We start from the raw sequence: 143,873 nt of genomic DNA, 5'->3' as shown, positions 1-143,873 counted from the left end.
TCATTAGCCAGTAAAGTCACTCGTGGCCTGATATGGCCGTATTTCCTTTCACAAATGTAATTGCGAACAGAGAGCTGTTATCAAGTGCTGGATGCGCAGGTGAATAAAAACCACTTAGAAAACCTATGGAGTAAATGTGAGCGGGAGTGGACGACACTCCTGCAGCTCTCTCATGGATTCTGTGACAAATCTCATCCGAGAAGGAAGTGATGATGATGTCACATCCACCTTCACTCAAATGCTACACGATATAGACGTCGATAAGACTGTAAATGATAAACGAATACTTCTGGATAAGACAAAATGAAATATTGGAACTCTGAAGCATTTTGGTTAATGACACAATAATGCGAAATCCCATCCTGTATATTAAAGATTGCAAGCTTTTCCGATCTTTACTCTGGACCGTTTTGGATTGGATTTTGGTAGTTAGACGAGCCACTTTGGCAACGTTTGCGTAAAACGTTCTGTCTCCAGATCCAGCCCACAGATCTGATTTCAGAAAACATTCAATTCATTATGCGATAAACTGCCCTCATGGGGAAACGTCTCGAAACCGGTTTGGACCTTTTTCTTTATTTTCATGTCAGTGTATATAAAAAGCGTGACGTGTCTACGCAAGGGTAAAATTGTAGGAATTCTAGGTAAGGTGTATTCAACTAAAACTTTGGAATGACGTAAAATTCCTTGCTTAGAAAGTTCGTTAGCGATTCGTTTAAACAATAAAAAAAAACACAAAAAAAACAAGCCATGTTGTTAGCGCACCAATGAGACAAGAAAGAGTAGCTAAGCTAATGTCTCAAGCCCGGTAGCTAGTCTCTGGTCTGATGCCTTCAGCTAAATAACTTACATCAATGCACATGACTGGCTGATACAGAACGTTCATGTTTACTAAACTATGGCCATTTTTCCCATGTGTTTATCATTATCTTCTACGGTTTTGTCCTTCAAGAACTTGCTTCAATCCACTGAAACACTTTGACATCCAGACCGCTTTTCTCCTGGTCTCGGTAGTACGGATAATAGTTTTTGGGATTTCACCCCAATGGAGTGGGATCTAAGGGGACTAAGTGGTAGAAAGCAACAAGCTTGACTTGAATGAATCATGTCCAATCAGAATCCAGAATGCAGCAGCGCTGTGGTGTAACGTCAGCTGTAACTCATTACCGAAGGAACTTGTGAGAAAAGCTCGTTCGCATCGATAACGATGATGATGTGAATGATCAGAAATGAAGTTTGTGTTGTTTGGCTGCGCTTCCATGCTGACCACACACCTGGCTGCGTATCGTCCGTCCGTCCCTCCGTCGGCCGTCAATCTCTCCCTGTGATCGGAGTAGACATACACAAGAGTCCCTGAAAGACTTCCTGTCAAAACGATGTTCTTTTATCCGTACACGTCGATTGCTTTGGGGAAATCTCATGCTGTTGAGCATGAACCGAAAGAGTAAGGTCTTAAAAAAAAGAACAATAAAAAAAACAGAGGATTGTGGGAATTCTTAAACTGAAGATTCTTGTAATGCTCAATGTTAATTAATGAATGATTTAATGATTTGAACTTTATTATATGTTTTGATTCACATTGCTACTACTTTTAATCACAGGTGAGATACATGTTCTATGTTTAGTTGTAATTTTTTTTATAAGTTAAGTAATTTGTAGTATTTTGGATTGAACTGTGTCAGGTTAGGGTTTTTAATGACTGCAGGATGACAGTTACATACTGAAGAACTCATCATCGACAGTGAAAGAACATCCTGAGGATCCAAAACGTCTCCAGTTGTTCCTCGGTGTGACCGATGAGAGTAAATAAAAAGCTTGTATATGGATTTATCCACTTGTAAGCCTTCATGGGTCTTATTATTTCCACCTCATTGGTTTCTGGTCTTTCCTCATGACTTGCTGTTGCGTTCGTGTTTCTGTTGCATAGATGTGCCTGAAATCTTTACAAGCCAAATTCTTTCATGGTTAATTACCAGTGTTATTGGTTGTTATTTATTGAAAGAAGAACGCTTGGATGTCATTTGTATTGATATTTGACCGAACGGTTATTTGAGATGTACTGAGACTGCTGGAGGTGATTTTGTTGCTAAAAACGACTCAGAAGTGGACAAATTAGTAGCTGAAATAGGTTTATTCATAGCTGCCCAGTGGACATGTTGGTTCTATAGCCAAAGAAAAAAATCCTTACTTCCTTTCCCATTAGGGGTGTACGTTTAAACGTAACGAGCTTCATGGTGGTGCGACACACCTCAATGCGCCTGCTGCACCACACACATCTACCTTTTGGTCGAATTATTTTTCTAGGAATCACGAACACATGATAAAAACCACACTGACAAAACCAAGCAAAATCCCATTGATTCACGTAGCACATAACTCTTCCGCTAACTACAGGAGTTCAACATATCTAGAGAAAATAAATACACTAGCCAAACTCGATTAATAATAGCTTTTATACACAGTGTAAGGAGAACGTTGCCGCTCGTACCTGAAAACAATGACTTGTTTTGGACTTTTGCGAAAGTGCAAACTTGTTTTTTGTGCCCTACTCCGTATTAATGCACTAAATTACATAAATAGCTCACGGTATGTTATTATATTTTGTTAGCTATGACATTTTAGCCTCATCAGTTACGTTTCCAGGCAACTAAACCAACTTGTCCACGCTTGTTTTGTGCAGAACAATTTGGAAGCCAAGCGGGAAAATGGTGTTTAAAACCCGAGCTACAAGAATTCAGTTCATCGAATCCATTCATGCATCATTCTACACTAGAGCGAGGCTTTTAACCTTGTTGTCCCTTCAATTGGCAATTTTGTGAGCCACTCTGGGGGAGTTTGCAATCTAAGTGACCTGATACCGAGCACCCATCGGAGATACGGGTTGCAGACACACAGTCTGTGGCGGTAGATTCGGAGCTGTGCTGATTTCGCACGTATGCGCTCAGCTCCATCCTGGAAGTCTAACCTCATTTCATGCACTGCACTCGACACAGTTTCCCTATCCACTTTATGCCTCCTTCAGTCTAGCCCGTGCTAAAAGCAGCTGATTTGATTCCAGAATCGCATTTTATTAAGTTTAGCTAACGAGGCCCGTTCAGAGCTATTTCACACAGTGGGAAATTGCGCCAACGGACCATGTTGGACACATTTTCCAGCCTTAAAAAGTGGGGAAAAAACAAAAACCAGTAACTAGGACCTAGATGCCAACAGAGTGAGTGGGGACACCTCCACCGCCAACATGTCACATACCGAGTCCTTCTTGTTACCAAGTCATATGCCAGAAATAGCGTTAAAACATACTTCAAGTGTCCTGCTGTGTCCTTCACTCTGAATCAATTCCAAAATCAATTCGAATCTCGGACAGACAGACAATCGGAAAAAATAACGCCTCCACCACCTACTGATGGAGGCAGATAAACTGGAACTGAACATCAGTATGCTCTCGAATTTCAGTGCACGTTTTAAACAAACTCCACATGTTCGGAAAATTATACTTAATATGAAATTTAAAAAGGAAAAAACACACCATCAGTGTTTAAATCATTTCAGCTGGACACTGGATGTAGCTGGAATTTTATAAATACTTTAACAAATGGAAACAGTAACATGAAAATATATACAGTATAATAATTAATTCAGTACTAAAGCTAAAAAAAATTATACAAAAGATACTTTTAAAAATATTCTCCATTTCATTTTAATGTCACTTGTGGGAAAATGATGACTTTTTTAATGACTCATCCTGATCCAGTCTTGTGTTCGTCCAATTAAATTCCCTCCAGAAGCTTTCTATATATAAACCCCGCCCTCAGGGGTGTGTCTTGCGCTACTATCCCACTTTATGAGCCGTAAACATGGTTTACTTTTCAGTCGTGCTTCTTCCTGTACACTTTTCCCTTTTAGAGTCATCACTTTGGTGGAGGATAAATGGTTTGAGTTCAGACTTGGCGGGAAGGTGTAGCATGGCGGATCTCGAACCTGATTGGATGTCGTGTAAATCAGTCAAACGCTTAAGCGCGACTTCCTGTTTCAAAAGGAAATATGTTGAGATACAGAATCTAAATGTGGATAAATGATACTTTTAAAAATGACTCAAGGTGCACAAGTACTGTAGACTCAAGCTTTAAAGGCCCACTACATGCATCTTTCTAGATAAAAGATGTAAAGGTACTAAAGGTACTAAAGGTGTACGCTCATGTAGATGGTACCTCTCCGGTGATCAGGAAAGGTTTAAACTTTCTGAGAGTGAACACTGTCTGAGCTAATTTAATAATAAAGGTGTCAGTTTCACATTGCTGGTCCACGGTTTTTGTGTGTGTGTGTGTGTGTGTGTGTGTGTGTGTGTGTGTGTGTGTGTGTGGGATTCAGTATAACTGTAACACAATACTGTCTGTGTTAAAACACCCAAAGTATGTTTGAAGTGTGAAAGATTTCATTCAGCACTCAGGTAAATCACCACCATCAACAATTTTAATGCTGCAAACATCCTCGTGCAGTCCTGAGAGCACGTGAGAGATCCAATAACTGGAGCGTTAGATGAGCATTTACTTTATTTTAATCTCATCCGGTTGTGGCCTTCCCGCTCGCGCGTACGTGTGTGTAGATGGGTGTGAGGTGGGTGAAAAAGTGAGAGTGAGTGAGAGAGAGAGAGAAGGGGGGGTGTGTGTGCGTTTTGCGCTTCACTCTACACGGGTCTTTTTACCTCGCGCGCTCCAACTCGCAGCATGCCTGTTCCTCTCCGCGCGCGCTGCACCTGAACCTCACCTGTTGTCACCTCTGAGCAACTTTCCTTTGACCCACGGAGATTCTCGGAGCTTTTTCTTTTCTTTTCTTTTCTTCCCCACAGCGACATGCACCATCACGAGTTGTCGGTGAGCGCGAACACCGGTCCGGTTCCGGTTCCGGTGATCCTGCAGACAGAGTCGCGCGACAAGTGGGGCAAAAAAATGGACTTCTTGCTGTCGGTGATCGGCTTTGCTGTGGATCTGGGGAACGTCTGGCGGTTTCCTTACATCTGCTACCAAAACGGCGGAGGTAAAGAACTTTTTTTTGTTTTTGCATTGTAGCATTTTTATAATCACACTGAACAGTGCGGATTATTTAAATTTGTCTACTGATTTTAATCAAAAGGACAGGATAGAAAATGAGTCATGTATTCGATAAAAATGTGTGCATGCCTAATGAATCAGAACAAAACTATTATTACTATATATAGATATATAAGTAAGTAAAAGTATCAATATTTTTACTATAAATATGATTCGCCTATTAATTCTGAATCAGATGATTAACATTATGAGCAGGATTCGGTTTGTGTTAATATAACCGGTAATATTTTACGCAACAGATGAACAGAGAAGCGCTGTCTCTGTCCATGGTGCTGAACGCAGATGGTTTGGGTGGAAAAACACAACAGGGGGAAAAAACTGTCTGGATCTGAATTTGTTTTATAATTTATCACTCACATTATTCTTAACAACGATTCTTCAAAAAAATATGATAAATTGAATTGAATTAAAATTTTTGTTAATGAATGATAAGTTACACTATGAAACATGGTAGGAAGTTTCTTATGAATCTCCTCAACATGGTCTTTGAATGAAGTACACGCTCATGGAAGGTGAAGGTGAACCTCTTCAATCCATAATGTTAACGTAAAGAAAAATGATAAAGAAATCTCTACACAGGTATGACAAGTAAAGTCCAATATTTTTCCTCATTTGGATTTGATTGGTTTCATTATATTGTAGTTAATTGTAGTAGTGTGAAAAACAACAACAATGAAAATCAGATAAACAATATCTGAGAGACTCATTTTTGCTTGTTTTTTTTTGTTTTTTGTTTTTTTTAAAGTAAATTATTTGGAAATATGCAAGTGTTCGTCAACCCTCTTCCTTTTATTCAACAACCATACACATTTGGGGAGGAAAAAATTAATACATAAGAAGCCATGAATGGATTACACAGTTCTGATTTACACATTCAGATCTATATAATTTTTTTTATCTTGGTTTACTGGTGCTGGGTGTTGAGTTCCACTCTGTGATGAGAGAGAGAGAAAGAGAGAGAGAGAGAGGACATTAGGCAGAAGACATCTCGTTTGTTTGATGTCATGATAGTCCTCAAACAGAGACAGCAATAATGACCCATGTGTCCTATGGGAGAGAATTTTAACTAATAGATACTATGGGAAGCTCCTAATCGCCAATCTCCGGTGACAAGACCACTGATTTCCATCTAAGCATCAAAATAGAATGAATGCTCAAATTAGGACCAGATGAAGCACTGGCCCTATGTTAGGGCCTTCCTCAGGTAACATGTAGTCAGCCCTAGTGGCAACTTCTGCCAACATCTACTTTAATTTTGGGTGACAGATTTGATGTTCCAGGTACAGTCCAGCCCCTGAAATACCTTCCAGAAGTGGACCAGAGATTTGGGACACCCTGTCAAGTAGACATTAGTGTCATCCAGATAGGCTGGAAAATAGCACTGGTAAAACTCCAGAATAATATGTGATAGCAAAGTGTTTAAGGCATTGGGTCACTGATTGGAGTGCCATAAGTTAAAATCCCAGCATTGCCAAGTTGCTGCTGTAACTCCCCCTTAATCTCTGCTCATTGGATCCTGCCTCAATTGTCAGTCACCTTAAATAGATGCATGAGTTAAACGATAGATTGCCACTGTATGCATTGTAAGGATGTCTTGGGGCAAGTAACTTGCATTCTCAGATCTAGAGTATGGTGGAAACATTGATTGATTGATTGATCTTTATTGGCATTGTCAAAAAACAATGAATATTAGTTAAGCAGCTCCTCAAACAATGTCCATTAAATTAACAATTATATACTAAAAAGAAAAAAGAAAACTACTACTAAAATAATAAATAGACAAGTGACTAGTGCATGTAGGACGGTTTCTTTTTCAGCAGCTATCAGTCTCTTTCAATCATGGGGGTGAGCAAGGCGGGGGGGGGGGGGGGGGTGATATAGTTTACAGCTCTAGGATAAAAGATGTTCTTTGTGCTGGTTTTAATTGGCCGATATCTTCTCCGAGAGGGGAGAGGAGAGAACAGGCAATGCCCAGGGTGAGTTGGGTCTTTTATAATATAACTGGCTTTCTTTTTAAGTCGGACAGTGTATATGTCTGTCAGGGATACGAGTGGGGTCCCAATTACTCGCTGTGCTGCTTTCACCACATGTTGTAGATCTCTCCAGTTTTCTGCAGTGCAGCTGCCAAACCACACAGTACAACAGCAGGTCAATAGGTTCTCAATGGTGGCACGGTAGAAACTAATCAGCATCTGTTGTGGAAGGTGGGACTGCTTTAACTTCATAAGGAAGTAGAGTCTTTCCTGGGCCCTCTTCACCTGGTCAAAGATGTTAACTGACCGTGTAAGGTCTGAGGAGATGTAAAATTCCCAGGAACTTGAAACTCTCCACTCTTTCTACCTCCTCTCCTAATAGACTGAGAGCAAGATGCTCAGTGCATCTGGATCTTCTAAAGTCTATCATCTCTTTAGTTTTTGTGATGTTAAGGTCCAGATTATTATAAGTACACTACTCCACCAGATGTTGAACCTCCTCTATGCGTTATCAGTCCTACTATGGTAGTGTCGTCTGCAAATTTAATGATGGTGTTGGAGGGGTGAATGGGAGAGCAGTTATATGTGAAGAGTGTGTAAAGGAGAGGGCCGAGGACACACCCCTATAGTGCTCCCGTATTCAGGATCAAAGATGACGAAGTGTAGCCTCCCATCCTGACAGTTTGGAGTCTGTTACTTAAGAAGTCCAGTGTCCATAAGCTCAGTGAACTGTCCAAGAACAGGTGCATCAAATTTTGGACAAGTTTGTGAGGAATCATGGTATTAAAGGCTGAACTAAAATCAACAAACAACATCCTCACATATGTGTTTGACTGATCCAGATGTGTGAGGGGGCTGTGTGAAGAGCTGTTGATCTATTGCTTCAATATGCAAACTGATGTTGGTCCAGATCAGCAGGGATGACAGCCTTAATATGAGTGAGAATCAGCCTCTCAAACATTTCATAATGATGGGGGTTAGGGCAGCTGGATGATAATCATTCCGACTGTTCACTGCTGTTTTCTTGGGAATTGGGAAAATTATGGCTGACTTAAGACAGGTGGGAACCACAGCTTGCTCTAGTGAGAGGTTAAAAATGTCAGTGAATACCACTGCTAGGCCCTCAGCACCCGTCCATTGACACCCATCTGGTCCAGCCGCTTTACGAGTGTCAACTGCGTGCAGGGTGGTTTTGACCTGGTGTTGATGTAACTTTATGAGTGGTACCATCTCTGGATGTACAGAAGGATGTTCTCACTATTTTGGCAGTCGAAGCGGGCCAAAATCTGGTTGAGTGTGTCTGGGAATGGGCTTTCATCGTAACTTAAAACCGGATAGCTGTCCTTATACCGGTAATTGTCTTTATTCCCTTCCACATACACCGGGAGTTGTTACTGTTGAAGTAACTTATATGCACTGCTTGTACCAGCACTTAGCTTCTCTGATGCCCCTCCTCAATCTGCCTCGTGCTGGTTGCTGCGTGTGACTGCGCTACCATCTTGAACAGTAATATTAGCCTTATATAAACTATAACATTAGCCTGCCACAAAATTGCTTGTCTTTTGTTTACTCTTGTCCAAATCTGCCACTTCTGAAGTGCCTCCAGAAGTTGTTGCAAAACCTCATCAGTTTGTTTGGTTGTTTGACCATTTCCCCTACTTCCTCCTCAATTGCATGTCAGCAGGACTTGGGAATTTGGTAGGACTACTGGTGTATGTCTATTGGCATATTGGCTCAAACCAATGCTTTGGCAGATTGATGGAGTAAACTCGATAGTGTTTAAACTTGACCATTACAGCTTGCACTAGGAATCTCCTGCATGTACTCCTCCACTGTGAGACTTGTCTTTTCTCTGCTGTTGCATGTTAAATTACTATGCAAATGAGGGATTTCTGCAGATTTAAAACCATTTATTCACCATATAGTAACTCTCTGGACCTTCAGCCAGAACAGCTTGAAAAGGAAAGAAACCCATGCAGGACTTGTGGACTTGGCCATTGAGATGGCACAACCCTACTGTGTCCATCATTACCAAGATGAATTCATTGCCCTGGATTGAATATGGCAGCAGTTCTACCAGATAGTTGAAGGGTACATTGGAAGAGTGACAAGGGGTGCAGATCAGTCCCAGATCAGCGTGATGCTGGCTTACTGCATGAGTGTGCTCATGATCACACGAAGCTTCTTAAGGCCTCCTTGACACCCAAGACCCTGTTAATAATATGGAAGGCTAATCTGAATAAGGAAATCTTAAGTGCTTGAGCAAGTGCTTGAACAAGAATCCCCTCTCTATTACCTCAATTTCCAAATTGCCCATAGATCACAATAAAAATAACACACTGTATCATAAGTCCAGTGTGGTTTTGCACATAAAAGCACACCATGTACAGTAGTAATAATGTGTGGTTTGGGAATAGTCCACCTGATATCGAGTAATTCCTGACAGTAATTCTCTTTTGTCTTCTTTTAGGAGCTTTCCTCATCCCCTACACCCTCATGGCTATATTTGGCGGTGTACCACTCTTCTACATGGAGCTGGCTCTGGGTCAGTTCCACCGCACAGGCGCCATCTCCATATGGAAACACATTTGCCCAATTTTCAAAGGTAATAAAAACGTTAAAAAAAGGCCAAAAGGTCAAAACATGATGAGTATAGTGATCGGTAGAGGGGGAAGATTAGGATAAAATGACAATATGATAACTGGACTAACAATATTGGGAATCATATTATATTTGCTTACATTATTTTACATCTTCCAGCAAATTCCAAGCAACATGCTCTACCAGGATACTAATATATAACTATGTTAAGATTATAACTCTTTAAGAGTTTCATATCATGATATATTGTTTTATCAGTGAACAGTATAAAAAAAGTAATATTATCACTGAGATGAGCAAATACACTCAGTCCAGCTATAGTCCGTTTGGCAGACAAAGTCCTTTCCTTTGGTTTTCTCAGGCATCGGTTTCGCCATCTGCATCATAGCGTTATACGTCTCGTTCTACTACAACACCATCATTGCGTGGGCATTGTTCTACTTCTACTCATCATTCAGCAGCACTCTGCCGTGGACGAACTGCGATAATGCATGGAACACGGAAAACTGCACCAACTACTTTGGCAAGGACAATGTGACGTGGACTAACTACTCACGCTCACCTGCCGAGGAGTTTTACACGTAAGTGCATGTAAGTGGCAAAGAATGAGAAGATACGCAAGAGAGGAGGTGAAGGCACTTTTTTATTGTAAACTCTCCCACAACTTTACACCATAAATCAGCGAACAATCCTTACATGAAAATGTTGAACATGGGGCAGGGTGGCTTAGTGGTTAGTATGTTTGCCTCGCACCTCCAGGGATGGGGATTCATATCCGCCTCTGCCCAACGTGCATGGAGCTTGCATGTTCTCCCAGTGCCTCGGTTTCCACTGGGTACTCTGGTTTCCTCCCCCTGTCCAAAGACATGCGCTGTAGGCTGATTGGAATTTCCAAATTGTCCATAGTGTGTGAATGTGTGTGATTGTGCCCTGCGATGGGTTGGCATGCCGTCCAGGGTGTCCCCCGTCTTGTGCCCCGAGTTCCCTGGGATAGGCTTCAGACTCTCTGCGACACAGTAGAGGAGTAATCATCATTCCTAATGCAGAATGAATAAAGAAATGTATAGTACTGTACGGATAGATGAATATTCTTAGCTACCTGTAGAAGAGACGCGTTTATTTTTGCTAGATGAAAACTGCATTAAGAAGGGAATAAAAGACACTGTGTCAAGCAGTGATAGAAATGTCATGCCATCATTTTTATCCGTTTATAGTTACATTTGGTGTTGTGAAGCATCCATGAAACAAGTCAGGTCCAATTCTCAATTACATTATAGCATCTGTAAACAGAGCGGTATAATGGAGGAGTGAATGAAGGTGTAGAGCGGTGCTCACCAACCCTCTTCCTTGAGATCTACCTTCCTGCAGTTTTCATCTCCAACCAACATCTAACACACCTGTTTTAGTTGATCAAGACAATGATTAGATGACCAGGTTGGCACGATTATGGTTGTAGCTGAAGTCTTTGGGAAGGTAGATCTCCAAGAACAGGGTTGGCGGCCACTGGTGTAGATTTTGGGACTGAGCGCCGTTTCATGTTGGAGCAGGAGGAACGTGTTGGAGCTGCACGAGTCGGACGGTTTGGAGAACGTGGGTGTGATCCGCTGGCAGCTGATGCTCTGCCTGTTCCTCATCTTCACCATTGTCTACTTCAGCCTGTGGAAAGGAGTCAAAAGTTCGGGCAAGGTACACACACGTACTGTAAAAGTGTTTTAAATTATAACTACACCATCACTGTGACACAAAAAAATTCTCTCTCTCTCTCAGGTGGTTTGGGTCACAGCCACTCTTCCCTATTTAGTGTTGTTGATTTTGTTAGTTCGAGGCGCAACGTTACCTGGAGCCTGGAGGGGCGTCGTCTTCTACCTGAAGCCCAAATGGGAAAAACTTAAGGATACAACTGTGAGTCTCTCTCTCTCACACACATACACACATTGGCCAGTGAGAACAACACCACAAAATCAGTTGAATTTAAAAACCATGACGCATTAGGAACACTATAAACCTTCCCCACTGTATTCAGTTCACGTGACGTGTTTATTTGATGAATTTACAGATAATATCACACTCTGGGGTTTGGAAAGACTGCGGTTTATTTTCTGCTGGGGGAAATGCAGATGAGGTGAAGAAAGCGCACCGCTAATCAGATGCGTAATTGGTTCACATTTGTTTTTCCTTTATGAAAGGCTCTGGTGCACTCTCGCTTCATCATTTTTGATTATTTTCCAATAACAGCACAACACAGAGTGTTTTATTCCTTACTTAAGCTGTCTATAAGGCGGTAATGGACAGAGCGTTCACGAAACCGTAAGGCACTACTTGCTATTCATAGTGACTCTAATGGGTAGAAAAGCTATTGTACAAATGAATCATTCCTGAATTCTGATTAATTATATTCTCTTTGTAGATCTGATTTAGTACATATGGTTGTTTCCCACCACAGCAGGAGATTTCCTAATGCGTTCATGTATATGTGTATATGTGTATAACTCCAACACCATTGTTGTTGTGGTTTTAAGACCTCTACCACAACCACAACCTCCACCACATGCTTTACTCGTAATCCTACGAGAAGTGGCTACAGGGTTTGCAGAATGCTGCTCCACAACATCATTATGTAACTACGAACAGCTCAAAAGTTAGAATTCAGAAAACCAAAGAAACAACGATATTTCCCAATGATAACACTCAGGTGTGTAGATACTGAGAGTTTTAGCCCAATTATTTTTGTGCTACAGGTTTGGGTGGACGCAGCAGCCCAGATCTTCTTCTCCCTCGGCCCAGGGTTTGGCGTTCTGCTTGCTCTGTCCAGCTACAACCCGTTCGACAACAACTGCTACAGGTCTGAAGTACTTCCTCACTCTTTCTCCTGGCTTCTGTTTGCAAATCGGAAACATTTGTGTGTGTGTGTGTGTGTGTGTGTGTGTGTGTGTGTGTGTGTGTATGTGTGTGTGGGTGTGTGGGTTTATTGGGTCTGGCTTCAAATGGTGTATGAACGAGGAGGAGGAGGGAGGAGGAGGAGGGAGGAGGAGGATTCTTGAACAAATTATCAAATTATCAACCCCCTCCCTATAGTCTCATCCTAAATCACACTACATCAGCCTCCATTACTTGGTGTAGGGACGCGACTGCATCCATACTGTGTGAATGCTCTACATTGTCTTCCGTCTCTTTCCTTCTCTCTTTCGGCAGAGACGCCATTGTGACGAGTGTGGTGAACTGCCTGACCAGCTTCATGTCTGGTTTTGTGATTTTTACCGTTCTGGGCTACATGGCCGAGCAGAGACACGTTAACGTGGAAGATGTAGCCAGAAACAAGGGTAAGAAGACATATAATAATCAGTCAGGCATTATAAGGACAAAGTCTCTTAAAGTTGCTGATTTTGGTCAGTTTTTAAGGAACTATTTTTTTGACCCATTATAGGCCCGAGTCTTCTGTTCATCACTTACCCAGAAGCCATTGCCAATATGATGGGCTCCACGTTTTTCGCCATCATCTTCTTTGCGATGATGATCACACTGGGATTGGACAGCACGGTGTGTTTACATACACACACATATATTTTTAATATTGCTGTACAGTATTTGTATATGTAAACTGTGTGTGTGTCCAGTTTGGAGGTCTGGAAGCCATCATCACTGCTGTCATGGATGAGTACCCAGACTTTCTGTCCCACAGGAGAGAGGTGTTCGTGCTGGGCCTGGTGACAGTGTGCTTTTTGGGCTCTCTGAGCACGCTTACTAAAGTAAGTTCCTAACGGCGCTTTCACCCTGCATAGTCCATTTGTCGAGTCCAAACCAGAGTTAAGTTGATACTTTTGGTTAGTTTGCTCTTTGTTTGGGTTTAGTTTTACACTGCACATAATTAAACAAACCAAATAACCGACTACATGCTGCGTTGGTAATCCGTGTGAGTGCACTTCACCATGTTTTAGTGGATTCTGGTATTCTCTTGGTCTTTTGGGGTGCCATCAATTCTCAACTCTTGTGAGAAAGTGATTTGACTCTGATTCGACTCACCTGCAGGAAGTGAACTCTAGTGAGAAAGTCATTCGACTCTGAATCGACTCACCTGCAAGAAGTGAACTCTAGTGAGAAAGTCATTCGACTCTGAATCGACTCACATGCTGGAAGTAAACTCAAGTGAGAAAGTGATTTGACTCTGAATCGACTGATTCATTTTGCAGTTCAGAATAATGTGATGCAGCAAACATGTTGAATTATAATGGCATGCAATGGAGTTTCTTGGCTTATTCATTCCATTTATATATTTGGTAAATGTACAGATGTGAACAGTGGAGTATTATGGGTGGTGCTTTAACTTCATAACCATCCGCTCACAAGCGCAGACGCTACACTGCTGCCAAAGTGACTGAACCTGAGGGCATTTCCTTTATTCAGGTCAATCCTGGACAGTTTTAAAATGTCTAGTCAAGATGAATGGTCTGCTTTTACCATCTTGAAGTTTCTCCACACATCTGAGGAGCTTCATAATGTGAACTGAACGTCCATGAATAAATGAAAAAAAAAAAGTCCACTCGCAGTGATTTCCAACTTGCATTTGTTTGGTTTCTTTTTGGTTACAGGGTGGTGCGTACGTAGTAAAACTACTTGAAGAGTTTGGAGTCGGATCCTCCATAATAGCTATCGTGTTTTTGGAAGCCACCGCAGTCTCCTGGTTTTATGGTAAGAAAACATCTCGCTGTGAGTTCAGCACGGATGAAAAGCCACCATGGGTTAACCATTTTTCAGCAACATATTGTGTCTTCCAATATTAATATTTTTGTAATATTGTTATCTACTGTATAATGTTAATGATATATAACTGTATTATATAATTACTGCATATTATCTCATTATACATCATTGTATGACAATGCTAGTAATAGATTATGCAAAGTTCAGGATCAGAGTTTGGTTTTAATATCTTTATCATCACCCAGAACCTGTAAAAACGACTCTTTAAAAAACACTTAATGAGCTCAATCTTTCTGGTTTCCTCTCAGGCATCAACAGATTCAGCAACGACGTCAAAGCCATGCTGGGATACACGCCCGGATTCTTCTGGAGGTTTTGTTGGGTGGCCATCAGCCCCACTTTTCTAGCGGTGAATAAACATTTTTTTAATTATTTATCTTTTCTATCACGGTATGTCATGTAGAAATCCATCACCGTGGTGTTGATGGTACTTTCCTGACGCCTTTAAAGTAAATAATGAGACAGTAGCGAGTCTAACAGCTACAGAAGGTCAAGCGTTTCCCGGCTTATTATTTTCTCATTTAGAAACGTAGAAGTAGTTTCCTTCCCTCCGGCCCTTAAAGACACTTTAATCCCGTTTTTGACCGCCGCCTCACTTTCGAAACTTCTGCATCCCAAATGTCAATCCCATTCACCCCGCTAACGCGATCACTCATGCCAGAGCTGACATTCACCCCCCTGCACATTCTCCTTTTTTATTTGTCCCCGAGAGTGACAAACGACCATCTCCGTCTCTGCCTCAGGTGCTCAGAGATTATTTGAAGCGTCGCACATTTGTCACTGTTGTCACACGCCGAAAAAGTGCCGTTTTCTGCTTAGAAACGTTTCGATTCAACACTGCAGACGTGTTGTTTTGGAATGCAATTTTCATTTCCTCAGACAAAATAGATGGGACTTATTTCATTATTTGAGGAACAATTGCTATTAAATAATTAATTAAGGCCTATGCATACAAAGATGGATGGAAGGATGGATTGACTTTTAGGTCTAGATTATGACCTAAAAACTTACAAGAGACCCTGATTCAGTGCACACAGACACAGATATTTGGATCGAATGAGAAATCTGCCACTACAATCTGAATTTACAAATGTACAAAAGTGAAATTTTGAAGGTTTTTTTTGTAGCTTTGAATGACATCGAACTGAAATTGTACTAATAACATGAATTTGTGGGCAAAGGTTCAAATTCTATCTTAGAATAACGTTAGTGTACGTTCAAATTACATTTTTTTTTCTCGTACAAATTCGGTTCTTCAGATTCAGAATTTCGACTCAAAACTCTGCTCACAAACTGTATATTTTACTCACTTTGTTGTGTTCAATTGAATTGATGAAGTAACATTTACATGAACCGATTGAATACTTAAATTGAAGGCGTGGCTTCTGAACTTGATTTGCATATTCATTTGAAGAACTTTAGACGGATTTAACGGATTTTTGAGCGTTACGGATGGGTTGTTTTCAATATTTCTTGTTTTGTTTAAGGCTATTGTTTTGTGAAACGTTTTCAAAGATCAAGCGTTACGGTAAAGTTTTCTTGCTGCGTGCTCTTTGTGTTTAAATTAAATTTACTTATAGGAAAAGAAAACAGTTGAACTGTTCAATTTCCTTATTTTATTACATTTAAAATAAATAAATAAATAAAAGAGAATAATCCTTGGTGCCATGCAAACTGTACTTAAAATACTGTATGCATAGTTAAATTGAAGACTTTATGTGTGGAAATTGTTACCAGTCTCACGCCAGTGTCTTTTTCAGTGTAGTGTAGCTCTTATTTCATTAGTACTTGAAAAAAAAACGTTATCATTTCTCAACAAGATTCTAGCGTTCATGGCTCATAAAAAAGCAGGAAAAGTGTTCTTATTGAGCGAAAGCAGACAGGATACAATGTCAGGCTTCCATTTGTAACGGAAATGTAATATTTACCAAAAAAACCCCCCAAAAAACGGATTTGTGTCAGCGTGGATTAACATCATTTGTTTTAACCTACTGAGTGTGTTTTCTTGTTCAGTACATCATCATCAGCGCTCTGCTGAATCCGGCCCCACTGGTGATGTTCGATTACACGTTTCCTGACTGGAGCATCACTGTGGGTTATATCATCGGATTCTCATCCTTCGTCTGGATCCCCGTCTACATGGTGTATAAGCTGGTGTGGACGCCCGGCTCGCTCAAACAGGTGAGGACTGTGTTGCTGTGTCCTGGTTTCTGATTGGTCAGACACTGTTGATTCAATCACAGCTCGTTCTGATCCACTATTTTGTGATTGATTCATTTCAGCACAGTGACCTCTTACCTCTTCCTCTCACGTTGTTGTTTCTGTTTTCAGCGTCTGGCTGTTTGCCTGCGGCCTGAACGAACACTGCCTGACATCCACGCAGACACGCTGGGTTTGACTCCGGTACCTTAAAACGGCCCGAAACACACACCGGAAACCAAACAGAGTCCGAACACACACACACACTGGGACAAACACACACACACACACACACACACACACACACAAATACACACTCTCACACACACATACACGATTAAAGAAGCAATAAGTAGCATCTTTTGGTCCACTTTCCAGGTGCAATACTTCCCATGCTGCTCAGATTCAGACACAACATTCAAATTCTGTTAGGATTATTTTCCCCCGCTCTGGATTATGTTATAAATTACACCACTATACATCAGATTTCTTAATTACGGTTAGACACGTGACGATATCAACTGCCGAACTCATCAGGGTGTGTAATTATCAGAATATATTATGTATTTTTATAAATAGAAAGGCAGTGAACTAAATTTTCAGATTGGCTTCTTCGAGAAAAAAAAAAAGATAAAGGATAATGCTACTTTCAAATCTGTCCAAATTTAAAGGTTTCCTAGATGACAGCTGCGCACTGATGCTTAAAACATAGTCTGGGTCGAATATCGGCGTTTATACCGCAGCCCTTTTTGAATTCTGGTTTCTGATTGGTCAGAAGGAGGTGGTGATTCATTTTCTATCGTCATAGTTTCTATAGTAACAGTATGGCGGACTCGTCATATAAGCTAAGACTGATCTAATAAACAGATTTTAAAAAAACGTATTATTTAACAAAATAAAAATACAAAGTGTGCAATTATTGATGTGGTGAAGTTTTCTGTAAGGAGATGTTTACTTAACATTCATGGAAGGAGTCTCCAGTGTCAGAGCTGTAACCTTACGTTTAGCGACATCTTCAGGACAGGGGAGTTTACGCATGCCGGTTTCTTGGAAACAGGATGTATGTACCAAGCTATGTTTTTTTTTTCTTGTCGTATTAATTTCAAAATAAAATATAAATAGAGGCTGGTGAGGGAACGACTGTTTATAGCTGCTATAGCATAAGTATTTGTATTTTAGTTTCAGTTTTATTAGTCACAGAAGAATTTCTCTTCCATTTCTCATTACAGCCAGAAAAAAAACACACTTTTTAGACTGAACGCTTATCAGAGTGACAGTCGACACTCGCTAATGCTGTTTATTTTAACGTGAAATGAAACAAAATGAAAAAAAAAAATGCTACTTATTGCTCCTTCAGCTTTATAATTTAAGAAGCCAAATCAGCTCGCGACTAAAATCGGTGCAATATTTTAAAAATGCAGAACGCGAAAGTAAATAAATAAATAAATAAACGTGTGAAATACGATCCATAAGAAATCTGCGCCGGTTCGTTATGGATTGCTGGTTGATGTTTTGTATTCTTTGTTCAATATTTAGTCATTTTTTTTCCATTATCGAGCTAGGAAGTGACATCACAAATGGCAAAACCGTTTCATGCAAATGATATAATGTTTACCTCACGGTGAGAAGAGAAATTTTTTTCCAGATGTGCATCGTGGAGAGTTCCTGGTGTGTGCTGCCTTAACGCTGCCTGAACATCTGTATCGCTATTCAACGTCAAAACTCTGTATCATATCGTATCGGTCGTGTGCCTCCGGGGAAACTCAAAAATAATAATAAAAAAAATGAAAAAAGACTGTTGATGAAGACTGTTTCAAATCCATATGATTTCTCTGCATTACGATGATGGTTTTAACACGGACTCGTTGACTTCCCATCAGCACTCACATTCATCCTGAACCTCTTAATCTCTCCTACGTTCATGCTGGCGAGCAACAAGCCACTCGTGTCACCTTAGTAGCTTGTGGGCGTGTACCAACTGCCACTGTTGTTGCTTGTGGGTGTGGTCTGTCCAGCAAAGCAAGCTAACTGTAGCTACGCACACTCACCCAGACACCAACAACCGCTTCCTTCCAAGCTTTATGTTTCTTCATAATGTCTCTATACACATTTATTGAGAGGTCATATATGGCAGGATAAGAGGAATTTTTTCTTCCATTCTTGCAAACTAGTTGCAGGTAAGAACTAAAGAAACGTCGGACGGCAAACATCATCTGGGAACCATTCAAGGAGATCAGTTAGATTTGTCACATTAGCATGTCATGACTCCATCCATCTGTTTTCTGTGCCACGTATCCAACTCAGGGTCTCAGCGAGCCTGGAGACTGGCTATACATTGATATACTGTACAGTATAGCTATAATATCAAGATAACATTCCGAGGCCACAAATGAAGTATCTCATGAATTTATTACGTTGTGGGAAATTAATATTTAATACGCAGTAGTTTGGCGGGAAAGGGCGAAAGGGCGATTTCACGCAGAGACACTGAGCTCTTAATGGCATATACATATCACTATGTCAGTGACTCTGGTGTGTCATTTTGCATCACTTCAGGAGTGAAGTGTATTATTATCAGTCATCTCAGTACTTAGGTTCCCGTGGCCACAGTGGTTTAATGTAATCGACTTCATTGCTTCGCTCATTTTAAATAGAATAGATGCGATGAGTTAAGCCACAAAATAGATCTCGAGAAAGTCGTAGCCTCAATAAATGAATTGGTGGCTACTCCAATGGAGAAAGTACAGATCCATCGGAAGTCATGTACACATGGAGGTGTCAGCTTCATACAACCCAAACCTGAACACATTTTATATTACATATTATTATATTATATATTAATATTATTTATATTACACTTACTATTAAGTAGTTACGCCATCATCTGTCGTTTTGTTCCTGTTCTGAAGATCAGACACAACAAATACCTTGGGTGTAAATTCTGCTTCATGATCTGTGATCCTCCAAAAGCTCACCCGACAAACTGGTGTCAGGATTCAGCCCAGGAAATTACTGCAAAGTCGACGAGGACGTGTTAAAATATGGAATGCAGTGTTTATCCTATAGCCAAGTTTTGCAACGTGTATTTCTTTGTTGTTTTTATTTCCAGAAAAAAAACTTGATTTGATTTCTGATTGCTGTGAGTGTTACATTGGGTTGAGAAACGCGTTCTTCGTGTTCATGTGTACGGTATTGTAAATTGTGACAGAGACTCTTGCTCGTGTAAATGTCTGAAGTAACAATAAAGGTCTACGATGAAAAGAATTCTATCTTCAATAACATGATTGTGTTGTGAAAGTGGTATTTTTTGTTATGTAACAGGTTATGTGAGGAACTAAGAGAGCAGCTCCTGTTTTCCTGTTTTCCAAGGAGGCCTGGTCTGTTTATGCCGGTTTTTAATTACCACGTTGATTTGCATTGTGAAACACATGCACGATCAGAGGACGCCATTGTGGGCGAGCGTTTAAATGAGATGTTTTATTAAAGACCACACTAAAACGAAACAGTGCAGCTCTGAAACGGAGGTATGAGGGTCTGGGAATATGAAAGAGAAGATGCTAATTCCACATTCAAGCACTTTGCAAATGGATCAAAGGCCTCAGTGGCGTTGGTGGGTCTCAGAGCGGGGAGAAAACAAAAGAGTAGGAGAGCTCAATGCACTTCCTATTAATGAGCACAATGAATAGGTGGGTGAAGTGTAAAAGCAGATATGGTGTAGATCGCTCTCAAACTTTCTGTAGCCTGGGGCCACTTTAACTGTAAAAAAATCCACAGACCCACAAATATTAAAATATCAGATTTATTCACATATTTGTGCACAACATTTATTTATATTTATATTATATTTAGATTTATTTTCCTCAATAAGTAAATGACCAAATATAATATTTTTTATCGTATTTGTTTAATTGGGTTCTCTTTGTCTACTTTTAGGACTTGTATGAAAATCCGATGAAGTTTTCAGTCATATTCATGCAGAAATGTAGAAGGAAACAAAAACAACCTGGAAACACTGCTTCTCTTACATGAACTTTTAAACATCATTTATATATTATTGTTCTGTATTTTAAATTCTGCTTGGATTTGGATAGGGTTCAATGGGAGATAATAGAAAAGAGCATGCGTTTTCTATAAGTAGTCTAATGGATCATTAAGAATATCAATTCAGACAGGATATACGTACATTCATCTATCCATCCACCCATCTTCTATACCACTTATCCTTTTCAGGGTCACGGGGGAACCTGGAGCCTATCTCAGGGAGCATCGGGCACAAGGCGGGGTACACCCTGGACAGGGTGCCAATCCATCACATGGCACAATCACATACACACTCACACACCCATTCATACACTACGGACACTTTAGACATGCCAATCAGCCTACCATGCATGTCTTTGGACTAGGGGAGGAAACCGGAGCTATACTTATATTATCTAGGGTTATTTATACTGGCCATTTGTTAGAAAGCCATTTGAAAATGCAACATAATCTTTCCAGACATGTGCATAATCATTCTATAAAATAAAAAAAAAAACTTGACATGATGGATGTAGATGGTAGATACTCTGGTAATAAATACATTACCCCACCTCCCCATGTCAAACCAATCCAGTCTGAATAGAGCTTTATTCCCAATAGTTTATAAGAGTAAACTGAGACACTGGGAATCAACATGATATTTCAGTGCACTGTTTGATTGATCTGCCATATTGTTTGCTTAACCTATTTGTTTCCATCCAAACACACTGATCAATAAAATTGTGTCTTTGCGTTGGTTGTGACAGATTCTTGGTGTGAGTGATTATTCTTACTGGTAGGACATCTAAAATTCCCAAGTGTATGGATACTGGACTTTTGGATTTAAATACCCACAGACAAACTATAACAGAAGTACTTAATTCGGAAATAAGTTAGCTATGTAAAGTACGCTTAGCTTCTTAGATACATTATCCTCAAGACTGCAGTGGATTCAGTTACATCACTAGAAGGAGTCGTTAATACTGAACTTCAGAGTTCATACACCCTTTTTTCATACCCTGCCAGAATCATCTAATCCACCATGACTGTGATTAATGACATAATGGATCAGACAGAAGACCCGTTATGTAACTCGTAAACAATTACACAAGTCATTCATAGCCTTGATTTTAGCTTATCTGTGAAAGCTTTCATAACCTTCTCAGACCTCTTCATTCAGTAGCTGAAGGAGGTAACAAATGTCCAATTTACGAGATAGCGAGAGAGGGAGAGATACTAGTATAGTAACATGATTTGTTCATTTATGTATTTATTTATTTTACATTATTTTTATATTACATTTTTACTCAATTTTAAAAGAAACTGCAACTAGATTTTTATCAATGTTTGTTATTTACTTCATACCGTTAGCCAGGCCCGGACTGGCCATCGGGAGCACCGGGAGAATACCTGCTGGCCTGACGACTGATTTGGGCCGCTACCCTGCTGTATTTTTATTTATTTATTTATTTCATATTATTGCACGTCCGATGTACTCAAGTGATCTTTTCTGAATTCGGCATTCGATAATAAATCTATAATAAATCATGAATCGGTTAGTCTTGTCTTGCACATTGCCACTTTAATTTTAACTAAAAGAAATTTAGATTCTGTGCTCACAAATTTACAGTGAGGCTAAAAAAGTTGTCATTTTCCCAACAATTTGGAGACCGTTCTGTTCATAGTAGTAGACCTGGTAAAGACGTGACCGGTACATGAAAAACGGCCAAAAAGCGTCTTATGTGTACCTCTCTTCTGCATTTAATGTACATTTGTGTGTGAAAAGTAGACATTTACTGCCAGCTTCGCACTTCTGGAGTTTATTAAATGCTTGGCAGACCCGTATACGCTGATATATAAATTAGGACTGCGTCACTTCCTCTAGGTTGCTTGTTTATGTTTTTATGAGATGGCAATACTGTGTGAAATACATTTAATTTAATAAAGAAAAAATGAGGTTGTCAGTGATTATAAAATTTGTGGGTGTATGTAGTGGCCTGGATGAGTGTCAGACTCTGAAATTGTGCCCCAGTCGTTAGCTAGCCAGTTAGCATTAATACCTCATACCTTTTCAAAACAATATGGCGTCTTTTATTGTTTTTTGCATAACTAAACGACTAAAACGAAACAAACACAACAGGGTTTAGGACCTGGAAGCTTCTCCGCTCGGATTCGTCCAGAATGCCTACTACTGTACTAAACTGTATGTGAAGGGAGCACGCGAGCGTTGGATGTGTACTATTCTACCATACTGTTTAGTACAGTAGTGTGTGTTTGAACCGAGCTGTACAGAGGAACCTGTCGTGGAGCACCATGATGCCGGGACTCCGGGTTTATTCGCTTGGTTTCTTCATATTAATATTCGTCGGTGAAGCGATGGCAAACGAAAGGCCCTATGCGGTGCTCCAAAATCAAAATTTAGGTAAGAATAAATGTTAGTTTATGTATTAAATGTGAAGATGTTTTGAATGCAGAGACATTATTGATGTTATTTATGGCAGTGGACAGCGTTGTTTATTCCTGTTTTCCCTCTCAGTGTTGCTCATTAGCGTGCTGTCGGTTCTCCTGGTAGCTGTGCTGGTCATGGCAGTGTGTGTGTACAAGCCGCTGAGAACACGGTGACTGAGGAGGTAATTTATAATATACATCTTTATATTATTTGCTATTAGCGTCCATAATCTCCTCAGCGATGCGCCGCTGCTGAAACGCGCATGCGCAGGAGTTTAGGGGCGAGTCCATGATTGCTGTCCGGTTTAAGTCTCACAGATTTACAAATATGTATTAAAGTAAAGATACAAAAAAAACAAAAAAACAACGTACATTTTAAACCCAGGTAAAGTGTCCTTCACAACAATCTATTTGCATGTTTCAAATACATAACTAGAAAAATCACTTTTTAAAAAATTGTCTCCCTCAGCTCACTGTAAAAGTGTACGACACTTTACCTTGAAATATAAATCATTAAAATACTTCTAGAAATCTTATTATTGTTGCAGTGATGTGTTCACGCGTCATCCGTTTCAACCTGTTCTGAAAGATGTACGTTTTATCGGCCCACGACAGTCACTCAGCCCTGAACAGGTTCACCCCGGAGAAATATGTGGAATATTCCACAACAGGAAGTTGCGTCAGTTTTCTGAAGATCACGAGAAGAAGAAGAAGAAGAAAAATGCTAGCGAAGGACGTGTTTGTGTACTCGTCGACGGATTTAAGGCAAAATGTAGACGTTGTTGTAGACATTACGAAAATCATGGAATCACCTCTTAAACGAAGTCGCAGCGAACGGCGTCGCTTTGTGTGTAATTATAGTTACAGTGTTGTGCAGAAGTATACACCCTCCACTCTCTTTTTAATAATAATTTGGGGCCTCAAACGTCCCTCAGAAGTATTTCTAATTAAAATGTAAGCATCATAATGATTTTCAGATCCACTGCTGAGCAGATGTCGAATTAATTATCTGTGTATGAACAGATATCTTTAATATGAACAGTACAAAAACTAATAAAATCAATCTTTCTGTGTTTTACACCATTTCAGTTTTGCACTATTTGGTTTGTCTTTGTTTTATTTCCTGTTAAGGTCTTCTTTTTTTGTTTAAGATGAAATTTAAGTTAATGTTAAGTTTATGTTAAGTTTTAGTTTGTTATGAAAGCCCTGCTGGTGAGCAGATGATGGAGGAAGAGGACCTGGGACGTGAGGAGCGGAGCGTCGGGTGGAACAATGGACGACTTCAGCTGGCCTTCAGTGTTTCATTCAGGAGCCACTCTGTGGGAAAATGTCTTTACACTATAATCATGGGTAATTCAGCATGATGAGGACTTTGAGGCCGTGCGTCGCTTTTTTTGGTGAAATTAAATCAGGGAAACCATTTATGAATTCTCTCGTGAATCCAGATTTGAATCATTTCTATGTTTTAGTCATTTCCCTGCTCTAACGCACCTGACTGAACTATATTCATCTTTTTCCTGCTCCAGATGTGGAATATGTTTAAAAATGTACATTTTCTTTAACATTTTGTTCATAACTCAGCAGAAATTGTTTCCGTGGTTAAATGTAGCTAGCCGACGTAACGCAAAATGTTTGTAGTGTTAGTTAGCTAAGAAGAATCTTCAGTCTTCTCACTGTTTCACACAAGAGCTAAAAATTAGCTCTTTTAGTGCAGGTTTATAATTTACATGCTTGTATGTCTAGTACATTGTTTCTATATATGTAAATTGTTTTATTGATATATAGGCATTCCACAACATTAAATGTAACTATGAATAGATAAATAGACAGGTAAACGTACAGCGCCGTTAATGCGGGGGTTCGTGGTAATATAAGCCATGATAGAATGTTAGAGTGGTATACTGATATGAAAATCTAATCTCACGATGAGAGTTTAGACGGTGAGTTAGCGCAGGGAAAGTCTGACGTTATAGCATAACAGATGGACTGCGGTAATCTCATTGCGTTCAACCTGATGTCATTATGATGTTTAGTGTATATGGAGTTGAACACGAGCCTGCGTTTGAATCAGGGGAAAGGCGGAGAAGCGCCATGGCGACTGCGTCTGTTTCGGTTTGTTTGAACTGCTGTTGAATTGTTATTATTTACACCTGCACTTTTATATTTCGGTCCTCAGTGTTATTTTACGTATTTATTATCAGATGTTTGAGTGAGTATTTTTTAGTTGTGAAATAAAGCTCTTGTAAAACTGGAGATTTACAGCCCACTGTACGTTTACATGTTATTGGGACGGGATAATATTTCCGTGGGTCAATAACCCGACGATGAAACCATCAGTGTCGAGCGATGAATTAGATCACGAGGTTTCATCGTAAAAATGATGCAAGGGAAACTATCACACGCTTGTTTTCTTTTTCAGCGTTGGACTGGGTTGATGCCGCGTTTCTTCGGAATACCGAACACGAGGAACGGAAAAGTTGTAACGTTTTCAATGACTAATGATGACGTGTGTGAAAAATATCAGCCTGAAAGGGGGTGTGTCAGGTGCATGATCATTGATAGGCTGATGAATCTGTGCGGGAAAAAAATCAGCCCCAGCCTCACGTCTTGCTTCTTTAACAAATAATCAAAGATTTTTTAAAACTTTGAAAGATGGGCGTGGCTTATCCATGCTTGCACGTGTACACCAGCCTCCCCTGGTTATGACTCAACGCCATCCACCTCACCCTCATACAGCATCGTTTACATTTCCCAATCAGCACATGCGTGGTCCACGATGGCTAACTGATCTAATCGAATCTGCGTTTCTGTTCGCAGCCCTGCCTCCTACACACGAAAGAGACCCGCATCAGTCTTTTTCCTGCAGTCTGATTGGATTAAGACACGCAGCTCAAATCCCTGCGATCGCACATCTATGTTTAGAAGGTCATCGGCGTTCAACGTTCTGCTCCGTAATGAGGTATCTGGTGTTCTGCATGTGGTTCTGAGGTTATGGATGGTCTTTAAGAAACAAGAGGATCAGAAGTGCCTGTGTGTTAGAATAGCGCCATCTGTTGGTCAGCGTGAGAAGCTGTAACAGAGAGGTCGATAGAAATCAAGAAAAGGAAAAAAAAAAAAACACCATATTCATCTACCTACTCTGGTATGTCAGTACATCTGTGCCAGTTTGATGACTCATCAAAGGATAGACAGTAGATGTTTTTATGCAGGAACTACACGTTCATTGAAGTCATATAAAGTGCTTTTATTAAGTGAAAAGGTTTTTTTTTGTCCACCTCCATCAGACTATATAGTTTATCATACGCTCAGCTCATAAAAACAGTTGATTAGCTGTGAAAATTAGCCATCGATAAACCCTGATATGGTAAAAACGCATTATGTTTGGCAATTAGTTCCTTTAGAAACCCAAGAAACCATCAGAAATGGGAAAAAAAAAGTTCTTGAACACTACTTGTACACTGTTGACAATCACAGTCAAGTTGTATGGTTTAATTACAGAAAAAAAAATCATAATGCTTCTCTGTTATAAAATAAGGATACTGCTTACATTCACACTGCTGAAGGATTTTTCACTTTTCCTAACAAAGAGCAGCGTGTGTGTGTGCGTGTGCGTGAGAGAGAGAGCGAGAGCGAGCTAGTCTTCTTTCTTGTTTGCTGCAATACCAGTAGAAGTTAAAATCCGCGCTACAATCCGGCTACGTACAATCCGGATACAGTCATCACCACCCCCTTGTTGTCTTCACCTCATGGTTTTGGTTTAAGTGAGGTCAGATCCCCCTTACTGAAACATAGCACTTCAACCTGAACAATAATATCTTTAATATATCAAAAGTACAACATATTTTATTCACATTTTATTCGTTTATGTAGCAACGTGCTCCGTCCAGTCTGAGGGCCGCATTCTGAATTTGGCATTATTCTTTATTATTAATCGATCAAAAATTGCGAATAAAAAAAACAAAACAAACCAACAGCGCGACAAAATAGCCTATGTCCTGCGCACGACCTCGATTTCTTATCGCGTAGGTCGATTACATCGTGCGAACAAGTAACTGTCGGAGAAGCGTATAGAAATTTTATTTTAATGCAAAATGATATCATGAGCGTGGAAGCCATTTTGTTCAATTCAACCGAATGTACAGTGATTCATGTGAAACACGTTTTACATTTACGGCATTTGGCAGACACCCTGATCCAGAGCGACTTATGTTTATCTCATTTATACAGCTGAGTAGTGGAGGGTTAGGGGCCTCGCTCAGGGGCCCAGTAGTGGCAGATTGGCAGCGCTGGGAGCTGAACTCACGGCCTTCAGATCATTAATCCAACGTCTTAACGCCACTGCCCAATGTGGTAATTACAAGTAGGTAATAATTAATTACAAGTAGGTCACGCAGCGATCGTCTCTTGACTTCATTGCATCATATTACATTTGACAGCAGGGGGGTGGGGTTAGGGAAATCCTACCATTTCCTTCTTCAGCCTGCATTTTCTGTCCCTGATTTTAAAAGGTACCTGCTATTGAAAAATCCCATCTCGGATGTTTCTAGGCATGAACTACTCGCAGGCGAATTCAATAATGTCATTGTGGAGCAGAATCTAGTTAAGGGTGCGTATAACCAGACTCTGAATACAAGGAACTTTCCCTGTGTAAATACTGGTGTAACTTTTGGACTGAAGATGCGATCTCTGACTACGACCCGGAGAGCCGATGTAACGCACTGTAAGATGTCAAACTGACCCCAAGTCTCCAGCTACGTTGTTCCCGTTTCCGCTCTCGTCCTTCTCTCGTGCTGCAAGTGGCCAGTAGTGAGTGGTGTGGGGAAGTCGGACAGGTTCACACACAGCATGGGGACGCAGGGAAAGTTGGAAACCTCTTCACAGTGATGGATCTTAACACGCCAAGCCAACGCTCTAGATAGAAACTAGACACCCGTAGAGTCTCATAAGGCCAGATAACGTCAAAAAAAAAAAGCTGTCAAACAGGAAGTCGATGGAAATTTCAAGCCATGGGACATGCTTTGTCAGAAATTTCCAATACTGTACCACAAAGTTTATTAGAAATCAGCACCAAACCCTGAAGCTGTGGTGCAAAGTTCAGGCTCAAGTGTACGCCAGAACATCTGTAAATCCTGTCCCGCGTCACTCGCAGAGGCACGGTGGTTTCAGTATTGCTTTTGGAGTCAAGGCGCTCGTGTCCTAAACAGGCTAACTATGCTGGAAAATAAAAAAGGACCCTACTTCACGCTACAGTCGATCAGCTGATATTAGCTTGCGTCGGAAATAGACGTGCCGATATTACACTATAATCCTTACCTAGACTTCTGATTTATAACATTACCAACAATAATCGTTTCTCTTCAGACGGGATTTTAACCGAACCGAAAAGAAGAAACTGGACTATCTTCACGGATGCACTTCATCTGAGAAGCAGAAAACAAGGAAACGTCAGCGTTTAATTAATAAGGAATAAAACGCAGCGTGTCGTGCTGTTAGAGTAAAATAATCAGTGTGGGATGAAGCCGAGCTACAGTTGATTCTTTTCCTAGAACAGCATGTCCCAAAGCGTTTTATTCCTCTTATACTGCAGCAAGTTATCAATTCTTATTCATCAATGAACTACGCCGTACTTTTTTTTCTTTTTTTTTTTTTTTATCTGCTTGTGGTTACATTTGAACCCGTTTGTGGAACGGGCAAGTTCCTGTGAAGTTAAAACAGCTACACCGTGCATCAGAGTACATCACGGATCATCGGCCCGTGCCTAATTCATGTCTAATCTAAGTGTGAGGTTGGAGCTGTAAGTGGTCGTTCTTTAGGAGCTACCGGAACGTTCTTTAGTCTCAAAACTCCTCTGTGTCTTCAAGGTTGCAGAAGGAACGCATGAGAACCCTGAGATAATGTAAAACTCAATAGAGCTTGCTTTTTACGATTCTGATACTTAGACGACACACAAACACACAGACCTAAAGACTCTCACTCACACACACACACACACACCCCCGGACACCGTGTTTGGCCTTTCAGAGACGTTACTCTCTCACACAGTCTCAGTGAAGCAGCTCAGAGTCGTCTCAGGAAAGGCAGAAAAATAACAGCAGAAAGTGTTATCATTTATAAAAAAAAAAAAACAACAAAAAAACTGGAAAAAAAAAAAAAAGCTTTTGTGGTCTTTAGATTGCGAGTGAAAGTGTGTTCTTAAGGTTAGGCTACGAGCGACGATTCTTTTCTTAGCGAACGGATCGTTTGTCGGCGTAACAGAACGATACATGATATAATACATGGCAGAACAGGAAGTGGAGGTCGTGTGCCATCGACGAGATCCGAAGCTGCAAAACAGGAAATGGACTTTCCCTTTTGTCCTTCCATCATCTCTCTCTCTCTCTCTCTCTCTCTCTCTCTTTTCTTTTGGTCATTTCTCTGTAAGCGAGAGTTGCAGAATCCTCTCCAGCTCCTCCTCCTCTTCCTTCCGCCTCCTCTCCTCTTCCTCCTGTGCTCGGGCTGACAGCTCCATGGCCAGTCGGAGGTCGGAGTCCGGGCTGGAGGCGGAGTCCGTGCTGGTGGGCGTGGTCTCGCTCACGTCCACGAGGACGCCTTCGGAGACGTTCCTGAGGTCAAGGGACACGGTTTCATATCACCATACCGGTCTTACTTTTTAAATCTCAGGTTATTATTGAGATTATTGTAAGCACGGCTTGATGTTTTACCGAAAAGGCCAGATTAGGAAGGACTGACTCACCCATCACTTATGCTTTCTACCATGCTGGGTGTCGAAACGCCATTCGAGTCACCCCAAGGGTTCTAGAAATCACAGAGAAGACATGAGACAGGACACACACACACACACACACACACACACACAGCGATCATGTTTTCCAATTCCAGCTCACACACACACACACACACACACACACACACACACACACACACACACACACACACACCTGTGTGCTGAAGCCGTTGGACTCGAGCAGGCTCCGGTGGATGGCGTACTGCAGCAGCTCCTCGTCGTGGTTGGAGGGGTGGGGTGTGTGTGTGTGTCTGCTGCCCCCGCGCTGGTGGTAGTGAGCAGGAACCATGAAAACAGAGGGGGACACTTGGAACGGAGTGGCACCTGTAAAAACAGAGAGAGAGAGAGAATTTGACTCCGCCCATCCATTCAGCTGAAGTTGAGGTAAGAACTACTGAGGGTTGAAATCCACTACTGAGAGATGTTCCTTCAGTAATCACTACGTTAACACAGTTTCATCCTCAATATTTAAGAATAATCTGTGTAACTTTTGCAACACCTGAAGCTTCACTGCTCTCGCTTTCCTTTTCCTCCGTCGGTGAAGGTGTAGCGGCTGACTGGCTCGCGTCGGCGGGCTCCTCCGTGCTGCACTTGTTCACGTTTCCGAACGTGATGCGAGCGTTGAGCACGTGGAACAGTGGGATTTCTGGCGAAAGACGAATAAAAAAATTTTTTTTTAAAAACCATCAAAGTGAGAGATCTATTATCAGCACCGCTGTTCAGTTTATACACTACAGTATAAAAAGCTAAGTAATCACAGATCACTGAAGACACGCACACACACACTACATATTAAGTATTCATGTGTGACTGGGTAAAGAGGGAATTAGACAGAGAAGCAACCGAGAGACAATGGGTAACTCTCAACGTAATGCTACCACCACCGTGCTTCACAGGATGGTGATCAATGCTGCATTTCTGATAAATATGGTAAATGGCACACTTACATGGCGCACTTATATAGCGCTTTTATCCAAAGCACTTTACACTGTGTCTCATTCACCCACTGACACACACCAATGGTAGCAGAGCTGCCATGCAAGGCACTAACTTGCCATCGGGAGCAACTTGGGGTTCAGTGTCTTGCTCAGCGACACTTCGGTATGTGGAGTCACGTGAGCCGGGAATCGAACCTCCAACCCTATGATTAGTGGACAACCCGCTCTACCACCTGATCCACAACCGCCCCAAATATAATAGTTGTACTGTAGTACCAGTTACAAATTATTACACTACAAATATGTGCAAAAGTCCAGGGGTGTGTGAATACTTAGAATTATAAATTTAATCTTCGGCTTTTCCCGATAAATGACGATATATGAGAGGCGCTCGTCAGTGCACTCGGGCATTACCGATCTTGACAGGGAAGCCCGGGGGGAAGCGGAGCTGGATGAAGTCTCGGAGACGGGCGAAGTGGGTGCTGGTGCGAGCCATCAGGTTGATGATGGGGGTCACCTGCTCCACCAGAGAGAGGGGGTGCTCCTCGCTCATCCACAACGTCCCCTTAAATCTGAGGAGTGACAAGACGGTGTCATCAAAACCTCAACGAGCCAAAACATGTTCCAGAAGAATTTTAAATCTATAATTATTCAGGATTTTTTAGGAAGTCCTAAAATATACCAACAGACACTTTACATCTGAATTTACAAGCGACAAGATATTTAGTCTAAACCTGTTAATCCTGCAGGAAAAGTAGATTTTCGTTCCAAACTAAATATGGATTTAAGACAGAGTTGAATATTTAATCTGTTTTTTATTCACCTTTGGGTTCTGATGGTGAGCTCGATGGGTCGGCCGATGTCTCGGTCCTTCAGGTCGAAGTCCGGGTTAAAATACTCCTCTGGAGTGATGGCTGTCGGGTTTGTCGCCGTCGCGTACTCTAGAGTTAAATCCTAAAAAAATAAATGGTGTAAAAATTACCAATAAAAATTTTGTTTTACAGTATAATAAGCTGGTGAAGTATTATTAGTGAAACCCCGTAAACAAGAATATGATCTGGGTTGATATCTGGATTTATCCCACAGCGCTTGAATTCTGATTGGTCAGAAGGCGTTGATTCGTTTACTATAACAGCAGCTCTGACAGTAGCGCAGTGTTTTATTCCTCACACATCACCCGACACACTGCTCACGTACCCCCTGAGCACTGATCTGCTGCTCTACTGTCCCGAGAAAAGACTCCAGAACGTTCCGCTCACCTGCAAGAGAGAGAGAAGACTTTAACCTAGAGCTGGAATCATGTGATTACTACTACTACTGCACTGCTACTACTACCGCTGCTGCTACTACTACTACCACCACCGCTGCTGCTACTACCGCTGCTGCTACTACTACTGCCGCTACTACTACTACCGCTGCTGCTACTACTACTACCGCTGCTGCTACTACTACTGCCACTACTACTACTACTACCGCTGCTGCTACTACTACTGCTACTACCGCTGCTACTACTACTACTACTACTGCCACTACTACTACTGCCACTACTACCGGTGCTGCTACTACTACTGCCACTACTACCGCTGCTGCTATTTCTACTACCGGTGCTGCCACTACTACTACCACTGCTAGTACTACTACTACCGCTGCTACTACTACTACTACTACTACTACTGCTACTACTACTACTACTACCGCTGCTACTACTACTTCTACTGCTGCTGCTACTACTACTACTACCGCTGCTGCTACTACTACTACTACTACTACTACTACTACCACTGCTGCTACTACTACTACTACCACTGCTGCTACTACTACTACCACTGCTGCTACTACTACTACTGCCGCTGCTACTACTACTACCGCCACTACTACTACTACTACTACCGCCACTACTACCGCTGCTGCTACCACTGCTACTACTACTGGTGCTGCTACTACTACTACCGCTGCTACTACTACTACTGCCACTGCTGCTACTACCACTGCTGCTACTACTACTACCACTGCTACTACTACTACTACCACTGCTACTACTGCCGCTGCTAGTACTACTGCCACTGCTGCTACTACCACTGCTGCTACTACTACTACCACTGCTACTACTACTGCTGCTGCTACTACCGCTACTACTACTACCACTGCTACTACTACTACTACCGCTGCTGCTACTACCACTACTACCGCTGCTGCTACTACCGCTGCTGCTACCACTGCTACTACTACTGGTGCTGCTACTACTACTACCGCTGCTACTACTACTACTGCCACTGCTGCTACTACCACTGCTGCTACTACTACCGCTGCTGCTAGTACTACTACTACCGCTGCTACTACTACTACTGCCGCTGCTGCTACTAATACTGCCGCTACTACTACTACCGCTGCCACTACTACTACTGCCACTGCTACTACCACTACCGCTGCTGCTACTACTACTGCCACTACTACTACTACCACTGCTACTACTACTGCCACTACTACTACTACCACTGCTACTACTACCGCTGTTGCTACTACTACTGCTACTACTACCACTGCTGCTACTACTACCACTGCTGCTACTACTACCACTGCTGCTACTACTACTGCTACTACTACAACCACTGCTACTACTACTACCGCTGCTACTACTACTACTACTACCGCTGCTGCTACTACTACTACTGCCACTACTACCGCTGCTGCTACTACTACTACCGCTGCTACTACCACTACTACCACTACTGCTACTACCGCTGCTACTACTACTACTACTACCGCTGCTGCTACTACTACTACCGCTGCTGCTACTACTACTACTACTACTACCACTGCTGCTACTACTACCACCACTGCTGCTACCACTGCTACTACTACTGGTGCTGCTACTACTACTACCGCTGCTACTACTACTACTGCTGCTACTACCACTGCTGCTACTACTACTACTACCACTGCTACTACTGCCGCTGCTAGTACTACTACTACTACCGCTGCTACTACTACTACTGCCACTGCTGCTACTACTGCTGCTACTACCGCTGCTAGTACTACTACTACTACTGCCACTACTACCGCTGCTGCTACTAATACCGCTGCTGCTACTACTACTGCTACTACTACCGCCGCTGCTACTACTACTACCGCTACTACTACCACCCCTGCTGCTACTACTACTACTACTGCTGCTGCTACTACTACTACCGCTGCTGCTACTGCCACTGCTGCTACTACTACTACTACTACCACCGCTGCTACTACTACCGCTGCTGCTACTACTACCGCTGCTGCTACTACTGCTGCCACCGCTACTACTACTACCGCCGCTACTACTACTACCGCTGCTGCTGCTACTACTACCGCTGCTGCTGCTACTACTACTACCGCTGCTACTGCCGCTACTACTACTGCTGCCACTACTACTGCCGCTGCTGCTACTACTACCGCTGCTACTACTACTACCGCTACTACTACCACCGCTGCTGCTACTACTACTACCGCTGCTGCTACTGCTGCTACTACTACTACCACCGCTGCTACTACTACCGCCGCCGCCACTACTACTGCTGCTGCTACTACTACTACCGCTGCTGCTGCTACTACTACTGCTGCTGCTACTACTGCTGCCACCGCTACTACTACTACCGCCGCTACTACTACTACTACCGCTGCTACTACTACTGCTGCCACCGCTACTACTACTACCGCTGCTACTACTACCGCCGCTGCTGCTACTACTACCGCTGCTGCTACTACTACTACTACCGCTGCTGCTACTACCGCTGCTACTACTAATACAACTACTACTGCCACTAATACTAATATTGCCACTGCTACTACTACTGCTACTACTGATACGACTACTATTGCCACTACTACTAATACTGCCACTGCTACTAATACTACTGCTGCTGCTACTACTACTATTGCCACTACTACTAATACTGCCACTGCTACTACTAATACTACTGCTGCCGCTACTACTACTGCCACTAATACTAATATTGACACTGCTACTACTACTGCCGCCGCTACTACTACCACTGCTGCTACTCCTGCCGCTGCTACTAATACTACTACTGCTACTACTAATACTACTACTACTACTGCTACTAATACTACTACTGCCACTAATACTACTACCGCCACTACTACTACTGCTGCCACCGCTACTACTACTACTACCGCTGCTGCTGCTACTACTACTACTACCGCTGCTGCTGCTACTACTACTACTACCGCTGCTGCTGCTACTACTACTACTACTACTACTACTACCACTGCTGCTACTACTACCGCTGCTGCTGCTGCTACTACTACTGCCGCTACTACTACTACCACCACCACTACTACTACTACTGCCGCCGCTACTACTACTGCCGCTGCTGCTACTACTACTACCGCTGCTGCCACCACTACTACTACTACTGCCGCCGCTACTACTACTACTACTACTACTACTACTGCCGCCGCTGCTACTACTACTACTGCCGCCGCTGCTACTACTACTACCGCCGCCGCTGCTACTACTACTACTACCGCTGCTGCTGCTACTACTACTACCACCGCTGCTGCTGCTACTACTACTACCACCGCTGCTGCTGCTACTACTACTACCACCGCTGCTGCTACTGCCGCTGCTACTAATGCAACTACTACCGCCACTAATATTAACAATGCCACTGCTACTACTACTATTGCCACTACTACTGCCACTGCTACTAATACTATTGCTGCTACTACTAATACTACTGCTGCTACTACTACTGCCGCTGCTACTAATACTACTACTACTGCCACTACTACTACTACTGCCGCTGCTACTAATACTACTACTACTGCCACTACTACTACTACTGCCACTGCTACTAATACTACTACTGCTGATATTACTACTGCTGCTGCTACCGCTGCTGCTGCTACTACTACCGCTGCTGCTGCTACTACTACTACCACTGCTACTACTGCCGCTGCTGCTACTACCGCTGCTGCTACTACTACTACCGCTGCTACCGCTGCTGCTGCTACTACTACTACCGCTGCTGCTACTACCGCTGCTACTACTACCGCCGCTGCTGCTACTACTACCACTGCTACTACTACTACTGCCGCTGCTGCTACTACTGCCGCTGCTGCTACTACTACCGCTGCTGCTACTACTACTACTACTACCGCTGCTGCTACTACTAATACAATTACTACTGCCACTAATACTAATATTGCCACTGCTACTACTACTGCTACTGCTGCTACTACTACTACTACTATTGCCACTACTACTAATACTGCCACTGCTACTAATACTACTGCTACTACTAATACTACTGCTGCTACTACTGCCGCTACTACTACTGCCACTAATACTAATACTGCCACTGCTACTAATACTACTGCTACTACTAATACTACTGCTACTACTACTGCCGCTACTACTACTGCCACTAATACTAATATTGACACTGCTACTACTACTGCCGCCGCTACTAATACTACTACTAATACTACTACTGCTACTAATACTACTACTGCTGCTACTACTACTGCCGCTGCTACTAATACTACTACTAATACTACTACTGCTACTAATACTACTACTGCCGCTACTACTACTACTGCCACTAATACTACTACCGCCGCTACTACTACTGCTGCCGCCGCTACTACTACTACTACTGCCGCTGCTACTACTACCGCTGCTGCTGCTACTGCCGCTACTACTACTGCCGCCACCACTACTACTGCCGCCGCTACTACTACTGCCGCTGCTGCTACTACTACTACTACCGCTGCTGCTACTACTACTACTACCGCTGCTGCTACTACTACTGCCGCTGCTGCTACTACTACTGCCGCTGCTGCTACTACTACTGCCGCTGCTGCTACTACTACTGCCGCTGCTGCTACTACTGCCGCTGCTGCTACTACTACTGCCGCCACTACTACTACTGCCGCCGCTACTACTACTGCCGCTGCTACTACTACTACCGCTGCTGCTGCTACTACTACTACCGCTGCTGCTGCTACTACTACTACTACCGCTGCTGCTACTGCCGCTGCTACTAATGCAACTACTACCGCCACTAATACTAACATTGCCACTGCTACTACTACTGCTACTACTACTATTGCCACTACTACTGCCACTGCTACTAATACTATTGCTGCTACTACTAATACTACTGCTGCTACTACTACTGCCACTAATACTAATATTGACACTGCTACTACTACTGCCACTGCTACTAATACTACTACTACTGCCACTACTACTGCCACTGCTGATACTACTACTGCTGCTGCTACTACTGCCGCTGCTGCTACTACCGCTGCTGCTACTACTACTACCGCTGCTGCTGCTACTACTACCGCCGCCGCTGCTACTACTACTACTACCGCTGCTACTACTACTACCGCTGCTGCTGCTACTACTACCGCTGCTGCTGCTGCTGCCACTACTAATACAACTACTACTGCCACTGCTACTGCTGATACTACTACTGCCACTACTACTACTACCACTGCCACTAATACTAATATTGACACTGCTACTACTACTGCCGCTGCTACTACTACCGCCGCTGCTGCTACTACTGCTGCCGCCGCTACTACTACTACTGCTGCTACTACTACCGCTGCTGCTACTGCCACTACTAATACAACTACTACTGCCACTGCTGCCACTGCTACTACTGATACTACTACTGCCACTACTACTACTACCACTGCCACTAATACTAATATTGACACTGCTACTACTACTGCCACTACTACTACTACTACTACTACTGCCACTGCTACTACTACTACTGCTACTACTGCCACGCTACTAATACTACTACTGCTGCTACTACTACTGCTGCTGCTGCTACTACTGCTGCTGCTGCTGCTGCTGCTACTGCTGCTACAGACTGCTTATCATGTCCTGTTAGATCCTCACACCCTTAATGTCTTGTCATAATAAAGTGTCACGTGAGAAGTTACTTTTGATTCTGGCCTTCTCTTCGTCGGTGAGGTGCTCCGTCCTCGTTCGAATCACCACGTTCACGTTGTTGACGGAGAACACCTAAACGACAGCAGATTTGATTCTTCACATCGTGCCTCGAGATGAGGAGCTGCAGTGTTCACCTCACCGTGTACTTTACTGTTTCTCAGACTGAACTCTTTGCTTTCATAGATACACGCACTAATATCTGTAGGAGATTCAACTTGTGCTATACTTTTCAAGAGGTAACTGATTAATTAAAATAAAATAAAAAAAGACTGACGAAGCATTCATCTTCAAGTTTATAAGTCAGGTCCAATTGCTCTTACTGGACACTTATGAGGGCAGGGGGGAGGAAGAAAAGGAAAGAAAAAAAAAAAAGTGTGCGCACCTTCGCTTCAAACCCGTTCACCACTTCAGTTCGGTCCGTTCTCCAGCCCCAGATCCCGGATTTACACCTGCACACAGAGGCAATCATCATGTCAACATCATCTGAACAGCCAGCATCACGTATAAACACGTCCCTGACCTGCTGTAGACCAAATAATTTATAATAAACTGGTTTTAACAAGCACCGATTGGAATAACGGTACATTTAAGATCATTTCTCGACTTGAGACAACAACGAGGAAGCTGAAGTGTTAATAAATAATTCAACCCGCTCTGGTGTAAAGATCGGCACTTCATGGCGTGACTCGCCTCTCGAACGAGATGTCCTTGGTGTCGAGGAAGGTGTTGATGATGGGTGTGGTCAGCCGCTTGGCCACTTCCTGCTGGTCAGGCTGCATGGAGTCAAGCGTGACCTCGTCCAGCTCGCGCGTGATGTCGAAGCGCTCCGTGTCCACCACCTCGTCGTCATGGTTCACCTCCATCAGCTCAGCGCAGCTCTCTGTCCGTCCACACACACACACACACACACACACACACACACACACACACACACACACACACTTCATTTCTTTAAATCTGGGCAGGTCTTTGGAGTGATGACTGTATTGGATGTGTGTGCGTGTGTGTTTACCGTCTCCATTGAAGATGTAGCTCCGCCGCCCCCTGATCCACGTCATGTTCTCAAACCCGAGCAGCGTGGCATCCACTCGCAGGCTCGTGCCGCTCTTCCAGATACGACACACGTCGCTCGGACACACGCGTGACACCAGCGGGACTGTGACGTAAACATGAACGCCGTCGTGTTACCGAAAAAGTGTAAAAATCGTCCGTCCTGAAGATGACGTCGGAAAACCTACGAGCAACGACTTTACCACAGAGCAACTGACACTGGAGACTCCTTCCATGAACGTTAAATCAGTTATATAAGCAACAAATCACCATATTGACACGTGAATGAGCCGTTACTATAGAAACGATCACGTATTTACAACACGAGCGCGTTCATATAAACTCGTGCTTCGCAGCTGCACTACTGTCTATAGAAAACTAAATCAACAGCTTCTGACCAATCAGAAGGAAGAACTTGAAGAGTCACACTTACTCCAGCTGGTGAACTCCCACTTCATCTCCATGTAGAAGTCTGGAGACTATGAGAGAGAGAGAGAGAGACGTCAGATCAGTGAAAAGATTCCTGCCTGTTGTACTTACACACGCGCACAAACACAAACACAACAGCATAACATGTGGGGTGTAGAACCGGAGCCAGACAAGGAAGTGGGAGAGTAACCGCCTTCCTGTGTAAATTCAATCTGAGACAGAGATACAAGAGAAGCGACAAGACGCCGAAACACACACACACACACACACACACTTCAGCATCGTTTATTATAGACACATTGTTTTTTTCCTTTCGTCAACAAAGGAGGGGAAAAGGCGAGGGATGGAGAGAGAGAGAGAGAGAGAGTTTCATCACCTCTCGGATCTTGCACAGTAACTCGGGGACTCCTGCCAGAGCCGTGGAGGCTTTGAGGTAATCACGCCGCTGCAGGACCAGCTGCACCATCTCCGGATCTCCGGTACTGACCGCTTCCTGGAGCACTACACACACACATACACACACACACACATTCCATTAGTTATACCCAACAGATAACATGATTCCTACTTTGTGGTGTTCAGGGTTCAGATGGTCAGACATCCAAGCACTTAAAACACACACACAATCGTTCACGCTGTCTAATTCTGCATGTTAACAGTTTATAAGGTGTCAAAGGGTAAGGGTGTGTGTGTGTGTGTGTGTGTATGTGTGTGTGTGTGTGTGTGTAAAAGAGTGTAAAAGTTTTCAGTCAGGCATCAAGTAACTACACACTTGAGTGTCTCTCTTTTTGTCTCTCTCTCACCACACACACACACACACACACACACACACACACACACACACACCTGGCAGGAATTCTGTCGATACTTAGAGAAGATGATTAACTTAAATTACCATCACTACAACCTCCACTCCACATTTCACACACACACACACACACACTTCATCGTATTTCCTTTTCAGCGTGCTTGTATTATCTGCAAGGGAAACTCTTTGACGCATGAGCAGCCATGCATGCCAACAAGCAAGCACACGCACGCACGTGCGCGCACACGCACGCACACACAAACACAGCAGCCGTTTGTCAACAAGGTATATATTTACCTCTGCCTTTCTTCCAGAAGCCCGTATTAGTGTACCGTGTTGATTATTGATGTGTTACATGGCTTTAAGCTAGCTGAGAATGTGTTCTCTTTACAGTAACACACACACACACACACACACACACACACACAGAGAGAGAGAGAGAGTACGAGAATGAATATTTGACCAGTAGGAGTCACAGGTCAGCTAGACATTTCCTGATTGAGGCTTTAAATGCATCCCATAATGCTTCATCCTCTCTCTCTCACACACACACACTCGACTAAACACAAGGGGTTGTTTTCCAGTTAAAACCACGAATGTGGCGAGAGCAGGAGAGCAGTATACACACACACACACACACACATACACACAGTGTGACTAGAAACGGATAAAAAGTATGACGTGCCATTCTTTAATAAAGTGTCAAAGTGTAGTTGTTGGTGAACAGCTGTGGTGTAAGAGGAATAAAACACTTCTTTGTTTCTGTCTGTCTGTCTGTGGGGTGTGTGTGTGTGTGTGTGTGTGTGTGTGTTGGACTCACCGGTCCAGTTCTTGGCGTTCTCTTTGGTGACCTGGGCTCCATGTCTCAGCAGCACTCGGACCGACTCCAGGTGACCCAGAGACACGGCTAAATGCAGCGGGGTTCGTCCTCTCGGGTCCACGTCCTCCACACTGTGCTGCACACCAAAACAACAACAACAACAACAACTCAGATTACTTTAATTTCATAACACACAGATCACATGTCTGACCCCCTGTCTGATATAATATTAACACTCTGATCTGATTACAGTCTCGTTCTAACTCATTACTCAGGTCTGATTAACGCTGCAGAAACACCATAGAAAGTTCTGGAACATCATTTCTAATCTCTGAGCTTCAGTTAAACCATCTAATCTCCAGAACTGCTGGATTCCGCCGGTTTATTTGCTCGATAGCTTACAGGTCGAGACAAAACTCCCAAATCGCGTCCCGCTCCCTTAACACGTGCACTACTTAGGGTACTACATAACGGCATTCTACACACTACCTAGTGCACTAGCAAGCGGTTTGGGACTCAACCCGAGATTTACCAGCCACAAAACAGCTAATCAGGCGAAACTGAGATTTAAATGAATCGGACTCGGATTTTCAACGGAATTCAGGATGATTACAGAATTAATTATACACTACAACGTAATTAACATTAAATTAACTAGTTAGTTACTTAGTTAACACACTCGAATTAGCTTGTTAGGTACTTAGTTAGCTAGCATGCTATTTAGACTAGCTGCCCCACGGTTAACCCAGGAGTTTGAACTCATTAATTCACGCCATAAATATAAATAAATAATGAAATGAGCATGTTTATACCGTCTGTATTTGGTTTTCCAGCTGTCTGTAGTTGTTCTCCCACACCAGCCAGTGCAGGGGAAACTTCTCCCTAAAGTCCATTTCACACCCCTTAAAAAAAAAAAAAAATTATATATATATATATATAAAACTAGTACCAAGACCGAATATTTCCCATTAGCCACATTTACTTAAATATAAAGCAAACTAACTTTTTTCCAACCATTTAGCGCAAATTCATGATCGAGAAAGAGCAGAGACTTTCCAAAATAAAACTTTTCCACAAAACAAGGAAGTGACCGGATTAAACCATTAGCGCAACACGCAGGGGGGGGAGTTGGAGGAGGGCGTGATAAGTATGACGTGAGACTCTGTTTTTAACAATGACATAACCATTATATTTTCAGGTACGTGTTACTAAATTGGATAAAAGTTTCATTATTAATTTTTTCCTTAAATTATTTTTGTTACGATACGTAATAAATTAGAGTGCGTATCCTCATAATGGTCACTTCCAAAGAGGTCATTTCAAGAGGGAGGGGGGCTGGGTGGGTTGTACCATGTCTTATTGATGTCATTTTTTTTTTTCAAAAAAAATAAAAATAAAAATACAATAAATAAATAAAAAGTATATATATATATATATATATATATATATATATATATATATATATATGTGTGTGTGTGTGTGTGTGTGTGTGTGTGTGAGACACTGTATTTTAACACATTTTGTGACACTGTACTGTAATTTTGGTATAAATTAGTAAAAGTAAAAGTAAATATCAGTGTGTTGTTAGAGATTGTATTTGCACTTAAATGATTAAACACCCATATATTCATTAATTCCTTTCATTTTTAAAAAATACATATATGTAATAGATGTTTAGGTGTAACACAATGCCATACTTTGTAATAACAAATCGATGGTATTCACTGAAGTTCGCCTGTCAAATGTAATCATGGACCGTATCCTAAATAGCTTACAAACCCCTACAGGTGTACCCTATGTAGCGTATGATATAATAAATAGGCCCTACTCTACGCCCTACTAAGTGCACTAGATACCAAATAGAGAGATTTGATACTGAGCCTTTGTAATAGCGCCCCTATCGGTGCTGATTCACATACGGTGCTGAGTTAAATAGTTTGAGGCTAATTGTTCATTAAAACTAGATATTACATGCGTCATTTGAAATGTTAAATAGAACAGAAACATGTGGAAACACCATACTGAGTGTATGTATGTTGTGTGTTAGAAGGCGATAACTGTTTTAAATTCGTTGTTATGGAAACCGAGCGGCTAGCTTCTCTTGCCAGGAAAAGTGCTTGGTTAAAATGAGTCGGTTTAGTGATTCGATTCTTTGGAAGAGACCGAATCTTCGCAAAGGAGTCGGTTCTTTATGTAAATGGACGATAATGTAATGCTGTTTTACTAAATAGAAGGTCGAGTGAGATTTCATCAAACAGTATGATTTAAGGTCAAGTAAAAGAAAATCACAGTCGCAAATTTTAAAACATGACAACGAGTTGTTTGGGAGCCGAAAGAGTCGGCAAAATGATTTGACTCACTGAATCACTAAAGCATTATAGTTAATAATCCAGTTCATTATACACACTCACTTTCCATTTTACTAGGCAACACATGACTCATACCTACACCTGTTGGACACACACACACACACACACACACACTAGCCACAATTACTGATTGCATTCAGTATGATGTTATGAATTTTGCCTCTGTCTCTACCCCCTAACATCAGGCTGTGTTTGCTTCCATAAAGGCACAGATTACTTTATAAAAACAACATGCAATTTATTGTCATGGGAATTAAGAGTAGTTCTAAAGTCTCACCTTATCAGCATGTTCATTTTTCCATCAGGGTTTGATTGTCTGTGCATGCGAATAATGTGCAATAGACTGTATTGTGTTTTTAGGAGGTTCAGCTATTAATCTTAGACTGCAGTACTGATCTTTTCCGGTGGATCTGATGCAGGTCACAGGTAGATGTTATTATGTCTTTGGACTGGGGAGGAAACCAGAGTATCCAGAGGAAACCCGCCCAAAGCATGGGGAGAGCCTGCAAACTCATCCAAAACAGGGAAGAGGCAGGAGTCAAACCTCCAACCCTGGAGGTGCGAGGCAAATCTGCTAACCACTAAGCCACCATGCGCCCTAGCTCGTTCTTTCTTTCTTTCTTTCTTCCTGTAACTTGTAAATACTTCGACATTAGCATTAATCGCATCTGTAGCCTACATGTACATATGATCCAGATTCTACGCCACTGTCTCTGATTAGCTTTGTGTAAGGACATCTGTGTTCACAGTATTTTGTTTCACTGATGTACAAATCTAAATCCTCCTCACTGAACTGGATTGCATGCATAATTAGAGATTGTATACATAGTTTATTTTTCGCTTGCTGGGCTAGACACACCTGAAGAAATGTCAGACAGGAAATACAACATTGCTCTGTGTGTTCGGTGCTTGTCTTGTCCTGTTGATATTTTGACGAAAACCGAATTGAGGTAAGCACAAGCTCTTAAACCTTAAACACAATGTAAAGTAAAATCTGCAGGGTTTTTCTTTCAAACTGTGATATATATAATTGTATCTTGGTTGCATTGCTTATTAAAAACAGATTATTTTATACTGAAATGTGAAGATGATATTGAAATTTGATTTATTGAAGCCATGAATGCTGCAAATAAACTTAACCAATGGAAATGTGTCCCAAACGACCAAACACGTCATTAAAAATGCGTTTTTTAGGATCTAATTTTTCCTTCACAGGTAGATGACACTTTGAGGAGAGCAGATATGTATCATGTGTTGGAGTATTTTCTTTTCTTAATGGCAGGAAAGTGTAGAAATATGGAAATTCATAAACTCACCCTAGTCTACAGGCTCAGTCCAGACACTTACTGAAGGGAAGATATGTTATTTTTGGTACATTAAAGTGGTTACCAGAGATGAAAGAATGAATGACGATATTAGACCTCACCTACTGTCTTGATAATAAGCTACTCTAATTCCTCATTAAAGTCCCGAGCGTAAACAGGTTCATCAGACTTGTCCACAGTAACAGAAGGGAATAAAATAAAATAAAATAAAATAAAGATTCTTCAGATTAGATTTAGTTTTTCATAAAAAATGAATTCTGCTTAAAATCTGCAGGAAATGGAGGTCAGTTGTGCGTCGATGAAAGTCCAGCTGTTCGTCATGATTATTTTTCCTCAGACGTCAGCAGGTGAGTGATTTTTCACTCTTTAATATTTAAACATTGAACTTACGGATCATATTTTTAAGCACTGATTAAGCCCTCCCATCTGTCTGTGGATGGTAAACACTGGTGCAAATAGATTCAATCCCCAATAATTTGAACAGTTTGCGAAGAGTGCATGACATAAAAGACATGTCCTGGATGACCGGAAGCACTGGTGGTGTTCCTCGGGGGTCCGGGCTGTGCGCTGCAGGACCGCACTGTCTGTGCCGGCACCTGCTGGGCGGCCAGCTGGGTTTCCCTCAGTAGCACTGGGAGTCGCCGAGCCCGTTCCTCTGGCCGTCCGCACACAGCTGCCACACTCAATCCACACGATCATTCCTGGAGGACATCTTTGTGGCTTCACCTGGAGATGTTTTAAGCTGCTACAGCTTCTGGAGTGCCCACCTGCTCTCTGCCTGCTCCTGTATGAGGGCTGCGAAGCGTTGCTGCTACTCATGGTGCAGGATGGGGAGCACTTGGTGTTGAGTTGATGGAGGGTGGAGAGGGATTTGACAGTCTCGGGTAGTAGGGAGTCTTCCATGGCGGTGTCTGAGTCTTCCCCAATTCCCGGGTTTTAACACCACTGTAGAAACCCGATGTGTGAAGGCATGGAGACGTTTTTTGTTTCAACTGCAGTGATCAGGATTTGTAGCTGAAAAGCTCTGTTGCTACTGTTCTATCAAAGCTTTGTCTTATTTATTCACAATTTTGCTCTTTATTTTACAGTCACACACACTCTTCAGTACCTCTACACTGCACTCACACCAGGAATGAATTTCCCAGAGTTCACTGCTGTTGGTCTGGTGGATGGACAGCACATAGTGTATTACGACAGCAGCATCATGAAGATGATCCCAAAGACAGAGTGGATCCAGAAGATTAATGCTGATGATTCAGATTACTGGAACAACCAGACACAGCGTATGCAGAGTGATCAGGAGGATCTCCGTCATCTTCTGCTTACAGTAACGAAAGACGTTAATCACACTAAAGGTAAAGATGAACACAAAGCACTTTGTAACAGTCAGAGATAAAGCTGTAACTTTAACTTTAGTGTGTGTGTGTGTGTGTGTGTGTGTGTGTGTGTGTGCAGGAGTTCATACTCTACAGAGGATATACGGCTGTGAGTGTGATGATGACGGCACCACTAGAGGATACGATCAGTACGGTTATGACGGAAAAGATTTCCTGGCTGTCGATCTGAAAACTGGAACCTGGACTGCAGCTAATGATAAAGCTGAGATCATCAAACACAAGTGGGAGTCTACAGGAGCTGAGGGTTTATACTGTAAGAACTTCCTGGAGAAGGAGTGTATCGAACGATTAAACACATTTGTGTCTTACAGCAGAGAGACTCTGGAGAGGAAAGGTAAAGTGTGTGATCTGCTCTGTTACTGTAACTACAGCTGCTACACACACACACACACACACACTCTTTTACATTCACTCATAAATACAACAGTTTCCATAGCGATCAGAATATTAATAAGTGCACAGGATAAATACTGCACTCTCTAAAGTTTATACCTCCATCTTAATAATCCCGTATGGCACTTTATCACCTCTACAGCACACACACTTCTTCTGATATTTAAGTCTTAACAACTGACAGAGATTTATTCTTCAGCTGTACATTTATAAAGCTATATTGTATATGTATTTTAAATATATTTCCCAGTAGTTTAAACTAAACGTCTTCAGCCAAAAAATCCTTATAGTCAAAAAATTTTGATCACATGACAGATAACTCAGTCTCACTGCCTAGAGGGGAAAACACCTGTGATACACTTCTCAATCTAATTTATCTGTATGTAACGGCACTTTTCTCCTGTAGTCTGTAAATGAATAAAGTTTAGATAGTTATGTCTCTGTGTGTCTCTGCAGTTCGTCCCATGAAGTTTGTGTTCCAGAGGGACGCTATACGTTCTCCAGAGGTGGTGTGTCATGCTACAGGTTTCTTCCCCAAAACAGTGATGATCACCTGGAGGAAGGACGGAGAGGAGTTCGTTGATGACGTGGATCTCAGAGAGACGTTACCCAACCAGGATGGAAGCTTCCAGAAGAGAAGCATTCTGACAGTCTCAGCTGAGGATCTGCAGAAACACACCTACACCTGCGTGATTCAGCACAGCAGCTTGGAGAAGGAGATGGTGCTGCCTGTGAGCGAGCGCCGAATCCTGAAACCTGGTCAGAGAAACACTTTCCTATAAAACTACAGATTTAGAGTGAAAGCTGATTTATTTCTGCAGCAGATAATAAAGACTCTGTGCTGATATAACAGGTGGAGGATCCATGGTGCTGACTGGTATTTGTTGCATCGTTGTTGCACTCTTGGCTTTCGCTCTGGTTCTCTCCTTGCCTGCGTTGATGGAACGCTTATTTGGAGTACAAGGATATCTGGTGAGAGGAGGTGAAGGACATTTATGACATTTCCAGAGAACATGTTTCAAGATGTTTAGATTTCTGATCATAAACTAATCTAATGTGGACATATTGTCTTATAAGTATTGTCACTTTTCGGTAATTGAGGCGGAAGCAAGTGCAGGTAAAGATGTTTTATTAAAGGAGGCAAGCAGACAAATCCAAAACGTGAAACAGGGGCGTAGTCGAAAAGAGGCAGTTTGTCGGGCGATCAGCAAACAGGCATAAACTGGGCTGAGCAGGAATCAAAATCGAGGTCACTAGAAACGAGGTCAAAACACAAAACCATGAAACGTGAAACGTGAAACATGAAACATCAGCGTGGTATCATGGAAACTAATCTACGTTAAACTAAACTCTCTCTCTATGACAACTACTATGTACTATAATACTCCGCACCGTGTACTGGGAGGCGAGGGGTATATATCACAAACATAATCAGTGTTAAGTGCTGCCGGCTGAAACCACTGTAGACAAACCCTCGAACAACAACCAATAACAAAACAGGGCACGCACGTGTCTAAAGTAAACACTGTCACAGTAATCAGAGTGTGCGCTCTCTGAGCACTCGCACACCTGGCTTGTGCACGCGCGCGCACTCCGGCTCTCTGAGCCAGCTGCAGTCTGCAGCGCTGTCTAAAGGGGAGATCATGACAAGTATTGGAACAACAGGTCCACCCTGTCTTGGATATGAATGTTTTCCAGCCTCGATAGTCAGGAAAACAGAATTAAACTAAAATGACACGGCACCGATTACAGTATTTATTATTGAATTGAATTTAAAGCAAAAAAGAATCCATTAAAAATGTTTTCACATTTTCATGTTCTGATTTATAAAACAAATAAATAGATCTCATAGAGTGTTGTAATTTATTTGTTATATTCTGTGACTCGTCCTGACCCTCATCTGTGTATTTCATGTGACAGGTTTCTTCCCCATAACAGTGATGACACTTGGAGGTAGGACGGAGAGGACGTGTATGAGGACGTGGATCTCAGAGAGATGTTATCCAACCAGGATGGAAGCTTCCAGAAGAGAAGCATTCTGACAGTCTCAGCTGAGGATCTGCAGGAACACACCTACACCGTGATTCAGCACAGCAGCTTGGAGAAGGAGTTCTGATAACACTACAGACTTCCAGAGTGAAAGCTGATTTATTGATGCAGCAGATAATATTATTATCTATGTTACAGTTACTATTTTATCAGCTTCATTGAGAATGTACAGTAGACACTGATATGAGTGTGTAGTGATGATGGATCAGGTTTGTTCTCAGCTCACAGAATGTTAGTTGTTTTTTTTTTTATTTAGTGAAAATTTAAGAAGCAAAGTTCTGGAGTAAATTGTTTACAATCCTTGTGTCTTTCAAACTTCGCGCTGTTCTGGTCCCATCCAGTTGTGTGAGCCATATCTGTTAATTAAATATCATTAAACATACAATTTGATAGACCATGTACAAAGAATATTGAATATGGTACTGGACATGTCACTTACTACTACTACTACTATTACTACTACTACTACTACTAATAATAATAATAATACTACAACTACTACTACTACTACTAATACTAATGCTACTACTACTACTATTACTACTACTAATACTAATGCTACTACTACTAATACTACTACTACTACTACTACTACTAATACTAATGCTACTACTACTAATAATAATACTACTACTACTACTACCACCACCACTACTACTACTACTACTACTAATACTACTACTACTACTACTACTAATAATAATAATAATAATACTAATAATACTACTACTAATACTAGTACTACTACTAATGCTAATACTAATTCTAATACTAATTCTAAGACTAATACTAATACTACTACTCTTGCTACTACTAATAGTCTCATGAACTAGAAATTGTTTGAATTTTTCTATCATGGATGTATTAATTCTTTAAATGCACTCAAAAGAATGGTTTTCCCCCTTATTGCTTCTGTAAAGAAATAAGGCCTTGGGTTTGCATTACTAAATGGAGTATGTTACTGTTGTCTGGTGTGTGTGTGTATATATATATATATATATACAGTCTACATGAGTGCCAAGTTAAGTGAACTTAAATATACAAGTTTTGGGAGACCCCATTACTCAAGAACAATGAGGGAACAAGTTTACTCAGTCGAGTTCAGTCAACTTATTAGGATTTTCAGCGTAGATGTGTTAAACAACTTTAAGAACATGACACCTTCTGTTTGAATCCTCCAATTTTTCAAGTGATCAAAAATATCAAAAACTCTGTGAGAGCTGTGAAGAAAAACCCCAAAAACAACAGTCAGTTACATCACCAACAACTTCCACAGGGCAGGGGTGAAGTCATCACAATCCACCTTTCAAAGAAGACTTGAATTAAAGCAGACATTATAGAGGTCATACCACAAGATGTATCAAACTCTTCAGCAGTACGAATCAGAAAGCCAGACTGGAACCTAATTAACCTCTACCAAAGTGATGGAAAGGACAAAGTGTGGAGAAAGAAAGCATCTGCTCATGATTCAAAACATACAAGCTCATTGGTCAAGCATGGTGGAGGGAGTGTCATGGCTGCTTCTGGAACATTCTCACTAATCTTTATTGATGATGGAACTCATGATGGTAGCAGCAGAATGAATTCAGAAGTCTACAGAAACATTCTGTCTTCTGCCACCTCACACACTGCCACCTCAACACAGGACTTTATCAGGGAGAAAAGTGGAAGGTTTTAGACTGGACAAGTCAATCACCAAACCTTAACCCAACTGAGCAATATTTCAGTTCCTGAAGTGGAGACTGAGGGGAGAAACCCCCGAAACAAACAACTACTGAAAGAGGCTGCGGTTCAATCCTGGAAAAGCATAAAAAAAGAAGAAACCAACAGTTTGGTGATGTCAGTGAGTTATGCAATCAAATACTAAACTATATTTACTTTTGATCGCCTAAAAATGAGCTGTTTAACACATCTTGATGTAAATATCAGGAAATTAAAGTTGAAATTCTGATCGATCATCTCATATTCATCTTTTGAGCTCAAATTAAAATGTCTTCAGTGTATAGCAGAAGAATTGGCCTTGCTGTTCCAATACTTTCAGAGCAGACTATATAAATATGCATTCTTTTTTTTTGAGGGCACACATAAAAACATTTTACAGTCAGCAAAGATTTTTTTTTTGTCAACGTTCACAGGACAGTAAGATCAGCGTCTCTCAAACCACAGGCCTTTGTTCAAACAAATGCAGCAACTGTCAATTTGATGGTTTGAATGTTTTCCAACCACAGACGAGGCACTCAGTATGTTTACGTCACACTCATACCAGTGTTGCTTCCGCTTCTGACCAACAGCTGCTTTCACACACCTTTCTTTCCACTTCTCACCTGCAAGAAAAAAGCCTGATTGTTTCAAATCATTATAATGTGTTTAAAATGATGTCTAAATGTTGATTAATGTGTATAATGAGTCTAATATATTTATCACCGTTAGCACTGAAACCATGAAATATTCAGAATAAAAACACACAGACACAGTGAGAACTCCCCGCTGTAGCACCGTGACCCATAAATATTTTATACTTGTATTACTTCATTTAAAACTAAAATAATAGCTGGAATTTAGAATATTTGGCACCTAGTGTACTTCTCTTTAAGTGCACTCACAAATGGAAGCATATTAAAAAGTGGATATTTTCTCATTTATTTTCTATAAGTACTTAAATATTTAAAATAAACTGTACTTTACTCAAATGTATTAAAACATTAAAAAATATATATTGAAAGTAAACTGTACATCTCTTTAATATCACATTATTTCCATGTGATCCTTTCTCGTCTCCTGTAGAGATAATATTGAAAGATTTTTATGATTTATTTTTCCTGTGGACATTTTTATTTTAACAAAGCATTGTACTCTGCATAAATACCCCCCCACCCCCCAACCCCCACACACCCCCATACAGATACACCTGCATTTGATTTGCCCAACAGGTCGTTTCCTCTTTGTCTCTCGTCTGATACACAATGGTTCGGGTTGAAACTGTGTTTCTCTGTGCCATGGGTAAGTGTTAATCATCTCATTTATTGCTTTATTAAATGCTTTATATTTAGTCTGAATTTTCACTACGTTACAGCTCTCACAATAAAACCTTACAGTGAAAATATTTATTATAATTCTGGACTTGACACGTATAGAAGTTGTCTAATCAAGAAATACAATGAAATTGTGTAATAATTTGTAATGAAAATGTCTAATTCCCACTTTTCTCTGAAGGTATGAGATTTTATTACCGCAATTTACAAAATGTTTTATTTTAATTTAGTTAAAGATGAAGCTTCGATACAAATATTATAATAATATACTGATAATTTAATACAATATAATACGTACAATATGCATGTACAAAGCATGTAAAAACTCTTATAAAAGCTCATCTATTATTTGTCTGTATTAAAGTTCTGTGTGATGTGTTATTAATGAGGTGTGTGTTTTATGGGTTGCAGGTTTTATCTCAGAGATTCTGTGCTCTTTAACTTTGGAGGCAGAAGCTGGAGATAACGTCACTATTTGGTGCCAACATGAGCTGAAACAACCAGATAAAATCTTCTGGTTTAAACACACGTGTGATTCAGTTCCACTTCTTCTTGCGTGTAAACGTTTTTTGGTATCAGCTCCATCAGAGAATTGCTTGTTCTTTACTGAAAGTGAGAGAATAGTGATGTCTGTTCATGGCAAGAACACGTCTCTCACAATCACTGCAGTAACCGTCTCTGATACAGGACTGTATTACTGCAGCTCCATGAAACAGAATCGAGTGATCTTTAGCAACTCGACCTCTTTACAAGTGAAAGGTAAATTTATACAAAATAAATAATTACAGTAAAAGTAGAGTGAAATGACTCGGTTGTAAAAAATATTGTTTCCTTTTTCAGGTGTAAATAAAACATTTTCTAAGAACCCGGACAGAGCAAAAGGTTTGTTATTTCTGTTCTCCCAAATGATTCTTTACATTTCTAAATCTAATGTTGAAAATGTGTTTTAATATTTTCTCCAAGGTTCAGACTGTTCTGCTGTGTTCTTCATGCTGAATGCGGTGTTTGGTGCCGTGATTGTGATTCTTCTTGGTGTCCTGATCTTCATCATACTGAAACACAGAAAAACTGATAGAGGTAATTTATTACTCCTATAATAATAATAATAATAATAATAATAATAATAATAATAATAATAATAATAATAAAATTCTCTCTGTTGTGTTGCTTTAGGTGTTGAAGCAGAAGATAATGAGGTAAATCTGAAGCTATACAAAAGTTAAAACCAATTACTCTGACCTCTGGATTTAGTAACCATGATTAAATTTTGATTTTTTTTTTCATGTACATTAAAAAAATTGAACATTAAATGTGTTTCATAGAAGATCTTTTATTATGACAAAATATCAAACAGTAAACATTAAGATATATTTTTTTTAAATTGTTTCTAAAAAAAGTTATATAAATCTTATAAATATATTAAATAAATAAAAAAATATGCTTTATAACTGTCCCCAACTTCTTTCATCTCTTCTGAGCAGCTTTTGGATCTTCTCCGATGTAATACTCTCTGTGACGTGTCCTCTGTGTTCCTGCAGGTCCCCGAGTCGGACTCTGTGAATTACGCTGCTCTTCAGTTCTCGAAGAAGAAAACCAAGAGGATCAACAGACATGATGAAAAGGTGGATCCACCCGTTATCTATTCTTCTGTCAGAAAGAGTAACATGTGTACATAATGATATAAATCATTTACTGTACATAGCAGAAGATGTTTGTGATCGTCCAGAGTTGAAGGAATTCCACCATTTATAAAACCTTATTTACAGACGTATATATTATTGTTTAATCGCAAGAGCTTCAGGATTATGTACATTTCTTCTTTTTTACTCTGAATTTTGTACCAGGTCACTCAATGTGTTATTCAGAGTAATAAAATATTATTGTGCAAATAGAAACATTTCTTTTTCTTTTGTCCTCGTGTCTAATCGAATAACAGATTTGTAGAGGCTCTGACAATGCAAACTGCTCTTTGTGTCAGTTACTAATGGTGATATTGTGTGAAAACCGTGTTACCATAAAGCAAAGTTCATCTAGTGTTGTGTGTGTGATAAATAGTCTCGAGGGCTGCTGTAGGATGGGTTGAAGTAAAGATAATGATTATATTATTCAGCTGGATTTTTATGCTGATTTTTGTGAAAAGATTAAATGAATAAATTAAGCGTTCTTTAGCTGAAGGTAATATAAGCTCTAGGTTAATTCTGTTTTTTATATTTCTGATTTGTTTATCAAAAAGGGTTCTATTCTAAGGGATCTTTCAATTAAAATATTTCCAACTATTAACTCAATAAACCCACACAGCAAAATCCTAATGTTATAATCTATAAAAAAAAAAAAAATTCATTTCTAGTTTTTTCCCGCCCATTTGTTTAGGCTAAAGCCCCCCCATTTGTTCCCCCCCATTTGTTTAGGCTAAATGCAGGAAAATCATTATAGAGCCTGGTGTTCAACATTGTTACAGGGATATCTGTTAAAAATAAAACTACTAATCAAAATACACATAACTAACCCCTAAAAAACCACACCTTACTCTGGCTCTTACACCTCGACTCTGCACACGTTGCTTCTTCTAGAACTAAATTAAAGATCTTGTATAGTAGCACTATAGAATCTGTACCACCTCTAGCAGACCCCACAACAGTTTCTTCCCTGAGGCAGTCAGATTACTCAACACTCACCTGGTCTATTCAAACACCTTAACCAGAACACAAGAGAAAGGCCACAGCAGTAGCCCTGCTTCTCACTGGTGCATGGCACATCGCTTGTGTCACTCGGAATTTGTCTCTTGTGAATGTAGAGCTAATGTTGATAACCATAGACATATACCATCTATCCAGCATTTCAGCTCTGATGAGAAAAGAGTTATGACCAAAGTGTAGCCTACAGAATACAATTTACTACATTATGCGATTTATTTGTCTTTAAAATATATTTCAAATTAATTATGATATTAGAAAAAGTGTGAAATTCTGTTGTTGAGTTATATCAGGCTTCATAATTGCTTTGTTAGCAGTCCAAGCTACTAAATACAAACTACCTACATACACAAACCAGATGTTTTATTGATATTTTTGTCTAACTAGTAAAACATAAAAAATAGTGTGAAAATTAGTTGTTTGATTTACATGTGTGCCAGTCTTCATTCTAATTATTAGCAAATTAGCAGTGCAAGCTAACTGTACTAGCTCCAAACACTCTCGAGTTTCTATACACATTTAATGAAAGGTCATGAGACAAGATCAGATGAAAGCATAGGTGTAAGTTTTTATTGTTTTTGTTGACGGTGTTTGAAGTCCAGCAGGACATAGGAAACAACGGCTCAACGGTTTTGACAAACGGATAATAACTCATAACATTCAGAGGCATTGTAACTACAAAAATATAATAAAGACAAATGTACAAAATACTACAGCTGACAAGTACAAACTGTAAAACATAATACACATGCAAAATGTAAAAAAAGACAGCATAATGTGTATGTACAGTGCAGCGGTAACATGCAGGTTTACTGTACCAGTGAACAGGGTTCGACCCTCAGCTCAATTAACTGCTATTAGGCAGTGGTGGCTCAGTGGTTAAAGGCTTGAAGGTCATGAGTTCAACCCCCAGCACTGCCAAGCTGCCACTGTTAGGCCATTGGGCAAGATCTTTAACCATCAACTGCTCAGCTGTATAAATGAGATAAATGTAAGCCGTTCTGGATAAGGAGTCTGCCAAATACCATAAATGTAAACAAACCGTAAATATAATCCTGACCCAATGAAGGGTTTTGTTTCCAGGGTGTTAACACTCAGTGCATTTACATGGACAACAATAATCCACTCTTAACCCGATTAAGACCATACTCTGATTAAGAAACTACCATGTAAACAGCAATTTTTAATTACCTTAATCTAATTAAAGTCATACTCAAAGTAAACACTAATCGATTTAAGACAGGTGGATTACTCCTGTTTTAGTCGCATTATGGACGTGAATCACAGACATGTAAACACCTTAATCACATTATGAATGTCGTGTGAGAGTTTTCACCACATTTTGTGACAGAACACGATCTCACACATGACAGTGCTCAACATTTTAAGGCGAACAAGAGAGTTCGGCCGCGTCCCAAACCGTATACTTGCCTACTATAGGCCTGTAGTGGGGAAAAATACATGTATCTCGGCTACTATATAGACGGTAAGTACGCGGTTTAGGATGCAGCCCACGGCTTCAAGCAGTCATCTATTAGCACGTGTAGCATGAGAAATAATTAACTGCACTTAAGGCGTTTGTAAAAAAAAATTAATAAACACACCCAAAACTGTATACGGTCCCATAATGAAGACCAACTAATACGTGAAATTCTGGAGGGACGTTGGACGGCGTGGCGCGGTGACGTAATGACGTGTGACGTTAATCTAATTATGTTCTAAAACATGTAAAACAGGTACATGACAGGAGTATTCTAAAAAGCGACTCATGTAAACACCTTAATCACATTATTATCTTAATCAGAGTAAGGTCAATAATTAGATTACTGCTGTCCATGTAAAATTGTGAAATGTATTCAATGAGAGGCATATGGGGTCGCAGTGCCTGAGAAGAACACAAACACTTGGGGAAAGTAGATAACATAATTCCCACAATATACATATTGGTATATATACTTTTCTTTGGTTAGGCATTAGCAATAAAATCATTATTAACACTTTTTCTCAAAGCACAATCAGGTCATGGATGGGAACGGAGAGCAAATAAACAGTATTACAAAACAAATGTGTTGCAGTTATAATGAAGCAATGTTGCTCTTCTTAACTCTGCTTCGGTCGTCATCTGCCCCTTGTGGTTTTACACCACATACGTGTAAACTATATACAGTGTGTGTGCAGATGCTCAACAAATACAAACAGGAATCAAAAGTAAATCAGAAATCAGAAGTAAGAACATAATACACGTACAAAATAAACTACAGGAACACTATAAGAGCAATAAACAGAAATAAATGGCACAAAGTGGATATTTGGTGTGACGAGCCTTTTCTTAAGAAACAAAAGTAGTCACAGATAGAATTAGTGTAGTTTTATAAGGAAATGAGCTGCAGGTTTTATTGTGACTCTTGCAGAATCAGTCACGGTTCTTCTGGAGATGTTGACTGTCGCACTCGCTTCTGAATTTTGCAGCAAAACCCAGAAGCCTTCATTAGGTCTTTTTCTGAAAAGTGGCTCTTACGTAATGCTCTGCTTTCTTTACTGACTTACATTTTTCCTGTAACATTTAATTTAGGCCCACCTCCAGCTTTCTCATTCCCTACCCGAATCTGGGAAAGTGTTACACTAAGGTTTTAGTTATTTTTCCCATCTCATGTTTCTACGATAACATTTCAGTAAGTTATAAACCGAAATAGACAGAAGCTGACGCTGACGAAGTAATCACCCCCAGGGGGCGGAGCCAAATCTGACAATGGCTATGAATAAAGTATTGAAGTCTGTCATCAAAGGGCTGTCAGCCTTCACTCAAACTGCACACACTTGAGGTCAAACCATAGAAATCCTTTTTTTTTCTCCACTTACTTTTATGCAGTAATGTTTCTCTTATATCCAAATTCATTGGATATTATTTCATATATACTGTTAATTTAAAAAAAGACTATTTTCCTCTGATGGAGGAATAAATCTGTGTGTGTGTGTCCTGCTCTTTACAATTAATCTCTATATCCTCTCCACCGTTGTCCTAGAACACACACACACACACACACACACACACACACACACACACATACACACATACACACATACACACATACACACATACACACATACAGAGAGAGAAAGAAACACGATCAGCGCTGAGCTGATGTTAACACAGGCTTTTCTCTAAGAAAATATGTAAAAATTTTCCAAAGATCAAATTTGGACTAAACATTAAAACTCAAACCTTTATTAGATTTTAAATAATATGTCAAATCAAAGGCTCACTTACAGGGCATGGCATGATCTGGAGCAGCTGTGAATTCTGAAATACAGATAATAATCAAATAGTTATTATAAAAACTGTATACTGTATTTGACCTACATAGGGATGAACTAAACATGACATGAAAATGACAACAAAATATTAGTCTCGTGTCTGAAATCCAAAATTTGTTCTCTGAGAACTTCACATCTGCCTCCTTCCTCCTCTCACCAGAGTTCTTCTTCTTCCAGACCACAATTCCAGCAACAACGGCAACGAGAACCACGAGAACCACGACTACACCAACGATGATACCGATCGGAGCTCCACCTGATCCTCCACCTGATCCTCCACCTGATCCTCCACCTGATCCTCCATCTGTTAAATCACACAGAGTCTTTATTATCTGCTGCAGAAATAAATCAGCTTTCAGTGTAAATCTGTAGTTTTATAGGAAAGTGTTTCTCTGACCAGGATTCAGGATTCGAAGATCCTTCTTATGCAGCACTATCTCCTTCTCCGAGCTGCTGTGCTGAATCACGCAGGTGTAGGTGTGTTTCTGCAGATCCTCAGCTGAGACTGTCAGAATGCTTCTCTTCTGGAAGCTTCCATCCTGGTTGGGTAACGTCTCTCTGAGATCCACGCCCTCATGCACGTCCTCTCCGTCCTTCTGCCAGGTGATAATCACTGTTTTGGGGAAGAAACCTGTAGCATGACACACCACCTCTGGAGAAGACGAGTGTTTCTGGAACACTGACGCTGTAGGAGGAACTGCAGACAGAGACAGAAATATTAAAATAAATATTAAATTCATTTATAAATGACAAGTAAAAAATGCTTTTACTGATTTTACATATAACTAGTTTCAGTTAGAAGTCAGTCATGTTTTTGTAAATAGTGAAACTGAAAATGGTAAAAGCCAGTTTAGTTTTGTACTGGAAATCTTTTAAAACTACATAAAATATTAAATGTCTTTGATCTTGATGTTTTTCTGATGTATTTCCACTGGCTATTTCTACTTCAACAGCCTATTTTTATGTTTATGTTATTATTATTCCTATTTATAATACTGCTGTTACTCTGCAGAACCACACCACTGTCTTACAATCATTAAAATCCAATACGGTTCTCATTTTGAACATTTTTTACTTTATATTAAGAGAGTGGTCACCCATCACCTGTCATATTCAGCCTTACACTACTCTACAGTCCCAAATGTTTTAAATCACACAATGAAATCTTGTGTTCATTTTGCTGTATTTGGTGGCATTGCTTTTTAATCACCTGAATTTGAAACAAACACTTGAGGTAGCTCTCCACAATACTTTGCTGGAATTTTTGCCCATTCCTCCTGACAGAACTGTAATGCGAGCCCCCCATTATTTATATCAGCTGTTTAACGCATATTAATCTTCATAAAGTCCTGATTCATTTTACATTCCCTCTAAATAATAATGACCTCTTTTGACTAACCAATGATTAAAATTTTGCACATGATAGTGGAGAGGCAGGGGTGGCTCAGTGGTTAGGACTCTGGGTGACTGATCAGAAGGTTAGCCCCAGCGCTGCTAAGCTGCCACTGTTGGGCTCGGGAGAAAGTTATCAGCACACTTTCTCCCCCAGTCCAAAGACATGCATTGTAGGTTGACTGGCAGTCCCAGGCTCCCTGTATGTAGGATAAGAAGTCCAGGAAATGGTTGGATGGATTATTGCACCGTGTGGTCATAAAAGGGAACTGCAACAAGTACTAATAAAAATCCACATGGGCTGTTATTTTCTACGCTGATGCTATTCTGTTCTGTTTAAGGTTATATATATTCAGGTTATATCTATATCTATATTCAGGTTGCAGCCATATTCTGAATACAATGTTTATATGCATACAGGCATCAGAATATTCCTGTATACACATGGTTGTGTGCACTCCACTAATATTGGCACCCTTGGTAAATATGAGCAAAGAAGGCTATGAAAAATTGTCTTTTGTTTAAATGGTAAATGATGCACTTATATAGCGCTTTTATCCAAAGTGCTTTACACTGTATCTCGTTCACACACACACCAATGGTAGCAGAGTTACTATGCAAGGCTCTAACTTGACATCAGGAGCAACTTGGGGTTCAGTGTCTTGCCCAAGGACACTTCGGCATGTGGAGTCATCCGGGCCGGGAATCGAACCACCAACACTACGATTAGTGGACAACTACCTGATCCACAACCGCCCTTTTGATCTTTTGTTAAAAGAATTCACAAAAATACTCTGCTCTCAATGAGATCAAAAAATTTCAAACACAACACAGATTTATCCCAAAAAAAACTTTTTATTTTAATTATTGGCACCCCTATGAATTCCTGTAAGAAAAATATATTTCAAGTATATCCCCATTGATCTTTTACTTTTTAAAATTTTTTTTAGCACACCTGGGTGACTAGGAACAGGAAATTGTTCAACCATGACTTCCTGTTTCACAGGGGTATGAATATGAGGTAACACACAGGCAAAATTCCCTTAATCATTCATAACAATGGGTAAGAGCGAGGGATGTAGCTGTGATGTGCGGCAAAAGTTTGTTGAGCTTCACACAATGGGAAGTGTCTATAAGAAAATAGCACAAGCATTGAAAACGCCCATTTCCACCATCAGGGAAATAATTAAGAAGTTCCAGTCAAATGGAAATGTTATGAATGAACCTGGAATTGGACGTATGTCTATATCGTCTCAACGCACTGTGAAGAGGACGGTTCGAATGGAAAACAATCTCCAAGGATCACAGCTGGAGAATTGCAGAAGTTAGTTGTGTCTTGGGGTCAGAAAGTCTCCCAAACTACAATCTGAAGTCACCTACATCACCACAAGCTGTTTGGAAGGGTTTCGAGAAAAAAGCCTCTACCCTCATCCAAAAACAAACTTGAGCGTCTTCAGTGTGCTGACACTACTGGAACTTCAAATGGGATCGGATTCTATGGTCAGATGAAACCAGAATAGAACTTTTTGGTAATAAACACCAGAGGTGGTTTTGGAGCACACAGAGAGGTAGCCATATGGAAAAGTACCTCATGGCCACGGTTAAATATGGAGGTGGATCTTTAATGTTTTGGGGCTGTTTTTCTGCCAGAGCACCTGGACATTTTGTTAGGATACATGGCATCATGGACTCTATCAAATATCAACAGATGTTAAATGAAAACCTGACTGCCTCTGCCAGAAAGATTCAAATGGGCCGTGGTTGGATCTTCCAGCAGGACAATGATCCAAAACATCATCAAAATCAAAACAAATATGGTTTACTGACCACAAAATCAAGCTTCTGCCATGATCATCCCAGTCCCCTGACCTGAACCCCATAGAACACTAAATTTTTATGTTTGTGTGCAGGGGATGATTCTTCCTCACATCTTCCTGAGGAACACATGATGAAAGGTGTGTGTGTGTGTGTGTGTGTGTGTGTGTGTGTGCCTGTTATAGTTACAGAGTAGATCACATTACCTGTCCTCTCCAGAGTCTCTCTACTATAAGACATGTATTTCTTTAACCACTGAATACATTCTGTCTCCAGGTAGCTCTTCCTGTGTTGAGCCTCAGCTTCTGTAGACCCCCACTTCTCTTTGATGTTCTCAGCTTTATCATTAGCTGCTGTCCAGGTTCCAGTTTTCAGATCCAGACTGATGAAATCTTCTCCGTCAAAACCATACTGTTCGTATCCTCTAGTGGTGCCGTCATCATTGAGCTCACAGCCATACATCATCTGTAGTGTACGAACTCCTGTAATAACACACAAACACTCACACACACGTGTGATGAGGAGAATTCAGCTGAAACTTGTGAAAGAACATATCAGTAATTTTTTCTACACTGGTATAAAGTCATAACACATTCAGAGAGAATTTTAGGCTGTGATCCAAACTGCATAACACACACTAAATAGTAAACCTTGAACAGGAATAGCACCAGAAGTGTACTGACAAATATTTAGTAAGAAATATTCAGTTCGGAACAAAACCAAAGGGATTTGCTGCTGCTTTCTCAATAATACAGACCCACTGTGAACTGAAGTGCAAAACGTTATTCTGCACATCAGTACTGTTCTGTGCTTGTTTATGAGTTCACAATAATTACAACATAACGTCAGAATGAAGTGTGGTCACTTGTCACTTTAAAAAAGTTCATTACACTGAGCTGCAATCAACATTTTACCAGCCATCAACATACCTGAACAACCACACGAGTTAGAGTTACCATCTTACAGCTGCGAGGTCCTGGGTGCAATCCTGAGTTCTGGAGACGGTGTTTGTTTTTCCCAAATTTCCTCTTCAAGATCAATAAAGTGCATCTATCCATCCATCCATCTATCTATCTATCTAGCCTTATATTTGACAATTTTCAAATTAGTGCCAGACTCAGAAATCTGCAAATATACCACCATAGGCAGGTTCACTGCCTGCTGATCTGAGGGAACGGGACGTCTCCATGGTTAGGGCAGAATGTCTGAGAGACGTTGCCTAAATACTTTGTGGCTCACGAGTCAAATGGTGATGAAAGCGTACATAAATAGGATGTAATATCTGCAGAATGGTCATAATACCAATAAATGACATTGTACCACTGGCCACAACGATCTAATGCTACAATGCTACTGCTAAGTGATCTCAGAAAATAACACTTATTATTGCAAGATCACACGAAAAAAAAGAACAAAAAGAACAAGAGACCGCCCAAAAAACCCCTCATGGACTTTTTGGACTAAATACTGAACACTTCTATAGTAACAGCTCATTCCCATAAGTGTAAATGGTGTGACTGTAGTGCAGGAGAGCAAAGCAAACAGACATTGTGTCAAAATTTCAATAATATAGATAACTAATATAATATATATGTATTTATTGATAGTTAAGTTAATTAGACGTTGAAGATTTAATTTCACAATGAACTAAAAAAATAAATAAATCTCCATTTACCGTGACAGAATGCAAAAGCACCTTTCACAGAGACAGGGCAGACAAGATCTAGCCCACTGCAAACACAGAAAATATATGCAAATAAAGAATATATATGCAAATAAAGAATATATATGCAAATAAAGAATATATATGCAAATACAGAAAGCAGATGCAAACACAAAGCACATGCAAACACAGATAAATACAGCCGCCAAATAGCATGGACCAATGGAGGACCATGTTTTTAGTGCTTGTGGATGTCCATAGCAAGTGGCTTGAGGTTGCAGTCATGAAGAGCTATTTTGGAATACCACAGCAGCTTGTACAGTAAGTGAGAACAGCCCACAGCTTGTATCTGAGGAGTTTAAGGCGTCCATGGAAGCCAACGGTATTCAGCACATTTAGTCCGTGCCGTATAACCCTGCTATGAACATCCTCGCGGAAAGATCAGATCCAACAATGAATCAAGCTCTGAAGCCATCACAAGGTCATGGGTCCCTCAACACGTTCCTGTTGACCTATCACAACACTCATTTCCACTCCCGGAGTCAGCCCTGTGTAGTGAGCCCACATCTGAGGAGCCCTCTGGTGAATCTTCAGAGACCAGGATTACCTTGGTCTTCAAGCGTACTTCATCTACACCAAGACTGACACAGACTCCATGCAGAAACAACGTGACTTTGTCCATGTCCCAAAGTCGTTCACACCCTAGTCGAGTTACTCGACCTCCACTGATTAACCCATTGAGATCGGGGTAGAATAAGCCTGGGGTAAATAGCCTGGGACAAGTGCTAGAATACCCTCAGTCCCTACTTCTAAAAAAAGAAAGAAAAAAGCTTGTATCCGTTTGTTTAAGGGAGAATTTAAAGTAAAGGGGGAGGGAGGTTATGTATGAACTATTTTGTGTATACACAGTCAACTCAATGTTTGTATTACGTATTAAAGCTCGGAGTGTGTTTATCTCTTACCTTCAATCTGCTTTAAGCTCCACAGCTGCATTAATGCATCCAGTTTGAATTTGAAGTTGTCCTGATCATTCAACTGCTGCACAGTCTGACTGTCCCAGTAATCTGCAACATCAGCTTCAATCTTCTGGATCCACTCTGTCTTTGGGATCATCTTCGTGATGTTGCTGTCGTAGTACACAAACTGCTCTCCATCCATCAGACCAACAGCAATGAACTCTGGGAAATTTATTGCTGGTCTGAGTGCAGTGTAGAGGTACTGCAGAGTGTGTCTGTCTGTAAAAGTTTAAACAATTTAAATTGTTAAATCGAGTGTTTATTTATTAATGTCAGACTGCAACACTAAAATCTCTGGCCATGAGCTGCTGCTGCCAAACACACACACACCCACCCACACACACCCACACACAGCGCAACAGCAGATAAATAACTCTTTGCCAATCTAAAGGCTTAACAAGAACAACAGAAAGGTTACCACAAGCCCTTCATCTCATATGTAACTTTTTACACTGAAAATGTAATAATGTTTCCTAAAGGCTACGTAGGCCAGTGATGTGCGAGGAAATTAATTCAAATAAACATATTGCTTCAGAAGAAACCAACATAATTAAAATCCAGAAGAAATAGGGCAGAATGTCAGGAACAGTCAGTTTTTTGTTTGTTTATTTATTTATTTAATAAGATTAGATGTCTAACTGCGATTACTTTCTTCTGTGAAATTGAGTCAGTTAGCAGCTTGGCTAGCAAACAATACTAATTTTGTGTCAACCTAATTGGGGGGGGGGGGGTTTAGTCTTTCCTCATAAATGACAACTAAACATGAGGCCAGTCCAACAGATGAAACATATAAAGCAGAACACAAAGTAATTTATACTTTTTTAACAGACACATGTGCTTCCCCTATTTCTAATATATATATATAGTAAAAAAAACAACAACCACCAGTCACCCCTGCTGATCCTACACACTGGCCATACACCTACCGTTCTAAAAAATTCTAAATAAAACACTTTTCAGCACCATCTGGATATAGCACAATGAAAAAAAAAATAATTATAGTATAAGTAAGTATATAAATCATAAAACAGATTTATGCTACAACTTTTTACTTCACAGACCTCATCAGCTCCATGAAATCACACCGAAAAGTCCAGCGTAGATCCATGGAGCACAGCACACCTTCACCTACATACAGTACATGCATTCACAGAATCACCTCATATCTACGTGACAGCTGCTTTGGGCCAGACAGAAAACTAAATCTAGCTTTTATACTAGTATTGTTCTTTGTGGTGAGATTTCTGTTGGCCCAACAAGTTTTAACCCCTTAAACAGCGATCTGAACATTAATGTTATAAATATTAGAACTCGGACAGGAAAAGTAAATAAAAAAATAAAAGGTTAAAAAAAAATCCCAGCCCAACCACAACAGGTGCAAGTGATATAGCTGGCCAGTTCAGCGTTGTTTTACAGACTACACTCACGAGTGCCCTCTACAGGCCAAATGTCGGAACAGCAACATGAGCCAGATTTCCTGTTGGCAGATTTCGATTTCAGCGGAATGAAAGTACAACATCCGAGTTTAAACCCGCCGTTTTAATGTGTACATGTTTTACGTTTTATAATTTAATTGAAAATGTTCTAAATTAACGCTACCTCTAACAAGATCCTCTACTAATTAGCTAAAATATATCATTTAAGAGCCATTATTTGTAATTTCATTGTTTAACACTAGGTGGAGTGTGGGTCTAATTTTAGTACACAGGTAGCCAGAGAGAAGAGAAGAAAGGAGGGTGGTGTGTGTGATGGAGGGAAACAACATTTTTGACCGTGTCAGGACACGTACTGGTGGAAGCAAGCTGGTGGGATTACTGTGTGTTTGTGCACTGGATCTGCGAGTTTAAGAGGACATCTAAAGTGGATAAAAGCAGTACTAGACTCGAAGCGTGTCTTGTTCGGATCTCACGTAGAAACAACACGTCTAAGTGACAAGATGGTCATGTCACTACACACAATACATAAATAAAAGCTATGCATGATAAATGCAGCCCTTACAGGATTTCGCTGTGTGTGTGTGTGTGTGTGTGAGAGAGAGAGAGATTATTGCGACTACAAACGCTTGATTTTGTTATGGCTTCTTTCAAAATTTGTGATGCAATCTGGTGTTTTTTGGGCTTTTTTGTGGGAAACGACTTGAAGTGTACTGCAGGTCTGTCGCAGTGATGTTTGTTGGTAAATGAGACTTTAGCTGAACTCATGTTCGATGCGCGTGATTCGAACATGGTTTGGTTGAATGCGCGTTATGATGACGTCACATTCCATGTCTTTTAATACGGTAATATTAAAATAAAACTGCAAGCTCCTCCGAATATTATGGCGCTTCGGTGACTTTGATCATTTCCGCGATCACAGAACAGCATTATCCTGCAGGGACTGTACACCATGTAGCCTACATATTCCTCCTCTACTGAAATACTTCAGCTACATTATTCAGATTTTTATATCATAAACATTTATAAAAACTCACCTGCTGATGAGATCTGTAGAGAAACTGAGAGATACAACACAACTTCTATTATAGCGCTGCAGTGCTCCATTTCACTTTACCAAAGTTTGTTTACGAACAAACAGACAGAAACATGATTTAATTATTTAATAATAATAATTAAAGATCATAAACAAACTTTCGTAAAGTAGGAGTAGAATCTTTTTTGGCGCTTCTTTTCAGAAAACTGGCTAGGCCAGTTTCTACTTCTTCCTCTATTTCTTTTTCTTTGGGATTTCCGGCAGGTGGTATAGAAATTGTTACATTACTGCCACCTGCTGTCATCTACAGTGCAGTGTTTTTCTTTTTAAGTTAAATAAACATGTCCTCCCTTGCTTGCTATCTACTACACATTCTTATACACCTTTAATATTGCCCTCTACTCTTCCTATTCCACTTAACTCATCAATGCCTGTCTTTCATGAATAAATTTTCCACATGATATAAACATATGTTCATAATCCAGCTGGATGTTTTCCTATTATGTGAAGTGTGCTGTTGAGGTCACTATGCCCCATTCTATGCCGCCTTCTCTCTTAAAATACCTACTCTGCTTTATATTGAGTGTAAATGTCTCCCTTTAATTTCATTACCCCACTGTTGTTGCCGTTGTTGATTTACTTTCATCCACACTATGCGTTTCCCATCTGATTTTGATAACGTTGATTTCAACATTTCCTTCTTTTTTTGGCAGTTTATATGCCTTCTAAGTTCCCTGGATACCTGAGTGAGCTGGGATACACATGAATGTGAGATTTTCCCCTTAAACAAAAGTTCACAAAGCAGATCCTGGTGGTTTCTGGCTGTGTCTGACTTTATGCTTGTAAGGACAGATACAGAATCACAACATATTAAAATGTTAATGCACCTAGTTTGTTCACTCCACTCTAATGCAAATGGAAAATAGTTCAACAGTATGAATATTTAAACAATCAGATGTTTTGCTGTACCCTACTCGGTAACTCTGCTCAGTAAAACCAGCCCCTGTGACCTCTGTTTGCAGGTCTTCTGATCCATCTGTAAAAATCTGAATATTGTCTCTATATTTACTCTCCCTGTACCTACAGTAGAATATTAATTTGTTATCAGCTGTTTTATTTTACTTAAATTTAATCTAAACCCCCGGTTGGCTTAACCAGCCACACCACAGTTTCACCAAATTCTTTATCACACACTCCCATATCTTTTGCTGTCCAAAACTTATCCTTTACATATCTTTTCCTTCTCCCAATGTGCTTGTAGCACCTTTTTTATTGGATGTTTATCCCCATGTCCCCTCAGATTAATCTGGTAATTGATTTACAACTGTTTCTGTCGCAGCTATAATGGCATTTCTTCAGCTTCCACCTGCAGAGCACATACTGGGGAAGTTCTTACTGCTTCTAGACACACTCTTAAAGCCCGGGACTGCACTCTGTCCAGATCCGCTAGCCCTGGTTCTGTTGCTGACCCATGTACAATGCTTCTGTAATCTAGTTTTATCTTATTAGAGCTATATAAATATATTTCAGAGCTATAATACTAGCTCTCCACTCTAATCCTGATAGATACCCCGTGACATATTATCACTTTTTTGCATTTATCCACTACATATTTTATATTCTCTCTCCATGTTAATCTTGTATCAAAATGTACTCCCAGAAAACGAAAACTTTCAGCCTGCTCTAATACATTTCTATACAATTTCAAATTTCCTTCTCTGATTTTTTTCCCTTGTAAAGAACATAATCTTTGTTTTGTTTTAACAGAGCATTACATTTAATGGATATGATTAGCACAGTGTAATGCAGCATTAGAGTAAGTCAGAAATGGCTATAGATCTCATTTGCAATAGTGTCATGTGCAGTGTTTCAGAAATTCTGCTTGTAAGTATGTTATAGTTTATATTTTTTATTATTAATGCTGCTCAATAATGTGTAGATCTCTCTCTGTTTCTTTCTGTAACTTGTAAAAATTTTGACATTAGTATTAATCTCACCTATAGCCTACATGTACAGTGCTGTGAAAAGTATTTGACCCATCCTGATTCTTTTGTGTTTGTGTATGTCTCGTACTAAATTGTTTCAGGAACTAAAGCGAAATCTAAGATATAAACAAAGGCAATCTGAGTAAACACAAAATACAGTTTTCTAAATGACAATGTTATTTATTGATTCAAAAAAGTGTTCCAATACCAACTGGGCCTGTGTGAAAATGTATTTGCTCCTCTAGTTACAATTCCCCAAATCTATGACACTGCATTGATAATGGGGTTCAGCTGGACTTGACACAACCAGAACTGATTACTGCAAACCCTGTTCAATCAAATCAATACTTAAATAGAACTTTCTCAACAGTATGAAGTTGGTTAAATGGTCTTACCCAGTAACACACTATGACAAAGTGGAAAGAAATTACAGAAATGATGAGGAAGAAGGTGATTGAAGTACATCAGTCTGGGAAGGGTTACAAAACTATTTCAAAGGCTCTGGGACTCCAAAGGACCACAATGAGAGCCGTTATCTCCACATGGAAAAAACTCAGCACAGTAGTGAATTTGCCAGAAGGACCTTCCAAAATTCCTCCAAGAGAACAGCGACGACTCATCCAGGAAGTCAGAAAAGAGCCAAGGACAACATCAAAGGACCTACAGGTCACTCTTACATCAATAAAGGCCACTGTTCATGACTCCACTATCAGAAAGACACTGGGCAAAAATGGTATCCATGGAAGAGTGGCGAGGTGAAAACCACTGCTAAAACAGAAGAACATTAAGACTCGTCTGAATTTTGCCAAAACAATATGATCCGCAAACCTTTTGGGAGAATGTTCTGTAGACTGAGAGTCAAAAGTGGAACTGTTTGGAAGACAGGAGTCCCGTTACATCTGGTGTAGTCCAAACAACAATTTCCACAAAAATAACATCATACCTACAGTCAAGCATGGTGGAGGCAGTGTGATGGTGTGGGGATGCTCTGCTGCTTTAGGGCCTGGGCAACTTGCAATAATTGAGGGAAATATGAATTCTGCTCTCTACCAGAAAATCCTAAAGGAGAATGTCCGGTCTCCAGTCTGTAAGTTGAAACTCAAGCGTAACTGGATTATGCAGCAAGAAAATGATCCAAAGCGTAGGAGTAAATCCTAGTCCTAGAAGTAAGTGAAAGACTGATCTCCAGTTATCGGAAACGTTTGGTTGCGGTTGTTGCTGCAAAAGGTGGCACAACCAGATTTTAAGTTTAAGGGGCAATTAGTTTTTCACACAGGTGATAGGTGTTGGATAACTTTTTTCTTTTTTTGCTTCAATGAAAATAAATAAATAAATGAATTAATTAATTAATTCAAACTGTATTGTGTGTTTACTCGGGTTGTCTTTGTTTTATGTTGTATTTTGTTTGAAGATCTAAAACTATTTAGTATGAGATGTACACAAAAACAGAAGAAATAATTTTTCATATGATACAGATTCGACACCACTGTCTCTGATGGCTGTGTGTAAGCTCTGTGTTTACATTATTTTGTCTCATTGTCTAAATCCTCCTCATTGAACTGGATTGTGTCTGACGTTTGTGACATTTAGGTATGTGTTTCACATTCTGGGTTAGACACGCCTAAATTGCTGGGTTAGACATGCCTGAATTGGTGATTTAGACACGCCTGAATTTCTGGGTTAGACACGCCTAAATTGCTGGGTTAGACTCACCTGAATTAACACAGGATCACACAGGAGATACGATGTTCTGTTTTGTTGTTCTGTGTCTTCGGTTCTTGTTCTGTCCTGTTGATGCCTTGGCAAAAACCTAACTTAGATAAAAAAAAAACAAACTAAAACCTAACTCTTTAGATAAAATTTTCTGCTTTCTAAAAAAATGAATTCTGCTTAAAATCTGCAGGAAATGGAGGTCAGTCGTGCCTCGATGAAAGTCCTGCTGTTCCTCGGGATTATTTTTCCTCAGACGTCAGCGGGTGAGGGATTTTTCACTCTTTAATATTTAAATAACGATGCTGTATTTTGTACATATGTGTAAATAAATGAACACATTTAAACCACTGAGAAAAGCTTACGGGTGTAGTGTAAACAGATTTAGATGAAGTAAATGGATTAATATCTTTAATTTAATCATTAAGTTAATAACCAGGTGCTTTTGACTAATTAATATACATAATATACATACATACAGTTACCCATGATAAAGAAGAAAAAGCACACAGGTGATAAATATCCTCACTCAAAAACAGCTCAGACATGCCATAAAATGCAGAACTTGGTCTTAAAAAAACAAAGCACTTAAAAGTGCAAACGCAACAGGTCTCGAGATGTCTGAGGGGGAGACAGTATATCACCCAGACATCACATGTAATGGTATTTTGGGCAAACCAGGGGTGTTTCAACTGTATAAAAAGGGAGCCCCATTTCAGGGGACTTTGAGATCACTCTGGGACGTCCCTCTGTGCGGATCTTGTGTGGTGAGCAGTAATAAACCCTTGCTTTTCCTATTCACGGCTCTCTTGATTTTGTCATCCTCAAACTGATTTAAATACTTGATGATATAACTTAGTTGTGTTTAGCTTTTTGGAAAATTAGAGACATCACTGTATATAATATTTATATGCTTGCTGGTTGCATGTAATTTGAGCCAAAGTTATTGTTAGGACTTGTGAAGGGAATCCCCGGGTTACGATTGTTAAGAAGAGAGAAAGCGATAGTACACAAAAAAGACTGCGCCCTCACCTCGCCAAACACTTCCCACACCAAGCTTGCCAAATAACACACAGGCACACAAAGTTCAACTGACTGACAAGATCTCTGTTTATTCAAAGAAAGGCAGAGTATATATCAGGCTTGGCACACAACAGAGACAATGGGTTAACTATGGATTGCTATATTTTCATAATACATGAAGCATATCAATGTAGGACAGGAACAACTCCATATATGATTTTCAGGACGTCATAGGAATACAAGCAAATGCTATTCAGGAAGATACATGAACGCGTGCAAATGGAATACTTATCCTAAACATTAAATGTTGTTTGGGAATAACACAAGAAATACAGGTTTTCTCTTCTTCGCTCTCTGACCTTAATTAGTCAAAAAAAATAGCAAATTATTGTACAGTATGTCAGTACAGTACGCTGACACTGTAGACTCCTTCCATAAATGTTAATAAACACCTCCTTACAGGAAATTACATTTCAAAATATCAATGACTATACATACATATACATTTAAAAATCTGTTTATTGTTAGACTTCAATTATGTGGCACTAAGTCCCGTGAACATGCTGTTGCTATAGAAACTATAACCTATTGGAATGAGCGGGTTAATATAAATATAATATATATAATATGTGCAGCTGCACTACAGTCAGAGCTGCTTTAATAGAAAGCTAATCAACACCTTCTGACCAATCAGAATCCAGAATTCAACAGAACTGTGTTATAAAATTTTTAATGGCTGTTAATATAACACATCCCTATATATATGTACTGTTTCTTTCTCTTTAATGTAAATTATAATACAGTACAGTGGGATGAAGAGCAAAATAAACAGAAATTAAAAAATAAAATAAATCAAGTCAGACATGGCAGGTTTAGTGATGTCCACTATCCGGTGTCACACAGAAGAGTACCGGTTCTCTTTTCAGTCTGATTCCTTTCAAGGTTTTTACTTCATGTCTTCTCGGGGAGTTTTTCCGTGTCACTGTGTGGGTTTTAAATCTAAATCTACAGCCAGATTTTTGTGAAGCTTTTTGTTTCAACTGCATTGATCAGGATTTGTAGCTGAAACACTGCACCTGTAATTACTGTTTTATCAATTTCGCTCTTTATTTTACAGTCACACACACTATGCAGTACCTCTACACTGCACTCACACCAGGAATGAATTTCCCAGAGTTCACTGCTGTTGGTCTGGTGGATGGACAGCACATTGCGTATTACGACAGTAGCATCATGAAGATGATCCCAAAGACAGAGTGGATCCAGAAGATTAATGCTGATGATCCAGATTACTGGAAAACCAGGACACAACGTATGCAGAGTGATCAGGAGGATCTCCATCATCTTCTGCTTACAGTAACGAAAGACGTTAATCACACTAAAGGTAAAGATGAACACAGTTGTTAAAGCACTTTGTAACAGTCAGAGATAAAGCTGTAACTTTAACTTTAGTGTGTGTGTGTGTGTGTGTGTGTGTGTGTGTGTGTGTGTGTGTGTGTAGGAGTTCATACTCTACAGAGGATATACGGCTGTGAGCGTGATGATGACGGCACCACTAGAGGATACGATCAGTACGGTTATGATGGAAAAGATTTCCTGGCTTTGGATCTCAAAACTAGAACCTGGACTGCAGCTAATGATAAAGCTGAGATCATCAAACACAAGTGGGAGTCTACAGGAGCTGAGGGTTTATACAGGAAGTACTACCTGGAGAATGAGTGTATCGAGTGGTTAAAGAAGTTTGTGTCTTATGGCAAGGAAACTCTGGAGACGAAAGGTGATGTGTGTGATCTGCACTGTTACTGTAACTGCAGATGCTCTCTCTCTCTCACTCACACACACACACACACACACACACACACACATGCACACACACACAGACTTTGACATTTACATTCGCACACATATAAAATCAGTGTGAGTGAAATAAAATTTCAAACACAACTATTTCCACAGCCTTCAGAGCATTAATAAATGCACAGGATAAATAGTGCTCACTTTAATGTGTAAATCTCCATCTTTATAACCCTGTATGGCATTTTATCATCTTAAAACTAAACTGTCTTTTACATCCTTGTAGCCAAAAGAATCACATGACGAATAACTCCATCTCACTGCCTAGAGGAAAAATGATTGTGACACACTTCTATGTAAAATTTAGGTGCATTTAAAAGTCATCTGTAAATGAATAAATCTGACAGACTGGTTTAATATTTATGTCTCTGTGTCTCTGCAGTTCCTCCTACAGCGTCAGTGTTCCAGGAAGAAGAATCTTCTCCAGAGGTGGTGTGTCATGCTACAGGTTTCTTCCCCAAAACAGTGATGATCACCTGGCAGAAGGACGGAGAGGACGTGCATGAGGACGTGTAGCTCAGAGAGACGTTACCCAACCAGGATGGAAGCTTCCAGAAGAGAAGCATTCTGACAGTCTCAGCTGAGGATCTGCAGAAACACACCTACACCTGCGTGATTCAGCACAGCAGCTTGGAGAAGGAGATAGTGCTGCATGAGCACTACCATTGGAGATTGCCGAGAGGTTGGAAAAACACTTTCCTATAAAACTACAGATTTACACTGAAAGCTGATTTATTTCTGCAGCAGATCATAAAGACTCTGTGCTGATTTAACAGACGGGGCTCCGATTGGTATCATCGTCGCGGCTCTCGCGGCTGTTGCGGCTCTCGTGGCTCTCCTGGTTCTCAATGTTGCTGTTGTTGCTGGAATTGTGGTCTGGAAGAAGATGAACTCTGGTGAGAGGAGGAAGATTTACACTTTCTAATTCTTGAAAGGGGATTTGATGAATATTTGACATATTTTTACGCTTTAACTGATAAATTAGACGAGACAATAAGCTGATATTGACTAATTGTCTCGTGAAACCAAACCCAGTCCACAGATTTTATAATAACTGTCTGTCCATCATCTGTGTTTCAGGCTTCAAACCTGTTCCACCCAAACCCGGTAAGTGAACCTTTATGATCCAGAAATGATGTTTAAATCCAGTACATTATTGACTCGCAGTGTTTACTTCACTTTCTGATGATTTGAATGTTTTACAGCCTCTGAAGGAGATTCTTCCTCCAACAACTCTTAAAGTGGACTGTGTGTGTTCCCGCTGCACTGAGAGAGTAAGACATGATGTTGTTTACGGTGTAATATGGAATAAAGATCTGTGTATCTTCACGCTGCACTGAGAGAGTAAGACGTGATGTTGTTTACGGTGTAATATGGAATAAAGATCTGTGTATCTTCACGCTGCACTGAGAGAGTAAGACGTGATGTTGTTTACGGTGTAATATGGAATAAAGATCTGTGTGTGTTCCCGCTGCACTGAGAGAGTAAGACATGATGTTGTTTACGGTGTAATATGGAATAAAGATCTGTGTATCTTCACGCTGCACTGAGAGAGTAAGACGTGATGTTGTTTACGGTGTAATATGGAATAAAGATCTGTGTGTGTTCCCGCTGCACTGAGAGAGTAAGACGTGATGTTGTTTACGGTGTAATATGGAATAAAGATCTGTGTGTGTTCCCGCTGCACTGAGAGAGTAAGACGTGATGATGTTTACGGTGTAATATGGAATAAAGATCACCAACGATTTTTCCAGTCTTCAACTGTCCAGTTTGGGTGAGTCTGTGCCCATGATAGCCTCAGATGTTTGATCTTGGCTGACAGGAGTGGAACCTGATGTGGTCTTCTGCTGCTGTAGTCCATCCACCTCAAGGTTGGATTTTTTATGTATGCTGAGATGCTTTTCTGCTCACCATGGTTGTAAAGTGGGATTATTTGAGTTACTATAGACTTCCTGTCAGATCAGACCCATCTGGTCATTCTCCTCTGATCTCTCTTCAACAAGATGTTTCAGCCTGAAGACCCTCTGCTCACAGGATGTTTTTGTTTTTCACATCATTCTGTGTAAACTCTAGAGACTGTTGTGTGAAAAAAAACCCAGCAGATTACTTCAGTTTCTGAAATACTCAAACCAGCCCGCCACAGTTAAAGTCAGAGATCAGACGTATTCACCTTTCTGATTCGGATGGAATTAACTGCGGTTAATCTCTTGAAGTTTAAAAAAATGTCGCCATAGATTTTGTTTTACTGTATTAAACCACTTTAAAAATGTTTTTAACTCAAGTGTTTGTTTTTCCTCCACAACACAACTTCATCATTAAGAATATTTTATTACTTTTGTAATATAAGATACTGTATTGATGTAAGTGCTTCCACGAGCCACAATTGGAGGGGGGGGGGGTGCCTATAAAAACACATTTTAATTTTGAACTTAAGAAGATTTTTTTAACACCATAAATGCAAAATATAAACAACAAAATCCTTTTATAAAGAGAAAAACAAATAAATCTAGTGAACTAATTACTAAAAAAAGAAGAAAAAACATCAGTCATAGCATTTTCTTTCTGCACCAGAATTAATCAGTTATTCTGTGTTTAATTTTGGAAGGAACAGGGTTTGCTTCTCATAACATAGAATACATCTACAGTGTGTATGCATTAATATTTTTCTCGTGCTTCTATGGTCACTGTTACTCACATCCTAATGTTATCTTATGTTAAAACATTCACATAAACACGCACAGCAAGCGAATATCAATCAATGCAAGCAATGTAACACAAGAAAGAAGTTAGGTCAATACTGCAAAATAAACAAGACAACCAATTGCATTCAACAAAACATTTGATTATATATCCAGGAAGAGGGTAGATAACTTTTTCCTTGTGTAGGTAGTCTTCATAGAAACTCATTCCACCTCCTACAGGGAGAGAAAGGGGGAAAAGAAAGTATTAAAGAGCCATGGTAATTTAATCTCCTTATAAACAGCAGAATACCTGCTTATACCAACAGACCAGACTGAGGTGTGTAGAGGTGTGTAGAGGTGTGTGTGTGGTTATGTTGTATTATTTGCCTGTATTAAAGAAATAAAAGAAATAATAATAAGAATATCCCATCTGTTCAACAGCTGGAACTTGAGATTTACTGTATCAGTGACTATAGGGAGATCTCTTGCTTTAGACTTCTCTATGTGTGTACATTTGTTTACTGACGGAGTAAAGTTCAAAGTACCACCTGAGCAGAAGCGTACATGTGCTTCATTCAGGGAAATTGGAAGCACCAGTAATCTTTCTTTGATGTTCTCAAAAGTCTACAAGCCATTTTGTTCTGGGAAATAAAAAAATTCTAATTTTCACAATTATAAGTCACAGAGAGAGAAAAAAAACCTCAGGAGAGTTGTGTTAGGCAACTTTCATCACTGTATTCAATCGAACAGCTGTTAAAAATAAGACTTCAGTTCGGTGATGATGTACAAGCAGCTGGGTAAGAGTCTTCTCTCCCTAGACCTGTCTCACCACAAGACCGTGCGGACTCGGTAGTCTGTTTATTATTTCCTCCACTGCATTCTGACTGTCCCTTCACACACACTCACATACTCACACACTCACTCTCTCTCTCACTCACTCACTCACTCACTCACTCACACACACACACACACACACACACATACGCACACACCCACACACTCACACACCCACACACACACACACCCACACACACACACACACACACATACGCACACATACGCACACACTCACACACCCACACACACACACACACACACACACACACACACACAGTGAAGACCAGTGACGGGGTTCGGTAATGGAGCTGTTTGGAGGAAACTATCGGTTATCCCAGCGCACGCGCGTCACTTCCGCATTCTCCGAGTTCTACAGAAGTCTAGGGGCGTGTCCCAACTCGTTTCCGATGGCGCTGATAGACACTGAAATGTCCACCGTAACGGTCTGATAGCTGTGTGTAAGAACACCCGCGTTTACAGTATTCTGTTTCACTGAAGTTCAGATCTAAATCCTCCTCACTGACCTGGACTGCATGCATAATTATTCAGCTTTCTGTTTCTTTAGACACATCTGAAGAAAAGTCAGACAGGAGATCGGACGCTGTTCTGATTTGGTGTTCCATGTTTCCGGTTCTTGTTCTGTCCTGTTGATGTTTTGATGAAAACCTAACTGCGGTAAGCACGAGCTCTTAAACACAATGTACCGTGTAAAATGCGGGTGTTTTCCTTCATACTGTGGTGTGTTTCTGAGTGAAACAGACTCCGCACTGCCGCTTCATGATATTGTTTCTGTATCTTACTTTCACTGTTTGTTAAAACATTGTTTTATAGTGAAATGTGAAGATGGTATTGAAATGAGATTTACTGAAGCCATGAATAAGTATGCTGCAAATTTTAAAGATCCTAAACTAATGGAAAAGTGTCCCAAATGTCCCAGGATATCATTAAACATGTGTTTTTACAATATAATAAACTTTTCTCAAGTGGTTACAGAAGATGAAAGGAATGATGTTAGACCCACCTGTTGTCTTAACTATGAGTTACTGTAATTCCTCATGCACACGCACATCTAAATTCCAGACGATTCAAGTTTCTCCACAGTAACAGAAGGGAATTAAAAAAATTGTGCTTCCTAAAAATGAATTCTGTTTAAAATCTGCAGGAAATGGAGGTCAGTCGTGTCTCGATGAAAGTCCTGCTGTTCCTCGGGATTATTTTTCCTCAGACGTCAGCAGGTGAGTATGATTTTTTTTCACTCTTTAATATTTAATAATGAGTGAAAAAAAGCATATTTTTGTGTTATTCCTAAACAACAACCTTTAATGTTTAGCAACATTAAAGGTTGTTGTTTGGGAATAACACAAAAATACAGGCTCTCTCTCTCTTTCTCTTTGTTAAAGTTAATAAGCGAAAAATAGCAGCTAATTATTGTACAGTATGTGGAGTGCTGACACTGGAGACTCCTTCCATAAATGTTAAATTAACATCTCCTTACAGAAAATTTCACCATATCAATGATTATACAGTGTTCTTTGTGAAATATTTTTTAAATCCTTCACGTTTTTTCCCCTCATGTCGTGTCATGTCATTTTTGTTAAGCTGTTTCAACTGCGTTGATCAGGATTTATAGCTGAAACACTGCAACTCTAATGACTGTTTAATCGAAACGTCTTTAATCACAGTTTTGCTCTTTATTTTACAGACACACACACTCTGCAGTTCCTCTACACTGCACTCACACCAGGAGAGAATTTCACTGCTGTCGGTTTGTTGGATGGAGAGCAGATTGTGTATTATGACGTCAACATCAGGAAGATGATCCCAACTAGTGAGTGGATCGATGCTGCTGATGATCCATATGTCTGGAAAACCCAGACACAGCTTATGCAGAGTGATCAGGAGAATCTCAAACAGCTTTTACTTGAAGTCATGAAAGACTTTAATCACACTGAAGGTAAAGATGAACACAATTTTGAAAGCACTTTGTAACAGTCAGAGATAAAGCTACAAGTCACTCTCTTGTGGCCGTGGCCTGGCTGGTTTTTTTTTTTAGTAGCTATATATGTGCAGTGGCATGCAAAACTTTTGGCACCTCTAGTCAAAATTTCTGTTACTGTGAATAGTTAAGTGAGTAGACGATGAACTGATCTCCAAAAGGCATAAAGTTAAAGATTAAACATTTGTTTAAACATTTTAAGCAAGATTAGTGGGTTTTTTTTTTTTTTGCTTGTTTTATACAATTTTCGAGTAAAAAATAAAAGAAAGGAGCACCATGCAAAAGTTTGGCCACCCCAAGAGTTTTTAGCTCTCGGATAACTTTTACCAAAGTTTCAGACCTTCATTAGCTTGTTAGAGTTATGACTTGTTCATAATCATTAGGAAAGGCCAGGTGATGCAAATTTAAATAAATAAATAAATAAATAAATAAATAAATAGTCTGACTCCTTAAACCTTGCCCCAATAATCAGCAGCCATGGGCTCCTCTAAGCAGCTGCCTGTATCTCTGGAAATTAAAATAATTGATGTCCACAAAGCAGGAGACAGCTATAAGAAGTCAGCAAAGCATTTTCAGGAAGCTGTTTCCTCAGTTCGAAAGGTAATTTTTAAATGGCAGTTCAGAGGAACGGTAGAAGTCAAGATAAGGTCTGGAAGACCAAGAAAACTTTCTGGGAGAACTGCTCGTAGCATTGCAAGAAAGGCAAATCAATACCCCTGTTTGGCTGCAAAAGACCTTCAAGAAGATTGATCAGACTCTGGAGTGGTGGTGCTCTGTTCTCGTGTGCAGCGACACCTTCACAAATCTGACCTTCATGGAAGACTCATCAGAAGAAACCCTTTCCTGCGTCCTCATCACAACATTCAGCATCAAAAAGAAAAGAAAACCTCTCCAACAGTTACTGTAAGCACAGGGGAGGATCGATCATGCTTTGGGCTTGTGTTGCAGACAATGACAAGGGGAACACTGGTAGAAGGAAGAATAGGTTGAATTAAATACCAGCAAATTCTGGACGCAAACATCACACAGCTGAAGCTGAAAAGAGGATGGCTTCTACAACAGGATAATGATCTTAAACACATCTCAAAATCAACAATGGACTACCTCAAGAGGTGCAAGCTGAAGGTTTTGGCATGGCCCTCACAGTCCCTTGACCTAAACATCATCAAAAATCTATGGATAGACCTCAAAAGAACAGTGCATGCAAGACAGCCCAAGCATCTCGCAGAACTAGAAAACTTTTGCAACGAAGAATGTGAGAAAATCCCCCAAAACAAGAATTGAAAGACACGTAGCTGGCTACACAAAGCATTTACAAGCTGTGATACTTGTCAAAGGGGGCGTTACTAAGTATTGACCATGCAGGGTGCCCAAACTTTTGCTTTGGATCCTTTTTTTTTTTTTTTGGTAAAAGATGGAAATAAAAAAGAAATCTTGCTTAAAATATTAATGAAATGTGTCATTTTAAACTTTTTTGAGTTACAGTTTCCACCCTGAAGTTGATTATTTTCCTGTAACAGCATGCCTCCAAGTGTTTTATTCCTCTTGCACCACTGCAACTATACAAACATCATCATATATGTCTCACTTATGTTGTATGTCGTTCTCTCGCCAGCTTACCCCCACTGCTATTAGTTCCCAATGGAAGAAAAAATTATTATAGTGATTTTATGTTATCCTGTCATATACAAGACCTCTCATTAAATGTGTATAGAAACATTACAAACAAAAATAAAGACTGGAAGGTAGTAGCGGAGCTCGTTGGTGCCACAGGTGAGTGTAAGTAGCTAGTACAGTTAATTTGGCAGCCAATTTTATTTGTTAATCTACAAGCTATATTGCTGTTACTGTTTCTCATCAGAACTAAATACAACATCGTTATATAAATATTAAAGAGTGCAAAATAACATACTCTCCTGCTGACGTCTGAGGAAATATAATCATGAGGAACAGCAGGACTTTCATCGAGGCAGTTCATTCCTCTTGGTCATTTTCACCAAAAACCAAGAAAAGAAGGTCTAATAAAATAGTCAACACCTGCCACATAATGACTGACGTACCTGTAGAAATGATAGGCTAGGAATAATGAGCGCAAGCTTTATATGACAGCTTGGCCAAAAATTATGTTCGTACAATTCAGCATGTTTCACGACGTCATGACATGCATACAAAATCTTTAATAACTCTTTAATTACATGTTCGAATAAAGGGCAAGAATGTCAATTTTCCTATGTCAGACATCACTTTTGACCATTACTGTATGTACAAAATACAACATCGTTGTTTAAATATTAAAGAGTGAAAAAAAATCATACTCACCTGCTGACGTCTGAGGAAAAATAATCACGAGGAACAGCAGGACTTTCATCGAGACATGACTGACCTCCATTTCCTGTAGATTTTAAGCAGAATTCATCTCTTAGGAAGCACAATTTTTAAAATTCCCTTCTGTTACTGTGGAAAAACTTGAATCTTCTGGAATTTAGATGTGCGTGTGCATGAGGAATTACAGTAACTCATTGTTAAGACAATAGGTGAGATCTAACATCATTCCTTTCATCTTCGGTAACGACTTTATGGACAACCCCCCCCCCCCCCACCTCATCCAAAATTTGATACTGAAAATTCACATATTAAGAACATAGTTTTAGGATTACAGTTACCGTTTGAATTCACGTGATTTCTGAGTGATAGAAGCTCCCACAGCATGGGGAAATTGTAGGGTGCTGTGGATGTCCTGTGGACAGATGTATTCTCTGCTCCATAACCTACCAGAGTTCATTACAGGGGACATATAGAAAATATTATGTACTGTATATTGGGGGGGGGCAGATTGGTATTTCCTCAACATTGGGGGGAACACGACCCCCACCAAAGAATGCATGGTCACGCCCATGGTTTCTGTGTGTTATTGCAGGAGTTCATACTCTACAGAGGATATATGGCTGTGAGCTTGATGATGACGGCACCACTAGAGGATACGATGAGTACCGTTATGATGGAGAAGATTTCCTCAGTCTGGATCTGAGAACTGGAATCTGGATTGCAGCTAAAGATAAAGCTGAGATCACCAAAGAGAAGTGGGAGTCTACAGGACACCACGCTAAATACGGGAAGCGCTACCTGGAGGAGGAGTGTATCAAGCAGTTAAAGACGTTTTTGGCTCCACAGAAAGGTAAAGTGTGTGATCTGCTCTGTTACTGTAACTGCAACTGCTCTCTCTCTCTCTCTCTTTCTCTCTCTCTCTCTCTCACACACACACACACACACACACCTTCACATTTACATTCACACATGCAAAATATGAATATGTGGATATATATGTATGCTTAGAATTTTATCATCTTTACATCACACACAAACATGTTCTATCTTTAAATATCTGCATGTAAAATAGTTTTACTCTTCCGCGCTACATTTAGCTATGTGTATTTTAAATATGTACATATATTTCCAAGTACAAAACTAAACTGTCTTTTACATCCTTGTAGACAAAACAATGTTGATCACATGACAAGTAACTCAATGTCACTGCCTAGAGGAGAAAATGACACACTAAATAAAATGTAGTTACAATTAAAAGTCATCTGTAAACGTATACATTTCACAAAGTGGTCTAATTCCGAGAAGTCAGAGAAACACTTTCTGAAAGGAAATTCTCTTATATGTACTCTCTTATATTATGAACTGTATTAAGACACCTTGGATACGGGGAATACTGGGTTATAGTTTCTGTGTGTGTGTCTCTGTGCTATCAAATACCTATGATGAATGTATTCATTTAATTACCTCTTTAAATAAGCTGATCAACTGCCATCCTTTATCATAGCTGACACATGTAGACTTATTTTGTAGTATGACCCTATGTGCTGTGTTTTGTCTAAATCTGACTAGCACCTCAGAAGTTAAAACCCGCCTACTACACAATGCTGTTTTCAATGTGTATAAATACTCCTGTTCTAGACGAAACAAGCTGGACGTCACTGTGAGCATGCATGTGTCAGTGTGTGTTCGTTTAGACTCCCCAGATCTGAAACGCTCTGAGGAAAACCACACTTTCTAGCTCATAGCATAGAACTAAGAGTTAAAAGAAATAATAAGGTTGAAAGCGCTGACGGAGGACTGAAAGACATAATCCGAGATTCCTGAGATACATGGAAATCTAACACTTTCCTATATAAAACTACAGGTTTGCAGTGTGAAAGCTGATTTACTGATGCAATACATAATGAAGACTCTGTGCTGTTTTAACAGAAATAATTATATGTACATTTGGGCCTGCACCGAGAGTGGTGGAGTGGATTTGGGTCATCATGGTTACAGTTGGTCTCCTCACCGTCTTCATTATCTGTGTTGCTGGAGTTCCCATTTGGATGAAAAGGAAGAATGGTAAGGCAGGAAGAAAGAAAGTTAAAGACAACACATTTAGAAATCTTTGTATTCTTAATTAATATATATATATATATATATATATATATATATATATATATATATATATATATATATATATATATATATATATATATATATATATATATATATATATATTCAGTGGCAAGAAAAAGTATGTGAATCTTTTGGAATTTCATGGTTTTCTGAATAAATTTGTCATAAAATGTGATCTGATCTTCATCTAAGTCAGGGGTATTGACAAATATAATGTGTCTAAAATAATAACACGAAAAAAATTCTGATCCCTCATTTCTTTATTGAACACACTCATTCAACATTCATAATGGCAGTGGAAAAAGTAAGTGAACCTCAACCAGGCGCTTCCTGTAGCTGTGGATCAGACCTGCACATCGTTCAGGAGGAATTTTAGCCCATTCTTCCTGGCAGAACTGCTTTAGCTCGGTCATATTCTTTGGATGTCTCATGTGTCTGGCTCTCTTCAAGTCATTCCAGAGCATCTCTATTGGGTTGAGGTCTGGGCTCTGACTCCGCCCCTCCAAAAGGCGGATTTTGTTTTTCTGAACCCATTCTGTTGTGGATTTGCTCCGGTGTTTTGGGTCGTTGTCCTGTTGCATCACCCAACTTCTACACACTTTCAGCTGACGTACAGACATTCTCACATTATCCTGAAGACTTGTCTGATATACTTGGGAATTCATCTTCCCCTCAATGATTGCAAGCTGGCCAGGCCCTGATGCAGCAAAGCAGGCCCAAATCATGATGTTTCCTCCACCATACTTTACGGTTGGGATGATGTTTTCATGTGATATGCCGTGCCCTTTCTACACCAGATGTAGTGCTGTGTGGTTTTTCCAAGTAGTTCAATCTTAGTTTCATCAGTCCACAAAACATTTTAATATACCGCTGTGGAGTGTCAATGTGCTCTTTTGCAAACTTCAGGCATGCTCTTTTTAGTAAGCAGTGGCTTCCTTCCTTGGTGTCCTGCCGTAGATACCCTGCGTGTTCAATGTTGTACATATTGTAGACTCATGAACAGAGATGTTAGCCAGTTCCAATGATGCCTTCAAATCTTTGGCTGTCATTCGGGGTTGTTTCTTTACATCATAGATGAGTCTTCGATGTGCTCCTGGTGTCATTTTGACTGGGTGCCCACTTCTTGGTAGAGTAGCAACAGTCCCAAAGTGTCTCCATTTGTAGAATGTTTGCCTAACTGTAGACTGGTGAATTTCTAAAGTCTTTGAAATCACTTTGTGACCCTTGCCATCTTTATGTAAATCAACAATTCTTGATCATAGATCCTCTGAAAGCTCTTTTTGGCGAGGCATGGCTCACATAAGCATGTGCTTCTTGTGCAGATCAAACTCCTCCAAAAGTTTGAGGGGTTTTTATCAGTCAAAGTAGCTGTAGTCCACACCTCCAAACTTCTTAACCAGACTCCAGGTCTGCTAAAACCTGACTGGTGACCGGATTCACAGCCTCTTTCCACTGTGACTCCCACCAGGAAAAGCAAAAGAAACCTGAATCAATGAATAAATGAATGAACATAATAGCTGATGTCCATTTTCGGTCTTTCAGACTCCAAATCTGTTCTAACCCCAGGCAGCCCCAGTTCCTGTAAGTGAATCTTTATAATCAGTGTTATTTAACTGTAATGTTTCATCCACATGTTAACACTTTATTTCTTTCACAGCCTCTAAATTACTTTTACCACCAGCATTTTAAACTCCAGATGTGTTCATGAGGAAATGAAAGAGTAAGATTTTATATTATTTTATATTATGGATTGATGAACACATGTTTCCTGAACTCATCTAATGTTTTTTCTTTGTTTTTCTTTCTAGGAGAGAGGAGGAAAGAGAGAGGTGGAAGGAACATAGAGATTATATAGTGTAGAGAGGAGGACGACGTGTCCGATATGAAGACACAAAGATATTTGTGTCAAAGATGTGTCAGATATTTGCTTTTCTGAAGGAAAGCAGTGTGTGTAAAGTGTATAATAATTTTGATCAATAGAATTGAATTAGTTATTCACACCAAAGATCTGGTAAACATTACTACCAACAAATATTAATGAGACTATCATCAATCACCAATGCTAACAAAAAAAAGAAATAGCAAAAACATTCTTTTGTTCTTTTCAATGATGCATTTTACTCGCTTTGGGCTGTTGTCAAGTCCAAGTCCTCGAGTCAAGGCCAAGTCAAGTTCGAATCCAAATGAAAACAAGATTAAGTCATGATCAAGACCAAAATCCAACCATTTGTTTTTGAGGCCAAGCTTTTACTTCAACTAGTTGGCTTCATTCATGCATTGCACCAATCATTAGGTCTGTTTTTTACAAGAAGGAATTACTACTTCTAAAAAAAGAAGGCAACACATAAATTATTTCTTGCAAAGTCTCAGTAGAGATCAAGAGCATAATTAGCGAGACCAGAGCCGAAACAAGTCCAGGTCAGTACAGTTAACATTTTAAGAGACTCGAGTCCTACAGCCTTATTTTACATTGTTTTTATATTATATTAATAATTGTACTTTTATTGTATTTATATATATTCTGAGTTTGATGGTTATCAGTGTGCATCAGAATTGGATTCACTGTGCATGTAAAGGATGTGAAATATACTGTAGTGTTTTTAGGAGGTTCAGCTATTAATCTGAAACTTAAACTGCAGTACTGATTTTTCCATCGGATCTGATGCAGGTCAGTAGATGTTATTTGGTATTTCTCTTCTGAAGTGTTATCCTATTTTTCATTATCGATATTGTATTGAATATTTTACCAAATATTACAAAGTGCTTCCAGAGTTTATATTCACAAAGCATTACATGTAAAGTATATGATCAGCAAAGTGTAATGCAACATTAGAGAAAGTCATAAATCGCTCTAGATGTCATTTGCAATCGTGTCATTTGCAAAGTTTCAGAAATTGTGCTTGCAATTATATTATATATTATGTTTTATAGTATTATATTATTCATGCATTGCCCTGCGATGGAATGGCACCCTGTCCAGGGTGTACCCCGCCTTGTGCCCGATGCTCCCTGGGATAGGCTCCAGGTTCCCCCACGACCCTGAAGAAGGAGTAAGCGGTAGAAGATGGATGGTCTTGTAAATACTTTGACATTATTTTTAATGTCAAATGTAGGCTCCATATGATAGAGGTTCTACACCATGGTGATAGCTTTGTGTAAGGACATCTGTGTTTACGGTGTTTTGTTTCATTTATGTACAAATCTAAATCCTCCTCACTGAACTGGTTTGGGTGTATTATGTCACTGTCTGGTCTTTGTGATGTTCAGGTTTCTGTTTCACTGGGTTATAAACATCTGAATAAACACAGGATCTTACAGTAGATACAATGTTGTTCTGGCCCTGTCCCAACTTTTTTTTAGATGTGTTGCTTCCATGAAATTCAAAATTTATAAAATCATTGCATTCTGTTTTTATTTACATTTTGCACAGCGTCCCAACATTTTTGTTGAATTGGGGATGTAAATAAATCAGGCACGGCAGTTTTATTGATGGAGGTGGTGTTAAGACAAAGATAAAAGTTAAAACCGTGTGTGATGGGGTTTTTCTTAGTAAATTGTGGTGAAAGTGTACTTATTGGGTGGGAAAACCCTCAGATTTAGTTTAAACAGCTGAACTAATAGTGGACAACAGAGCCCTCTTGTGGCCAAATCACAGTTGCATTTCTAAAAAAAACTAAACAAAAAAAACCAATACTGTATTAAGGGGGAAAAAAGAAATTTTCTTAGCCTAGAAAATCAGTTATGTGAGTGAGCACACATTTCTTCCTCCCAGTACACGGCACGTAGTATTGGGTTTTACTCACTTACCAAGCGGTTGTCCTTTGTTCTCGTTTTGTTTGATGATCTCTGACCTCGTTTATAGTTTCTCGACTCTGATTATTGCTTCGCCCTGTTTATGCCTGTTTGTCGATCGCCTGACCTTTTGCATGTTTCTGGACTACGTTTTTGGATTACGATTTGGATTTGTTTGCCGTTGTCCCGTTTAATAAAACTGTTAACTGCACATGCATCCGTCCTAATCTCCCTTAGTCTCCCTTATGACACCTTGGAGGCAGTGTGCCCACTGACACTGTTGCTGTTTGTACACTGTCCGTCTGACATCCGATATCATGACTTGTGGATGGAGTGGAGAATTGTTGTGAACCGTGGCCCTGCTGAGATGTACTCTAAAAGAAAAGGGCAAAATAAAGATTTAATTCCATTTGATGGAAATGAAACATTTAAACTATTGAAGCTTATGAAATCAACAGACAAAGACACAAAACACAGACAGGTGCACACGGTTGATACGGATGGCTCTAAACAAAGACACGTAGTGCATCTACCATAGCCATGTAGATAAACTTTTGACCCCAGGACAACAAAGGTAAACAAATGATTACTACATTTGTAATAAACATAAATCCATCTCCACACTTGATCACTTGTGAAGATCGTAAGAATGACAAACATTATGTGTTACTCTGCACGTTTATATGTAAAACCATCTAGTACTGTAAAAAATGTAGGGATCATCTTTGATCCCTCCCTCACCTTTGAAGCTCACATAAACTCTGTTTCTAAAATTGGCTTCTTTCACCTTTATCGCATTGCTCACCTCCGTCCCTTCATTAACCTCGAAGACGCTGAAACACTGGTTCATGTATTTATTTCCTCACGTCTTAACTATTGCAATGCTCTCCTCATTGGTTTACCTGTTAATTCTATTGCTAGGTTGCAATATATTCAAACCTCTGCGACTAGACTTCTCACACATACCAAGATCTCAGCTCACATTACTCCAATCCTGTCTTAACTGCATTGGCTACCGGTTTCATTTCACATTAAATATAAAATAAGCCTTCTTACATTTAAATCACTTCACAGTTCTTAGTGAACTGCTTCTCCCGTACAACCTGACCCACTCTCTCAGGTCTCTGGGCTCAGACTCCTCTCTGTCCCTAGATCTCGTCTCTCTACCATGGGTGGCAGATCTTTCAGTGTTGTAGCACCAAAATCTGGAATTCACTCCTTCTGATTCTTCACAGCATCACATCCATCTCCGAGTTCAAATCCCTATTAAAAACATATCTGTTTTCTCAATGCTATCTGTCCTAATCTATTATAAGGCATTTTCTCAATGACTGTACTGTGTATTTCTTTTCTGTGTTTGGTTGCTCATTGTTTTTCACATTGTGTGTTTGTCCATGATTGTTCATTGTTTATGTATCATTGTACTGTAAAGTGTCCTTGAGCTCTGGAAAGGCGCTATATAAATTAAACCTATTATTATTATTATTATTATTATTATTATTATTAAAAATTCCCACAGTTGAATATCAAAACTTTAGCTAGCACGTTAGCAGAAACTTTAGCTAGCACGTTAGCAACACAAAACACCGTATTTGAACAGTCAACAGCAGAACAAAGTAGAAAATAATTTTAAAAGATAAAATAATTGAATATACTTACAGGTTCTGTAGGAACCTATAAGAAAAAGGGGAAGAAAAAGGGGAAGGCTCTTCCCTTCAGTGCAGACTTTCATTGCATAGTTTGGCAGGCCGTCCCGTGCCAAACTATGCAATGAAAGTCTACACTGAAGGGAAGAGCCTTCCCCTTTTTCTTCGTGAAATGCTCGAGCCTATTAGCTAGCTACCATTCCAACACTTCTCCCATCCGTGCTGCAACCGGTTTTGTTTTTTGTTTTCTTCCATAGTCATGCCGGGGACTAATGTTTCAAATAGACAGGTCAGAGGACCTGTACTGCTATCCATTGTGTCTCCATTTAGCCCTGGGGATTCAGGAGGAGAGAAGTCCTCTGCCTCATCTGCAAACCTTTTATCACTATCCATCTTTATTGTGAGTGTTCTGAAGGTTCACCCCCTCTTACACCCCTGCCTTTCCCTGCCACGCCTGCTCCCCCTCCCTTCTTTGCACAGCCATCCACACCCATTTAAGCTGCATTTTTCAAATACATTGAGAGGTATAGACTTGAGCTGAAAGAGGGAGGTTTCATGACCAAAATGAACACTTTACAGTTGGTTTTTTGACCAAGTCATTCCCTTCAAATGCTATTGAAGTTACTAACATGTATACCAATATGAAACTTTAGAGACGGCCCCTTAATTTGAGCATATTTGCGAAAGCTGAAAGTCCAACGTCAAGCCAACTTCATGTCAGTCCGCTAGGTTCATCTTCTCTTGTGGCTTGTCAGCACAATCCCACCACTAGGGGGCCGGCCCAGAGTAACGTGTTACAGGAGTATTGGCAATCCATTGCTCTTTCTTGTGAAGACTTGAATTTTAAGACCTGAATTTTAAGACCTGAATCTTTGTAGACTGAATTTGTGAGGTTGAAAAATAATGTGTTGAAATATTACCTGACGAATAATGACGATGGTATTTTAACAACTGAATATTTTGGAACTGTATTTTAGGAAGGTGAATATGTGTGCTTTGAATTTTGAATGCTGGAATTTTGTTTTCAATCAAAATATACAAACCCAATGTACAGAGGAAACTAATTCAAGCATTGATATTGCGGTGGTTTTTGTTTGTTTGTTTGTTTGTTTTTTTCCAATTTGTGTCAAATTGCTTGGCAGAAAAAATCAAGTATTGTTATTGCGATATGTTTTTATTCAATTATTTGAATAAATATATTTTATTATATTTTATTCATGTTGTAATTCAACATGCCCTTGTGCCTTGAGGACATTTGGCACTATTATACTTCCAAAACCATTACAATGAAAAAAGAGACACAAAAAAACACATATAGAATTAATGTTATGCTGCCTAAAATACACATGTACAACAACTCTATTTTAATTCATGTCACATTGTAATGAAGAATTAAACACGTCTGTCCAAATACTCAGTTATAAATACAGTGAGGAACAAGATGGCGATTAACGAATCCACCAAACTTCACACATCTTCACGCAGCAGCCAGTGACGCGCATAAAACCCTGAATTCTGATTGGTCCGGATATTCCTCTACTAAAGTAAACTCTACAGCAAAACACGGAGTGAGGACTGTAGGAAAGAAGCGCTACACGGAGGAATCGACACACTGAACAGTGAGAAACGGAGGAATCGACACACTGAACAGTGAGAAACGGAGGAATCGACACACTGAACAGTAAGAAACGGAGGAATCGACACACTGAACAGTGAGAAACGGAGGAATCGACACACTGAACAGTGAGAAACGGAGGAATCGACACACTGAACAGTGAGAAACGACACATTTCGAGCGGAGAAATTGATTTCAGAACTGCGCAGTGATGAAGATTCTGCTTTTCCTCGTGTTTGGGGTTCATCTTGCAGCAGCAGGTCAGTTTACTGGTTTTTATCCATAACTTTATTCTGTTAAATTTAAAATCGTCATTAGTAGTTTAGGCCAATTGAGTGGCTTTTCTTTCTTAAAAGTGGGAACAGTACATTCAGGCTATTACACATTAACATATTAACATTAACATATTAACATATTAACATATTAACAGTGTAAAGTATTATTCAGTAGATTAGTTATTAACATTCAGTGATAGGCTTAACATAACGGATTTTTGGTTTCTGCGAGCACTGCTGCTAATAATTTATTCAGATTAAATATTATTTGCTCGGGTGTTCTATACTTGTGATGTGTCCAGTTGTAGATACTAACTATGTTTATTTCAGCCGGTGAACCTCAATATCTCCATAACTATCAGTGTTTATTATGAAACGCTAATAAACAGGAGGACAACAAGTTACTTTCATTTCATGGGGCGGCTGTGGATCACGTGGTAGAGCGGGTTGTCCTCATGACTCATGTCCACATACCGAAGTGTCCTTATGTAACATATATATGTTTGCCAAAGGATATTTCAGGCCAAAAACGTTCAATTTAAAATGCAGTGACAATAAACTACTAACTATTACTACAACTAGTTTCTACGTTTTTTAATGATTGGATTGTATTACATTGTATTGAGTTTAGAAAAAAAATATTTTGAGGGAATACTGCTTCAACGATACAATATCATCTACACAAGTGCAGCGTCTGTTTTTTTTTTTTTTTTTTTTAAAGCAAAAGTCCTAACAAATTCTAAACTACCAAATATCTAGGCTACTATTGATGGACTTTTCTTGGCCCAATGTCACTAAATGACTCTTTGGTGTAACATACAGTGACAAAAAGGGACAAAAAGAACCCATGACAGAATTCAAAAGGAGCTCTCACATGGTCTCGAACGGTACCATCCAGCATTAGATGACTGTGTTATGGAACCAAGTGCACATTTAGGGTAGCTAATATTGGCTTGGATGGTGCATTTGAATTTAGTCCAGTATTTCGATACCCCGACAGCGTGATTTCGGCGGACAGAGGTGGAGGTAGATGTTATTTCTGAAGCAGAGTCAGTCACATCACAAACATTGCTGCTGGAGCCACTAACAGACTTCGTTACAGGCACCATAAATCTATGTATTGCACACAAATGTTTCTGCATGTTATCACGTGTGACTGTCAGCTGGCTGACTACAGCCGCCCTGTGAGTGTAGAATGCACCATTGCTTCCAGCCAATAAAAACATAAAAATACTGCAATTTTTTGTGATTGTTTGGGGCAGTATACAGCCCTTCCTCAAACTTCCTCAACACACAGCCGCCTCAGATTACTTTTAACCAATATACAAATAGTAAAAAACTAAATATTAATGTTGTCTTTGCCTAAGTTGTTATTGGGTGGGTAAGACAAACATTTGGGCCTGTCCTGCCCACCCAATAACTAACCCCTTTATTCAGTGTTCTACTACAAAGACAGCAGATCATATGTAAAGTACATATGTGTAAAGCTGTAATAACGTGAAAGCAAGAGAAAACTCCTAAAAATATTTAAAATCTGCAGAAATACACACACTGGATCACTAGAACATTTTCATAGATACAGACAGTTCTGATTATTAAACTTCACCTCTGTCTGAATAACTAAAAGTGCAGGAATGTTATTATACATTTAGGGAACATGATGAAAACAAATATATTCATAATAATTTGATAGTCTGTTTCAATGATGAAATGAGATAAGAAATAAATACCATCAGTGCAGATAAGAAAATTCAAACTTTCAAAGCTGTCACTTCTTCCTAGTACCTGGTGATCCAGTGTGTTATTCTGCTAGAGGCAGAGACAGGGAACCCCCCAAAAAAACCATTATGTAGAATCGTATCTGATCTGAATGAGCTGTTTATATACTGTCAGGTCCATAAATGTTTAAGCACTGACATTATTTTATTTTATCTGTCTACTGTAGTTGTTCTATTTGAGCTTTCTTTGAGAAGATGAGCCTCATATCAGTGATTACTTTGTATGGTGTGTGGTGGAGATGTGATGCAGCACAATCCATGTTCTGAAATGTTCTTCCACAATTATCTTTAAATAGCATTGTTCTACCACTGACAGTGAAATCTGTAAAACATTCCTCCTGTAGCTCTGCAGTGGCTAATTTCATGAGGTTTATTAGGGATAACAGTTTTAACAGTTTCTGTACACAAATAATTAAGAGAAAAATGTCTGGATGTGCAACTCAAGGGGCCAGGAACAATTATTATACAACTAGCGTAATATTAACAACAATATCATTTATCATTATTTGGTTAAAATTGGTAGAAATTTTAAATAATCTAATCATATTGGGTTTGTGTGTGTGTGTGTGTGTGTGAGACATAAACCCCTCCCTTTCATCTCCTGTTTCCACTTTCTGTAACGACCTGCACTCTGTAGTTTTTTGCTCAGTGACATCTTAAACATATTCACATATACATTCATTTAATACTGCGCGAAGTGCACAGCAACACGAGGGCTTTAAATAACAAACATAATCATGCTTGAATACAGACAGCTGGGACCAGTCATGACACACCCTCGAATATCAACCAATACCTGAACAGTAAGAGAACCAAAACCAAAACAAAGGCATGTGTCCATAGGAAACAGTCCTCATTACGTAATCTCGTGCACGCGCGCTCTGCAGCTGTCCGTGCACGTCGACGCCGCAGCGCCATCTGTCAGTGAGATCGTGACAAATGATGTCTGGCCTTAAGGAATTTGTATGTAAATAATGTTTATTAATTTTATTGCCATTGTTTTATGCAGTTATAAATCATTGATATTCTGTATTAATGAGTCATAATTTTGGACTTGACTCATTATGGGTGATTTTATGATGTGATGAGTTACTAAAACAATGTAAATGTCCATTTTTACTCTTTTTCAGTCACACACACTCTGCAGGTCTTCTACACTGGAGTCACACCAGGAATAAATTTCCCAGAATTCACTGCTCTCAGTCAGCTGGATGGAGTGCAGTATGAGTACTACGACAGCAAGATCAGAAAGAAGATCCCAAAGACGGAGTGGATAAAGAAGATCGACGCTGATGATCCACATTACTGGAACACATACACACAGGTGCTGCAGGAAAATGAGGAGATCTTCAAATTCAATGTGGATACACTGATGCAGCGCTTTAATCACACTACAGGTAAACACACTCACACCTTTAATCACATACACACACACATTCACACACACACACACACACACACACACACACACACACATACACACACACATACACACACACACACACACACACTCACATACACACACACACACTCTCTCTCACACACACACACATACACACACACTCACATACACTCTCTCACACATACACACACACACACACACACTCTCTCTCTCTCACACATACACATACACACACACACACTCTCTCATACACACACACACACACACACTCTCGCACATGCACACACTCTCTCACACACACACACACACACACAAACACACACACTCTCGCACACACACACTCTCACACACACACACACTCTCTCTCTCTCTCTCTCTCTCTCACACACACACACACACACACAAACACGCACACTCTCGCACACACACACTCTCACACACACACACTCTCTCTCTCTCTCTCTCTCTCTCTCTCTCTCACACACACACACACACACACACAAACACACATACAGTATCTCCCAAAAGTGAGTACACCCCTCACATTGTTGTAAATATTTGATGATATCTTTTCATGTGACAACACTGAAGAAATGACACTTTGCTACAATGTAAAGTAGTGAGTGTACAGCTTGTGTAACAGTGTAAATTTGCTGTCCCCTCAAAATAACTCAACACACAACCATTAATGTCTAAACCGCTGGCAACAAAAGTGAGTACACCCCTGAGTGAAAATGTCCAAATTGGGCCCAATTAGCCATTTTCCCTCCCCGGTGTCATGTGACTTGTTGGTGTTACAAGGTCTCAGGTGTGAATGGGGAGCAGGTGTGTTAAATTTGGTGTCATCGCTCTCACACTCCCTCATACTGGTCACTGGAAGTTCAACATGGCACCTCAAGGCAAAGAACTCTCTGAGGATCTGAAAAAAAGAATTCTTGCTCTACATAAAGATGGCCTAGGCTATAAGAAGATTGCCAAGACCCTGACACTGAGCTGCAGCACGGTGGCCAAGACCATACAGCGGTTTAACAGAACAGTTTCCACTCAAAACAGGCCTCGCCATGGTCCACCAAAGAAGTTGAGTGCACGTGCTCAGCGTCATATCCAGAGGTAGTCTTTGGGAAATAGACGTACGAGTGCTGCCAGCATTGCTGCAGAGGTTGAAGGGGTGGGGTGTCAGCCTGTCAGTGCTCAGACCATACGCTGCACACTGCATCAAATTGGTCTGCATGGCTGTCGTCCCAGAAGGAAGCCTCTTCTAAAGATGATGCACAAGAAACTCCGCAAACAGTTTGCTGAAGACAAGCAGACTAAGGACATGGATTACTGGAACTATGTCCTGTGGTCTGATGAGACCAAGATAAACTTATTTGGTTCAGATGGTGCCAAGCGTGTGTGGCGGCAACCAGGTGAGGAGTACAAAGACAAGTGTGTCTTGCCTACAGTCAAGCATGGTGGTGGGAGTGTCATGGTCTGGGGCTGCATGAGTGCTGCCAGCACTGGGGAGCTACAGTTCATTGAGGGAACCATGAATGCCAACATGTACTGTGATATACTGAAGCAGAGCATGATCCCCTCCCTTATTAGGGTGAAGGTGATGGACTGGCCAAGCATGTCTCCAGACCTAAACCCTATTGAGCATCTGTGGGGCATCCTCAAACGGAAGGTGGAGGAGCACAAGGTCTCTAACGTCCACCAGCTCCGTGATGTTGTCATGGAGGAGTGGAAGAGGACTCCAGTGGCAACCTGTGAAGCTCTGGTGAACTCCATGCCTAAGAGGGTTAAGGCAGTGCTGGAAAATAATGGTGGCCACACAAAATATTGACACTTTGGGCCCAATTTGGACATTTTCACTTAGGGGTGTACTCAGTTTTGTTGCCAGCGGTTTAGACATTAATGGCTGTGTGTTGAGTTATTTTGAGGGGACAGCAAATTTACACTGTTACACAAGCTGTACACTCACTACTTTACATTGTAGCAAAGTGTCATTTCTTCAGTGTTGTCACATGAAAAGATATAATCAAATATTTACAAAAATGTGAGGGGTGTGCTCTCTTTTCTGAGATACTGTATATACATACACGCACACACATCCAGCACTCTGCATACATGCACATAAACACATAGACTGAACTCTACACACAGTGGAGTGTGTGTGTTGCTGCTACAGGGACACATTGAGAGAGGGTGTGTGTGTGACAGAGACAGAGACACAGACTGTGGACACATCGAGGAAAAACAGTAAAAGCAGTAGCCAAGTTGGCTAGCATTGTAGCTAATGCTAAAAGTGGAAGTGTGATGTAGCAGGTTGGGTCATGTTTATTAAACTTTGTATCCTGAGTTGCCAGTGATGAGCAAAGCTATTTGAATCATTTAGCATGTAAGAAGTTTCACTCTTTTTTTGACCAGTAGCACAGATAAAATCTACATTTATTTTTTGTGTACACAGTAAATATTTTAGTACTGTAACATTTCAAGGTTGATTTGGAAGCAATCACAGATTTTCAAACCAGTTTAATACACAATCAAAACAACAAAACAAAGACAGTAAGACAACTTGGCATAATTCTCTGGCAAAAACTAAACATAAACTAACCAAGATCAAAACACGGTACATGGAACACGGTAGTCAAAGACAAACGTAAGACAGAAGCAGTGCAAACAATGGCTATATATGGCTAATATATATGTGTACTTGTTACCAGAAATGTGATTCAGGTGCAGGTGGTCATGTGACATGTAGTACAGTGCAGTGGCTGCTGGGAACTGAAGTCCAGAGTTACCTCCTTCATATATGACAGAACCCCCCCCCAAGATTTCCGTGAGGCCATAGAGAGGAGCGAGGTTCTCCACGAGGCCAGGGAGAGGAGCGAGGTGGTCCATGAGGCCAAAGGGTGGAACGATGCTCTCCATGGAGCATGAGGGGGGAACGATGTCCTCTGTGGAGCAGGAAGGGGGAACGATGTCCTCTGTGGAGCAGGAAGGGGGAGTGATATATGGCGCACAGCAAAGAAGAGGAACGATATCTTCGGCGGAACATGGAGGCAGAGCGACGTCCTCAGCCGAGCAGGAAGGCGGAGCGACGTCCTCAGCCAAGCAGGAGGGTGGGAGATGGTACTAGCCCCGACCACAGACTCCCACTTGTACCCGGACTCCTCCTCCTGTTGGCATGGCGTGGCGTAGTCCTCCGTGAACATAGGTGGTAGATTGAAGGCCAGGTACTTCTGGGTGACCTGCTGCTTACGTGGCTCAGCTTGGTACTCCTCCTCCTGTTGGCGTAGCGTAGCATAGTACTCCAATAACATAGGTGGCATAGTGACGCCCCCGTACTTCATCGTGATCTGCTGCTTCCGTTGAAGGTCTTACGTTCTGTCACGTTTCAAGGTTGATTTGGAAGCAATCGCAGATTTTCAAACCAGTTTAATAAACAATCAAACAACAAAACAAAGACACTAAGACAACTTGGCATAATACTGTGGCAAAAACTAAACAGATCAAGACAAGATCAAGACAAGATCAAGACAAGATCAAGACAAGATCAAGACAAGATCAAGACAAGATCAAGACAAGATCAAGACAAGATCAAGACAAGATCAAGACACAGTGCACAGAACACAGTGGTCAAAGACAAACATAAGACAGAGAAGCAGTGCAAACAATGGCTATATATAGGTGTGCTCGTTACCAGAGACGTGATTCAGGTGCAGGTGGTCATGTGACATGTTGTAGTACAGTGCAGTGGCTGATGGGAACTGAAGTCCAGAGTTACCTCCTTGATATATGACAAGTGCATCTTGTGTGAAGTCATAAAGTCTCCATCCTGCTTTCAGAGTCGATCCCAAAAAGAGTTGATTCACTAATTCTTGCACCGAAAGCTAACAGTCAACACTGAAGCTTGACTGAGTCGATTGCACACACACTGAAAATGATTCACTTTGTGTACACGTGGAAAATAAAATGAATTTAGCATCAGAGTATTTCATATAGCAGGACAGACAGCAGGTTATTTATCTTGCCTTTATTTTTCATTCGTCTGGTAAAAACAAATCAGGGCTCGTAGATAAGATTCATACTGTAGTTACCAAAAAAAGCATGCAGAAGTATGCAAAAGTATGCTCTATTAGTCATCATAAACACTTGACAATGTTGTGACAGATTATCTGATTAACGTCAGTAAAGTTGCACTGCAGTTAGATATTTAATTATGTCTAGTTGAGAGCTAGTCGTGTTGCGATAGAGTTAGTAGATTAAAACCTCATGGCAAAAGAGATATTTTTATATAAATAATTTTTGTAATTATTATATTTTTAAAAAATAATCCAGCTAATCGATTAACTGAAAAAATAATTGATAAAATAATCAATTATCAAAATAATAATTGCAGCACTAATCTATTGTGTAAAACAACATTGTCCAAATTTGTTAGCATGCAGGCTAACTCTTCTAACTATTGTATTGAGTACTAACCCCATTTCCATAAAAGTTCAGATTTTTCTAAAATGTAATAAAATCAAAAATATGTGCTTTGTTTAGGGCTTCAACTAACAATTATTTTCATAATCGATTCGTTGGCCAATTATTTTTTCAATTAATTGGATGGGGTGGGGCAAACTTTCAGTACCATGTTTTTGTTTATTTAAAATAAAATCCACAAACTGACTGTTATAAATATGAACATCTAAGCAGAAGCACGAGTTTCCCCTGCCCCTTACACACAGTGGAGCATTTTGGATATGAACATGTTTGTGCTCATACAGCACTGCTGTGCTTCAGTGCTACACGAGCTCCGCTTAGTAAAGTTGCAGGTTACAGTTTTCTCCTCAGTGTTTAATATAAAAGACTCCCTACCTTAGAGGACTTGGCGGAAACTTTAATTAACTGACAAAATTACAAATGAGAAAATACAAGCAAATTACAAAGAAAAGATATTCAATATTTTCACTAACCAACTTAATTGTATTTTGTAAATATAAACACATTTAGAATTTGATGCCTTCAACACGCTCAAAAAAAACTTGGGACACGTGCTGTCGTTTGTAGAACACTTCCTGTCCACGTGCTGTCGTTTGTAGAACACTTCCTGTTGATGCGCTGTTGTTTGTTGATGCAGTTTTTCGCAGATTGGTGGACCTCTGCCCATCTTTACTTCTGAAAGACTCTGCCTCTCTAAGATCCTCTTTTTATACCCAGTCATGTTACTGACCTGTTCTCAATTACCCTCCAGCAGTTTCTTTTTAGTAACACTTACTTTTCCAGCCTTTTGCTGCCCCGTCCCAACTTTTTTGAGATGTGTTCCGGCCATCAAATTCAAAATTACCATATTTTTCCCTTAAAATGGTACATTTCCTGAGTTTAAACATTTGATATGGATTCTATGTCCTATTGTGAATAACGTATGGGTTTATGAGATTTGCAAATCATTGCATTATGGTTTTTATTTACAGTTTACACAGCGTCCCAACTATTATGGAATCGGGGTTGTATTAGCATTATATTACATTAGTCTCTGTCTGATATTAAGTAGCCATTCTGTGTAAACTCTAGACACTGCTGTGTGTGAAAATGAAAGGAGATCAACAGTTTCTGAAATACTCAAACCAGCCCATTTGGTACCATCCACCATACCACAGTTAAAGTCACAGAGATCACACTTTTTCCCCCATTCTGATGTTTGATGTGAACATTAACTGAAACTCTTGACGTGTATTTGCATGATTTTATATATCGTGCTGTTACCACATGATTGGCAGATTAGATAACTGCATGAATGTACAGGTGTTGTCACGATCTCCCCTCGAGCTAGCACTGCAGTATTGCAGCGTGCTCAGAAACCCAAAGCGCGAGCCCGATGCGCGAGCTCTTACCGAACGGACGCTTTTGGGTCTTCAGTGACGTTGACTTTGTTTACTTCGGACACGTGCTTTTGTTATGGTTTATGTCCTGTCTCCACCCCTGTATTGTCATTGGTTTTTTCCTGTATGTGTGTAATCATTGTTTTCAGCTGTCTTGTGTTTCACCCCTGATTACGTTTGTCATTTAAGCCCCTCGTGTCTCTTTGCAAGGCGCGGAGTATTGAGTATTATCTTCTTACCAAGGGGTTGTTTCTTGTTTCTCATTTTGAGTCATGTTTATTGACCTTGTTTCTCGTTTCTCATTTCTGATTCTAGCCTTGCCCGGTTTATGCCTGTTTGTAGATCACCTGACCCATTGCCTGTTTTTTCCACCATGCTATTGTCTCATGATTTGGATTTGTCTGCCTGCCTCTCTCAGATAAAAGTCTTTAACTGCACATGCATCCGTCCTCACCTTCATAACGTTTAATACGTGACAGAATACTACGCCTCAACCATGGATGCATCAGGAAGACTGAGGAGACACTCTCAGGAAACCAAGCAAACCATCCCAGCTTTGGATTCGATCCAGTTTTGTAGAATACGTGACAGGTGTTCCTAATAAATTGTTCAGTGAGTATATTCATCATGTTTCACAAATATATTCATCATATTTACTGAATATACCGTATTAAGTAATTAATATATTCAGCTACTATTAGATGTTAATTTGAATCTCTGCACATTTTTCTTGCATGTTTATCATTATATAGTCGGAAATATATTTCTGAATTATTTCTGTATTTTTCCCCTTATTTTCTCCCGAATTTAGTCATGGCCAATTCCCACCCATCAGGTATCAGCTATCACATGACCGCTACCAACCAGGAAGGGTGAAGGCTATCACGTGCTTCCTCTGAGGCATCTTTTCAAACCACATGCCCTTCCAAACAGCTTGTGGTGATGTAGGTGACTTCGGATTGTAGTTTTGGAGACTTTCTGACCCCAAGACACAACTAACTTCTGCAATTCTCCAGCTGTGATCCTTAGAGATTCTTTATCCACTCGAACCGTCCTCTTCGTGTTGAGACGATATAGACACACGTCCAATTCCAGGTCGATTCATAACATTTCCAGTTGACTGGACCTTCTTAATTATTGCCCTGATGGTGGAAATGGGCAATTTCAATGCTTGTGCTATTTTCTTACAGACACTTCCCATTGTGTGAAGCTCAACAACCTTTTGCTGCACATCACAGCTATATTCCTCGCTCTTACCCATTGTTATGGATGACTAAGGGAATTGAACAATTTCCTGTTCCTAGTCACCCAGGTGTACTAAAAAAGTATAAAATATCAGTGGGAATATACATCAACTATATTTTTCTCATATGAATTTATAGGGGTGCCAATAAATGTTGCACACCTATATTTAACAATTGTTTTTATAAACCTATGTTTCGTTTGCAATTGTTTGAGATCCATGAGAGCAGAGAATTGTTGTGAATGTTTTGAACAAAAGATCAAAAAGTTAAACAATAAAGAATTTTTCACAGCCTTCTTTGCTCATATTTACCAACAGTGCCAATATTAGTGACGGGCGCTGTACAAATATACATGTATTTGTTATGTATTTGAGATATTATATATATATATATATATATATATATTTACACCAGTGATCTAAACACAAATTAATTAGAGAAATATCTGGCAACCTCAGAGCATACAGGTGACTTTAATACTCGGGCCTCACAGAAGATCACATTAATCTCCTGTGTAAGGCCCTGCGGTCACACTAGGATTTAAGCATGTGTATTTCGTCAGATGCCGCTGTGAACATTGGCGGGAACAGAATGACCTCCATCAAAACTTTCTCTGCTTCACACACATTGTTTTTATAATCTTTCAAAAAGCGGTGTTGTAACGTACAGGATAGCTCGATACCGCTAGAATTAGCACTTACATTTTTTCCACTTCACACCTGCTTCTGTACAACAGAAAGGAAGTGTCACTTTAAAAACATATAAATGCTTATTAAAATAAAATAAATATATCTTGTCTTTAATATGACAAAATCACAAAAGTTAAAGAGATCAGTGTAAATAAATATAAACATGCGAGGAACTAAATGAAGAGGAGAGTAAAGTGTAGTGTGGCGTTTTAGTAGAGGGTGTAGTAGGAGACGGAGCTCAGCTGAACCTCATCACTGCTCACCTGTGTGTGTGTGTATGTGTGTGTGTGTGTGTGTGTGTGTGTGTGTGTGTGTGTGTGTGCAGGAGTTCACACAGTGCAGGTGATGTACGGCTGTGAGCGTGACTATGATGGCACCATTAAAGGATATAGTCAGTACGGTTATGATGGAGAAGATTATCTCAGTTTTGATCTGAGAACTCTCACCTGGATCGCTCCGACACCTCAAGCTCTGATCACCAAGAACAAGTGGGAAAATTATCCTGGTTATAATATACAGTGGAAGAACTACCTGGAGAAAGAGTGTATTGAGTGGATAAACAGACACCTGTCTTACGGCAAAGAGACTCTGGAGAGGAAAGGTAAAGTGTGTGATCTGCTCTGTTACTGTAACTGTAACACACACACACACACTCTGCTGCTCATTTCCTCATTTATTCCTAATGAGCATATGGAGGAGAAACGTAATGCACTGCACAGACACACACTCACACACACACACACACACACACACACACACGTCTGTTTCTGTCCTTTTCTAGAACACACACACACACTCTCTGATAGTGTCCACATTAATCACACACTCTTTAACTACAACACACACACACACACTGTGGATATGGCCAGCAGTTCCGCGTTTGGGTAACAGTGATGCTCCATCACAGTAATATGTCCCGGGTTCCACCATCTGTTCGACACCTCCACCTTTTCTTCTTACCCCTCAGTCCACCTGCACTTCTGTCACTGTTATTGTTCATCAAATACTAGCGTTTCCATAACAACTGCAGTACTAATAAGTGTACTCCACTCTCTAATGTTCATACCTCCATCTTAATAACCTTGTGTAGCACTTTATCTCCTCTACATCTTACACACACACATACACACACACACACACACTTCTGTCCTGTGCCTTTGACATTTGACATATGTCTCTGTGTGTCTGCAGTTCGTCCTACAGCGTCAGTGTTCCAGAAACACTCGTCTTCTCCAGAGGTGGTGTGTCATGCTACAGGTTTCTTCCCCAAAACAGTGAATATCACCTGGCAGAAGGACGGAGAGGACGTGCATGAGGACGTGGAGCTCAGAGAGACGTTACCCAACCAGGATGGAAGCTTCCAGAAGAGAAGCATTCTGACAGTCTCAGCTGAGGATCTGCAGAAACACACCTACACCTGCGTGATTCAGCACAGCAGCTTGGAGAAGGAGATAGTGCTGCCTGTGAGCGAGCGCCAAATCCTGAATCCTGGTCAGAGAAACACTTTCCTATAAAACTACAGATTTACACTGAAAGATGATTTATTTCTGCAGCAGATAATAAAGACTCTGTGTGATTTAACAGAACTAGGATCAGATGGAGGATCAGATGGAGGATCAGGTGGAGGATCAGATGGAGGATCAGGTGGAGGATCAGATGGAGGATCAGGTGGAGGATCAGGTGGTATCCAGATTAGTTTCATTATTCTTTTTGCTCCCGTTGCAGATGTTACTGGAATACTCATCTGAAAGATGAGAATAAATCTCACAGACTGTTTTAATATTTATGTCTCTGTGTCTCTGCATTTCATCCTACAGCGTCACTATTCCAGGAAGAAGCCGCCTCTCCAGAGGTGGTGTGTCATGCTACAGGTTTCTTCCCCAAAACAGTGATGATCACCTGGCAGGACGGAGAGGACGTGCATGAGGACGTGGATCTCAGAAAGACGTTACCCAACCAGGATGGAAGCTTCCAGAAGAGAATCATTCTGACAGTCTCAGCTGAGGATCTGCAGAAACACACCTACACCTGCGTGATTCAGCACAGCAGCTTGGGGAAGGAGATAGTGCTGCCTGTGAGCGAGCGCCGAATCCTGAATCCTGGTCAGAGAAACACTTTCCTATAAAACTACAGATTTACACTGAAAGATGATTTATTTCTGCAGCAGATAATAAAGACTCTGTGTGATTTAACAGAACTAGGATCAGATGGAGGATCAGATGGAGGATCAGGTGGAGCTCCGATTAGTATCATCGTTGCTGTAGTTGTGGCTCTCGTTGCTCTCGTTGTCATTGTTGGAACTGTGGTCAGGAAGAACAACAACTCTGGTGAGAGGAGGAAGAGGGTTGTATCTTATGATGTTTTCATATGAATATTTCATTTGATATTTTTTATCACCTGTCTAATCCTAGGCTTCTCGTCTGTTCCACCAACCTCCACGACCTGTAAGTAAGCCTTTACTTCTTAAGTAACATAAGTACATGGATTTAGTAATATTGTTTAGTCAAGTTTTAACTTTGAATGATTTACATGGTTTTTTTTCAGCCTCTGAAGGAGATTCTTCCTCCAAGTACTCTTAAAGTGACTCTGTGTGACAAGACATGATGTTGTTTATGGTGTAATATGGAATAAAGATCTGTGTGTGGAGTGAAAATCCAGCAGAAAAGCCTGCGCTAACATTAAATCTCATCTCAGAGCTGGTCCTGTTTCTTTCTGTGTTTCTCTAGGGTAAAGGAAGAGAGGAAGATGAGGACCACACACACACACACACACACATTATTTCAGTGGGTAATCCAACCTTATTTTCTCCCGAATTTAGTCATGGCCAATTCCCACCTATCAGGTATCTCCTCTATCACATGACTGCTACCAGCCAGGGAGGGTGAAGGCTATCACATGCTTCCTCCGAGGCATCTTTTCAAACCACATGCTTCTGAACTGCAGCGCCTGCACTGTCAGGGGGGCGGCATAACCCTCTCTGAGGAAAGTGTACAGTAGAATAGAGGCATTTTTCTTGAAATCCTTCCAAACAACTTGTGGTGATGTAGGTAACTTCGGATTGTAGTTTTGGAGACTTTCTGACCCCAAGACACAACTAACTTCTGCAGTTCTCCAGCTGAGATCCTTGGAGATGTTTTATCCACTCGAACCGTCCTCTTCACAGTGCGTTGAGACGATATAGACACACGTCCAATTCCAGGTCGATTCATAACATTTCCATTTGACTGGAACTTCTTAATTATTGCCCTGATGGTGAAATGGGCATTTTCAATGCTTGTGCTATTTTCTTATAGACACTTTCCATTGTGTGAAGCTCAACAACCTTTTGCTGCACATCACAGCTATATTCCTCGCTCTTACCCATTGTTATGAATGACTAAGGGAATTCTTGAACAATTTCCTGTTCCTAGTCACCCAGGTGTACTAAAAAAGTGTAAAACATCAATGGGAATATACTTCAAATATATTTTTCTCATATGAATTCATAGGGGTGCCAATAATAGTTGCACACCTATATTTTACAATTGTTTTTATAAACCTATATTTTGTTTGCAATTGTTTGATATGCATGAGAGCAGAGAATTGTTGTGAATGTTCAAAAAGTTAAACAATAAAGAATTTTTCACAGCCTTCTTTGCTCATATTTACCAAGGGTGCCAATATTAGTGAAGGGAGTTGTACATATATAAATGCACATATTTGTTTTATATATATATACGCGCGAGAGGTGCTCCCCATAGTGTTATGCTAAACGCAACGCCGAAGTTGAAAGGAAACAGAATGACCTCCATCAAAACTTTCTCTGCTTCACACACGTTGTTTTTATAATCTTTCAAAGCGGTGTTGTAAAGTACAGGATAGCTCGATACCGCTAGAATTAGCACTTACATTTTTTAATTCCTTTATTCTTTTCTTTTTTAAACTAAAAAGGTCACGTGATATGATTACTCAGGTCAGAGTTCACCAGATTTGAACCGTCATCACAGCGTGGTGTGTAAATTCTACACATGAGCTTGTGTTTCCGGTCTGCTGTTTTCAGATGTGTGTGAAGGGAAGTCAGTGGAGTGTTAAACCCTGGAGAGACCGCAGACTGAGACTGCTCTGAATACGGGGAATATTGATCTTTTAACTGAAGCTGCAGACTGAATACAGACATAAACTGTTTACAATTTTAAAAAACTTAACACAGCCACAATGTGACACACACCTGCTTCTGTACAACACACAGAAAGTGTCACTTTAAATACATATAAATGCTTATTAAAATAAAATAAATAAATCTTCTCTTTAATATGACAAAATCACAAACGTTAAAGAGATCAGTGTGAATAAATATAAACATGAGTAATGAACTAAATGAAGAGTAAAGTGTAGTGTGGTGTTTTAGTGGAGAGTGTAGAGCCTCATCACTGTGTGTGTGTGTGTGTGTTTGTGTGTGTGTTAGTGTGTAGGTGCAGGAGTTCACACAGGTGCAGAAGATGTATGACTGTGAGCTGGATGATGATAACACATATAGATATATATATATATATATATATATACAGTATCTCCCATAAGTGAGTACACCCCTCACATTTTTGTAAATATTTGATTATATCCTTTCATGTGACAACACTGAAGAAATGACACTTTGCTACAATGTAAAGTAGTGAGTGTACAGCTTGTGTAACAGTGCAAATTTGCTGTCCCCTCAAAATAACTCAACACACAGCCATTAATATCTAAACCGCTGGCAACAAAAGTGAGTACACCCCTAAGTGAAAATGTCCACATTGGGCCCAAAGTGTCAATATTTTGTGTGGCCACCATTATTTTCCAGCACTGCCTTAACCCTCTTGGGCATGGAGTTCACCAGAGCTTCACAGGTTGCCACTGGAGTCCTCTTCCACTCCTCCATGACGACATCACGGAGCTGGTGGATGTTAGAGACCTTGTGCTCCTCCACCTTCCGTTTGAGGATGCCCCACAAACTTTGCCAATGTCGCCATTAATTAACGACATTTTCATGATTTTGAGAAGGTATGATTGAGAAATAAACTTATTTCATATTTTGACTTGTGCGCCGCAAACATTTCGTAAAGTATTAATCATTGGTTAATCGCGTACTTTGAGAAAGAACATGGCAGTATAGCTGAGAACAATTAGAGATGTTTCATAGTCAATTAGTGATGTTTCAAAGTGGAATTTCATAGACTGGCCAAGTCAATCACCAAACCTTAACCCAATTGAGCAGCATTTCACCTCCCGAAGAGGAGACTGAGGGGAGAAACCCCCGAAATAAACAACAACTGAAAGAGGCTTCGGAAAAACATAAAAAAAGAAGAAACCAACAGTTTTTTGATTTCAGTGAGTTATGCAACCAAATACTAAGTGTTATTTACTTTTGTTCACCTAAAAATGAGCTGTTTAACACATCTAGATGTAAATATCAGGGAATTAAAGTTGAACTTTTGCTCGAACATCTCATATTCATCTTTTGATCTCAAACCAAAACGTCTTCAGTCTATAGCAGAAGAATTGACCTTGCTGTTCCAATACTTTCAGAACGGACTATATGAATATGCGTTAATTTTTTTAGGGCACACATAAAAACATTTTACAGTCAGCAAAGATTTTTTTTTGTCAACGTTCATAGGACAGTAAGATCAGCGTCTCTCAAACCACAGGCCTTTGTTCAAACAAATGCAGCAACTGTCAATTTGATGGTTTGAATGTTTTCCAACCACAGACGAGACACTCAGTATGTTTACGTCACACACATACCAGTGTTGCTTCCGCTTCTGACCAACAGCTGCTTTCACACACCTTTCTTTCCACTTCTCACCTGCAAGAAAAAAGCCTGATTGTTTCACATCATTATAATGTGTTTAAAATGATGTGTAAATGTTGATTAATGTGTATAATGAGTCTAATATATTTATCAATGTTAGCACTGAAACCATGCAATATTCAGAATAAAAACACACAGACACAGTGAGAACTCCCCGCTGTAGCACCGTGACCCATAAATATTTTTTATACTTTTATTACTTCATTTAAAACTAAAATAATAGCTGGAATTTAGAATATTTGGCACCTAGTGTACTTCTCTTTAAGTGCACTCACAAATGGAAGCATATTAAAAACATGGATATTTTCTCATTTATTTTCTATAAGTACTCAAATATTTAAAATAAACTGTACTTTACTCAAATGTATTACAACATAAAAATATATATTAAAAGTAAACTGTACATCTCTTTACTATCACGTTATTTCCATGTGATCCTTTCTCGTCTCCTGGAGAGATAATATTGACAGATTTTACTGATTTGTTTTTCCTGTGGACATTTTTATTTTTACAAAGCGTTGTACTCTGCATAAATAAATGCCCCCCCCCCCCCCCCCCCCCCACACACACACATACATACAGATACACCTGCATTTGATTTGCCCAACAGGTCGTTTCCTCTTTGTCTCTCGTCTGATACACGATGGTTCGGTTTGAAACTGTGTTTCTCTGTGCCATGGGTAAGTGTTAATCATCTCATTTATTGCTTTATTAAATGCTTTATATTTAGTCTGAATTTTCACCACGTTACAGCTCTCACAATAAAACCTTACAGTGAAAATATCTATTATAATTCTGGACTTGACGCATATAGAAGTTGTCTAATCAAGAAATACAATGAAATTGTGTAATAATTTGTAATGAAAATGTCTAATTCCCACTTTTCTCTCAAGGTATGAGATTTTATTACCGCAATTTACAAAATGTTTTAGTTTAATTTAGTTAAAGATTAAGCTTCGATACAAATTATAATAATATAGTAATAATTTATCTATTTAATCTATTATTTGTCTGTATTAAAGTTCTATGTGATGTGTTATTAATGAAGTGTGTGTTTTATGGGTTGCAGGTTTTATCTCAGAGACTCTGTGCTCTTTAACTTTGGAGGCAGAAGCTGGAGATAACGTCACTATTTGGTGCCAACATGAGCTGAAACAACCAGATAAAATCTTTTGGTTTAAACACACATGTGATTCAGTTCCATTTCTTCTTGCGTGTAAACGTTATTTGGTATCAGCTCCATCAGAGAATTGCTTGTTCTTTACTGAAAGTGAGAGAATAGTGATGTCTGTTCATGGCAAGAGCACGTCTCTCACAATCACTGCAGTAACCGTCTCTGATACAGGACTGTATTACTGCAGCTTCATAAAACTGGACCAAGTGAACTTTAGAAACTCAACCTCTTTACAAGTGAAAGGTAAATTTATACAAAATAAATAATTACAGTAAAAGTAGAGTGAAATGACTCGGTTGTAAAAAATATTGTTTCCTTTTTCAGGTGTAAATAAAACATTTTCTAAGAACCCGGACAGAGCAAAAGGTTTGTTATTTCTGTTCTCACAAAGGATTCTTTACATTTCTAAATCTAATGTTGAAAATGTGTTTTAATATTTTCTCCAAGGTTCAGACTGTTCTGCTGTGTTCTTCATGCTGAATGCGGTGTTTGGTGCCGTGATTGTGATTCTTCTCGGTGTCCTGATCTTCATCATACTGAAACACAGAAAAACTGATAGAGGTAATTTATTACTCCTATAATAATAATAATAATAATAATAATAATAATAATAATAATAATAATATTCTCTCTGTTGTGTTGTTTTAGGTGTTGAGGCAGAAGATAATGAGGTAAATCTGTGACTACAAAACCAGAAAGAAAAAAAAAAAACAGTAGATAGTTTTATTTGTCTTTTTAATCATTAATTAAGGGTGCCAATAATTTTACTGTGCAGTTGCATACAATATTTACATATTGTTAGAACATAATGAAGACAAATGTAAATTACAGCATCGGTACATTTATTTATGTGTGTGTATGTATGTATGTATGTGGACATATATTGTTTTTTTTTAAACAAATTCCTCTGACATCCTCAGTAAAGGTTTATCTTATGACCATAGCTGAATTATTCAGATATTTATTTATAGTCTTGTTATTGAGTTACTGAGGCGACCACTCGAGCATGCTAATAACTTATTATTATTATTACTAAAATAATAATGAATATATATTTTATAATGATATGTTATAATTTCCACAGCTGTAACAAAATAAAATATATAATATTTTATTATATATAATATATAATTATAACCAGTTTAATGACGGTCTCTTCTTCTCTACAGTTCTCTGAGAAGATACTGAAGAGGAGACATGATGAAGTGGAGTATTCATATGTTGTATATTCTTCTGTCAGTCAGTAACGCAGCAGTGTCAGGGTCATGTGTGTACACAAGGTCATGTCTGTTTACTAACCAGTAACATGTTTCTGATGGTCAGTTGTTAGAGGAATTCTAACATTTATCACAGTTATAAAGTATATTAAATAACTCCAACAGCTTCAAGTTTCTTTTTTAATATTATAATCTATCCATTTATCATCCAAACCCAGTGTAATAAAATGCAAACAGCTTCAGGTGCAAATAGAGACATTTCTTGGGTCTGTTCTGTCATTGCACTTAAGTCCATAACAGATTTGTAGAGGCTCTGGCAATAGAAACTGCTCTTTATATCAGTCAGTCATAGTGATATTGTGTGGAAACTTTATCACAGTGCTCCATAAAGCATATTTCATCTAGTTGTCTTGTCATGACCCGTTGATATTCATGGATTAGTATATTATATTATTATATTTTAAAAATTATTATTTTTATTTAATAAACCTATGCAAAATGCACACTCTATTCTAGGAAAAAGATACACAGTGGAAAGAAAGTGTGCATGTAAACATTTGTACACTGTAATAAAAAGCTGGTAATCCAGCACGTGGGGAATTTCTGCTGCTGCAGCGACACTGAACTGAACACAAACTACTGAATGTTTCAATCGGTCACTAATCCAGGAGTGAACCGTGACTGAGAGAACATCAGTAAGTACCTTCATTCTTACTTTATACACCAGTTTGTCTCAATAAATATACGGATAATTACTTTCAAACATTATGTAAAATTAAAATGAGGCGTAGGGTAAAGTAAACTTAATTAGCACTGTTAGGTAGCTAGCATCAGTCTAGCATGTTTTCTGACAGGAGTTAGCTATTCAGGTTATTTGTTTTCTAACTTTAACACTAAATGTCGCATTGTTTTATTAGTTAGTGTTACTGAAAATTACTCGAGGTTGGTATCTAATGTTAGCTAGCATCAGTCTTTAGATAACTTCGTCTGTAAACACCAAATGAGCGAGTTAAACACAGATAAATACAGATAAACACATGCTAATGAGGCTAATTTCAGCAGTTAAACTAACAGAATCAGACCCTGGATTATAACTGCTAATTGTACTGGTGTTGAACACGTCAGCTGTCACACAGGGGCGACCTGAACCTAAATAATTTATCTTAGATTTATAAATAATTTAAATCATTGTAAAACACTGAAAACCACCTTATTCGAATGTATCTAATTTGTCAGGGTGGTTCCGTGTTGTTTTTTATTTTCTGAAAATGTATCCCTTTTTAGCCTAGTTAAACTCAATAGTTTTAAAACTTTTTTTTTAAATGTTCAATCATAGTTTATTTTATGAAATTTTTATGAATTAACCTGATAAATAATCCCTCACTGTTGACATTGTTGCCATGAATTATTGTTGTGTGTGTATGTTGGTATGTTGTAAATGTGCATTTCACAAATGGGTTGAGTGACTCATGATTTTTATGAAATAAAAAATAGCAAGAAAATGTTATTGCTTTTTATAAGATACAGTATTTCCTAAAGACTTTACATAGAAATAAATTTAAAAACATCTATTGTTGCATGTATCCATGATCTAGATTAGAATATCATATATACTAAGTGGATTTTGAATGTATTGGGCCTAAATCTAAACTCAACATAGATTTTTGTGTTGTATATAAATAGCATTAATAGAATATTCATATTGATACCCAGCATATTGGTCAGTGTAAACCCACTAACTGGGTTAAATGAACAACCCATCTTGCTGGAGTAATTTAACCCAGCATATGTTCTGTCCCATATTTACACAGCTGTATGGTAGAAAACTGTCCAAATTGGGTTGGGAGTGTACTCTTTCAAGTTGCAGGAAGTCACAGGATAAGGCTCTAAGTGACCAGTAGGGGCAGTAATTCTCACTCTAACCCAGTACTATATTGTGATTAAAGTGTTTACATGAGTTGCTTTTTGAATATTCCTTTCATGTTCCCATTTTCTATATTATAGAACATAGATGGATTAACGTCCCGCGCCACGCCATCAGACATTCCCTCCAGAGTTTCACGTATTGACATACAGTTTGTCTTCATTATGGTACCATATACAGTTTCGGGTGTCCATCCATCCATCCATCCATCTTCTACCGCTTACTCCTTCTTCAGGGTCACGGGGAACCTGGAGCCAATCCTAGGGAGCATCAGGCACAAAACGGGGTACACCCTGGACAGGGTGCCAGTCCATCACAGGGCACAATCACATACACACTCACACACACCCATTCTTACACCTCGGACACTTTAGACTCGCCAATCAGCCTACCATGTATGTCTTTGGACTGGGGGAGGAAACCGGAGTACCCGGAGGAAACCCCCCAGTTTCGGGTGTTTTCATTTTTAATTTTATGAAAGCTTCAAGTGCTTCAATAAGCTTCATTATTGTTGTCCATGTAAATGCACTGACTGATACGGTTTGGTGCGGTCCCTTGTGTTGCTCCACCTCTTGTAATGATCTGGGAGAATTTCCATTTAAGACCAGGAGGGGGCGTGACCGCATCATTCTGCGCTCTCGCTGCCTGTATATGAGTCTGCAGCAAGTGTGTGAGTGAGCAGCCCAACTGTAACCATGATAATGCTCAGCATCTTTAATAAAACCAAAGTAATTTTTAAAAATAATTCAAAAAGAAAATATATTGGTTGAGATATTGATTTGCTTAGGGGTGGGGGTGGGGGGGGGGGCCCTTCCAAATTAGGCCTAGCAATGTCCCTGCCTACATGTATATGATACAAGTTCTATGCCACGGTCTCTGATAGTTTTGTGTAAGGACATCTGTGTTTACAGTATTTTGTTTCATAGATGCTGTTACGTACGCTATACGGAGGAATGCGTGTTGTGTATATATATTTGCTCACTTTGCTGTTGCTTGTTGTTATTGTACACTCCCTGTTCGTGTTGTTTTTGTGGTTATCCCTGTTAGAGTCCTTATATACTATGTGTTTGATAGACTGAAACGTTCTTTGTTAGTATTGTGGTTGTAAAGTGTGTAGCGGCGTACTGTCCTGTTCTTCTCAAGTTCATGTTGTGCACCATGTAGGACGTCCTTTTGTATTAAACACACCTGGTTTAGGAGAGAGTGCCACGCCCTGTATGTTCTGTTCGTCTGTTTAGTCGGAGTAGTCTAATTAGAGCGTTTTTACGCTGAAGATCTTTCTTTTCTACATTTTCTTTTGATAGTTAGTTTGATCAAATCTAGTTAGCTGCGTTTTGTTTTATTTCTTTTCTTTGGCATCGCTCCTGCTCGCCTTCCCACCTTCTTACTGTATTGATATTGTATTATTTGTTCTTTTGTAAATATTTGTTCCTTTGCACCATGAGCACTGTGATCTTACTAAAATATTTTTGAGTGGAGTTTGAGCCTATATCCTTTTCTTTAATTGCCCTAACTTCATTTTGAGACACACACACACACACACACACACACACACACACCTTTTAATGTTATGCTCACGTCTAACCCCTATCCAGAAATCCAGCAGCATCTAAGGGGCGTGACATTTGTGCAAATTTAATCCTACTCACTGAACTGGTTTGTGCGTGATGTCGCAATCATTCAGGTTTCTTTTTCGTTTCCTGGGTTAGACACACCTGCCGATGTGAAATAGGAGACACAGCATTGTGTGCTGTGTTCTGTGTCTCCGGTACTTGTTCTGTCTTGTTGATGTTTTGATGAAAACCTATCTGAGATGAACACGAGAAGTGAAAACTAAGAACAGAACAAGTACAACAACATTTCATCTCTTAGGTGGCAAGTGAAACAGAAAAGACCTGACAGTGAAAGGCACAAATTCTAGTGTGGTGAGGAGGAATTCGACTTGTGTAAACAAAGCAGGTTGGCTCTGTGCGCACAAAAGCCATGCAAATAATACAGATGCAAATAATGCAAAGGTCTATACGAATTTTATGTTTAATATTTTAATCACAATTCTTATAATAAACATTCTATAATAAAAATGTACTGGACATGCACTCACACTACTTCTTAGGTAAATGGATGACATCTTTGGTATTGCTAATAGCACAGTTGAAGAGCTCCAACGTTTTAATTTCTCCTTCTCCACATTTCACCCAGCCCTGGAATGTACTGTACATGCTGTATTGCTCATCATGTATCTGGATCAACCATAACGTTCTTGCACATATCTTTGAGGTAAATAGATTCTACTTTGAACACCACCATCCACCATCCACTGACCTCTACACATTCCACTTCTAGGACAGACAGAATTCCTTTGGTACTTACTTATCATCCCAGTAATAAAACAGTGATGGATATTATACTCCAAAACTTTTAGATCCTCCAGGACAATCCTGAGACAGCTTCCCTTTTAGATTTTAACTGCAGCTATATCATCATTATGCCTTTAGAATATTCACTGATCTTACTAACATCAAAAAAATAATAATTCTCTCATTGTTCAAGATGTGTAAAGTGAGAAGTGTAAAAGTTTAAGAAAAAAGTCTTCGATTCAGCTAGCTAGTTACGTGTAACTAACCCTGAAAAGGAGTATGCGGTTGAAGATGGATGGATGGATGGATTACCTGATGCTCTTGACCTGTATCTGCATTGAAATGGCATATGATTAAAGTATTAAACATTAAATATTACATTTATATAAACATTTTTATTCGAATAAGACATATGTATTATTCGTGTCTGTACATGTATAAGTCACATCATGGCCTCTGGTAGCTTTCTGTGCAGATAGCCAACCTGTTTTGTTTATACAAATCATCACACTCAAATGTGTGCATTGTCACCATCAGTGATCAATATATGTGATACATGGAAGAGCATCTTAAAAAATAAGTTGCATAGTTAATCTAGTTGCATATAAAATCTATTGCCGTGTCTTTTACACACTGAGAGTTTTACTGATGCCCTTTACCTGGTGTCACTCAGAAGAGCACCGGTTCCCCTTTTAGCCTGGTTCCTCTTAAGGGTTCTTCCCCATGTCATCTCTGGGACTTCCTCACCGCTGTTGCAATCATTATGGATCTAAATCTCCATCCAGATTTCTGTTAAACTGCTTTACGGCCATTTTCTCGCCAAACAAGTTGCTGGCAAGATGCATGTTGTGGCATTGAGGGTTTATTTTATCTGTGTCCCAGTAAACTCGCTGCATGATTGAGCTCAACATGTCGTCCTGCATGTTCCTTCCCGAATAAACACCATGAGAAAACAGAAAGGGGTTACAATTGCTTTGGTTTTATTGTTTGATAATGGTCTCTTAAGGTATTTGTTTTCCTTTGTGTGTGTGAGCATATTAAACTTTTTTGAAAACATTAAGTAAGGAGTATTGACAATCTGTTCAGTGGGGTGTCTACACTCAGTTCTATTATTGTTAAAAACACTCGACTAACAGACATTCCACAACATTAAAAGTTACTAAATACATGAAAGTATGACCAGTTGTTTGTAATGTAGGAATATTGCGTTGGTGTAAGAGTAATAAAGCTTTTGGAGTCATGCTGTTATAGGAAAATAATCAACTTCAGGGTGGTTACAGTGACTCCTGTGTCATGTTACATACAGAGCCCTCTAGTAATATTGGCACCCTTGAACTAATGTTCAAAAAATGTAACAAAAACACTCTGCTCTCATGTATATCAAATAATTTCAACACAGATTTATCTCTCTCTCTCTCTCTCTCTGTATATATATATATATATATATATACACACACAGTATCTCACAAAAGTGAGTACACCCCTCACATTGTTGTAAATATTTGATTCTATCTTTTCATGTGACAACACTGAAGAAATGACACTTTGCTACAATGTAAAGTAGTGAGTGTACAGCTTGTGTAACAGTGTAAATTTGCTGTCCCCTCAAAATAACTCAACACACAGCCATTAATGTCTAATGACTTGTGGATGTGATGCGTGATGTCGTTAAAATTGTGAATGATATACGCTCCAGGGCGCTCTCTCACCAGCAGTTCAAGGTACTGTTGGATGAGATGGATGCACAATATGGTGATGTGTTGTACCACCAGGAGGTTAGATGGCTGAGCAGAGGAAAAGTTCTCAGGAGATTTTTTGATCTGCGTGATGAGATCAGAGTTTTTCAGGAAAGCAAGATTGGTAGTATTCAAGTGTCCATGGATAAGAAATGGCTTTCTGACCTGGCTTTCCTGGTGGACGTCACAGAGCTGCTCAATGTTTTAAATGTTCAACTCCAGGGAAAAGACCAGATTATTACTCATCTTTTTTATCACGTCAGAGCCTTCAAACAAAAACTACTGCTGCTCAGAAGACATCTCTCAGCAGGTAACATTCACAATTATAATATTCACAATAGTTTGTGAATAAAATTAAAAAATTGTGTCAAAGTTCTCTTAAATGATCATGGATTAATTTCCTTGTTTTGTGTCAGTTATTTATTCGATTTGCCTCCCTCTGTTTTTACATGTCTGCTCTTCTTTCACTCCCAGTCTCACAATGTACCCCCCAACCCCCGCCCCCCCCCCCCCGCTCTCTCTCCCTCTCTCTCTCTCTCTCTCTCACTCTCTCTCTCTCTCTCATCCTCATATCCAGGAAATTTAGCCCATTTTCCATGTCTTAGAGAGGCAGGCATGATGAAAGAGAAGGTACCCAAGTATGATGCTGTTCTCAGCAACCTTATCCAGGAGTTTGACAGTCGCTTTGAGGATTTCAGACACAATGCTTCTGACTTTGAGCTGTTTGCTCAACCCTTCACCATCAGTGTGGACACAGTCAGTGATGATCTTCAGATGGAACTAATTGAGCTTCAGTGTGATTCAGAACTCAAGTTCAGTGTTCAGGTTCAGGTCCCTTCCCTTAGACTTCTACAAGTGTGCCCCACCAAACAGGTACCCAAAGATCTGCAAACAGTCTGAATTGATACTGTATCTGTTTGGCAGTAACTACCTCTGTGATCAGACTTTCAGTCTGATGAACTTGAACAAGTGTAAACTGAGAAGCAAACTAACTGACTCTCACCTACATAATATCCTGACTTTGTCTGTAAGTCAGCTGCATCACGATTTGGGAAAATTCTTTGAAAAATAAGGACCAGCTTCATGTGTCTCATTAGAGGTCAGTGATATTGCAGGCATGTGGCTGTACTGCTTATAGCTTGAATAGTTGTATTAGGCATTGAACATGTTGTACTATAAATGGGAATGTTTCTATGTTTTTATTATACAATAAGTTCCATTTAACTATAAACTCCGAAAATAAAACTGCATTAGTTAAGCAGATTGCAGACTAATGTTTCCTATTTATTTATTTATTTATTTGTAAATATTATGAAATCATAAATGAGGAGAACCATGGCAACTTTAATTTTAATATAATACAGTTTGGTATAAGGCAACGTTTACTTTCGGCCCACGGCCCTCAATGAAGTTTGATTTTTGGCCCTTCATCGGAAAAAGTTTGGGCACCTCTGTTTTAAATCAACCTCCATTCATTATTTCTGCTGAGCACTGAGTGATGTCACTGGTGTTTTACCTGATAATGTCATTAACACTCCTGAACTGTATAGAGAATGTTAACATGGGACGACCTCAACTTGTAAAAAAATCTTTGATTATGTCATTCATTTAACTAAAATAAATATACATAGCTTAATGCTGAATTTGTTCACTATGCTGTATGTATGTGTGTGTGTGTGTGTGCGCGCGTGTGTACATAAATACATTTCTGTATTTAAGGGCTTCCCCCCCACCCCCCGCCCCGCCCACAAACACACACACACACACACACACACACACAGCGAGAGAGAGAGCAGCCATTTTACAGCTCAAGCTTTAACATGATTATATATTATATACTGTATTGTAGTGTCACAGAGGAATAAAAGTTTATATTTAAACTGAATTATTATTATCTGATTATATACAAGTAATAGTCACGTGTTTTTATCATTTATTTTAAAAGTAGATATATTTATTGAATCTAGCACAATGTCAACAAGCTAAATGTAAACAAACTACATTTCTTTTGTAAGGCCAGTAAATTATTGTTCAGTTTAATATGTTTAATAATGAAAAAATAATAATAACAATAATATGTATTTTAAGTGTATTTTTAGTTGAAGTACATGAAAATATACAGAGTCATGATCATAAACTCTTTCCTCCTCCATCATCTCCTGCTTTTACTTTCAGTATAATCCTGCACTCCTCAGTTCTCCTCAGAAACCGGTGACGCAGCTGAACCCTGAGTTCTGATTGGTCGATACTCTGAGTTCTGATTGGTCAGAGCGCGTTGGTATAAATACTCTCCCTGAGAGGAGGAACGTTCCCGCTGAACACAGGAGTAGCAGAGGATCTGAAACTTTCTCTCAGTACAGTGGAAGTTATTATCAGTAAATTATTATTATTTGTGTGTTTGTGTGTGAGATTGGATTAGATCAGACGGAGAGATGGCGGGCTTCAGTGCAGTTATGAAAGTTCTGATTTTCCTCACATTTTCTCTCCATCTTTCATCAGCAGGTGAGTTCTGTAATGTTTACTGTCTTTATTATCTTTATTTACTCTCGAATATTACACTTTAACACTCAGGAGGTGATTAAGGAGATCTGACAAAGTAAAATAATAAATAACAAATAAATGAATAACTATATTACTCTGTAAAAAATAAACACGTTTTGTTATTATTATTATCATTATTATTATTACTATTATTAATTAAATGATCATTATCTTGTGACATTAACGTGAGAGTAATTTATGCGTGTGTGACGTCACTCATTTAAATATCGATCTCTGATCCTCACATAAGCATGTGTTCATTTTAATATCATGACTTTTCCTGTCCTTTCTGTCTCCTTTGATCCTGTCAGTGTTTGTGTGAGTTTAGTTTCTGACTCACTGCGGCTCGTGTTCTTCACTTTCCCCCTCACTGCTCCTGTAAGGGCTCATTTCAGATGGTAGAAGGTTCCGGGGCAGGAGTGACTGCACACACAGTTTATTCCTCACAGCAGGATGAGGGGCGTGCAAACTTTAGTACAGGACATCAACAGAGGAAAAGAAATACACCTTCAGTGTTTTATTCCCGTTTTTAATCTCTTTATTCCGCTTTCACACGCTGATGTTTTACAGAAGAGACTTTTATATGTAATGTACTGCTTTGATCTTTTATAAAAGAACTTTTGCTGTAATAATAATAAATAAATATAATAATAGAAGTAGTGAGAGTTTGTTATGAGTATACAATATAAAGTCCAGGTTAAAAGTCCAGGTCTGGAGACATGCTTGGCCAGTCCATCACCTTCACCCTCATCTTCTTTAGCAAGGCAGTGGTGGTCTTGGAGGTGTGTTTGGGGTCGTTTCATGCTGGAATACTGCATACTGATCATGCTCTGCTTCAGTATGTCACAGTACATGTTGGTATTCATGGTTTCCTCAATGAACTGTAGCTCCCCAGTGCCGGCAGCACTCATGCAGCCCCAGACCATGACACTCCCACCACCATGCTTGACTGTAGGCAAGACACATTTGTCTTTGTACTCGTCATCTGGTTGCCACCACACACGATTGACACTATCTGAACCAACTAAGTTTATCTTGGTCTCATCAGACCACAGGACATGGTTCCAGTAATCCATGGTGAACTCCTTGCCCAAGAGGGTTAAGGCAGTGCTGGAAAATAATGGTGGCCACACAAAATATTGACACTTTGGGCCCAGTTTGGACATTTTCACTTAGGGGTGTACTCACGTTTGTTGCCAGCGGTTTAGAAATTAATGGCTGTGTGTTGAGTTATTTTGAGGGCTTGTGGATGTGATGCGTGATGTCATTAAAATTGTGAATGATATACGCTCCACGGCACTCTCTCACCGGCAGTTCAAGGTGCTGTTGGATGAGATGGATGCGCAACATGGTGATGTGTTGTACCACCAGGAGGTTAGATGGAAAAGTTCTCAGGAGATTTTTTGATCTGCGTGATGAGATTAGAGCTTTTCAGGAAAGCAAGATTGGTAGTATTCAAGTGTCCATGGATAAGAAATGGCTTTCTGACCTGGCTTTCCAGGTAGTGTAGATAGAAAAGAGGAGTGGACCCAGAACTGATCCCTGTGGAACCCCAGTTGTGAGTTGCTGAGTTTCAGAAATACCTCCTCTCCATGATACCTTGAAGGATCTGTCAGAGAGATAGGATTCCACCCAGCGCAGAACCGTTCCAGTGATGCCCAGGCTGGAGACAGTTGACAGGAGGATCTGATGGTTCACAGTGTCGAACGCAGCAGATAGGTCAAGTAGGATGAGGACAGATGATCTAGAGATTGCTCTTGCTAGTCGTTAGGCTTCAGTGACGGAAAGCAGAGCAGTCTCCGTGGAGTGATTGCTCTTGAAGCCAGACTGCTTGGTGTCCAGGACGGTGTTGGAAAAGAAAGTGGCAAAGTCATCTGCAGTGAGAGAGGTAGGGGAAGGGGGAGGAGGGGGACAGAGAAGATAGGAAAAGGTTTTGAAGAGAATGCGGGTGTTGGGAGAACTACCAATCTTCTCTTGGTAGTATGTGGCTTTAGCAATGGAGATGCTATTGGAAAAAGAGGAGAGAAGTGTCTGGTAATTGGTTAGGTCAGTTAGGTTGTTAGATTTGCGCCATGTTCTTTCAGATGCTCTTAGTTTGGCCTGGTTGTTACGCAGAGCTTCTGAGAGCCAAGGGCTAGAGGGTGATGTGCGAGCAGGTCTGGGGGTTAGGGGGCAGATGCTGTCAAGAGAAGATGTTAGGGTGGAACATAGCATGTCAGTTGCAGTGTTTAAGTCAAGTGAGGAGAGGTGGCTATCAGAGGGAAGTAAGGTTGTGACAATGGAGGAGAAATGTGAGGGGGAAATGGAGTGAAGATTGCAACAAAAAGAGATAGAGGGTGGAGACAGTGAAGGGGGTGCGGGGAGAGAAATAGAGAACTGGATAAAGAAATGGTCAGAGGTGTGGAGAGGTGTGGTGCAATTACGTGTGAGGATGAGGTCGAGCTGTTTGCCAGCTTTGTGGGTTGCTGGTGTGGTGAACTGCTTGAGGTAAAATGTGGGAAGGAGAGCAAGAAAGTCAGCTGCATGTGGCTTGTCTAGATGAATGTTGAAATCACCAAGGACCAGAAGAGGAGTTCCATCATCTGGGATGGTGGACAGTAGCGTGTCAAATTCATCGATGAACTTCCCCAGTTGACCTGGAGGACGGTACACTGCAAGAAAGTGCATTTTGGCAGGGTCAGTGACTGTAACAGCATGAAATTCAAAGGAAGTGTATGAGCAAGAAGGAGAAAGACAGGTAAATTTCCTTGTTTTGGAGAGAAGCAAACCTGTACCACCCCCTCGTCTGTTGGGACGTGAGGTATGGGAGAAGTTGAAGTTGGAGGCCAGGGCAGCAGGTGTGGCAGTGTTCTCAGCATGGATCCAGGTCTCAGTCAGAGCCAGCACACTGAGGTTGGAGTGGGTTGCAAAGGCAGGAATGAAATCTGCCTTGTTGACGGCAGATTGGCAGTTCCAAAGTCCGATAGAGAATGAGAGGGAAACTGCAGAGGCCACATTCAGAGAGCGTAGGTTGTCCAAGTTGCGTACTTTTCTGGGAGTATGCGCCTGTGGCAAATAACAGGGATAAACTGATGACACATGTTAGTGTTAGTACCTGTGTAAACGGGTAAACAGCAAGAGGAATAAAGCAAGAAAAAAAAGTATACTTAGCAGCACGAGTGGTGTCTTGTCGGTGTCCTTGCTCGGTGGACTCATGCAGGTAGACTCACAGGTCTTTACATGTGCTTGGTCTTCACACGACAAGGGCTGACGCTTCCGCCTCAGCATTTCTTAATTATTAAATACTGCTGTGTTTCACAGCTGAGCACGCCTCTTTAATTAGCAAAACAAAGAGAAGTCGCATGAGCGACTACCGAGACCGAATATGAATACTGGAATTTGCTTTAATCTAGCAACGGGTATACAGCTCGTAGCAACAAGGAAGCACAGTTACAGCTTCTATCTGACAATCAGTGCTAAAACTAGTTTCAACTAAAATATCCAGAAAGAAACACTTACCAGTTACTGTTCGCCTGGGTCAGTAATCGCTTAGACATTAATGGCTGTGTGTTGAGTTATTTTGAGGGGACAGCAAATTTACACTGTTACACAAGCTGTACACTCACTACTTTACATTGTAGCAAAGTGTCATTTCTTCAGTGTTGTCACATTAAAAGGTATAATCAAATATTTACAAAAATGTGAGGGGTGTACGCACTGTACAGCTTTACTGGATACTCAGTGGATTAAATCTCTGATATTCAGCCGTGTGTGTGCGTGTGTGTGTGTGTGTGTTTGTACATGTTTACAGTCACACACTCTCTACAGTACACCTACACTGCAGTTACACCAGGAATAAATTTCCCAGAATTCACTGATGTGGGTCAGGTGGATGGACAGCAGATTACATACTACGACAGTAACATCAGGAAGAAGATCCCGAAGATGGAGTGGATACAGAAGGTCAATGCTGATGATCCAGATTACTGGAACAGAGAGACACAGATTCTGCAGGGTAATCAGGAGACCTTCAAAGTCGATATGGCTACACTGATGCAGCGCTTTAATCAGACTGCAGGTAAACACACTCACACCTTTAATCACTAACACACACACACACACACACACACACACACACACACACACCTCTCACCACACAGTAAATCTGCTAATACTCCGCCCAACATGTCACTAATCACTGTATATGAATAAACCAGCCGTGTTTCGCTAGTAAGAGACCTAACGTCACGCTAACCTCACTCACACACACACGCGCGCGCCCCGCGCACACACACACACTCGCACAGTGCGTGCGAGTGTGTGTGTGAGTGAGGTCAGCGTCTTTCTTTAACGTTACATTATGTTAACACACTGTGTGTGCGTGTGTGTGTGTGGGAGCAAGTAATGAAACGTGTGTGAAGTAAATGACTTTAACACGAACCTCACACACACAGACACACACGCGCACACACACACAGAGTGAACGCGCAATCGCTTTTACACTGACGTCAGTCCTGATATCTGTGGAGATAAACGAGTAAATCTTCTGTCTTTAATATCAGAGAGAAAAGTCACGCAGAGGGAAACGAAGATAGAAATGTAAATGAGATGTAAGTGAGATGTAAATGATATGTAAGTGAGATGTAAATGAGATGTAAGTGAGATGTAAATGAGATGTGAGTGAGATGTAAATGAGATGTAAGTGAGATGTAAATGAGATGTAAGTGAGATGTAAATGAGATGTAAATGAGATGTAAGTGAGATGTAAATGAGATGTAAGTGAGATGTAAATGAGATGTAAATGAGATGTAAGTGAGATGTAAATGAGATGTAAGTGAGATGTAAGTGAGATGTAAGTGAGATGTGAGTGAGATGTAAGTGAGATGTGAGTGAGATGTAAGTGAGATGTAAATGAGATGTAAATGAGATGTGAGTGAGATGTGAGTGAGATGTGAGTGAGATGTGAGTGAGATGTAAGTGAGATGTAAATGAGATGTAAGTGAGATGTAAGTGAGATGTGAGTGAGATGTAAATGAGATGTAAGTGAGATGTAAATGAGATGTAAGTGAGACGTAAATGATATGTAAATGAGATGTAGATGAGATGTAAATGAGATGTAAGTGAGATGTGAACGTGAGAGTGATGAGGAACTAAATGAAGAGTAAAGTGTAGTGTGGTGTTTGAGGGGAGAGTGTAGAAGGAGACGGAGCTCAGCTGAGGCTCATCACCGCTCGTGTGTGTGTGTGTGTGTGTGTGTGCAGGAGTTCACACAGTGCAGGTGATGTACGGCTGTGAGCGTGATGATGACGGCACCACTAGAGGATACAGACAGTACGGTTATGATGGAGAAGATTTCATCAGTCTGGATCTGAAATCTCTCACCTGGATCGCTCCGACACCTCAAGCTCTGATCACCAAGGACAAGTGGGATAAGGATCCTGGTATGACTGAGGGCCAGAAGAACTACTTGGAGAACATCTGTATCGACTGGTTAAAGAAGTACGTGGGTTATGGCAGAGAGACTCTGGAGAGGAAAGGTAAAGTGTGTGATCTGTTACCGTAACACACACACACACACACACACACACACACACACACACACACACACTTGTCCTGTGGTGTTGTTTTGATATGTAAATATCTCCATGTAAAATGAGTTTGTTGTGTAAAAACTCTACATTTGGAGATGTTCTGGATGGAATGTAAAGATGTAAATATATTTCCTGTCCAACACTAAACTCTCTTTCACTTCCTTGTAGCCAAAAATGTTGATCACATGACCAGTAACATTGAATTTCACTGTGTGAGGGGGTGATGTGAGGTTGCTATGGCGATAGTTTAGTGTGTATAATGTCTTTTCCTGGTGTTATTTACAGACCTGCTGACTTTTACACGTTTTCTGTAGGAGCTCTGCAGTGTAAGATTAGAGTACACTGCTATGAGTTCTCTCTCTCTCACACACACACTCACACACACACACACACACACACACACACATACACGCGCACACACACACACAAAAAACCATTTTCCCCGTCGATAAACAGTAAAGATGAGATCATGGAGATATGAATCTGGAATGATTGACACTTGTGACCCCCTGGAAGCTCCGCCCCCGTGTGTGTGTGTGTGTGTGTGTGTGTTACAGATCACACTAGACAACTTTAACCGTTACAGTTGTTTATATTTATTAGGGAATCCAGCAGGATATTTGGGGTGAACAGTGAAAGACTTTTCAGACGAACGAGAGAAAAGAAAAGAGAAAGGAACTGAAGCAGGACTTTAAGGAAGTGTTGATTCTAACAGATGACGAACTCTTTTAATGGAGATGAAGATTAGAAAGAGATGAAGTGACGCTTTTGTCTCCTGCTGCTCAGAGCAGATCTGTTTAACAGCGTGGTGAAGATCATCGCAGTAGAATGTGGAGTGTGTGTATATACAGGGGTTTACGGTAATCACCAGGTGACTGAGACACGCTCTGCTCTTTTAGTTCAGATGGAGACACACACACACACACACACACACACACACACCTTCTTATTAAGGTCTGTACATAAGATCTTTTTACTAGAACAGGAAGAAAGAAAGGAAACGTTTCTCCTGTAAACTTTCCTCCTTTCCTGCAGAAACCATTCTAGTGTTTCCATCTTCACTGAAACTGAGAAACTGCTGGAAAAGATTATAATCAACAATGTCCTCACCAGGACTCCGGATTATTCCTCATCAGGGTCAGCACCAGGCCTTTACACATGAAGAAGTAAAGAGTTTAATATTTCTGTCTCTGTGTGTCTGCAGTTCCTCCTACAGCGTCAGTGTTCCAGAAACACTCTTCTCCAGAGGTGGTGTGTCACGCTACAGGTTTCTTCCCCAAAACAGTGATGATCACCTGGCAGAAGGACGGAGAGGACGTGCGTGAGGACGTGGAGCTCAGAGAGACGTTACCCAACCAGGATGGAAGCTTCCAGAAGAGAAGCATTCTGACAGTCCCAGCTGAGGATCTGCAGAAACACACCTACACCTGCGTGATTCAGCACAGCAGCTTGGGGGAGGAGAAGATGGTGCTAGAAGTACCAAAAGGTCCTAATAAACTACAGATTTAGAGTGAAAGCTGATTTATTTCTGCAGCAGATAATAAAGACTCTGTGTGATTTATCAGGTGGAGCTCCGATCGGTATCATCGTTGGTGTAGTCGCGGTTCTCCTGGTTCTCGTTGCCGTTGTTGCTGGAATTGTGGTCTGGAAGAAGAAGAACTCTGGTGAGAGGAGGAAGGAGGCAGATGTGAAGTTCTCAGAGAACAGATTTACACTTTCTAATTCTTGAAGGGGGATTTGATGAATATTTGACATATTTTTAAGCTTTAACTGATAAATTAGACGAGACAATAAGCTGATATTGACTAATTGTCTCGTGAAACCAAACCCAGTCCACAGATTTTATAATAACTGTCTGTCCATCATCTGTGTTTCAGGCTTCAAACCTGTTCCACCCAAACCCGGTAAGTGAACCTTTATGATCCAGAAATGATGTTTAAATCCAGTACATTATTGACTCGCAGTGTTTACTTCACTTTCTGATGGATTTGAATGTTTTACAGACTCTGAAGGAGATTCACTAACCTCCACGAGCTGTAAGTAGGCCTTTACTTCTTAAGTAACATAAGTACATGGATTTAGTAATATTGTTTAGTCAAGTTTTAACTTTGAATGATTTACATGTTTTTTTCAGCCCTTGAAAGCGATTCTTCCTCCAACAACTCTTCTGTTTCTCAAGGAGAGAGGAGGAGAGGGAGATGAGGACCACACCCACACACCCACACACACACACACACACACACATTATTCCAGTGTGTATCTTGGTGTATAATTTTTCCTGTATTTGGATGGAGGATCTTTTTATTGTGAATCTGTTATTGCTGTAAAATGGGATTATTATGGATTGGGGTTAGAGGATTATTATTATTATTATTATTATTATTATTACTCTGTGTAAATTCTGGTAGTTTTCTGTGTGATGGGGTTTGATGTGAAACTCAGATTTAAACCTGTTCTGTAACACGTCTGGATGCTGAACGCAGCTTTACACTCGACTAATTTTACATTCCTCCTACAACCTCGTACACACTTCCTGATACACACACACACACACACACACACACACACTCTCTCTCTCTGATTGTGATTTCCTCAGGCTTGAGATGTAATTGTGTTTAAAGCGTTTTGATGTAAACAGTATCACTGTGATTATTGTAGTGAATTTTCACACAGCTGCAGTTGAACATCATTATATTATAGTGTGTGTGTTTCAGGAGTGTGTATGAGCTGCTTTACTCTCTACATTTCTAAGATGATTTAGTGTAGAATTGAACACAGATCATAACGTCAGTACACGAGAGGTTTGATCGACATCTTTTACCTTTTAATCCACTGACATTTTCCTCACGAGCTGAACAGGAACCGAATCTCTCCCACAATCCCTCTGTTCTGTCTGTGACAATCTGAACCAACAATAAAGTCTATTTTCTTCACTCTGTGTGCAGAGGGTTATTTTACAACCGTGTTCTTTTAAAGGGCGTGGCCTCAGGATCAGTTCTACATTTACTGTCATGTAAAAAACTCAAATATTGTTTTATTCAGTAGTTTTATAATAAAACACGTTATATGATGATGATGATTATTATTATTATGATTATAATGTAATAGTTTTCAGATAAAAGCTTTAGTTTACGGTGGTAATATTTCCCACACTGCATCACTCCAAAGATGAACTGTAATAAACTCTTATGAATTCGGGTTAGAATTGACGTCTTAACCGTAATAAAGAAGAGAAAAAGAGAATCTAGTGTATATGTATTAGTGAATAACTCCACAAACCCAGTCCAGTCACACAGTCCTTCATATTAAAAAGGTTTAGGAAAGATTCTGATGGAATTCCCGCACATGTCCTTGTTCACTAAACTCTGCTCTTGATCTAGAAGTTCAGTGTGTGTTCAGGATGTGACCTGATATAGCTGATGAACATCTGCATCTACACTCTGTAGTAAAAACCATCATCTGGAACAGAAAACTCGCCTCAGTCCCCTTCTTTCTGTCCACAAACCAGTGGCTTTCCTTTCAATATTCTACACAATCATTTTTATCTCCATGTTGTGTTTTGTTTTGAACTTTCATTTCAGTGTCAGAGCGGTTCAGGGACAGAAAGTCACGTGATTAACAGTCAGCCCGAGACACGCTGTGATTAATCACTAAACAACCTTCTGATCACGTGATTTCACTACTGAAGACGTTTTAAAGACGTTTCTCAACCCTGACTCTGTAAACCTCGTGTTTATTAGATGTTGATGCTGTTCCACGATTCCCAAAGTTTCAGTAAACACTAATCTGCACGTGTAAAGCTGTGAGTTTAAAATACATGTAGAACATCTGAGTTCTAAACAGTTCACTCTGATATGTTCAGTTTCAGCAGTTTCACTAATAAACAGGGACGGATTAGGAGACAATGGGCCCCTGAGCACAGACACACAAACCCTTAACCATTATTTCAGTGTCAAAGATCAGAATTCAGCAGGACATGTTCATACAGTAAACATGCTCATAATTCAGTGTCATTTAAACCAAGTGTTAAAGCGCCACCTAGTGTTAGTGATAATTAATTACACGTCATCTTAACTACTTCCTGCATCTGGTTGTTTTTCCACACCTCTTATTTGCACTGGACTTTTTCCAGCCTCTTCAGAACCACGTGAACAAATTTGATGAGAGCACGAAATAATTGTTATAAGAATAATAAAAAAAAGGAAGAAATCTGTTAGGGACAGAAACTAGAACTAAAGAGTCCTAAAACCTCCTCCATCACACATTAAATAAACTACAGTTATTAGTTCATAGAACACTTAAATTTGTCAGTGAAGTAAAAAGTGGATTAGGGCTGAATTAATTGTGAATAAATAAGTTATTTTTGTATAAATACTGATGTAAACTATTCTACAAGTATCATGTGAGGTGATACAGGGCAGTGGTATAGGCGGAACAGGCTAATGCTAGGGGCCCAGTCCATACATAGGGGGCCCAAATGAGTGAGTGATTTATTTCGGCCTATAGCAAACAGCATGCTAGAGAAATGCTCACTGAACACATCTGTGCAGGAATGCTAGGTGTAATTACTGTAGCTATTTATGTTTAGGCTATAATGTGGCAGAAACAAGAAATCTACAAACACGCTACATTTATATTTATACAATATTTATACTTAAATTCATTTCTATCATTTATCTTATTTCATCATACTTCTATTATTTTATTCTTCTTCTATTAGCTATATGCCCTTATTTATCTACTGAAAAAACATCATATTTAAGAATATATTAACACTGTAGTGTATATAATAGTGTTAGAAACAGTAGTTCTATCAACACGTTTAATAAACATCGCTTGTTTACAAATGTTTGGTGGCTTTAACTCTCCGTAGCTGAGTGGGCGGGGCGTCTTTGCGTGCTGAATACATCAGCTAATGTTGCACATAGCCCACATGACTTGCCCACGGCGCCGCCATGTTTAAGAGGTCAACTTTCTAACTAAATATCTCATTACATTTACATGTACATTTACATTTATTCATTTAACAGACACTTTTATTCAAAGCGACTTACAAATGAGGAAATACAAGCAAAGTGATATATAAAACAGAAAACAATACAAGTAGTGCTACCATACAAGATCTTTAATTGAGGTCTAGAAAAGCAAAGTGTGCAGAGTAGAGGTGTAAGAGCCAGAGTAAGTTTTTAAAGTAAATTTATTTATTTATTGATTTAAAAAAAAGATAATGTGGGGTTGGCATTTTATGAGTTGGTTAGGTGTTCACTAAAGAGGTGGGTCTTTAGCTGTTTTTTGAAGATGGTGAGAGATTCTGCGGTCCGGATTGAGGTCAGAAGTTCATTCCACCAAGGTTCTGGAAAGGGATCTTGAGCCACACTGAGTAGGAACTACTAAGCGTCGGTCGTGGATTGATCGCAGATTGCGTGAGGGAACGTAAACCTTCAGGAGGCAGGAGGTAGGAGGTTGCTGTAGGAGGGTGCTGTTGAGGTAGGGGGTGCTGTTCCAGACATGGTCTTGTAGGTGAGCATCAAGGCCTTGAATTTGATACAGGAGGATACAGGAAGCCAGTAGAGGGAGATGAAGAGGGGTGTGTCATGGGTTCTCTTGGGTTGGTTGAGCTGAGCTGTACATTGAGGTTGTGGTTGAGGTTGTGGTTGTGGTTGTGTACAGGCTGGGATGACGAGAAGCTCAGATTTTGCCAAGTTGAGCTTAAGTTGAGCTTGAGGCTAATATCTATCACATTATTATTATTATTATTATTATTATTATTATTATTATTATTATTACAGTAGTAGTAGTAGTAGTAGTAGTAGTAGTAGTAGTAGTAGTTTGTAGTAGATTTAAATGAATAGCAGTAAAACACTCTCTGAAGATCGACAGCTTTTACCTTGCCTAATGATTTTTTCTGTCCAGATGAACATTAACCCTTCATATGATAATTTATCTGCAGTTTACACGTACACCAGGAAAATTCAAGTAGATTAGACACATGGACTTAATAACATGCGTCTGTTAAATAACATTATATCACTTTCCTTTGGCCATAATTGGTAATGTTGTTTTCCTGTCATGTGATTGGTTGCTATAAAAACTAGGTCTGTTCACACTAAGGTTTTTTCTAGCCAAAAATCTCTGCAAGTCTTTAAAGTTACTGTTTCTGAACAATTTGATGGCTGAAGACAACAAACAAAGCAGGGTCATAAAGCATGTGTGTGTTTCTCAGAACGGTGATGATGTTTATTATAGTATTTACTGACAGGAAATGAACCCTGTCCTCCATTTTACTGCTATAATGCTGTTTCATTTTATTAGGCTCATTTGAAAGTCTGTAACAATGACTGCATGTTTCCTCAGTTCAGAAAGTGTCAAAATAAATCTGTGGGTTGTGGAGATTGTGATTGGTTAGGACGGAGCAAAAACATTAGATGCTAAAGCTATTTTTTTTTTACAAAAAACTTGCGACAGATGTGAGACTCTTTGATCTTTTCTCTCATTTCTTTGCTTCACGATTCTGCTTGTTGATGTTATATTGCAGGCAATGTGGCGGCTTCATATGGAGATAATATATTTCTCCTGCATAAATCTATTGATTTATCTATCTATTGAGTGTTACAGCATTTCATTCAGTTTAAGATCATTATAGCCAGATTTACCACGAGGTTCACTATTAACTTTTATATTTAACAGCAAATAATAATTATATTTTCACTTTGTTTGTTAGGGATCTCTGGGTGTTTTAACTCTTTTATGGTCTTATGCTCTGATAATGATTCAGTTTCTACCTGCTCTAAAGTCATCATCAAAATTCATACTAAAGTTATCATTTTATTTATTGAATGATAATAAAATGATAATACTTTATTTACTGATGAATTTATATATTTGTCTTTGTATATCCTGTAAAGAAACTCATCCCAGTCTACACGCATGGCTAACACTGACTTTTTGGTAAACATGGACAGCATTAATCTGATTATTGACCTTACTCTGAGTAAGATAATAATGTGATTAAGGTGTTTACATGAGTCGCTTTTAGAATACTCCTGTCATGTTCCCGTTTTACATGTTATTGATCATAATTAGATTAACATCCCGCGTCATTACGTCACCGCGCCACGCCGTCCGACGTCCCTCCAGAATTTCACGTATCAACATACAGTTGGTCTTCGTTATGGAACCGTATACAGTTTTGGGTGTTTTTATTTAAATTTTTACGAACGCTTAAAGTGCAATTAATTATTAGTCATGCTGTACGTGCAAATAGACGACTGCTTGAAGCTGTGGGCTGCGTCTCAAATCGCATACTTACCTACTGTATAGTAGCCGAGATGCATGTATTTTTCCCCACTACAGGCCTATAGTCGGCAAGTATGCAGTTTGGGACACAGCCGAATTCTCGTTCGCCGTAAAACTGCCGTGTGTGATGCGGTGAAAAAAATGCGGTGAAAACTCTCACACGACGTTCATAATGTGATTAAGGTGTTTACATGTCTGTAATGCACGTCCATAATATGATTAAAACAGGAGTACTCTACCTGTCTTAATTCGATTAGAGCTTAATTAGATTATGACCTGAATTAGATTTTAAGGTTGCCGTTTACATGGTAGTTTCTTAATCAAATTATGGTCTTAATTAGATTAAGAGTGGATTATTGTTGTATAACACCGCATTTTGCGACAGGACACGATCACACTCGGCAGTTTTACGTTTCTCGGCGAACAAGAGAGTTCGGCTGTGTCCCAAATCGCATACTTTCCTACTATAGGCCTGTAGTTGGGAAAAATACATGTATCTCGGTTACTATATAGACGGTAACTACGCGGTTTGGGACGCAGCCCACGGCTTCAAGCAGTTGTCTATTAGCACGTATAGCATGACAAATAATTAACTGCACTTTAAGCGTTCGTAAAAAAAAAAAAAAAAAAAAAACACCCGAAACTGTATACGGTACCATAACGAAGACGAACTGTATGTTGATACGTGAAATTCTGGAGTGACGTCGGACGGGGTGGCGCAGTGACGTAATGATGCGGGCTGTTAATCTAATTATGTTCTAAAACATGTAAAACGGGAACATGACAGGAGTATTCTAAAAGCGACTCATGTAAACACCTTAATCACATTATTATCTTACTCAGAGTAAGGTCAATAATCAGATTACTGCTGTCCATGTAAACGTAGTCACAGACTTGGGACGCAGCCGAACTCTCTTGTTCGCCGTAAAACGTAAAACTGCCGTGTGTGATCGTGTCCTGTCGCAAAATGCGGTGAAAACTCTCACACGACGTTCATAATGTGATTAAGGTGTTTACATGTCACTACTACACATCCATAATGCAACTAAAACAGGAGTACTCCACCTGTCTTAATTAGATTATTGCTTACTTCGATTATGACCTTAATTAGATTAAGGGAAGTAAAAATTGCTGTTTATATGGTAGTTTCTTAATTAGAGTATGGTCTTAATTGGATTAAGAGAGGATTATTGTTGTTCATGTAAACGCAGCTAGTGTTATCTAATTATTGGCTGCCCACTTTCAGCAGTTGACCAGTAGGAGGCAGTAAAGGCTCCTATATTATTCTGTGTGCACAAACACCAGTACATATCTCACACAGAGGCCTCACTGTGCGTGCGTGCGTGTGTGTGTTTGTGTGATTTCAATGCTGCATTACATCTGTCATAGTTTCAACATGCACTCATACCCTAAGTGCATTTCTGATTTGATTTGATTCAAAATGCCTTTCTTCTCTTCATGTTCAGTTTCCTGATCTTCATGTACAACATGTGCATTAAAACTGTCCTCCTGCATTATCATAGGTTCAAATGTCACCTAATTACATTAACCAAGCTGTATAACCATGCTGTTATAGGTAACTAATCAACAGTTAATGGTGTGATGCATTAATATAAACTTATGACTTGCAGCTGCATTGCTGTCAGAGCTGATGTGACCTTCCGACCAATCACAATCCAGAATTCAACACAGTGGAGATGAATTTCTCTTACAACCCCATTTGTACTTCAAACAGCTGCACTGAGAATCACATCTTATGACATGATCGCTATAAAACACAGACACACCATGGTGAGGACGGTGGCCCTGGAACGCATCACTGAGCAGTGTTCATTACTGTTATTTGGTCCTGAGTCTTTTCTTGATAAAGCTGTGGCATGACCAGGAGTTGATAAGCCTGCTTACCTGCTACTGGTGAGAAAGCAAGTGAAAGTTGCCATGTCAAAGCACAGTCTCTCTGTGGTAAAAGGGAGCAATTTCAGATGAGTCATGTATAGAGTGGCTTTGATACATATACTCGGTGGCCACTTTATTAGGAACACCTGTTTATGCAATTTATGCATGGCAGTGGTGTCTCAGTGGTTAAGGCTCTCTCCGGGTTACTGCTCAGAAATTCAGTGGTTCAATCATCAACAAGCTGCTACTATCGGGCCCTTGAGCAAGGCTCTGAACCCTCTGTTCTGCTCCAGGGACACTGCATCATGACTGACCCTGCACTCTGACCTCTGATTCCTAAGATGCTGGGATATGCAAAGAAAGGAATTTTACCATACTATAATGTATAAGTGACAAATAAAGGCTTCTTATATCCCACCGGTTGATGTTTTTCTGATCTTTAATTGTCCAGTGTTGGTGAGTCTGTGCCCAGTGTAGCTTCAGATTCCTGTTCTTGGCTGACAGACGTGGAACCCGGTGTGGCCTTCTCTTATCTGCTTCTCTTCTGTTTTCTGCTCACCACAGTTGTAAAGCGTTGACATTTGAGCAACCGTGGCCTTCCTCTCAGCTGGAACCCTTCTCATCAATAAGGCATTTCCACCAGCAAAACTACTGCTCATTGGACGGTTTTTGTTTTTCACACCATTCTGTGTAAATCTAGAGAGTGCTGTGTGTGAAAAGCCCAGGAAATCAGCAGTCACTCACACCAGCCCCTCTGGCACCACTAACCATGCTTAGCTTTACTTTAGGTGAGTCACATTTCCTATTACTTCATTTTGAGTAAGTAGGAGCAATCAGAATAGCAAATGTACCTGTAACTCCATATGAATGTGAATCAAGTTTGTAAGTTTGTATAAGTTTGTGTTACTGACCGTATGATTGCTTATGTTTGCTGGATTAGGATCACGGTATCCAGTTTAAATTTCTACATTTCAGGCTATTTCAGCCTACACTGAAAAGCCAGAGGTCCCAGAAAGCCTTACTTTAAACTGTAACCCCCCTGCTAAGCTTAGAGGAGTAATCAGGTATTGGGCTGTTTTCCCCCCATGAGTCAACTGAGTCAGTCTTCACATTTAATCTAGTCACTGTTTTCTCTGTACATACTTATCTATCAATTACCTTACAATATTTCCACATCCATGAAAACCCTGTTGATGATGTATGGTACCAAAGGACCGACCAAATAAGTATTTAGTTTTTTCAGGGAACACTGGACTAGAAAACAGCTCTACACATGTACAGACAGCTACACAACTAACCACAAGTTTTTTCTCAAACAAATGCAGCATCTGTCCATTTCAGAGAAAGACATACACAGTGGTTTGAATATTTTCCAACCGCAAAGCTGATGCTCAGCTATTTTCAATTCACCTCTAAAACAACCTCCCGTCCCCTCTTGCTGCACTGAAACCACACAAACAAACTTTATTTTCCATCGCTAGTCTTAGCTCATAGCCAGTGGTTCACTGAGGGCCGAACAACCAGAGCTAAAAATACTAAATGGACATTATTTGTATAATTCAAGTTTAAAGGCTAAGATCCTAATAATAAATATAGTGGCATACAGAGCTTCTACTTAGCAAAGATTAAAGGTAAATCTAACCACCCTAAACAACAGACCCCAGAGCAGTCATAGCTGTATTCTCTAGACTTGACATTTGTTTTTTTTCTCACCCCCTTGCTAAAGTATAGCTATGGCAGAATGAAATGTTTCCATTGCTGTGGTGATCTCTCACTGCAAGTACAAGACATTACTATATTAGATATAAAGATATTAGAGTCTGGCTAATGTATTTATTTTCTCTCAACACGTTTAACTATGAAGTGCCTATGTGTTGTGCTAGTAACAGAAAATGACAGCTTTGCACTTTATTTTACATGGTTTTGTTTAGTTCTACCATCAGCAATATCAACTCGGAGTTTGGAAACACGCTTTACAGTTACAGCTTCAACGTGCACTGCAACACCATGAAGTTCATTAAGTTTAAACATAGGTTATGTAATAAATGAAACTCAGCATGGAGTATTTTTCTAGTTCAACTAGTTGTTGGGAAATTATGAATACAAAAACTAAAGGTACTCATCTTGGGCTGCTGATTTGTGACATGTGCTGAGCATTTGTTTAATTATACATAAGCATTAGGCCTTATGCTGCCAGTCAAAATGTTTAAACGGGGTTGTTTGTCTTACAGTTGATATTACACAGCGTCAGTATCAACTGTAACAGAAATATACTGTATGTTTATGTATAACAAGTGCCTCATTAGAGATCCAGATCTGCTTGTTCAGTTTTCAGTAAAATAAAAAGTCAGAATTGGTATTCAGTTTGCTTATACACAGTTGTCTTTGGATCTTCTAATTGTGAGGATTAACTTCAACTGACTTCTTGACATATAACAAAAATTTTAATGTTTAGAAAATTGGCGGTGTATATTTTACTTTAGATGCTTTAGAACTAACATGTATTTTACATTCTGAAAATACAGTCATGTGAAACAATAAGTACACGCCATTGAAATTGTTGTTTTTTAAAAAAAAAAAATTAACATATTTGGATATTCAAACATTTTATCATCTTTTTCAATCATTTATTCAACAGAAATATCAATAGATGTGATATTCTTTTGTGGAAAAAGTAAGTGCACCCTTGGCCTCAGAAGCTAGTATAGCCCCATTTAGCAGAAATAACTTCTTGTTGGCGTTCTGCATAATTGTCCACCAGTCTCGGACATTGGCTTGCTGGAATTTTTGACCACTCTTCCATGCAATATTCTTTCAGTTGCATGATGTTTGAGGGTTTTCTTGTATGTTCTGCCAGTTTCAAATCCCCCCACAACATTTCAATGGGATTCAAATCCAGGTTTTGACTAGGCCATTCCATAACCCTCCATTTTTGAGCCATTTTGTGGTGGATTTGCTCGTGTGCTTACGATCATTATCCTGTTGAAAGGTCCACTTTTGGTTCAACTTCAACTTTTGAACAGATGGCCTCACATTATCCACAAGGAATAAACTCTTTGATATGATGCAGAATTCATAGTTGAATCAATGAATGCAAGCTGTCCAGTTCCTGAGACAGTGAAACAACTCCAAAGCATAACATTTCCTCCATCGTGCTTCACAGTAGTATGAGGTGCTTCTCCTGAAAAGCTGTCTTTGGTCTGCTCCAGACATCTCTGCTGCTACTGTGGTCAAACAACTCTATCTTTGATTTGTCTGGCCAGAGCACATTATTCCAAAAGTCCTGGTCTTTGCCTATATGCTCACTGGCAGACTGTAGTCTTGCAAAGGCTTTTTCCTGACATGCTTTTTCTCCCATGCAGGTCAAATCTCTTTCTGACTGCAGACGCATGCACTTTGACACCAACAGTTGCAAGATTTACTAGCAGATACTGTGATGAAATTTTGGGCTTCTTGGAGACTTCTTTTTGCATCAGATGGGCTGTTCTTGGACTGAATTTTCTGGGACAGTCCTGGAAAAATTGGCAGTCATTTGAAATCTGCACCATTTGTAGATGATTTTCATTATCGTGGAGTGATTTCAAATAATTTGTACATCTTTTTAAATCCCTTGCCAGACTCCTAGGCATCCACAACCTTTTTTTTTCTGAAGGTCTTACAGAACTCTTTAGATCTTGGCATGATGACACCACACACCCCAATAACAAACAGAACACCAGACACTAGATATGAGAGGAGTATAAATAAGACGGGTTCCATCTGCACTCCCTCAGCAGGTTCTAATCACTGGCACCCAATCTCCACCCTGATAAATGTAGGGGTGTACTTACTTTTTCCATGTGACTGATCTGTTTTTTGTTCATTTAAATTGTGAAAATTACTACAAAATGCCAGTTTTATGTGTCATTTGATAGTGTATCACCTTTATTAATAGGCACTGTTTCAAAGAGGATCAAATGTTTGCTTTTCCAAATGTGTCTAAAAAACCAACAATTTCCATGGGGTGTATTTATTTTTTCACATGACTGTATACTATAGCAGTCATACAACCAGTATTGTAAAATGATATTTATTAACTGGGACAAAATACATGAATCACCAGAAAGATTAATCTTCAGCTGTAATCCCTAAAATATCACTTTCCCCCTTATAGTCCCCTTTCTATCTGGTGTTCATGAATACAAAACTTTACTGCATCTTTCTTCAGAAAAATGTAGACTTGTTACATAGTGAACTAAACGAATCAGATGCTCTCTCCGATTAATAACATTAAAGTGTAAGTGCTACAGGTAATGAAACAATATTGGGATTGTGACAAATTTATAGGTTAACCAAATGTTAATATACTGACCACACCCCCTACACACATATAAATCATCATTTGCCCAGCAGACAGTTTCCTCTTTCTCTCTCGCCTCATACACAACTGAAATGGTTCACTTTACGACTTTGCCTTTGTTTCTCTGCACCGTTGGTAAGTGTTTATCCTATTTAATTGGATTATTTAAAAAAATAGTATTGTAGAGACCTCTAAGATCTGCATTTTGTCTGAATATACACCACTGATGCTGGCACAATAAAACTTCACAGCATGGGTTACTAATGGCATTACTATCTGTTAATGTCCTTTGTGAGCTAAAATAAAACAATTAAAATCAAAATATTTAAACTGCACAGTGTCTAGTGTTCATTACAGTCTTGTTTAAATGAAATGTAAATAAAAAAACATTTATTTAGAAATATTCTTTAGAAAAATATGTTCTAAATGAAACATTTGTTTTATGGGTTGCAGGTTTAATCTCAGAGACTCTGTGCTATTTAACTTTGGAGGCAGAAGCTGGAGATAACGTCACTATTTGGTGCCAACATGGTCTGACTAATGCAGATAAAATCTTCTGGTTTAAACACACAAGTGATTCAGTTCCACTTCTTCTGGGGTGTAAACAGTTTTTTACATCAGCTCCATCACAAAAGTGTTACTTCTTTACTGAAAGTGAGAGAATAGTGATGTCTGTTCATGGCAAGAAGACGTCTCTCACAATCACTGCAGTAACCGTCTCTGATACAGGACTGTATTACTGCAGCTTCAGTGACAAAATGATCTTTAGAAACTCGACCTCTTTACAAGTGAAAGGTAAATTTATACAAAGTGAATAATTGCAGTAATTTGATTGAAATGACTCAAGTTGTAAAATAAATATTTCCTTTTTCAGGACATAATAAAACACTTTCTAAGGACACGGAAAGAGCAAATGGTTTGTCATTGCAATGGTTATAAATAAAAATAATGTTTACATGATTGTAGATGTTCAGCTCCATTTATGATTTTTAAATATTATTTTGTTTAAGGCAATTTGACCCCTTTCCAAGTTTCAGTCTGTTCTGGTGTGTTCTTCATTCTGTCCATGATACTTGCTCCGTTGATCATGATTCTTCTCGGTGTCCTGATTTTCAATATACTGAAGCACAGAAAAATGCACAGAGGTAAAGTTAAACTGTCAGATCTTCAGTTTAGTAACATTCCTGTTTTCTAACCGTAACAAAAAAAATCTAATATATAATGGTAAATTAGTAAAACTTTGTGAAGGTTTTACATTTCTCATATGTTTTCTCTCTAGGTGATAAAACTGATAGACACGACGATGAGGTAAATCTGAGGATACAAATTTCAAACCAAACAAATAAAAATGAAAGGCTTTCAGCTGTATTATGGTGTGGCTTTGCATTAGGTGTTGGACTGATTAAAGCAACTGCATTTTTTGCTCATCTGTAGTGAGGGTGATAATATTGGAGGGAACTGTATATAAAGGAATGCTTTGAATTCTCCTTGTAGCTTATGTTGAAAGAAGTTTCCTTCTTTGCAGCAGTGAAACAGCAAAGAAATCTGACATATCTTCTGTTTCATTGCAGGAACAAGAGTCTGATTCAGTGAATTATGCTGCTCTACACTTCTCTAATAAGAAAACCAAGAGGCCAGGGAGACGCAGTCAAATGGAGGATCCCCACGTTATATATTCTGGCGTCAAACAATGATTTAGTAATACCGAGGTAACATGTATACATAATTAAGCATGTAATCTATTGTTTATTAATGGTGAACAATGTTCAGGTGATGGAGGAAATGGGATTTTTTAATGCTTTCATCATAACAGAAAATACATTTATGATTTTTTATTCATGAATTTATGCATAACGACAATATGGTAACTATGTAGATCTGTGGTAGAATTGATCAATCAAAATTATATTAAGCTAATGTTTGCAGTGACTTTATTTTAATGCCTGTCAATTTGGTATTCAATGTAATAAAATTCATCTTCAGTAAGAAGCGTTCTTTTTTGCCTTTGGGATATAGAAAACCACTTTATTAATGATAAAGATGACAAAAATTGGAGTTTAATGTTATGTGTTGCCTAGTTTTGTGAGTCAGACCTCTAGCGTTTACTAGAAAGTCTGGTACATTTTAATAATATACATTGACAAGAAACAGCTACTTTGACAGGAAGACGCCTGTAATTACAGTAATTACATTCTCGTATTTGTAGATTGTGCCTTGATGCACGCTAATATCACTTACACAGGGCTGTAAACAGAGGAAAAACTATTTCTTTCTTATGCCATTATATCTATCTCAAGTATTTGACTTTTGCATATTGGACAAAGTGTAATACACTATCAAAATATTTTTTACTTTTGACACTATCAAAATATGAGGATTTTTCACTAGGATTTTTTTAATTTAGCATGTGAGACTGCTGGGGGTAGGAAAATAGCACTTTCTGCTAATTTGCTTTTGCATTATCTCCACATTCTCAAAACCTCTCAAAAATATATGGCTGAAAAGGGTATCTTCTAATTAATTTTATATAATTGTTGGTTTAGATTTTATTTAAGTGGTGTAAAGTTTTTTTTATATATATAAAATTTTATTTTTAATAAAATATAAAAATTAAATGACTAAAGTGTGCAATATTTTCTTTTTACTCTACATACTACTACTACTTTATAAGTCTTGTATTTCTCAGTGATATCTTTATTCATGAGTATTCATGATTTCAGTGCCGAGTGCAGTACAGACTACTGCATGTAACATGTCCAATTTTTTATGTTTATCAATTACATCCTACTTGCTCATACTTTAAACCTCACAATAAATATAATTATTTTCCCTAATCATATTTCCTTTCATGACTGTTGTATTTTAAAATGCTTTAATAGTTATAAGGTTAGGAGGCAGCAAACAAGCTGAGAATGTACTATAACCTTTAGTATAGATTTAGTATTTTACTAAAAAACAACCGATACTTTCAGCATTCTGATAGTTTGATACATTGTGTCTCAGTACTGAGTGCCAGACTCCTGAAATGTCTTGACAACCCAGAGAAAGTCCATAGTGTCATGGACATGTGAGAACTAGCTTGGGACTACGATTCCCAGCAGCCACTGCACCCAACTGCATCACTGTCACATGACCATCTGAACCTGATTCAGGTTTGAAGTTAATGAGCACACTATATTAGTCACAGTTTGTACTGCACGCTTTGGCTTGCGTTTGTCTTATGTTATGGTTTTTTGTGTTGTGCTTTTTTGTCCAAGTGTCTTTACTTAGTAACCCTACTTCATAGCTTATGTTTGGTGTTTTAGTTATTATTTATTAATATATTCTGCACTTGCATCCAACTGGCCTCCCCTGTCATGACACATACAGTAGAATATAATTAGAATTTCACCCATGCCAATTTTACAGGGCCAAGTTCTTAATGTGCCAATAAAATGTTTACCAACATGTCTCCATTATTCATCAATCTTGGTGCAATTCTATATTTTATCAAATCAAATGATATCTCACTGCAGAATCACACTGATAGTTTCACTTAGCCTATGTGTAAAGCTCTTTTAACGCACCAGACACAGAGCTAATACAAACAGAGGGAAGCCCATGTGTCTCTTGGTGTGTATTATACATTTGTGTATAAAGTATTTTAATAGGATGAAAGATTAACGCTCATTGAACAACGAGCATTTAGTGTGGGTGTGTGCAGAGGAAGAAAAAAAAACATCTCGATGTTTATTGGACATTATCATGGTGGAACAGGTTTGGGCTTCTTAGTTCCAGTGACGGGACACTGTAATGCTACAGCATACAAAGACATTCTATACAATTGTGTGCTTCCAACTTTGTGGCAACAGTTTGAGGAAGAACCACATGGGTGTGATGGTCAGGGGTTCACACACTTTTGGCCATATAGTGTATGTCTGCAGACCACAGACGAGCAAGTGAGAGGGATTTACATCCCAAGAGGGTGGCTACCAGCAAGTGAAGGGATTAGAGCTAGGTTTAGAGAAGATAGTCAATATTTCAGTTACATCCCTTTGAAGCTGTATCACCTCTTTGGAGCTGGCTTCTGGATGCAGAGACACGTCTCCTACTTTCTGGCAAGCTTTCTATCTTCAGTCTAATGTAACAGTGTAAACAAGTAGATTTTCATTAAAACACCTTTATGATTTCCCAAGTGGATTTTCTTTAAATAACAGTCGAGGATGATCATTTAAGGACAATAAAAAACAGTTTTACGATATTTTTTTTTAATCCTAATTTTAAAGCCGCAGTGTTGAACTTTTGCCTCTCTATCGCCATCTCTGTTTGAAACATAAAACTGCAAGTAATTTGAGGAGTTTATTTTTATTTTTATTTATTTTAATGTGGGTTGTGCTTCGCCACTGCTCCTTTGCGTGGATGAATCTGATGGTTTGAGGTACACTTATCAGAGTTGCCAATTCCATATATAATAAATGACTTTGGGCTTCTTTTTCTCTGAAGTCACTTGAAAAAAAATCACGGGTCGTGGGTTGTGTTTTTTTGGGCTTGCTTTAAAAAATATGGTTTCTTGTTAGGAAAATCTAATAAGCAACACTGTCTGCTCACAGCCTCACAATAATATCAGTGCTGCAGTGTATTTTATCCTCCCACAGTTATTACAAGTTTATAACAACAAAACAAGCATACCAAACTCATATATACTAATAGTAGCAATGGTTCTAATATAATCTCTTTTTCCAGCTCTCCAATCATATTCTGCTTGTTTGGATTTTACAAAATGATCTTTAAAATACAGTTTCCTGAAAAAAGGGACGTTTCTTTATTTTGCTGTTATGAGTGGACCTCATAACAAAGATGTGAACGTGAGGCCAAAATGTCACCGAGGCCCTCTAGTGGCTGGCTGCAGTAAAACAATTTAACCAGCAGATTCTTATGTTAATGAATGGTGACTGAGCAAAACTTTTGTTTTAAGTCTCCGCAAATTCTTTTAGGGAATAGAATTGTCGTTCTTTAATTTAACTTAATATGTCCCTCAATTTTTTTTCCTTATGATGAGTGTGGCTTTTTTTAAGGAGTTATTCGGTGATTAATAAAATACCATGGTGGTCGAGCCTCATGAACGCACGTTTCCAACACATAGCCGAAGCTCTTGACAGTTCTGTAGCAAAGCCCATTGTTCTGCTGTAAACTATTTTAACAGACCTTAGCAGGGAATTCTTCACAGTTTTTCTGGTATGTTGCTAATTTTTTATGTCTAAGCTAGCTCGTAGTTCTGATATTATGACTAGCAAACCACCATGAGTGAACAAAGTGATGGCATAAACCAAGGCAGCTAACACTAGTTAAAATTAATAACAATCTACAGTTTACTGAAAGACATTAGTGAATACTCAAAATATTGAATAATTAATAATACTGTAGCCTACTTGTCACTTTGAGTCAGCTAATGCGCTGTTTTAAGTTGCACTTCATCGTGAACGCACATGCAGAGGTGGGTAGAGTAGGCAAAAGTTCTACTCAAGTACAAGTAAAACTGCTGATAAAAATAATCACTCAAGTAACAGTAAAAGTAATAATGTTAATAATTACTTGAGTAAGAGTAATAAAGTATCCGATGAGTAAACTACTCAAGTAGCATGTTGCTAGTTACTTGGGGTCTGATTAAAATGAAAGGAAAATCCTGAATCTCAGACTACATGGAGCACTGTAAGTCACACCTCTTCCTGAAAGTCTGTTCTGTTCTGTTTGTATGATATAAAACCTGGGTTCAAGATGAAGCAGCACATCCCAGTCCTGTGATGGGTACAATAACACACAACCTGTCATTTTCAACACAAAATCTCACTCACACACCACAAAAAGCAAACATTTTCCCATCAGTTGACTGTCTTTACTTTCACATGTTAACAACATTAACTTGTCAGCATCTGCATTTAAACAAGACAACAGAGAACAAAAGAACAGACTATCGAACAGAACAGAAGAGAAAGTGTGCGTGGAGAGTGTGTGAGTGTGTGTGTGAGTGTGTGTGTGTGTGTGTGTGTGTGTGGGCTGTCCTGCCTCAGTCGACACGTTCTGTTCTTCCCCCTCTTTGGCCATTATCTTCCAGGACTAAGGCGCTAAAAAAGTGAGCGGTTGTTGAATGTGCATGCATTCAGGCCCCAATACATTCCATTTAGGGTCAAAATAGTTAAAAAAAAAAAACATTGAATGCGTTTATTAGACCAAAGCACAACAGTGCAGTATTACCAACTACAAACAAACAGATAACTTAAAAATTCATTGACAGCTCCAACCTGTTATGTTATCTGATCTAAACAATCAGACAGACTGATTAAGAAAAACGAGCACCTGAATGAACTCATTAAACCCGTCCAAAAGGGGGAAAGTTTTTCAAATGAGAACAGTGCATTACTGAACCAGGTTATACGTTACAAAACAAACGCCATTTAGATTATTTAAAGCTTCATCATCCTTGCCTTTTCTTTGGCAAAGCTGGCGAATACCTTGTCCTTGTCAAAGGCAATTTCCTGTTCGATGTAGAGCAGTGCTAAATTTGACAGATGAAACTCACCCATTCTTGACCACGAGTAACTTTTGGTGAGTTTCAGACGGCTAAAACTCCCCTCTGCCTGTAACTGTTCTAAAGGGAAATGAGTCATATGTAAACACATTGCAACATGCAGTTTAGTAGCCTGTGATGTAATGATATTTTCTTAGCCAATTTTGTAATAAAATGATTAGGAATTGACATTTGATCAATGTTTTCTTACTAAAAAAGTAAATAAATGTATAAAACAAATCTTTGTGATCAGTAGGGGCCTCCCTAGAAGGCGGGCCCAGGGTTGTTTGCGCCTCTACCCCCAAACTCCACCAATGGTTAAGGGTCTTGCTCAAGGGCCCAACAGTGGCAGTTTGGCATTGCTGGGATTTGAACTCGCTAGCTTCCACTTGGTGGAACATCCCCTGATCATGGTAGCCACTGAGCTACCACTGACACATATTTGCTAGCCGGTACTCTGTAGATGGTGCATATAGTGACAGCTGGGCATTCAGAATCATGGTACCTGTAAGACAAATTGTTTTGCTGGCAGTGCCAGTGTAGTCCTAGCGCAAACTCCTGAGTATATGGCCCAGTTTGATCCAAAAATGATAATTTTCTGACCTGGCTTCTAAATGAAGATGAGCAATAACTGCAGTATTTTTGCATGTCCATTGTGTTAGGTCAAAGCTACCCTCAGCCACTCTTTTTTGTGCCGAAAAGCAAAACCTTCAATTCATAAATTCTAGGTTGGTTATTCAGTCAAAACGAAAGCAGTGGTCTGACTTGGTGGAACATCCCCAGA

The 143,873-nt window shown here is 39.6% G+C and overlaps 9 protein-coding genes, 1 long non-coding RNA gene and 1 pseudogene across 22 annotated transcripts; 9 read left to right on the top strand and 2 right to left on the bottom strand.

The window, feature by feature from the left end:
• The first annotated feature begins 4,643 nt into the window (after positions 1-4,643).
• slc6a4b (solute carrier family 6 member 4b) lies at positions 4,644-16,976 on the top strand. Its single transcript, XM_053654269.1, has 13 exons — positions 4,644-5,034; positions 9,552-9,686; positions 10,044-10,263; positions 11,230-11,368; positions 11,450-11,584; positions 12,421-12,524; positions 12,875-13,002; positions 13,107-13,219; positions 13,297-13,428; positions 14,269-14,368; positions 14,689-14,789; positions 16,454-16,621; positions 16,772-16,976. The coding sequence occupies exons 1-13, from the start codon at positions 4,851-4,853 to the stop codon at positions 16,850-16,852; spliced, it is 1,740 nt and encodes a 579-aa protein (XP_053510244.1). The 5' UTR covers positions 4,644-4,850; the 3' UTR covers positions 16,853-16,976.
• Positions 16,977-22,992: 6,016 nt separating this feature from the next.
• LOC128599202 (uncharacterized) lies at positions 22,993-25,778 on the top strand. Its single transcript, XR_008384370.1, has 3 exons — positions 22,993-23,081; positions 23,196-23,289; positions 24,293-25,778. It is a non-coding gene; the product is annotated as an uncharacterized LOC128599202 (long non-coding RNA).
• A 552-nt stretch (positions 25,779-26,330) lies between these two features.
• ankrd13a (ankyrin repeat domain 13A) lies at positions 26,331-42,007 on the bottom strand. Its single transcript, XM_053610657.1, has 16 exons — positions 41,916-42,007; positions 41,725-41,814; positions 40,913-41,048; positions 39,661-39,785; positions 39,289-39,334; positions 38,818-38,961; positions 38,496-38,685; positions 38,188-38,254; positions 37,796-37,877; positions 32,027-32,088; positions 31,653-31,783; positions 31,244-31,401; positions 30,391-30,537; positions 30,046-30,215; positions 29,841-29,902; positions 26,331-29,709 (listed from the first exon to the last, which is right to left on the bottom strand). Exons 2-16 carry the CDS (start codon positions 41,803-41,805, stop codon positions 29,514-29,516), a joined length of 1,797 nt encoding a protein of 598 aa, XP_053466632.1. The 5' UTR covers positions 41,806-41,814; positions 41,916-42,007; the 3' UTR covers positions 26,331-29,513.
• Positions 42,008-43,649: 1,642 nt separating this feature from the next.
• LOC128599190 (major histocompatibility complex class I-related gene protein-like) lies at positions 43,650-49,090 on the top strand. Its single transcript, XM_053610661.1, has 7 exons — positions 43,650-44,231; positions 44,881-44,953; positions 45,695-45,961; positions 46,062-46,337; positions 46,853-47,155; positions 47,250-47,378; positions 48,317-49,090. Exons 2-7 carry the CDS (start codon positions 44,884-44,886, stop codon positions 48,436-48,438), a joined length of 1,167 nt encoding a protein of 388 aa, XP_053466636.1. The 5' UTR covers positions 43,650-44,231; positions 44,881-44,883; the 3' UTR covers positions 48,439-49,090.
• Positions 49,091-49,734: 644 nt separating this feature from the next.
• LOC128599198 (uncharacterized) lies at positions 49,735-53,855 on the top strand. 4 transcript variants are annotated; one of them, XM_053610677.1, is made up of 7 exons: positions 49,735-50,284; positions 51,376-51,445; positions 51,889-52,236; positions 52,318-52,359; positions 52,441-52,554; positions 52,651-52,673; positions 53,016-53,855. In XM_053610677.1, the coding sequence occupies exons 2-7, from the start codon at positions 51,409-51,411 to the stop codon at positions 53,151-53,153; spliced, it is 702 nt and encodes a 233-aa protein (XP_053466652.1). In that variant the 5' UTR covers positions 49,735-50,284; positions 51,376-51,408; the 3' UTR covers positions 53,154-53,855. The 4 variants fall into 4 exon arrangements, with proteins under 4 accessions (XP_053466652.1, XP_053466654.1, XP_053466651.1 ...); XM_053610679.1 differs by having other exon boundaries at positions 49,735-50,288; positions 52,447-52,554; XM_053610676.1 differs by having other exon boundaries at positions 49,735-50,288.
• An 858-nt stretch (positions 53,856-54,713) lies between these two features.
• Positions 54,714-65,998, bottom strand: LOC128599193 (RLA class I histocompatibility antigen, alpha chain 11/11-like). 4 transcript variants are annotated; one of them, XM_053610666.1, is made up of 7 exons: positions 65,842-65,998; positions 63,318-63,590; positions 60,899-61,174; positions 57,883-58,182; positions 57,643-57,741; positions 57,439-57,471; positions 54,714-57,189 (listed from the first exon to the last, which is right to left on the bottom strand). In XM_053610666.1, coding segments are annotated over exons 1-7 (1,053 nt in total). In that variant the 5' UTR covers positions 65,912-65,998; the 3' UTR covers positions 54,714-57,187. The 4 variants fall into 4 exon arrangements, with proteins under 4 accessions (XP_053466641.1, XP_053466638.1, XP_053466639.1 ...); XM_053610663.1 differs by having other exon boundaries at positions 57,643-57,789; positions 65,842-65,996; XM_053610664.1 differs by having other exon boundaries at positions 57,643-57,777; positions 65,842-65,996.
• A 3,623-nt stretch (positions 65,999-69,621) lies between these two features.
• On the top strand, positions 69,622-125,947 carry LOC128599201 (BOLA class I histocompatibility antigen, alpha chain BL3-7-like; annotated as a pseudogene).
• On the top strand, positions 76,303-86,750 carry LOC128599195 (major histocompatibility complex class I-related gene protein). Of its 5 annotated transcripts, none has more exons than XM_053610670.1 (9): positions 76,303-76,388; positions 76,496-76,605; positions 77,093-77,165; positions 77,633-77,884; positions 80,844-81,101; positions 82,181-82,315; positions 83,915-83,953; positions 84,030-84,093; positions 84,196-86,748. In XM_053610670.1, exons 3-8 carry the CDS (start codon positions 77,096-77,098, stop codon positions 84,059-84,061), a joined length of 786 nt encoding a protein of 261 aa, XP_053466645.1. In that variant the 5' UTR covers positions 76,303-76,388; positions 76,496-76,605; positions 77,093-77,095; the 3' UTR covers positions 84,062-84,093; positions 84,196-86,748. The 5 variants fall into 5 exon arrangements, with proteins under 5 accessions (XP_053466645.1, XP_053466644.1, XP_053466648.1 ...); XM_053610669.1 differs by having other exon boundaries at positions 84,030-84,092; positions 84,181-86,747; XM_053610671.1 differs by having other exon boundaries at positions 76,323-76,384; positions 84,030-84,092; positions 84,181-86,747.
• LOC128599189 (BOLA class I histocompatibility antigen, alpha chain BL3-7) lies at positions 89,512-125,947 on the top strand. Of its 3 annotated transcripts, XM_053610658.1 has the most exons (10): positions 89,512-89,685; positions 92,609-92,875; positions 100,991-101,266; positions 101,857-102,156; positions 102,250-102,345; positions 102,483-102,767; positions 124,580-124,678; positions 124,892-124,918; positions 125,018-125,050; positions 125,149-125,947. In XM_053610658.1, exons 1-10 carry the CDS (start codon positions 89,637-89,639, stop codon positions 125,214-125,216), a joined length of 1,500 nt encoding a protein of 499 aa, XP_053466633.1. In that variant the 5' UTR covers positions 89,512-89,636; the 3' UTR covers positions 125,217-125,947. The 3 variants fall into 3 exon arrangements, with proteins under 3 accessions (XP_053466633.1, XP_053466634.1, XP_053466635.1); XM_053610659.1 differs by lacking the exons at positions 124,580-124,678; positions 124,892-124,918; positions 125,018-125,050; positions 125,149-125,947 and adding exons at positions 102,861-102,992; positions 103,077-103,109; positions 103,210-103,364; XM_053610660.1 differs by lacking the exons at positions 124,580-124,678; positions 124,892-124,918; positions 125,018-125,050; positions 125,149-125,947 and adding exons at positions 102,861-102,992; positions 103,077-103,109; positions 103,392-104,295 and having other exon boundaries at positions 89,521-89,685.
• LOC128599200 (uncharacterized) lies at positions 107,151-110,163 on the top strand. The gene is made up of 7 exons (XM_053610682.1): positions 107,151-107,175; positions 107,565-107,912; positions 107,994-108,035; positions 108,117-108,230; positions 108,318-108,340; positions 108,839-108,874; positions 109,403-110,163. The coding sequence occupies exons 1-7, from the start codon at positions 107,172-107,174 to the stop codon at positions 109,454-109,456; spliced, it is 621 nt and encodes a 206-aa protein (XP_053466657.1). The 5' UTR covers positions 107,151-107,171; the 3' UTR covers positions 109,457-110,163.
• A 10,690-nt stretch (positions 125,948-136,637) lies between the features above and the next one.
• On the top strand, positions 136,638-138,683 carry LOC128599271 (uncharacterized). Its single transcript, XM_053610781.1, has 6 exons — positions 136,638-136,680; positions 136,957-137,340; positions 137,420-137,461; positions 137,556-137,690; positions 137,825-137,853; positions 138,117-138,683. The coding sequence occupies exons 1-6, from the start codon at positions 136,638-136,640 to the stop codon at positions 138,237-138,239; spliced, it is 756 nt and encodes a 251-aa protein (XP_053466756.1). The 3' UTR covers positions 138,240-138,683.
• Positions 138,684-143,873: the final 5,190 nt, after the last annotated feature.

Source organism: Ictalurus furcatus, chromosome 22 (assembly GCF_023375685.1).
Source record: "Ictalurus furcatus strain D&B chromosome 22, Billie_1.0, whole genome shotgun sequence".
In the NCBI taxonomy this organism is placed as follows: Eukaryota; Metazoa; Chordata; class Actinopteri; order Siluriformes; family Ictaluridae; genus Ictalurus; species Ictalurus furcatus.
The sequence above is the reverse complement of the archived record's forward strand: the minus strand, read 5'-3'. Positions and strand labels throughout refer to the sequence as shown.

What these genes read in the sequence shown, in the direction of transcription:
- LOC128599190 (XM_053610661.1), top strand. Translation starts at nt 44,884, where the DNA reads ATGGAGGTCAGTTGTGCGTCGATGAAAGTCCAGCTGTTCGTCATGATT. An exon ending in AGAGACTCTGGAGAGGAAAG is followed by an intron (nt 46,338 to 46,852) that starts GTAAAGTGTGTG and finishes GTGTCTCTGCAG; the next exon opens with TTCGTCCCATGAAGTTTGTG. An exon ending in GCGCCGAATCCTGAAACCTG is followed by an intron (nt 47,156 to 47,249) that starts GTCAGAGAAACA and finishes CTGATATAACAG; the next exon opens with GTGGAGGATCCATGGTGCTG.
- LOC128599193 (XM_053610663.1), bottom strand. Translation starts at nt 65,911, where the DNA reads ATGGAGCACTGCAGCGCTATAATAGAAGTTGTGTTGTATCTCTCAGTT. An exon ending in TCTACAGATCTCATCAGCAG is followed by an intron (nt 63,591 to 65,841) that starts GTGAGTTTTTAT and finishes AAACTTTTACAG; the next exon opens with ACAGACACACTCTGCAGTAC. An exon ending in AGAGACTCTGGAGAGGACAG is followed by an intron (nt 58,183 to 60,898) that starts GTAATGTGATCT and finishes CTCTGTCTGCAG; the next exon opens with TTCCTCCTACAGCGTCAGTG.
- LOC128599200 (XM_053610682.1), top strand. An exon ending in ACACAGAAAAACTGATAGAG is followed by an intron (nt 108,231 to 108,317) that starts GTAATTTATTAC and finishes GTGTTGTTTTAG; the next exon opens with GTGTTGAGGCAGAAGATAAT. An exon ending in TTGAGGCAGAAGATAATGAG is followed by an intron (nt 108,341 to 108,838) that starts GTAAATCTGTGA and finishes TCTTCTCTACAG; the next exon opens with TTCTCTGAGAAGATACTGAA.
- ankrd13a (XM_053610657.1), bottom strand. Translation starts at nt 41,805, where the DNA reads ATGGACTTTAGGGAGAAGTTTCCCCTGCACTGGCTGGTGTGGGAGAAC. An exon ending in AAGGACATCTCGTTCGAGAG is followed by an intron (nt 38,255 to 38,495) that starts GCGAGTCACGCC and finishes CTCTGTGTGCAG; the next exon opens with GTGTAAATCCGGGATCTGGG. An exon ending in AGCAGATCAGTGCTCAGGGG is followed by an intron (nt 31,784 to 32,026) that starts GTACGTGAGCAG and finishes TTATTTTTTTAG; the next exon opens with GATTTAACTCTAGAGTACGC.
- LOC128599198 (XM_053610677.1), top strand. Translation starts at nt 51,409, where the DNA reads ATGGTTCGGGTTGAAACTGTGTTTCTCTGTGCCATGG. An exon ending in TGTGTTTCTCTGTGCCATGG is followed by an intron (nt 51,446 to 51,888) that starts GTAAGTGTTAAT and finishes TATGGGTTGCAG; the next exon opens with GTTTTATCTCAGAGATTCTG. An exon ending in GAACCCGGACAGAGCAAAAG is followed by an intron (nt 52,360 to 52,440) that starts GTTTGTTATTTC and finishes ATTTTCTCCAAG; the next exon opens with GTTCAGACTGTTCTGCTGTG.
- LOC128599271 (XM_053610781.1), top strand. Translation starts at nt 136,638, where the DNA reads ATGGTTCACTTTACGACTTTGCCTTTGTTTCTCTGCACCGTTG. An exon ending in GCACAGAAAAATGCACAGAG is followed by an intron (nt 137,691 to 137,824) that starts GTAAAGTTAAAC and finishes TTTTCTCTCTAG; the next exon opens with GTGATAAAACTGATAGACAC. An exon ending in CTGATAGACACGACGATGAG is followed by an intron (nt 137,854 to 138,116) that starts GTAAATCTGAGG and finishes GTTTCATTGCAG; the next exon opens with GAACAAGAGTCTGATTCAGT.
- slc6a4b (XM_053654269.1), top strand. Translation starts at nt 4,851, where the DNA reads ATGCACCATCACGAGTTGTCGGTGAGCGCGAACACCGGTCCGGTTCCG. An exon ending in AAAAACTTAAGGATACAACT is followed by an intron (nt 11,585 to 12,420) that starts GTGAGTCTCTCT and finishes TTTGTGCTACAG; the next exon opens with GTTTGGGTGGACGCAGCAGC. An exon ending in CGCAGTCTCCTGGTTTTATG is followed by an intron (nt 14,369 to 14,688) that starts GTAAGAAAACAT and finishes GTTTCCTCTCAG; the next exon opens with GCATCAACAGATTCAGCAAC.
- LOC128599195 (XM_053610670.1), top strand. Translation starts at nt 77,096, where the DNA reads ATGGAGGTCAGTCGTGTCTCGATGAAAGTCCTGCTGTTCCTCGGGATT. An exon ending in TTTTCCTCAGACGTCAGCAG is followed by an intron (nt 77,166 to 77,632) that starts GTGAGTATGATT and finishes TTTATTTTACAG; the next exon opens with ACACACACACTCTGCAGTTC. An exon ending in AGACTTTAATCACACTGAAG is followed by an intron (nt 77,885 to 80,843) that starts GTAAAGATGAAC and finishes GTGTTATTGCAG; the next exon opens with GAGTTCATACTCTACAGAGG.
- LOC128599189 (XM_053610658.1), top strand. Translation starts at nt 89,637, where the DNA reads ATGAAGATTCTGCTTTTCCTCGTGTTTGGGGTTCATCTTGCAGCAGCA. An exon ending in AGAGACTCTGGAGAGGAAAG is followed by an intron (nt 101,267 to 101,856) that starts GTAAAGTGTGTG and finishes GTGTGTCTGCAG; the next exon opens with TTCGTCCTACAGCGTCAGTG. An exon ending in AGGATCAGGTGGAGGATCAG is followed by an intron (nt 102,346 to 102,482) that starts GTGGTATCCAGA and finishes TTCATCCTACAG; the next exon opens with CGTCACTATTCCAGGAAGAA.